Source organism: Pipistrellus hanaki (genome assembly GCF_964339955.1).
Source record: "Pipistrellus hanaki genome assembly, chromosome: 16".
In the NCBI taxonomy this organism is placed as follows: domain Eukaryota; kingdom Metazoa; phylum Chordata; class Mammalia; order Chiroptera; family Vespertilionidae; genus Pipistrellus; species Pipistrellus hanaki.
In genome coordinates, this window is record NC_140518.1 from 535,775 (window position 1) to 643,664 (window position 107,890).

Genomic DNA, 107,890 nt, shown 5'->3' on the forward strand with positions numbered 1-107,890 from the left:
AATTACGACGTGGCGTGGCCCTTTAAGAGCAGCATCTGCGCCCGCGGCCTGCCGTCCGCTTTGATGTCGCTGGCGCTGACAGGTTCCCAGGGGCAGATCTGAGGGCTCCGCTCTGCCTCCCCAGAGGCCACGTGCGGATCACAGGGCGAGCGGGCGGAGTGTGGGCCGAAGGTCACATGGCGGGCCGGCCACGCTGGCCGCCGGCCGCCGCGGCGGGCGCTGGGGACCGCCTGCCGCACAGATGGGGACCAGCCGGCCTGGGGCTCTGCGGCCGCGGGAGCCGGCAGCTGGGAGCTGAGGAGGCGGACACAGCCCCCCCCCCCGCCCCCCTGAGCCTCTGACCGTCCCCCCTGCCCCCTCCTCACCTGCGCGGAGACCAGCAAGCACGCCTGGCACCTGGGGGTGCCCAGGGACAGACACCCCGAGGCCCCCTCCCCCCACCTTGGGGATGGGGGGGTGGGCAGGGTGCTGAGAGCAGGCCGGTCCCGCCTATGGACACTGAGGTCCAGGGTCCCCAGGAGATGAGCCCGAGCCCCAAAAGCCCACCCTGGCCCTCTGTTCACTGGCGGGGGCGGGGGCGGGGCAGAGCGGCTGGAGCATCGAGGACTCGGCTTCTCTTTGTCATTACTTAACATCCCTGATGAGAGAGCCACGGACCGGCTGCCTCCTGCACGCCCCTCCTGGGATGGAGCCCACCACCAGGCACGTGCCTGACCTCCTGGTCCACAGGTGGACGCTCAACCGCTGAGCCACGCCGGCCGGGATGGACTCAGCGTCCACCCACAGCCAGGGGCTCAGTCACCCCAAGAGACGGGGCTCTGCTCCCCGGTACTCTCAGTCTGAAGGCCAGGATGTGGGGTCCCTTCGGCCAGGCGGCCCCAGGCTGCTCACGCCAGGCCTGCCAGCAGCCATCGGTCCCCAGAGAGGACACCCCGGCATCAGGCCCCAGCTCCCCGCCCTGAAGGCTCGAGGTGCGGGGCTTTGCTCCAGAGATCCCAGGCCACGCGGCCGAGGGGTTCCTGCCGCCGAGGGGGGCTCTGGGGACAAACGGGAGGGATCCCAGCTCTGCGATGGCCGCCTGGCCTGAGGCCCCTCCTGGCTCGGCGCTGGGGCTGGGCTCTCGGCTGGCGAGGGAGAGGGCCTCCCCTCGGGGTGAGCCTCCGGGGGGCGGGGCGGGGAGTGGGGTGCCCCCCACCCCCCAGCCCTCTTCGTCTCGGCAGCTGGGGCTCGGAGCCGCCCAGGTGGCTGTGCAAGGCGGGGCGGCGGAGGCAGAGGCAACAGCTGGACCCCAGACAACCCGCAGCAGCTGGAGCCCAGAGCCGCCGGCCCGGGCCCAGGAGGGAGCCAGCCCTGTGCCGGGGGCAGCCCCTGTCCGCCCGGGCCCTGGGGCTGGGGCTGGGGCTGCTGGACAGCACGGTGCTCTGAAGGCCGGGGAGGGTCCTGTCGGAGTCGGAGCCGGGTTCCCGGGGGGCCCTGTGCACTGACGCCCTCCACACCCTCCTCCCTCTCCCCCAGGTTCCCCCACCACCGCCAGTCTGGCCCCAAGTCGGCCCCAACTTGAGCCCTAGCTCTTCGGTTCCTGAAATGCTCCATCTTTGGCTCCCTTTTCCCGGGAATTGGGGACGTGTCCGGAGAACCACACTCCTGTGAGCTAACTCTGTGCTCCCCTGGGATCCTGCCCCCCCCCCCCCCCGGCTTCATCCCCTGAAGAACAGCCCTGCACACGAGTCCGACACCTAGGATGCCCCTCCTACAGAGGCAGGCCCCTCTGAGCTCTCGTTTCCCAGGCTCCCTTGCAGCTGGGCACACAGGACGTAAGCTCAGCCACAGGCACCCGGCGTCCAGCAAACGGGAACCGGGAAGCAGAGGCCAGGATGACACGGAAGCCACCCTGGAGGGGCGGTCAGGGAGGGGGGCTGGACAGAGAAGGCGGGTCCCACGTCCAGCATCCGGTGTCCGGGGTCCACTGGGCCACTGCCGCACAGCACCCTGGGACATGGTTCCTGCTCCTGTCCCTCAGGCTGAGTGCCTGCCCCCAGACCTTCCACCAGCCCTGAGTGCGCGGGGACCTGGTCCCCGAGAGATGGCCAGCATCCGCCCAAGAGGGAAAACAGTGCTAGCACCTGCTCACGGCCCCTGCCCATCCTGCCTCCCTCCACACTCCCGTGACCCCGCGAGGCAGGTACAGGGGAGGGAACAGGCTCGGGCCCAGCCTCAGGCCCGGTGGGGGCAGAGCCAGGCCCCAGGGCAGAGACTGGGCCACAGTACCCGCCACGGGCGGCCCTCAGACCTGCGTCTGATAAGCAACGAGCACAGAGTATGTCCCACCTCCCAGGAGGGTTCCGAGCTCCCCCTCCTCCCCGCCACCTGCCACCCTGCCAGCCATCACTGGTCCGACCTGTGGTGGACCGCTTTTTTTTGGTTTGTATTTAAATGTATTTTTATTGATGTCAGAGAGGAAGGGAGAGGGAGAGGGAGAGAGAAGCATCCATGATGAGAGAGAATCATGGACCGGCTGGCTCCTGCACACCCCACTCTGGGGATGGAGCCCGCAACCCGGGCCCGTGCCCTGACCGGGAATCGAACCCTGACCTCCTGGCTCCTAGCCCAACGCTCAGCCCCGGAGCCGGCCTGCCGGGCTGCTGCTCAGAGTCTTGAGTGAACTCACACAGGAGCTCGTCTGGATCCAACGTGCAGGCTGAACCGCATCGCCAGGACGCCCGGGAAGAGAAGACGCGTCCCGGCCCCAGAATGCCGCTGGCAGGCAGTCCCTGCGCCGTCCAGCCCGACTGCGCTGAGCATAGTCACGCATGGGCCCCTGAATCCCACCGGGCCTCTGACGGGGGTGTGGGGGGCACCACTTAAAGAAGTGGAAATGGGGGCAGGGAGAGGTCACGGGCCTGGTCCGGGATCCGCTGGCCAGGAGGTGGCTCAGAACCAGGCCAGTGTCCGGCACAGCCCTCCGCAGCCCGGCCATCTGGCTGGGAGCCGCCCTCCCTGCCAGGGCCTTGCCGGGTCCGAAGGGGGGGAGACCCCTCCAGAGGGCCTGGGCTGGAAGCTCAGCGGGAAGCCGGCCTGAGAAGCGGGGGAGGCGAGGGTGGGTCTCCGAGAGGATGGAGCTCGGCCTCGGCACTCAGTCAGCCTCTGGCAGCCGCGGCTCCCTCGTGGGGAAATGGAGTGTGCCTGCGGGGAGGGCCCGCCCGCCCGGCCGGCCCCCAGGGCATCACCGCAGCCTCCCCGGTTTCCGATCTCAGCACCTCACGCCCCCGCACGCTCACGGGCCTGCCCGCGGGCGTGTGCAGGGCGGTGTTGTAACTTCCTAATCTCGGCTCATCACTCGTGCTCGGGGCCAAAGGGGCCCGGCACGCAGGGCGACTACAAAGGCAGGGCCAGGCCAGCTGGTGCCACCGCCCGCTGCTGCTCCAGAGGGACTCCGAGCCGAGCCGGGACCCAGCCCGGCCGCCTGCCTACCCGCGCCCGCCTGGCATCCGGAGGGGCCCAGGAAGGCCTGCCCTGGTCCAGCTGTCATTTCCAAAGGTAAGACCTGTTCCTGCCCCTTTTTTTAATCCTCACCTGAGGACTTTTTCCCATGGATTTTCAGAGCGTGGAGGAGAGGGAAAGACAGAGAGAAACATCCATGTGAGATGGGTGGGTTGCCTCCTGCAGGAGCCCTGGTCCCTCGACCCAAATGGAACCCGGGACCCTTGGCCCATGCTCTGCTCACTGAGCCACACCGGCCAGGGCCTGCCTTTGGTGGGTACAGGGGCATCCACGGGCGCAGGCGGAGGGGCGGTGGGCTCCGTGGCTGCGGAGGGTGGGGAATGCGGCTCTCTCGCTGTCTCCCTGCCCCACAGGGGACACCTCCTCGGTCCACACCGCCTTCCCCTCCTCGGTTCCGACCGGAGGCTCCCTGTGCCACGTGCGGAGGCGGGAAGGTGGAAGGTGAGGCGCTGGACGGGGACCGCGGCCAGCGGGGGTCCGAGCGGAGACCCGGCGGACCATCCGGCCTCGCCCCCGCCCGGCGGGTCCCGGCCCGGAGCGCAGCCAGGAGCCCCCTCCGGTGCCCGCCCCCCGCGGCCTCCCGTCCCTGTCCGCTCGGAGCCGGAGCCGGGCCGGCGAGTCCTCCGCGGCGCCGAGTCCGGGCTCGGGTCCCTCCGCTCGCCGCCCGGGGCCCCGGCCACACCTGTCCGCTCCGCCCGGAGGGAGCCGGGTCCGCGCCGCTTTGATCCCGGGGCCCCGCGCCAGCTCCGGAGGCGGCGGCGGGGGTGCGGGCAGCGACCCACCGCGGAGCCGGGCGCGGCCGGTGAGCGGGGTCTCGGGGCGGAGGGTCCTGGGCCGGGGCGCGGGATGCGGGGAGCCCCCGGCTACACCCGGGCCTGGGCGCAGGGGTGCCGCGGCCCGGGGGTTCAGGTGAGGGCGCGGGTCCGGAGCCCTCGGCCCGTCGGGCAGGAGCCGCGGAGCGGAGTCCCCCTCCCGCCGCCCCCCCCCTCGCCGCCCCGGGCTCCCCCCGCCGCCCCCGCCGCCCCCGCCGCGCGCACCCGCCGCCCGGGGAGGAGGCGGCGGCGCCGGGCTGGCCCCGCCGTGGAGCCGCCGGGGCCGCGGGGCGCTGCCCCCCACGGAGCGGAGCCGGAGCGCCTCCGGCGGCCGCGGCCGGCAGTCGGGCCCCTCCGTCAGGCTGCGGTTTGGGAAGAAAAGGCGCTGCCTCCGCCAAGAGGAGAGGCGCGCGGTCCCGCCCCCTCGCCGGGCCAGGCCGGCGGCGGCGGCGGCACATCTAACGCGCGGGCACCCGGGCGCCGCGGCCCCGCGAATACGCCCCGCGCGGCCCCCGCGTCATTGGCGCGGGCGGGGCCGGCACAGACCCGCTGCCCTCCGAGCGCCGCGCCCGAGCCCAGCCGCCCGGCCACGGCGTCCGCCCGGCCCGCAGCCCCGACGCCGCCCCCGCCGCCCGGCCGGCCCGAGCGAGCCGCCCGCGAGGCAGCAGCGCGGCGGGCGCCCCGGCCCTGCACCCCCGCCCCGCGCCCCGCGCCCGGCCCCGCGTCCGGCCCGGCGCCCGCACCCCCGCCCCGCGCCCGGCCCCGCGCCCACCCCGCTCCCGCCGCTCGCCCGCAGGTGGCCATGGGCCGAGGCGCGCGCGCGCTGCTGCTGCTGCTGGGCCTGCTGCAGGGGGCCGGGGGCGGCGCGGGCAGGAAGGCCTGGCGGCGCCGCGGCCAGCAGCCCACCCCGCCGCGGGCCGAGGCGGTGCCCGTGGAGAGCTTCCCGCTGGACTTCACGGCCGTGGAGGGCAACATGGACAGCTTCATGGCGCAGGTGAAGAGCCTGGCGCAGTCGCTGTACCCCTGCTCCGCGCAGCAGCTGGGCGAGGACCTGCGCCTGCACCTCCTGCCCAACGCGACGGCGACCTGCAACGACGGCAGCCCCGCCGGGTGAGCTCCGCCGGCGCCCTGTCCGCGCCCGCCGCCCCGCGGGCCCCGGCCGCCGGGCCCAGCCTCTCCGGCGCCGGACGCCCCCGCGGGGCCCTCCCCGCCGGCCCCCTCCCCGCCGGCCCCGGGGGAGGGCGCCCATCGGCCGGGAGGCGCTGACCTCCGTCCGCCCGGCTGCGCGCGGGGGTGGGGACGGGCTGGGAGCCCTGGTCCCCGGCCAGCCCGGGCACTGACCCCTCGGCCACCGGTGCCCAGACCCTCCGCCCGCTGTGTCCTTCGGCCCCGGGGCGGGAGGTGGCCTCCCTCGGGCGGCCTGGGCTCCCACGGGAGGAGCGAGGCGGGGCGGGGAGCCCGGCTGCACCCCCACCCCCACCCTCACCCTCACCCCACCGCACCCCACCCCGGCTCACGGGCGCCCCGCTGCTGCCGGGCTGGGCGGAGGGGGGCGGCCACAGAGGACGGGGAGGGAGCAGGTGGCGCAGCAGGACCTGGGGACCCGCAGCCCCAGGCAGAGGAGGGCAGGATGGAGGCTGCGGGTCGGGAGGAGGTGGGGACCCCCTGGCTCCGCCAGCCGGCGCCCAGGAACGGGGAGCCGGGTCGGCTCAGGGGGAGGCTGCGACCCCGCCTGGGCGCCCCTCGCCCGGCATCCCGCGCTCCCCTCTGCGGGGCCCTGGCGCCCCCCAGCGCCCCCGCCCCCCCCTAGGATCCGGAGTCCGGACGGAGGCCCCCCGCCCCCCGCCCCGCCGGGGAGGCCGCGGGGATTTTCCACGGACACAGCCCCGCGCGGTGTCCCCGGCCCGCGGGCGCCCCCTCCCGGCTGGCCCGGCGCCGCCGAGCGCGGTGCAGGATCCGGCCGCGGGCGCCCCCGTGCGGCCGGCGCGCCCGGCGACAGGTGGATGGCCTCCCCCGCGGGGCCCAGGCCCTGCGCCTCCCCCGCACCCTCTTTGCGCCCCGCTGACCCCAGCACCCCCTTTGCGCCCCGCTGACCCCCGGACCCCCTTTGCGCCCCACTGACCCCCCGCACCCCCTTTGCGCCCCGCTGACCCCCGCACCCCCGCACCCCCTTTGCGCCCCGCTGACCCCCCGCACCCCCTTTGCGCCCCGCTGTCCTCCGCACCCCCTTTGCGCCCTGCTGACCCCCCGCACCCCCTTTGCAGCTACTACCTGAAGGAGTCCAAGGGCAGCCGGCGCTGGCTGCTCTTCCTGGAAGGTGCGTCCGGAGCCGGGCGGCGGGTCCCCGGGGCGGCGGGCTGGTGGGGTGGCGGGGTCCCCGGGGCGGCGGGCTGGTGGGTGGCGGGGTCCCCGGGGCGGCGGGCTGGTGGGGTGGCGGGGTCCCCGGGGCGGCGGGCTGGTGGGGCGGCGGGTCCCCGGGGCGGCGGGCTGGTGGGGTGGCGGGGTCCCTGGGGCTGGGGCCTGAGCGGTGGGTGCCGCGCCTACAGGCGGCTGGTACTGCTTCAACCGCGAGAACTGCGACTCCCGCTACAGCACCCTGCGGCGCCTCATGAGCTCCAAGGACTGGCCGCGCACGCGCACAGGTCCGAGGCGCCCCTCATGACCCCCATGACCCCCCATCACCCCCATAACCCCCCATCATCCCCATCACCCCCATGATCCAGGGCCGGGCTCCTGGTGCTCACAGCGGAGGCCCCCCAGCCCCCCATCTCCCCCACCCCCTCTCTGAGCTCCTAAGGGGGGTCACCCCTCTCCTCCAGCTGCTGCTTCCTCAGGGAACTTCCAGGGGCTCTTGGGGTGCAGGGAGAGGGGTCACGATGGGGTCAAAGCAGCCGGTGGAGGTCAGGGAGGTCGAGGGCCCCATCCAGGGGTCACACGCTGGCCCCGCATCCTGGCTAGGGGCCTGGTCTGTTCCCCACTTTCCTGCCACCTTGGCTATGCCAGGCACGGCCACCCCTCTTGTGGGGACCAAGCAGGAGCTCCCACACCCTGCCCACCGGCTGACTGCCCTCCCCCCGACTCTGCCCTCCCGCCACAGGCACCGGCATCCTGTCCTCCCAGCCCGAGGAGAACCCGCACTGGTGGAACGCCAACATAGTGTAAGGGGGCGAGGGCGCCATTCCTGGGGTTCTCCTGGGGGCCCTGCCTGGGGCCTTCCTGGGAGAGGTCTCTCCTGGGCCTGGGGGGGTAGGGAGGGGGCGGGGAGGGGCCGGGATGCCCGCGGCTCACTGTCCTCTCCTGCAGCTTCATCCCCTACTGCTCCAGTGACGTGTGGAGTGGGGCCTCGCCCAAGTCCGACAAGAGTGAGTCCCTGCCCCCCCAGTCCCCCGGCAGGCAGGGCGGGAGGAGCCCGCTCCTGGGATGCAGGCCTCGCCCCGGGGTGCCTGCTCGTCCAGAGCTGGCTGGCCCATGGGGAGGGGCCCCCAGCACTGCCCCGCATACTGACCGCCCTCCCTCCGGTGAACCTATCCCCCATCCCAACCCCCCAGCCCCACCCCTCGCCAGCACCCCCCGCACACCCCCTGCCTGGCGTAGGAGGCCCGCCCTCTGCCAGGCCCCACGTGACGCCCCCTTTTCCCGCAGACGAATACGCCTTCATGGGCGCCCTCATCATCCAGGAGGTGGTGCGGGAGCTGCTGGGCAAGGGGCTGAGCGGGGCCAAGGTGCTGCTGCTGGCGGGGAGCAGGTGAGCCTGGCGGGGCCTGGGGCGGGGCCTGGGGGACGGGGGGCCTCGTGGGGGGCTGGCGGGGAGCAGGTGAGCCTGGCGGGGCCTGGGGGACGGGGGGGGGGGGGGCGCCTCATGGGGGGCTGGCGGGGAGCAGGTGAGCCTGGCAGGCCTGGGGGCGGGGCCTGGAGCGGGGCCTGGGGGCGGGGCGGGGGGCCTGATGGGGGGCTGAGCGGGGCCAAGGTGCTGCTGCTGGCGGGGAGCAGGTGAGCCTGGCGGGGCCTGGGGGCGGGGCCTGGGGGACGGGGGGGGGCCTCATGGGGGGCTGGCGGGGAGCAGGTGAGCCTGGTGGGGGCTGGGGGGCGGGGCCTGGGGTGGGGGGCGGGGCCTGGGGTGGGGGGCGGGGCCTGGGGACGGGGGCCTGATGGGGGCCTGGGGGATGCAGATGGGTCTGGCGGGGTCTGGGGGGAACAGGAGGGCCTGGCAGGGACCTGGGAGGGCAGGGGGGCCTGGGGGACAGGAAGGAGGGCAGATGTCTACTGCAGCTGGGAGCTATCTGGAGGGAGTCTGGGCCCCGTGTGTGGGTGAGGAAGTCCGGGCCCCGCGTGTGGGTGAGGGAGTCCGGGCCCGTGTGTGGGTGAGGGAGTCCGGGCCCGTGTGTGGGTGAGGAGTCCAGGCCCGTGTGTGGGTGAGGGAGTCCGGGCCCGTGTGTGGGTGAGGGAGTCCGGGCCCGTGTGTGGGTGAGGAGTCCGGGCCCGTGTGTGGGTGAGGGAGTCCGGGCCCGTGTGTGGGTGAGGGAGTCCGGGCCCGTGTGTGGGTGAGGGAGTCCGGGCCCGTGTGTGGGTGAGGAGTCCGGGCCCGTGTGTGGGTGAGGGAGTCCGGGCCCGTGTGTGGGTGAGGAGTCCGGGCCCGTGTGTGGGTGAGGAGTCCGGGCCCGTGTGTGGGTGAGGGAGTCCGGGCCCGTGTGTGGGTGAGGGAGTCCGGGCCCCGTGGGGTGGGTGAGGGGTCCAGGACTGGGGGAGTGGTCAGCAGCTAGCTGTAGACGGTGCACCTTCTCCGAGGCCGGGCCCCAGGAGGGCAGGGAGCACGCTGCTGGTCACTGTCCCAGGAGACGTGCAGGGGCCTGGGCCATCGGGTGAGGCCGCCCAGCGCCTCCTCATTCATTCATTCACTTATTTATATTCTTATTGATGTCAGAGAGGAGGGAGAGGGCGTGAGAGAGAGACAGCCACGACGAGAGAGAATCACGCACCAGCTGCCTCCTGCGCACCCCACACTGGGGACCGAGCCCACAACCCGGGCCTGTGCCCTGACCGGGAATGGAACTGACCTCCTGGTTCACAGGTCGACGCTCAACCACTGAGCCACACTGGCCGGGCCCCTCTATTTTCAGATCAGGAAACCCAGGTGGAGAGAGAGAGGGAGGGAGGGAAGGAGGAAGTGGGCGCCTGCCCGTCAGCGCGGGGTCAGCGGGGTCAGCACAGGAGCCGGCGGCCACAGGAAGGGGTCTGGGACCTGGGGAAGAGGCCGCCCAGGGGGCGGAGCGGGGGCTGCGGTGGCAGTGGTGCCCGGGCACGGGGGCCAGGGGGGCCGGAGCGGGGGCCGGGGGGGGACGGAGCGGGGGCCGAGGGCGGCGGAGCGGGGGCTGCGCTGGCGGTGGTGCCCGGGCACGGGGCCAGGGGCCTCCCTCGGGGCCGAGCGCCTCTGCCGCCCGCCTCACGCGCCCGTCCCGCAGCGCGGGCGGCACCGGCGTGCTGCTGAACGTGGACCGCGTGGCCGAGCAGCTGCAGGAGCTGGGCCACCCCGCCATCCAGGTGCGGGGCCTGGTGGACTCGGGCTGGTTCCTGGACAACAAGCAGTACCACCGCACCGACTGCGTGGACACGGCCACCTGCGCGCCCACCGACGCCATCCGCCTGGGCATCAGGTGGCCGGGGGCGGGCCGGGCCGGGGGCCGGGAGGAGGGGTGTGCTCCGTGTCTGTGGGAGCCCCGGGGGGCGGGGGCCGGGCCGGGCCGGCTGGGAGGAGCCGTGTCCTCTGGCTGTGGGAGCCCCGGTGAGGTGGGGGCGGGGGGCGGGGGCGCGGGGCAGCCTGACGGCCGCTGTGGCCCAGGTACTGGAACGGGCTGGTCCCCGAGCGCTGCCGGCGCCAGTTCAAGGAGGGCGAGGAGTGGAACTGCTTCTTCGGCTACAAGGTCTACCCGACCCTGCGCTGTGAGTGCCGCGGGGACTCGGGGGGCGCCCAGGGGCGGGGGGCCTCCTGCACCTCGGGAATGCAGCCCGGCGTGCGGCCCCGGAGGCCAGGCCCGGATCACCGCCCGGAGCATGGCCGCCCGGGACTCTCCGGTCTGAGCAGGAGTCCGCTGCGGTGGGGAGGCCAGGATGGGGTGGGGGTCACTCTGTCAGTGCCCCGGGCTGCCCTGGGGGGCCTGGGGCTACCCCTCTCCGCCCCACGTGCGGGGAGTGGGAGTGAGCTCCCGGCAAAGGGACCTCGTCACCAAAGCTCAGTAGCGGGTGCCCCGAGGCGCCAGGCCAAGATGGTGACCATGGGGCGGGGGGCGTAACAGGGCACTTTTTGGAGGAAGGGTGGGCGCTAAGGGGCAGCCGAGCTGAGGGGGGCCGGAGTGAGGGCGAGGCCAGCGGCCGGGACGGGGGCCTGAGCCGGGGTGGGGGCCGCGTCCGGCGAGAGGCCAGCTGAGCCGGGCCCCCCAGGCCCCGTGTTCGTGGTGCAGTGGCTGTTCGACGAGGCGCAGCTGACGGTGGACAACGTGCACCTCACGGGGCAGCCGGTCCAGGAGGGCCAGTGGCTGTACATCCAGAACGTGGGCCGGGAGCTGCGGCAGACGCTCAAGGACGTGGCGTGAGTTCGGGGCCCTCACAGCGAGCGGGCTCCGGGGCTCGGGGCCGCCGTGGGCGAGGACCGGCCTGCGGGTGCACGCAGACCCCGGGTCCCTCCCGGGCGTGGAACCGTGGCCTCCTGGGTCGTGGGTTGATGCTCAACCACTGAGCCGCACCGGCCAGGCAAGTCCCCTCCGATTTCCTGTGAGTAGAAACATCTCTAAAACTCAGAACCTGCTTTTTAAAGACTAGTGCGCCCCGGCCAGGCTGCTCAGTGGTTAGCGCACCACCCCCTACGCCAGGCCGCGGGTCCGCTGCCCCGCTGGGGGGCACACACACACACGGGAGTCCACCGAGTGCATCAGCAAGTGGGACGGTAGATTCCCCGTTTCTCTCTTTCTCTCCTCCCTGCCCCTCTCTCAGGGTCAATCAATCAGTACATAATTAAGAACAATAATTTCAATAATTATCTGGGCAAAGGAAGGCCCAGATTAAAAAAATATATATATATAGGCGCAGTATTTGCCTCCAGGCCTCTGGCTCCAGGGCTTTTCCTGGAGGATCTGGAGGCGGGAAGGGACCAGGGTTCCCGGAAGGGACCAGATCGGTGGGTGGGGACGGCCCGGAGGTCACAGCTCCATTCCTGGTCAGGGCACAGGCCCCGGGGTGGAGGAGCCGCTGGCCAGTAGGCACCGCAGCAGGCGGGAGGTGGAGGCCGGGGGGACAGCTCCCGGGGGAGGGACGGCCCTTGAGCCCCGGGGGGGAAGGGGCCGGGGCGGGCGGCGCTCACAGCCGCTGTCCCGCCCGCACAGGGCCAGCTTCGCCCCCGCCTGCCTCTCCCACGAGATCATCCTCCGGAGGTCAGTGTCCCCGCACCCCTTACCTGGGCCGGCGCAGCCCCCTGCCTCCCACCCCCACCCACAACCCCCCTCCCACCCCACTGCCCCCCCCCCGCCTGCTTCCCAAGCCCCTCAGACACCGGCCGGCGGCGGCAGGAACCCAGTGGCCGCGGGCTGTCCCCTGATCGCCCCCCCCCCCGCGTGACCCCCGTTTCTCCGCAGCCACTGGACGGAGGTGCAGGTGAAGGGGACCTCGCTCCCGCGGGCGCTGCACTGCTGGGACAGGAGCCTGCACGAGGGCCTCAAGGGCAGCAAGGCCCCCCTGAAGGGCTGCCCCGTGCACCTGGTGGACAGCTGCTCCTGGCCCCACTGCAACCCCTCCTGCCCCACCATCCGCGACCAGTTCACGGGGCAGGAGATGAACGTGGCCCAGTTCCTCATGCACCTGGGCTTCGACGTGCAGACCCTGGCCCAGCAGCAGGGCCTGGAGCCCAGCAAGCTGCTGGGGATGCTGAGCAGCGGGAGTTAGGGCCCCCCCGGGCCCCCCCCCCCCGCCCCTGGGCCAGGGCTGCGCCCCCTCCCTCCCCCGGGCACCCTGGGCCAGGGCCCAGCCCCCTCCCCTGCGCTGGGTCTGGACGCCCACCCTGGCTGCCTTCGCCGCCCCCGGACCCCAGACACGGCCTCCCTGCCCCCCGGACCCCCAGCCCCGGCCCTCGGCCCAGCCTCCTGCCCTTTTGTATTATTTTATAAAGTGACTTTTTTATTACTTTAATTTTTTAAAAAGGAAAATAAGCAAGAAATATATGATGAATGATATTGTTTTGTAACATATATTTTTTAAATAATGGGATTAAAATAAGACAACAAATGAGCTTTTCTCTGCGGGTGTGTTTGTTTGAACAGGCAGTGGGCCCCCATGGCACCCTCCCTGCCCCCCACCCCCGGCCGACCACCCCAGCCCCTCCGCCGGGAACAGGAGGGGGCGGGGACGAGGCCACCCCGCCCCCCGCCCCAGGCCAGACCCCCTGGGGAGGCGCTGCTCCGTGCAGAGACCTCGGGGGACACAGCTGCCGTGTCTATTCGCCGCCATGGTGACAGCAGGCGGTGTGCGGGACTCGCAGGGACGGTCTGTCTCACCGGGTGTGCGGGTCTCGCAGGGACGGTCTCGCCAGCTCAGCATTTGCACTCCGGAAGGTGTCGCCACCGGCATCTCCAGTCAAAACATCGTCACCAGCCCAGCGGCTGCCAGCTCCACCCAGTGGGGGGCGTGCACGAGGCAGCCCATCAGTGATTCTCTCTCACCATGGATGTTCTGTCGCCCTCTCCCTTCCTCTCTGAAATTAATTTTGTAAAAAGGGAAATAACATTTTACACACACAAACACACACACACATATATATACAAAACCTAATATGCAAATAGACTGAACAGCAGAACAACCCAACAACTGAACAGCCAATCGCTATGATGTGCATGACCACCAGGGGGTGCATGTGTAACATGGCAGCACGGAGCATGGTGGGCATCGTCAGCAGTGCGAGCGAGCGGCGGCCCCATCACCCCGAGGGCTTCTCCACCTCCTGCTCCTGAGGGGCGACCAAGACAGCAGCTGCTGCGCACCCCGCTGACAGCGCCGCCGCTCACATCCGCGCTGGCACCAGCCCCATCGCTCCGCGCCATCAGGGGGTGCCAGCGGGGCAGGGCCATCAGCCATGGGAGCCTCAGCAGCGGGAGTGGGGCTGCTGGCAGCCGGGGGCCGGGGCCGTGAAGGGAGGGGCTCGGCGGGGGCGCAGAGGAAGGCTGAGACCCCCCTGTGCCTACCGCACCTCATGGCCACAGTTCCTTTTTTTTTTTTTTTTTCAATATATTTTATTTACTTTTTATAGAGAGGGAGAGGGATAGAGGGTCAGAAACATCGATGAGAGAGAAACATCAATCAGCTGCCTTCTGCACACCTCCCACTGGGGATGTGCCCGCAGCAACCAAGGTTCATGCCCTTGACTGAATCGAACCTGGAACCCTTCAGTCGTCGCTGTATCCACTGAGCCACACGGGCCACGCCCACAGTTCCTTTTACGGTGCATGAATTCGGGCCCCGGTTTGAAAAATAAAAGTGCGCAGGCACTCAGCCAGCCGTGACCCTGCTTCCCCCGACGGGCAGAGCGACCTTCGCTGCCCAGGCCTGGCGATGGACCTTTAACTCAGTGTCAACACTGACTCCAAACTTCACGTGTTAACCACGACCGGGAGGGTCTGAAGGCCGGCAGGACGCGCCGGCTGCCTGTCCCTCCCCTTCGCTCCCGGAGCCGCTTCCACCCCCGGCCACGCTCAGCCGCCCCGGCCCCGCAGACTCCGGCCAGCAGCCCCGAACCCGCCCGGCCGCCCGGAACCCGCCCGGCCGCCCCGAACCCGCCCGGCCGCCCCGAACCCGCTCGGCCGCCCCGAACCCGCTCGGCCGCCCCGGGCCCCTCTCGGCCGCCCCGAACCCGCCCGGCCGCCCCGAACCCGCCCGGCCGCCCCGAACCCGCCCGGCCGCCCCGAACCCGCCCGGCCGCCCCGAACCCGCTCGGCCGCCCCGAACCCGCCCGGCCGCCCCGAACCCGCTCGGCCGCCCCGAACCCGCAGACTCCCGCCAGCCGGCCGCCCTCCCTGAGCGCTGGCCACCGAGCCGGTGTCCAGGAGCTCCTGCTCTCCCTCAGCCTGGACGCCTGGCCCCACGCCTCCCTGGGCCCCTCATTCTCTTCTGCCCCCGTCAGTCTGGCTCAGTGGATGGAGCGTTGGCCTACAGCCATGGTTGGCAAACTGTGGCTCTCGAGCCACATGTGGCTCTTTGGCCCCTTGAGTGTGGCTCTTCCACAAAACACCACGGCCTGGGCGAGTCTATTCTGAAGAAGTGGCGTTAGAAGAAGTTTGTGGGTTTTTTTTAATTGATTTTCCACAGAGAGGAAGGGAGAGGGATAGAGAACTAGAAACATTGATGAGAGAAACATCGACCAGCACACCCCCCACCGGGGATGTGCCCACAACCAAGATACATGCCCCCTACACACTCTCACACATTCATACACACACACACACACACACTCACACACACACTCTTACACACACACACACTCTGGAATCGAACCTGGGACCCCCTCAGTCTGCAGGCTGACGCTCTAACCACTGGGCAAAACCGGTTTCGGCAGAAGAAGTTTAAGTTTTAAAAATTTGGCTCTCAAAAGAAATTTCAATTGTTGTCCTGTTGATACTTGGCTCTGTTGACTCTTTGCCGACTATTGGCCTAGGGGAAAATATGCTCATTGTGATATTTCATAATGCTTCCGTGAATATGAGCCTTTCTGAATGAAAGTGGGGGAAATAGACATATTTATGTAATTACACACACACACACACACACACACACACACTCACACATTCATACACACACACTCACACACATTCACATTCACACATTCACACATACACTCTTACTCACACACACACACTCACACATTCATACATACACACACACACACTCACACATTCATGTACACACACTCTCACACACATTTACATTCACACACACTCTTACACACACACACACTCACACACACACACACTCTCACACATTCATACATACACACACACTCATACACACACACACTCACACATTCATACACACACACACTCACACATTCATGTACACACACACTCACACACACATTCACCTTCACACATTCACACACACACTCTTACACACACACACACTCACACATTCATACACACACACACTCACACATTCATGTACACACACACACACACACTCACACACACATACACACACACACTCACACATTCATACACACACACTCACACACACATTCACATTCACACATTCACACACACACTCTTACACACACACACACACTCACACATTCATACACACACACACACACTCACACATTCATGTACACACACACTCACACACACACACACACACACACACTCACACACACGGTCCTCATAGTGGTCTAATCCAGCCTTGATGGGGTATTCCAACTCCCACACTCAGAAAGAAATGTTTTTATTTTCACAGTTTCATACATTTTACTATTTCAGCCTGAAAAGAGGGGGCTGAGTTTCTCCCAGGCGCTCACATGTCAGATAGGGACAAGTGAGCGCTCCATAATGCCCCCCATAATAACAACTCCATAATGCCCCCCAAAATAATAACTCCATAATGCCCCCCATAATAACAACTCCATAATGCCCCCCATAATAACAACTCCATAATGCCCCCCATAATAACAACTCCATAATGCCCCCCAAAATAATAGCTCCATAATGCCCCCCATAATAACAACTCCATAATGCCTCCATAATAACAACTCCATAATGCCCCCCATAATAACAACTCCATAATGCCTCCATAATAACTACAGCTCCGCCCGGGGCAGGCTGGGGCTGGGAGGAGAACCAGGGCGGCCCCCAGGAGCCCCCTCCCTTCCCCAGGCTCTCTCCCCCCACCCCCACCCCCACCCGAGCAGCAGAGCAGAGACAGGGCCGGGGACCATGCCAGCCGGTCCTGCAACCGTCTGGGTCTGGACCCAGCCACCCCCACCCGCCCCTCCCCCCTCCTGCCGCCCTCACCTTCCGGCACCCTCCCCCTCGGTCCGGCCTGGAGGCTGGAGCTGCAGGGTCAGTGACCGGCCCCTCTGGGCGCCCCTCCCCCGCCCGCCCTGCCGGACCAGGAGCCGCGGACCGAGGCCGGGGCTGCGGGGCCGGCGGGGTTAACGGTCCGGCAGGGCTGGGATGGGACCGGTCAGGTGTCCCCCTGGCAGGGGCATCGGCTGCTATTCCCAGGCTCTGATCACTCGCCTATTTATAGCCGGCTGTTCCCTGCAATGTCACGGGCGTCCCAGCCACTGCAGCGGCCGCACCCGCAGCACCGCCGAAGCCGAAGGGGGCGGAGCGGCCCGCCCGGCAGGAGCCCCCCGGCCGCTGTGAGCCAGGAGGCGGCCGTCCGTCCGTCCGTCCGTCCGATGGGCAGCGCCATGGAGCCCCCCGGGGGCGGGTACCTGCACCTGGGCGCGCTGACCTCCCCAGTGGGCACGGCCCGCCTGCTGCAGCTGGCCTTCGGCTGCACCACCCTCAGCCTGGTGGCCCACCGCGGCGGCTTCCCGGGCGCGCAGGGCGCCTTCTGCATGGCCGCCTGGGGCTTCTGCTTCGCCCTCTCGGGCCTGGTGCTCGGCTGCGAGGTCACCCGGCTGCACTGCTGCCTGCGCCTCTCCTGGGGCAACTTCACGGCCGCCTTCGCCATGCTGGCCGCGCTGCTGTCGGCCACGGCCGCCGTGCTCTACCCGCTGCACTTCGCCCGCCTGCAGTGCCCGCCCGCGCCCGCGGGCTGCGCCGCCCGGGACTTCCGGCTGGCCGCCAGCGTCTTCGCCGGGCTGCTGTTCCTGGCCTACGCGGCCGAGGTGGCCCTGACCCGCGCCCGGCCCGGCCAGGTGGCCAGCTACATGGCCACGGTGTCCGGGCTCCTCAAGATCGTCCAGGCCTTCGTGGCCTGCATCGTCTTCGGCGCGCTGGCCCAGGACGCCGCCGGCTTCCGGCGCTACGCGGCCACCCAGTGGTGCGTGGCGGTCTACGGCCTGTGCTTCCTGGCCACGGCGGCCGTGGTGGCACTGAGCGTGCTGGGCCACGCGAGCGGCCCCTTCGAGCACGCCGTGGCCCTGTACACCTTCCTGGCCGTGCTGCTCTACCTCAGCGCCGCCGTCGTCTGGCCCGTCTTCTGCTTCGACCCCAAGTACGGCGAGCCCGGGCGGCCCCCGGACTGCGCCCGCGGCCGCTGCGCCTGGGACAGCCGGCTGGTGGTGGCCATCTTCACCTACGTCAACCTGCTGCTCTACGTGGCCGACCTGGCCTACTCCCAGCGGATTCGCTTTGTGCCCGCCCCGTAGCAGGCCGCCGCCGCCTCTGCTCCCGGAGGACGGACGCTGGGCCCCGCGAGGGCGCGGCCGGGGAGGCCCCACAGCCCTCCGAGGACTCCGGGCAGCAGAGCCAGCTTGGAGGGGGATTGAGCAGGATCCCAGGTGCAGGGCCTGAGCAAGATCCCAGAGGGACTGTCACCAGGCAATCCCAGCCCAGCCCCTCTCTGTCTCCCTGTCTCTATTCTTTCCCTGTCTCTGCCTCTCCCTGTCTCTCTCTCCCTGTCTCTGTCTCTCCCTGTCTGTCTCCTTGTCTGTCTCTCTCCCTGTCTCTCCCTGTCTGTCTCCTTGTCTGTCTCTCTCCCTCTCCCTGTCTCTCTCTCCCTCTCTGTCTCTCCCTCCCTGTCTCTCCCTGTCTGTCTCCTTGTCTGTCTCTCTCCCTGTCTCTGTCCCTCCCTGGCCCTGTCTGCGGGGTGTTTCCCAGCATTTGGAAGGCTCAGGAATCTGGAGAAGGGCTGTGTGTTAATGAATGAAAGGACTAGACGTGAAATATAAATTCGGGAGGCTTTTTGGGAGCCAGAGGAGACCTAGCTTCAATAAGTTTCCTAATCTCTGGACACAAATTGCCCTAAAGCAGTGGTCGGCAAACTGCGGCTCGCGAGCCACCTGCGGCTCTTTGGCCCCTTGAGTATGGCTCTTCCACAAAATACGGCAGCCTGGGCGAGTCTGTGTTGAAGAAGTGGCGTTAGGAAAAGTTTAAAAAATGTGGCTCTCCAAAGAAACGTCAATCTGTACTGTTGATATTTGGCTCTGTGGACTCACGAGTTTGCTGACCACTACCCTGAGGCAAAGCGGACAAACACCAAAGGCGCGGTGTGGTGCGGTGCGCGGTGCGGGGCGCAGTGCGGGGCGCGGGGCGCGGGGCGGGGCGCTGGTGCGGCGCGCGGTGTGGCGGTGTGGCCGTGTGGTGGTGTGGTGCGCGGTGTAGTGTATGGTTTAGCGCGAGGTGTGGTGTATGGTTTGGTGTGCAGTGTGGCGCGCTCAGTGTGGTGCGGTGTGGTGCGGTGTGGTGCGGTGTATGGTGTGCGGTGCATGGTTTGGTATACAGTAGGCATTATCAGGTAGGGGGAGCTGCCTTCGGCTGTTGCAGGTGATCACAGGCAGGTTTTCAGGTTTGGGGAAATGCTTTCCCGGCTGATTAGGAAGCCCATGGACCTTCCCAGGACCTTTTGCATTTTATTATACCTTACAGGGATTCGCCTCCAGCTCCATCTCTCCCTGTCTCTGCCTCTCTCCCTTTCTGTCTTCTCTGTCTCTGTCTCTCCCTCTCTTTCTCTCCCTGTCTCTCTGTCCTCTCTATCTCTCTTCCTCCCTCTCTGTCTCTCCAGGGCCTGGCCTCCAGCTCTCTGATGGCCCCCGTCACTCAGGAGACGTGGGGAGGCAAGGGTTCCTGGGGGAGTCGGGGCAGCCCCGAGTGTCCACTGCCGTCAGCAGCCCGCACTCGGGCTGAACTCAGTGAAGCTGAAAGAGACAGTTCCCGGGTGTGGGAGGGGGTGAGGGGGGTGTGGAGCAGGACGGTGGCGGGGCTGTCAGGGGCAGCTCAGAGCGGGGAGCCAGGCCCGAGGGGGCCCTGCAGCTCCTGGGGAAGGAGCCAGAACCATGACCCAGCTCACCGGCCTCACCGGCCACGGAGAGGGGGACGGAGCCAGGTCGGTGGCGTGGCCGGGCCGGCGGCTGGAGGGGACACAGGCGCCTGCGGGACCCGCAGCAGCAGAAGCAGCAGCAGCAGCGCCACCTGAGCCGCCGAGAAGCTGTTCCCAGCAGGTGCCCGCCCCCGGCCCCAGGACAGGCTGTGGCCCCGGGAGGCTGGCAGGCAGCTGCCCGGACGCGGAGCCGGCCCGGTGCCTCCCTGGTGCTCGCAGCCCGCAACCTCCGTCTGCTCCAGTGCCCGTCCGCCTGGCCGCTGACCACAGGGCCCCTGGGGCCTCGCCCGCCAGCTTCCTCCATTGAGAGCCCGGCCACCGGCCCGGGGCCTGGGCAGAAATAAAGGCCGCGCTCACGCACACCCGGCTCTGGCCAGCGGTCTCTGACCTCCTGGGCCCCCTCGCCCCCATCCTCAGCGGAGACGAGCCTGACCCTGCCTGGCAGGGAGGAGGTGGCCATGGGGCCAGGGAGGGGTGAGAGCCAGCGTGGGGGGATGGAATGACACAAACCCTCCCCCCTGCACTCAACACCGCCCTGACCCACACCCAGCAGGGGTGCAGGGCCCTGGCGGGGGACAGAGGGGTACTGCCCACTGTGGGTGGCAGGACCCAAGCGCCGTGGGCACCGGGCACCCAGCGGACTGGGAGTCAATGGGCCCGCCCGAGGGGAGGGCACTTCGAGGGGCGCTTACCCAGGGGGCAGTGGGGCTGGCCGAACTGCACATCCCCAAAGAGGGCAGCAGCCGTGTCCCAGGGTGTCCTGAGGGCCCACCCACTGGGGGGGCTGGGGTTAGGGGGACAGTCCCAGGTGACAGGAGCCTGTAGGCCACACCCCTCCCAGCTCACAGGGAGGCCTGGGCCGCAGTGGTCCTTCCTCTTCCGGCCAAGCTTCTGGAACGTTCTCTGTCACTGACTTCCCAGTTCCCGCGCCGTCCGGAGGCCACGGCCCCAGTGCCCGCTCACACCAATTGTCGCAGGTCCGAGGGGAGACGGAGGGGGTGCCGGCCGGAGAGCAGCGGGTGCTCCTGCCGAGCCTGCCCCCGGGGCCGGCCGGAGGACTGGGCTCCAGGGCGTCACTGGCTGTGGGCGCGGGAAAGCAGCGCTGTCTGCCAGCCGGGTGGCCCGTGGCGGAGCGCGGACCGAGGAAGCAGGAAGCCTGGCTGGATTCCGGTCAGGGCACAGGCCCGGGTGCAGGTCCGATCCCGGGGGGGGGGGAGGAGGGGGGGGCGCATGCAGGGGGTTCTCTCGTCGAGGTTCCCATCTCTCCCTCTTCCTCTCTCTAAAAATCAGCGAGAACATTTTCTTAAAGGAAAGAAAAACGGTACTTTCTGAAGAAGAGGGTTCTGTTCTCCGGTGACGGGTGGCCAGGAGGGACTCACCGGGCAGCCCCTTCCTAGGAGGGGGTACGGGGCCCCCGACAGGCCTGGCCCCGATCGCCACCCTGGGGGGATCGCCACACGGGGCCTGGTCACTGCATCAGAGCCGCGGCTGCCTCTGCGCGGGCTCGGCAAGGTTCTGAGACCAGGTTTCAGGACAACTTGTCATTTCACCCCCAGAACTGGCCAAGCAGGGCAGTCCCCCCGCATCCTGTGGGCGCCGAGCGGTCCACAGGGTCACCTCCTACCTCCCCTGAACCCCGCTGCTACCTGGGACCCCGACGTGCCCAAACCCCACGCGACTCAGACCAGCTCCCACGAGCCCCGAGCGTGTCCTGGTGGGGCTGCGGCCATGTGCGCCCTGAGCCCCGGGGCCCAGGGAGACAGTCAGGAGAGACGGGGTCCATGGAGCTGGGGGCCCAGGATCACCTCCCTGTTTACCACCTGCCGGAGCGGCCTGTTGGGGAGGCGGACATGGCAGCAGGCCTAGGACCTGAGCTGATGCAGCTTCCCAAGGGGGCCTGGCCGCGAGGGAGCGGGGAAGGAGCAGGGCCCTGGGCCGGAGCCTCTCACAGACCCCGCTCTGCTCTGGGCCCCGGGTGATGGGCACAGATGCAGCGGTGGAGAGGGGGTGCTGGGAGGGAACGGGGTGCTGGGGCACCAGACAGGACCTAGGCTTCCCGGGCGCCTGAGCCTCCGTGCTGAGGCCTGCCCCCCCTCCCGCTTCCCAGCCTCCTCGTACAAATTAAAAATCCTGACAAACTGGAAACAAAATCACACACAGAACTTTAAGCGACAAGAAAGTTTCAAACCAGTGACACATGTTAGATGTTTCCATTTGGCAAATCACTCTCACACAGTCACCTCCACCAGGAACACAGGAGAAAGTCTGCCGGCTGGGCCCCTCCACACCCGGTGACGTGTGAGTAACGGGTGTGGGGTCCCGCCGGAGCCCCCACAGGTCCAGGTCCGAGGAGGGAGCCCCTGTCCAGCCCGCTCCCTGCAGACCCCCCTCCCGCCGCCCCTGACCGCCGCGCTCAGGCCCCCCGCGTGGTCCTGAGGCCCGGATTGGGGGGCCGGGGCCAGGTCAGGGGGTCCTCGGGGAGGCCGTGGCCGGGGGCGCGGGGCGGGGCGGGGTTTCCAGGGCGCAGGGCTCTCGTAGGCGCGGATCCGGGTGCAGGGCCCCGACAGGCGCGGTCCGGAGGGGCCGGGGGCCGGGGGCCGGGGGCCGGGGGCCGGACCCCCGGGTGGGGGGCGGCGGGAGCCCGGGCTGGGCCGGCGGGGCGGGGGTCGCGGCGAGTGGATGATGCAACCCCCCCCCGCCACCGCGCCCCCTGATTGGCCGGCGCCCGAGTGGCCGCGCTGCGGATTGGCCGGGGCGGCGGGGGCGGGGCCTCGGGGGCGGGGCCGGGGCGGGGATGCCGCGTGGCCGGCTGCTCCGCGGGCGGGGGGCCACCTGCGCCGGAGGACCGGGTACGGGCGCCGCGGGCCGGGCTCTGCGCGGGGGTGCCGCGGGGTGCCGCCGGGGTGCCGCGGGGGGTGCTGCGGGGGGTGCCGCCCGGGTCCTGCGGGGGGTGCCGCGGGGGTGTCGCCGGGATTGGCGGCCCCGGCCCCGGGCGGGGAACCCGGGGGGGACGGGAGGGTCGCCCCTGGGGGCTGCAGGCGCCCCGGCTCCCCGATCCCTTCGCGGCTGCGCTCCTCCTGCGCCCCGTGTGCGGGACGTTGGGGAGCCAAGTCGAGGCCCCGCTGTGGGGGGAGTTGGGGTCCGGGGCCCCGCTGTGGGGGGAGTCGGAGCAGTTCCCGGGGTTCGGGGCTGTGGGGCAGCCCAGGGGGAAGTCAGGCCGGTTTGGGGAGGGGGCGGCGCCGGCAGGCGGTGGGATGGCCGGGCCTGGCACTGCCCACCGGACTCCCCCCACCTGCCCGCTCCCGCAGGGCCTCCCGCAGCGCCAGCTCCGAGGCCGGGGGCGGAGCGGACACCATGAGCGTGGGCTTCATCGGGGCCGGCCAGCTGGCCTTCGCCTTGGCCAAGGGCTTCACCGCGGCAGGTAGTCCTGTGGCCGGAGGGGGGGCCCTTGCAGTCTGGGGGAGGAGGTGCCTGTGGGAAAGCAGCCCCAGGATGTTGGGGGGCGGGGTCTCTCACCCTGGGTGCTGGGAGTCTGCCCGCCCTCCTGGGACCGGCCTTGAGGGAGGAACTGTCCCTGCAGGCGTCCTGGCCGCCCACAAGATCATGGCCAGCTCCCCAGACATGGACCTGGCCACGGTGTCGGCCCTCAGGGTAAGCGCGGGGGCCGGAGCCGGTCAGTGGTCAGTGTCTCTGTCACTGGGGGGCAGGGCAGTGGCCCCAGGGGGTGTGGAGCCCGAGGAGTGGCCCTTGGCCGGAGCAGCACAGACCCCGTCTGCTCTGGGGCTGGGTGATGGGCGCCTGTGCAGCGGGTGGGGAGGGGGTGCTGGTCAGGAACGGGGTGCTGGGGGCCAGACCGGTGTGGGGCCGGGCCAGACACTCCCAGGGCTGGTAGAGTTTTGGTTCTCCGTAGCTGAGTCAGAGATCCGGACCAAAGCGTGCCGCCACCACTCACCCCACAGAGCAGAGGACAGGGGGCTGGGCTGCAGCCCAGGGTGGGGTGGGCCGAGGCTGGGACAGAGAGGAGGGAGAGGGAGAGGGAGAGAGAGAAACATCCATGATGAGAAAGAAACATTGATCGGCTGCCTCCTGTACGCCCCTCCCTGGGGATCGAGCCCACAACCTGGGCATATGCCCTGACCAGGAATCGAACCCTGACCTCCTGGTTCATAGGTCGACGCTCAGCCCCTGAGCCACGCCGGCCCGGGCGCTTCCTCTACTTTTGGGTGGGAGGGGCAGTTGGTGTGTCAGAGCCCCCCGTTCCCTGAGCCCCTGTCGGCCATGCCCTCACCCAGCAGCCTCTGGGCTGGTCCACGTGATGGCTTTCGGGTGAGAGAGATGCCAGGGGCCGGGCCCGCCCCGGGGGCGGACTGAGTCCGCCTCGGCGTCCCCACAGAAACTGGGGGTGAGCCTGACGCCCCACAACACGGAGACAGTGCGGCACAGCGACGTGCTCTTCCTGGCGGTGAAGCCACACATCATCCCCTTCATCCTGGACGAGCTGGGCCCCCACATGGGGAGCCGGCACCTCGTGGTGTCCTGCGCGGCCGGCGTCGCCATCAGCAGCATCGAGAAGGTGGGCGGGCGGGCGGGGAGAGCGGGGTGTGTGTGTGTGTGTGTGTGTGGCCGGGCCGCCGGGTCCCAGCCGGAAACGGGCGTGTGGGCCCCGTGAGGACCGGGGACACGCTCAGGGTGAGCCTGTCCGCACCCGCCCCCAGCACCCCGCTGGGCCCGGGCCGGAGGGACACCCGCTGTTCTCCCGCAGAAGCTGCGGGCCTTCCAGCCGGCCCCCAAGGTGATCCGCTGCATGACCAACACGCCGGTGGTGGTGCGGGAGGGCGCCACGGTGTACGCCACGGGCACCCACGCCCACGCGGAGGACGGCCGGCTCCTGGAGCGGCTGCTGGGCAGCGTGGGCTTCTGCGCCGAGGTGGAGGAGGACCTGATCGACGCCGTCACCGGGCTCAGCGGCAGCGGGCCCGCCTACGTGAGCGCCGCGGGGCGGGGGCTGGGCCCGGCGGGGGCGAGGGAGGACCTCCAGTCCTTCACCAGTCCTTCCCCTCCTCCTCCCGGCTCGGCCGCTTCGGGCAGAGCCGCGGGGCCAGCCTCGCCCGGAGCAGAGGTGGCCCGGGACCCTGGCTCAGCCGCCTTCTCCCCGCAGGCCTTCACGGCTCTGGACGCCCTGGCCGACGGGGGCGTGAAGATGGGGCTCCCCCGGCGCCTGGCCGTCCGCCTCGGGGCCCAGGCCCTGCTGGTCAGTGTGCTCCCCGTCCCCCGGTGGGCCCTCCGGTGGGGGTGAGGCAGTGCCGTGGGCGGGGGCAGGGAGTCGGCGCGCCTCGGTGGCGGGGCTGGGGGCCGTGTCCCACCTGCCGATGTGGGCGGGCGCCCCCCAGCCGCCGGCTCCCTCTCTCATGTCCCCGTGCAGGGTGCTGCCAAGATGCTGCTGGACTCGGAGCAGCACCCGGGGCAGCTCAAGGACAACGTCTGCTCCCCGGGCGGCGCCACCATCCACGCCCTGCACGTGCTGGAGAGCGGGGGCTTCCGCTCGCTGCTCATCCGGGCCGTGGAGGCCTCCTGCATCCGCACCCGGTGGGCACCCTCCCCCCTGCCCCCTCCTGCCCCCCTTCCCTGCTGCTCCCCTCTCCCCTCCCCCTCCCCTCCAGCCCGCACACCCGGGCCTCCCCTCCCCTCCAGCCCGCACACCCGGGCCTCCCCTCCGCTCCAGCCCGCACACCCGGGCCTCCCCTCCCCTCCAGCCCGCACACCCGGGCCTCCCCTCCGCTCCAGCCCGCACACCCGGGCCCTGCCCTCCCCTCCGCTCCAGCCCGCACACCCAGGCCTCCCCTCCGCTCCAGCCCGCACACCTGGGCCTCCCCTCCCCTCCAGCCCTCACACCCGGGCCTCCCCTCCCCTCCAGCCCGCACACCCAGGCCTCCCCTCCGCTCCAGCCCGCACACCCGGGCCTCCCCTCCCCTCCAGCCCGCACACCCGGGCCCTGCCCTCCCCTCCCCTCCAGCCCTCACACCCGGGCCTCCCCTCCGCTCCAGCCCGCACACCCGGGCCCTGCCCTCCCCTCCCCTCCAGCCCTCACACCCGGGCCTCCCCTCCCCTCCAGCCCGCACACCCGGGCCCGCCCTCCCCTCCGCTCCAGCCCGCACACCCAGGCCTCCCCTCCGCTCCAGCCCGCACACCTGGGCCTCCCCTCCCCTCCAGCCCTCACACCCGGGCCTCCCCTCCCCTCCAGCCCGCACACCCAGGCCTCCCCTCCGCTCCAGCCCGCACACCCGGGCCTCCCCTCCCCTCCAGCCCGCACACCCGGGCCCTGCCCTCCCCTCCGCTCCAGCCCGCACACCCGGGCCTCCCCTCCGCTCCAGCCCGCACACCCGGGCCCTGCCCTCCCCTCCGCTCCAGCCCGCACACCCGGGCCTCCCCTCCGCTCCAGCCCGCACACCCGGGCCCTGCCCTCCCCTCCAGCCCGCACACCTGGGCCTCCCCTCCGCTCCAGCCCGCACACCCAGGCCTCCCCTCCCCTCCAGCCCGCACACCCAGGCCTCCCCTCCGCTCCAGCCCGCACACCCGGGCCCTGCCCTCCCCTCCGCTCCGCGCCCGCGGCGGGAAGCGAGGGCTCCTGGCCGCAGGTGCAGGCACAGCCTCTGACACGGCGTCCGCTCAGCCCTCACTCCGCAGACCCGGGTGGAGCTCGCCGGCGGTGGGCGGGGCCGGGGGCCGGGTTCCGTTTGCAGGGCCCTCCCTGTGGTCCTGCTGGAGCCTCTGGGCCTGGAGATAACCCCCCTCCGGGCCTGGCCAGGGAGATTAGCAGGTTAGACCGGGACCTGGCGCAGGCCCCGGCTTGTCGGAGGCCGGTGACCGCCGAACTGAAGCCAGCGTTGGGAGTGCAGGCTCGGCGTCCCTGTCCCTCCCCCCTCGTGGACACCTGGGCTGGAGGAGGTGGATCCTGATCCTCAAACCCCCCCCCAGGGAGCTGCAGTCCATGGCCGACCAGGAGAAGGTCCCGCCCGCTGCCATTAAGAAGACCGTCCTGGACAAGGTGAAGCTGGGCTCCCCTCCGGAGGCCGCGCCGGCCCCTTCGGGCCACTCCACGCTGCTCCCCCGCAGCGTGGCCCCCGGGGGCAAGAAGGACTGAGGGCCCCCCTGCACCAGGCTGCCCTCCGCCTCCCCTCTCCTGCGCCGGGCGGCGGCTCCAGGCCCCGGCCACACAGCGAGTCCTGTCTGCGTGGCGGCCTGCCCATGGCTCTGGCCAGCGTGGCTCGAGCGGGGTCGTAGCCAGGGAGGGGTCCCTCACTCCCAGGGGGTTCACCTCCGGGGTCAGCTGTCCTGGGGCGTGCCCCCCCTAAGCACAGAGGCCCCGGTTCCCTGCCCTGCAGGCCCAGCCCAGGCGGGAGCCCCGTCCCACGCCTGCCAGTTCCACAGCCTCCATGCGCAGGGACACCCCCTCGGTGTCGGAGGGGACCAGAGGGTCCCGGCGTCCTGGCCTCAGGGGAGGGACCTGGGTGCTTGGCCAGCGGCCAGCTGCCCCTTGCTCCCGCTGGGCATCTGAGAAAAGGGCTCCTCGGGCAGGTGGACATCCAAGGTCCCTACAGCGCTCAGGCCTCTGCCTCCCACTCCTGACCTTCTAGGTTCAATAAGCAGGTTTCACCCTAGCTGGTGTGGCTCAGTGGGTAGAGCACCGGCCTGTGGATTGGAGGGTCCCAGGTTTGATTCTGGTTAAGGGCACATACTTGGGTAGGGGGCTTGACCCCTAGTAGGGGGCATGCAGGAGGCAGCTGATCGGTGATTCTCTCTCACCATTGATGTTTCTATCTCTTTCCCTCTCCATTCCTCTCTGAAATCAATAAAAATATTAAACAAACAAACAAAAAAACCTGGTTTCCATATCCAACTTCTAACTTTGTCACCACGTGTGGAGGGAGGCCCCAGCTGCCCAGAGCGTCACTGCGATCAGGTGTACTGTGAGAGGCTGCGCCGGGAGCCCACGGCTTCCAGGTGGCCGGGCTGGGGGTGGGGAGGCGCGTCTCGGGGAGCAGGGACGGGCGGGGCCCCTCAGGCCGCATCACCAGGAGTGTGATGGGATCGGTCCCGTTGGCGGGTGTGAGGGAGCGGGCCCAGCCTCTGCATCCTCCATTCCGATGTAATGGGGGCACGTGTCTCCCCGGTTTACCCAGGCCGAGGCAGGTGGGGTGGCGGCCCTTAGGGAGCCAGCGGCATTAGGGTTCTCCAGAAAAGCAGGAAAAGACGATGCTAGAACACAGAGAGGTTACAGAGAGAGAGGGTACAGAGGAAGTGGCTACCAAGGCTGCCCTGCAGGGCGGCGGCAGGCTGGACACCCAGACAGCTGACATCCTGGTTCCCAGGCCCTCGGCAGGAGAGCCCAGGCCGCTGGTGTGTCCGGAGTGTCCGAAGGCGGACAGCTCTCCGGGGTCGGACGGCTTCCTTGGGCCTCCTGTTGCTTGGAGGAGGCCCACCCACGTGACAGAGGGTGATGGGTTCCAGCCTGCGACTTAGTCTCCTGCAAAAACACCCTCACAGACACAGTGTATTGGGCCAAATACTGGGGCATCCGGGTCCCAGTCACACTCACACATAAAATTAACTCCCGGGGGAGGCCCACCGCTGCTGAGGGCCAGAGCCTTATGGGATCAGGGGTCTCACCCTTTGTTCACAGTCAGGGAACAGTTCCAGAGAGCAGAGGAGACCTGTGGCCCAGAGGTTGGCACGCCCCCCACTGAGCGCCTGTAGGTGGTGTGGGCTGTAGGTGGTGTGGGGCTGTAGGTGGTGTGGGCTGTAGGTGGTGTGGGGCAGTAGGTGGTGTGGGCTGTAGGTGGTGTGGGGCTGTAGGTGGTGTGGGGCTGTAGGTGGTGTGGGCTGTAGGTGGTGTGGGGCAGTAGGTGGTGTGGGGCTGTAGGTGGTGTAGGGCTGTAGGTGGTGTGGGGCTGTAGGTGGTATGGGCTGTAGGTGGTGTGGGGCTGTAGGTGGTGTGGGGCTGTAGGTGGTGTGGGCTGTAGGTGGTATCGGGCTGTCGGTGGTGTGGGCTGTAGGTGGTGTGGGCTGTAGGTGGTGTGGGGCTGTCGGTGGTGTGGGCTGTTGGTGGTGTGGGGCTGTCAGTGGTGTAGGGCTGTAGGTGATGTGGGGCTGTAGGTGGTGTGGGCTGTAGGTGGTATCGGGCTGTAGGTGGTGTGGGCTGTAGGTGGTGTGGGCTGTAGGTGGTATCAGGCTGTAGGTGGTGTCAGCCGGGGATGTCCCAGGGGGAGATAAGGTGAGCTGCCGCAAGCCTGTCATCAGTCTCCCCTTCCCCGGGGCCCACTTAGCACCAGGGCCCAGCGCCGCGGGTGGGCGGAGGAGGCGCTTTGGGGACAAAGGGAGCCAGAGGAGAAACCAGAAAAACGGACGGGAAGGCACAACAAAAAGCAGGGGCATGACTGCGCCCGTCCCGTCTCCGCCGGGGTGGCCTCCAGGGTTGAGCAGGGCGGCATGCGGAGGGGGTGCACCCCCGGCCCGCCCAGGGCGCGCCCCCGCACAGACCCGGGCCCGGGCCCAGCAGGTGGAGCGGCGGGGACACGTGGCCTTTGATTGATCAGCGCCCAGGCCGCTAGGCCCCGCCCCCAGAGCCGGGGAAGGGGCGTGGCCTCAGGAGAGCGCGCTCCCGGCTGGAACCGCGAGACCCCGCTCCGGCAGGGCGCGCGTTGCCAGGGCGACGGCGGCGGAGTGCGCAGGCCCAGTACGACCACGCCCCGCCTCCGCCGCCGCCCGCCGCCGCCGCCGCCGCGCCTTCCCCTTTAAGCCCCGGCCGGTCGCGACGCTGCTTCATGAATGGAGCCCACGTGACCAAACATCATGTGACGTCTGTGGAGCGGCGGCGGCGGCGGCGGCGGCGGCGGATCCCGAGCCTGGTCCGGCCCGGCCTTCCCAGCGCGCTCGGCCCGGCCCGCGCAGGCGGCCAGCCCCATCCCGGGCGCGGAGCCCCCGCGCGGCCCTCCCCACGCAGCCTCGGAGCGCCCGCCGCCCCCGCCCCGGCCCCGGCCCGCCGGGCCCGCAGTGTGGAGGGTGAGTGCGGCTGCGGCCCAGCCGGCGGGCCGGGGGCGGGGGCGGGGGCGGCCGGGGGCTCCGGGCCGGGGTGCAGCCGGCGGGACCGCGGCTCCTCCCGGCCGGCCCAGACGGCGCTGGCCGGGCGCCCCCGCCCCCGGGTCTGCCCTGCTCCCCGATGGCGCCCGTGCCTCGATTTCCCCGCCGGGCGCTGCTGGCCCTGCGCGCGGGGGGCGGGGGCCGGGGGCCGGCGAGGGCGGCGGGCAGGGCGGCGCGGCTGGGGCCGGGGGGCCCCGGAGGGAGGGCGGCGGGGTGGCGGGAGGAAAGGGTGGGTCCAGTGGGGCGCCCCGGGCCGGCGGAGCAGCGGGCCGCCTGGGTCGGGGCTGCTGATTCATCAGGTGTCTGGGCGCCTTCCCGGGCGCCGTGGCCCCTGGCGGCCGGGGCGGCGGCGCGGGGGGCGCGGGACGACCCTGGTCGCGCCGGGCCGGCTCCTCGCGCCGCCCGAGCCCGCGGGCGGCTGCTGAGTCATCAGCATGAGGTCACCGCTCCGCCGGCCCAGCCCGCGGGGGTCCGCGCGGCCGGGCCTCGGCGGCCGGGGCACGAGGCGGCGGCGCGGGGCCGTGGGAACGGGCCGGGCCGGGCCGGGCGCCGCCCTCAGCCCGGACGGAGGTTCCAGGGGAGGCGGGGGACGGGGCAGCGGACGCGAAGCCCCTGGCCTGTCCTCCCGCCCCGGGCGCCCCGCTCCGGCGCCGCCGGCCCGGCCCGGCCAGTTCCCCGAACTGGGAACTAGTTCTCCGCGGAAGGGGCGGGGCCGGCGGCGGGAGCGGCTTTCCCGCCCGCCGAGGGGTCCGGGCGCGGCTGTTTGCCCCGGGCGGGAGGCGAGGGCCGTGGGGACCTGAGAGCGGAGAGGCCGCGGGAGGGGCCGCCCGGGGGCGGGAGGAGGGAGGGTGGGGTCCGGCGGGGAGGGAGCCCGGGGCTCCGGGAAGAGCGGGCAGAGTACACCTTGTACCGAGGCCCGCTGGCCGCGGACGGGACAGTTGGCAGCAGGTGCAGCTCTACCAGGAAATTGCAAATGAGAGGAAGCAGCGGGCCGTAGACATTGGGGACCGAGGTGTTTGGTGAGCAGGTCCTGCCCCCCTTTGCAGCTGGGCCTCTGGGGGGAGGCTGCAGGTGGAGGGCGCTTTCGGGGCTCAGCAGGGGGCTGGGGGGCAAGCAGGCAGTTCCCCATCACCCCAGCGCTGTCCCCCGGAGCTCAGGGCTCCGCGTGGTGCAGGTGAGCAGGGATGTGGCCCTGGTGGGTGGGGAGGGTTGGGGAGTGACAGCTCGAGGGCTGGGTGTCCCGGGCACCTCGCCCAGGTGTGTGGGTAGTTCCTGGCCTCCCAAGGTTCAGGGGTGTTTTGTCTGGACCAGCGCAGAGGACCCTTCTGGCACAGGGGTTCATGTCTGCAGAGATTTGCCCCCCACCAGCACACACACACACAGGGTGGGGCAAAAGGAGGCTTACTGCTTTGAGTACGTGAAACCTGGAGTTTATTCTTGCACTGTTTGTTAATTGCATTGTTTTCCACACGAACAACTGTAAACCTGCTTCTGCCCCACCCTGTACACACACACACACACACACACACACACGCACGCACGCACGCACGGGCCCGGGGCTTAGAGATGCCAGGTGTTTTCAAACACTTCAGCTGATCTTTTGGCTGTAATTGTATGCCTTAGGAGGGATATTTCTTTCCTTCCTTTTGTTTGTTCATGTCTTTATTGATTTTTACTTTTAGAGAGAGAGGAAGGGAGAGGGGTCCGAGATAAACATCAATGAGAGAGATGCATCATCCATTGGCTGCCTCCTGCATGCCCCTACTGGGGATCGAGCCCCCGACCGGGCATGTGCCCTGATCAGGAATCAGACAGGAGGCTTGGCCACGGGTTTGCCAGCCTGGAGGGGGAGCGGGAGCCGGCTGTCTTGCTTCTCGCCTCGTGTCCATGGCCTGGAGTTTGGGCCGAGGGGAAGAGCTACTTGCATCTCTGCCCTTCGTGACGGACTCTGGGCTGCGGGAGGTCCCAGGTGCTGGGGCAGCTGAGGGCCACCGAGGCCTTCTCCACCGAGTGGACTCTGCCCTGGGGGCGTGAAGGAAGGAGGATGGCTGAGCCCCAGCTTGGGCCAGCCGGAGGGATGGGGCAGCCTCTGCTCGGCCTGGCCTTTGGGGTCCCCTTTGCCTAGCTTCCAGAGGTGCCCTGAGCCCTCACCTGTGCCCTGGCCAGGCTGTCTGTCCCGTCCGTGTGTGTGTCCGTGTGTCCTCAGGTGGGCGGGGGCCGGCCCGGAGGCCCAGCCCTGGCTGCAGAGGCCTGCCCCTCCCCCGCACTCCCCGCACACCTTTGATGAGGAGGCTGCTGGCGGCACTAGTGCTGAGTTCAGGCCTTCTGGGGAGGTGAAATCTGTCGAGGAGGCACTTTTCCTGTGATCTCTTCAGGAAGTCACCGCTGCGCTCAGCATTGGGGCGGCGGGGGCCCAGGGTGGGACAGGCTGGTGCCAAGGCTTTTCCTTCGGGGCGGGACCCGGGGCAGCGTCCCTGCAGCCCAACTCCTGCTGCGGGAGGGCCCGCCGGTGGGCATGGCTCCTCGCCTCTGGCCTCCTGGTGCCGGGCTGGCTGGGGTGGGCCTGCGTGGAGCCTACCTGTGCCTCCACCTCCCCAGCCTGCACTTCAGCTCCCGTGAGGGTGAGAAGTCCACTCCCGCCCCCCAGGAGGGAGACGGGTCTGTTGGTCCATCTCACCCTGCCGCCATCACCTCCCGCATCTAACCCGGAAAGCGGAGCTCAGAGGGGGGCCCGGGGGGAGGGGGGATAGCCAGTCTGGTGGCGGCCGGCCCAGCCAGGAGGTGCAGGACGAGGCGTGCAGAATTGCTCGTGGCCGGGCTTTGGGAAGCAGGAGGGGGGGTGGTCTAGCCGCCTGTGTGCCGTGCCCTGTGGGTGCTGGCACCGGGCAGGAGCCTGAGAGCGGCCCCCCGGATGGCTCACCGCGGGGGCTCTTGTGAAACACCCTGGACAGGGAGGGCCGGGCTCGCGCTGCTGCAACCCAAACCCACAGGATGGTTACTCCATCCGCCGCGCCTGCCTGCCACCTGGAGGGGGGGCGCTCCCCGAAGCTTGGACAGCCACTTAGGGCTCCAGAGCGAGCAGTCAGGATCGGGAGCCCCTCGCCCGCCCTCCCCTCTGCCCAGCCCCGTGGGGATGACCCGCTGAGCCTTCGTGGGAGCAGGGCCGCGTCCCAGGCCGACGCAGGTCAGGGCTGCAGAGGCTGGACCCGGGCACACGTGCAGGGCTCCTGGCTCCGGCCCGACGGCCCTCACCTGCTGTGGGCCGGCCGGCCTTTCTGGTCCCGGCAGCTCTGCTCTGGCGGCGGGCCCCCTGGGGCTGTGCTGGCTGGCGGCCTGGGGAGTGCCAGGCGGCGAGGGAGCAAGGGAAGTGCTGAGTCAGCATGACTCGCCAGGAACAGCCGCTCTGGGGTGACACGGGTTATTTTTAAAGCTCTGGGCTTCCTTCTAGGCCGGCCCCTCGACCCTCGGATCTCTCCCTGGCTCTTTCCTCGCCTCTGCCCCCCTCCCTGCCCTTCAGTCCCCCTCCCCCCTGGGCCCTCCTGGCCTCCTCTGGCTTCCTAGGGGCAGGCAGACGGGGAGCAGCCCTGCTCAGGGCCAAAGGTCGATCTTCGGGGCCAGGTACTGGGGACTGGGCAGGTGGGGGCAAGGATGGGGGTGCCCAGGGTCCTGACCTCTGCCCCCTGTCCCGCAGAGTGCCTGCTCGCTGCGCCCCCGGGTTATGACGACCCCCAATAAAGGAAGCAAGGCCTTGAAGGTAAGCGGGCAGGCGGGCGCGTCCGGGCTGGGGTGGCGCCGGGCCGGTGGCTGCCGGGCCCTGACCCGTGCGCTGTGCCCCAGGTGAAGCGGGAGCCTGGCGAGAATGGCACCAGCCTGACGGACGAGGAGCTGGTGACCATGTCGGTGCGGGAGCTGAACCAGCACCTGCGGGGCCTGTCCAAGGAGGAGATCGTGCAGCTGAAGCAGCGGCGGCGCACGCTCAAGAACCGCGGCTACGCCGCCAGCTGCCGCGTGAAGCGGGTGACGCAGAAGGAGGAGCTGGAGAAGCAGAAGGCGGAGCTGCAGCAGGAGGTGGAGAAGCTGGCCTCGGAGAACGCCAGCATGAAGCTGGAGCTCGACGCCCTGCGCTCCAAGTACGAGGCCCTGCAGACCTTCGCCAGGACCGTGGCCCGCGGTCCCGTGGCGCCTGCCCGGGGCCCCCTGGCCGCCAGCCTGGGGCCCCTCGTCCCCGGCAAAGTGGGCGCCACCAGCGTCATCACCATAGTCAAGTCCAAGACGGACGCCCGGTCGTAGGGACGCACGCTGGCCCCGGCGGGTCTGGGAGGGGCCGTGAGGCACGCGGCACATAAGCAGCCCTGTCCCCCTCCCCCCTCCCCGTCCTACCTCCTCCCTCCCCTGCGAAGCACAACCCACACCCCGGCGGGCGCCGGCCGGCCCCTCGGTCTCGTGTTGTCAGCGTGTGTCTGTGTTGGGATTGGTCAGTTCAGCGGTGCCGTGGGGTGGCCCCCGCCCCTTTGACCAAGGCCAAGGGGGTGACCCGGAGGCGGCCCTTTGGAGCAGAGAGGAGTGAGCTGTGGGACTCGGCGTCCCTGCGCAGGCAGGGCTCCTGGGCAGGAGGCTGCTCTGCCTCGAGTGGCCCGGGCCCTGACGGCTGTGGGCCGGCCGGGGGCTGGGCATTCCCTCAGACGGACTCTGCTCCTCGGAGCGGGGCGTCCTGAGGGCCCCGGACAGGCGGGCCCCCAACCCGGGTGCCGGGCACCGGGCGCCGTGTGGCTGTGGGCCAGGGGCCTGGGCACGCTCGCCTGACGCCTTGCACTGAACAAGACCAAATCACTGGCCGTGAGCGTGCGTGAGGTGTGTCCCGTGTCCCGCGATGGTCCGTGTCGCTGTTTACATGACCTGTCGGTGTGGTTACCCAGCCCTTTATTTAAGAGAGAGAAGTTCCTTTTACGAAGTTATTAAATTATATGTTTAAAAGCTAAAGAAAAGAAAAAAAGAGAGCTGCAGAGTATTTATAAAACTGTCTTTTTACAAAAAAAAAAAAAAAAAAAAAAGCAAGAACATTGGACCCTATAAATGGAAAAGGGAAGAAAGTATAATAGAAACTTGGCTAGTTTAAAAAAAGATTAAAAAAAAAAAAAGCCCTTTCTTGTAAACTTACAGACAAGTCTTTGTGGCTGTTGGAGTTTAGTTTTTATATACACAGAGCTATCAGATGTTATTTATAAAACTTAGTTTAAAAAAGAAAAAAGAAAAAAAAACGAAGCCGCGAGCGACACAGGCGCGTCCCCATGTCCTCCTTGCTGACTTGGCAATTGTACCGAAAGTGACTTATCCGCCGCGCCCCGTGCCTGGTGAGGTCTTGTGCAGCGTCTGTGCTGGTGCTTCTGGTGACCTTTGACCTGTGGTGTCACTTGTGTCTGTTTTCCTGTATTTGTTTTGGATTTGGTTGTATTTTGCTCTGGCTTGCTGGGCAGGGGTTGGGGTGCCAGGTGCCGGGCTGGGACCCGCTTCAGCAGTTTGGGGCGGGGGGTCTCTGCCCACCAGCCCAGCCTCTCCAGCTTCCCCGCCTGCCCCCCGGCTTCTAGGAGGTCCCAGCCCTGCTGTCCTCGGCTTCGCATGTGTGTCAGGTTTGGGCAGGTGAGATGGGAGTTATTCTGGGCCCCCGCTGCTCCCGGGCCCCCGCCTCTGGCCCTGGGTGGGGCTTTGCAGATCACGCTGCTGCCCCCCCCCCCCCCCCCCGCCATCTTCCTCCTGGTGTCCAGTCAGCCGCCTCGGCTGGGGCCACTCAGGGGCCCCCTTTTCCCAGAACCGTCTGTGCTGCAGGGCGGTGCTTCCAGGCAGAACCAGGTGGTTTTGGGGGCCCCTGTGTCAGACAAGGGCTAGTCTCCCGGGCCAGGGCCTGTCCTCCTCTCCCCGAACACGCTGGCAGCTCTCGGCCTCAGGCCTTCTTCCGCCTCCTTTGGGGTCTGTGTCTTCCAGGGATCCGACGCTCGGCCGTGGAGGTGCTTCTCGGGCTGAGCTGCCTCCCCATCCTGGCCACGCGGCCGAGGCAGCCAGTCTCCGGATTCGGCGTGGAGAGCTCGTGGGCTCCCGCGGGGGCTGTCCGTGGTGTCTGCCCCTGAGGCTCGGGCCGTCTCTGTGGGCCTTGGCCTGTTCCCGGGGGTGCTGGCTGGCTGCTCAGAGGCCATCCTGGTCATGCCGCTCAGCCTGCCATGGAGATAGCTCCGGCCACTTATGGCCTCCTCTCCAGGCTGCCTGTCTGGCAGGGCCCAGGCGACAGGTGGCGGTGGCATCGCGTCAGAGCAGTCAGTCCCTAGAGAGAGGTGCTGCCCGCCCTGGGGTGGGAGGGACAGCATCCATGTGATGGACAGCTCCCCCTGTCCTGGCCGGGAGCGGGTGTCTGTGCCCCTCTGCCGGGCTGTGACTGGAGGGGGAGGGCAGAGGTGGTGAGGAGGGTGAGAGTGGGTGGTGCTGAGCGGAAATGGCAGGTCGTGGGTTTGGTCTGCAGAAGCTTCTGGAGTTGGTGAGGCCGTGTCCCTGGCAGGGTTTTGGGTTGGAAGCAGCTGCCCCTCGGGTCTGGGGGAGCATCCAGTTCTCGTCCCGCCAGCCCTGCAGGGGCCCCTCCACTCTCCTCTCCCCTTGGCTTCTTCCCAGTAGTTCTGTGTCCACCTGTGACTGGTGTGTCTGATCCCTGTTACTTATTCTTCCCCCGTGACTGTGCTGTGTTCCCTCTCTCTCCTGACACAGTGAATCGAGGGCTTTGGCCAGAGCCAAGAATCCCAATCGTGTCCACTAAGTAAACCATGCTGTGCCCCTCCCCTCCCTGATTCCGCCCGCACCCCAACATGGACGCTCAGATTTCAGAGCAGAACCTGTGGGCTCTGGTCAGCTCCCGCCCAGGCCCAGCTGCTGCTCCAGCTGGCACTGCCCTTTGTACAGGTGGGAAGACACGGCTGCTCCTTGTGGCAGCTACGAGGTGTGCTGGTTCCTGATGGGGTCAGTGCCCAGCCCGCGGCTCAGGCTGCTGGGGCTCCAGGACGGGTCGAGCCCCTCTGGTCTCCGGCTCCGAGTTGGCTTGTTGGCCAGAGCTCCCTCCACAGCGGGGCAGCCTGAACCACAGCCTCCAGCACCATTTCCGCCCTGGGATCTTGTAAGTTACTTTTTTGGGCTGTGGTTTAGTGAAAGGAACCAACACATTAACGATTTTTTTCCCCTCAGAAGCCACGGAATAATTCTTTTTGGCGCGTTTTTGCCTTCCTGTTGGCTGTCTGGTTTGGGAACAGATGGGGAGACGGGTGTGCCCGTGGGACAGGGCCTGGCCCGTGTCCTGGGCATGTGCTGTCCCTGTCGGCCCGGGCACACGGCGGCACCGCCCTGGAGCAGCAGCCTCGGTACTGGGGTGCCCCCGGAGCTGAGCAGCCCAGCCAGCAGCCCGGCCCCCCCTCCCCACCCCCTGCTCTGCGCGCCCCGCAAGCCTTTAACCAAACGGAGCGGGTGCAGAGCTCCTCCGGACCTTAGGGCCCCAGGACAAGGGCTGCCCGGTGGGCCCCGCTCTCCCTCCGTCCACCGCGGAGGCCGCCGCCGGGAGGGGTGCAGGGGGCCCCGGGGCCCGCCCGCCCCGCGCAGTATTTATTGTAAGTTATTGTCCCGGGGGCGCGGGCCGGGCGCAGGTATTTATTGCTGTACATAGTGTATGTTTGTGACATATGAGTTTTCTTTATTTTGTATATGACCAATAAACGCCTTTTAAAGAGCGGCAGGTGCTTCCTTGGGGGCTGCGGGCGGGGGGCGGGGTCGGAAGGGCGGGTCTCGCGCATGCGCCGCGCAGGGCCTGCCGGGAGGCGGAAGCGGAAGCGCGCGTCCCGGAGCGATGGCAGCCGGGGGTCCGAGCCGCTCGGAACGCAAAGCAGCGGAGCGGGTGCGGCGGCTGCGGGAGGAGCAGCAACGGGAGCGCCTCCGCCAGGTACGCGCCCCGCGGCCCGCGCCCGCGCCCCGCGCCCTCACCGCCCGCCCGCCCCGCGCCCCGCGCCCTCACCGCCCGCCGCGCCCGCAGGTGTCGCGCATCCTGAGGAAGGAGGCGGCCGAGCGCAGCGCGGAGGAGGGCCGGCTGCTGGCTGAGAGCGAGGACCTGGTGACCGAGCTGCAGGGCCGGAGCCGGCGGCGCGAAGGCCTGAAGCGGCGGCAGGAGGAGGCGAGTCCCGCGGCGCCCCGCCCGCCGCCGCCGCCGGCCCGTCTCCTCGGGGGATGGATGGGGCGGCGGGCGGCGGGGAGGGCTGACCGCCGGCCTGGGTCCCGGCAGGTGTGCGACGACCCCGAGGAGCTGCGGAGGAAGGTGCGGGAGCTGGCCGGCGCCGTGCGCGGCGCCAAGCACCTGGTGGTCTACACGGGCGCGGGCATCAGCACGGTAGGCGCGAGGCGGACGCCGCGCACCTGGCGGGCCCCGGGCCCCGAGAAGCTTGCGCGGCCGGGACGGGCGGTCCGGGGCGCCCCCTTTTGGGCGTCTGACCCACGGACCGAGTACGGGACTCCAGTTCGCCAAAAATTCTCTTTACAAGCGGCGCTGAGGTCCTTTTGTCTTAGAGAAGCTCGCAATGGCTGCGTTTGGGACTTCGCTCGTAGGTGAACACGTTTACAGGCTTGAAGCCTGTGTTATGCCCAGTTAGAGACAAGGAAGGGACGTAAAAGCGGACGTAACAGCTTTAGCACCGGCGGGCACCTCATTTAAAGGTCAGGAGGTCAGGGCGCTGACCCCAGGGCCTGAGGGAGTGCTAAACCCACATCCGTGTCCTGGCCCCCCACCCGCCATCCTTCTGAGTGTCAGGGAGGTGAGTGCAAAGCAAGGCAGTGCGAATTGGGGTGCACCAGGTGAGGCCGGAGAGGCGCTGGGTTTTGAGAAGTTCTATGGGGAAGCTGCCCCGGGCTGGGGAATATGCGTGACTGGCTTTGACAGGGAGGGTGGCCGTGTTTGCCTAATGGAGGTGGGGGTGCGTGTGTCCTACGAGGAGGCCCAGCAGAGGGCACGCCAAGGCGTTCCGCCCGGAAGGAAATGCACACGACATCGGAAGGCGCGGAGGCGAATGCCTGTCTGTGGAGCCGGCCGGGTGAGGGCCCGGCTTGGGGCAGGAGGTGGCCGGGCCCAGCCCTGAGGACGGGTGAGGCTTTATGGGGAAGAGGCGAGCAGCCTCCCAGCAGGATGAGCGCAGGGCCCCTCCGAAGGAAGGCGTCTGCTGCATCGGCCTCGACCACTCACCCGCCGAGGCCCTGCACCCGCCCCTGTGCAGGAGGTCATTTCGAAGCGGTCACGTGACGCCCCTACTTCAGGAGCCACGAGTGGCTGCTCGAAGCCACGTGCGGCTCCTCTGTGTGCTCTGAGAGGTACTGCTGGTGAGCGTTCCACTTTCCCCCGGGAGTCAGAGCTGCCGATTGGACGTGAGCAGGAAGGAGACAGGGCTCCCCGGAAACTAGATCATTCAGCCTGAGGGACTCAGGGCCCCTGGCTCCTGGCGCCTGCTCTCCCTGGCTCTCCCTGGCTCCTTTCCCTGGCCTGGGGATTGGGAAATTCAGTAGGTGTTGATCTCACCTGGAGAGGCTGAGGTGGAGGGAGGGCAGCGAGTACTTACCAGGCTGGGACAGGGCAGGGGTCCCACTTAGCGGTTCACCTTCCTTCTGCACCGGGCACTGGCTAGCACCGGGCACAGGAGCCTGACCAGCTCCCCCTCAGGCTGGCGGACAGTGTGGCTGCAGAGCCAGGCTGGAGGACCAGGTGGGAGCGGGCCCAGCTAGGGAAGGACATGAGATCCGCCGCCCTGGGCCCCGGCGGGCAGACGAGGGTCCCCCGTGGGCTGATGCAGGCCCAGCCGGGGACGTGAGGGGAGAGACATTGCTCCCTGCTCTGGGGCCGTCGGTGCCTCAGTGGTGCCGCTCACAGGCTCGTCTTCCTCCTGAACACACAGGCCGCCTCCATCCCAGACTACCGGGGTCCGAACGGGGTGTGGACGCTGCTGCAGAAAGGGAGGCGCGTGAGGTAAGCGCCCGCACAGCCTTCCCCGGGCGGAGCGGGGCGGCGGGAGCCTGACGCCCGCCTCCCTCTCCCCGGCAGCGCCGCCGACCTGAGTGAGGCGGAGCCCACCCTCACCCACATGAGCATCGCCCGCCTGCACGAGCAGAAGCTGGTAAGCGCCCCGCGTGGCTGGCCGTGCACCTGCCGTGCCCACAGCGTGGGTCCCGGGCGCCACCTTGCCTGTTGGCCGGTGGACGCCTGGAGGAGCCCACCAACTGGCGTGGCCTCCTGGCTGAGCTCTCTCAGCCTCCCGCTTCCTCTGCAAGGGAAAGGGGTGCAGACGCTGACCTCCCGGGTGCCCCAGAGCTGTTCGGGGGGCCTCCCGCATCCTGCTGGGACCAGCTGCTGCTCAGAGGCTCCGCGCAGGTCGGAGCTGCCCCTGGTCTGGGGGCTCGGCCGCCCGGCACAGGATGGCTGCCCGCGTCTGCCGCTGCCCCGCCCTCCGAGCGCCGCCCTGTCCCCTCAGGTGCAGCACGTGGTGTCGCAGAACTGCGACGGCCTCCACCTGCGCAGCGGGCTGCCGCGCTCGGCCATCTCGGAGCTCCACGGCAACATGTACATCGAGGTGAGCGGCCCCTCGGGCGGGGCGAGGGTTTGGGGGGCAGCGTCCCCACTCACACCCCTCCCTCCTCAGGTCTGCACGGCCTGCACGCCCAACCGGGAGTACGTGCGGGTGTTCGACGTGACGGAGCGCACCGCCCTGCACCGGCACCAGACCGGCCGGGCCTGCCACAAGTGCGGGGCGCCGCTGCGCGACTCCATCGTGCACTTCGGGGAGAGGGGCACCCTGGGGCAGCCTCTGAACTGGGAGGCAGCCACCCGGGCGGCCAGCGCAGCAGACACGATCCTGTGTTTGGGCTCCAGCTTAAAGGTACACAGACGGGGCCGGGGGTGGGGGTGGGGGGGGTGCAGGGAGTGGACCTGCTGGCAGCTGGCCGGCGTGGCACAGAGCCCAGCTCCCTATAGCCCGTCCCTGGTGTGTGTGGTCTGTCTGTCGTCCATCCGTCCCCACAGGTTCTGAAGAAGTACCCACGCCTCTGGTGCATGACCAAGCCCCCCAGCCGGCGGCCCAAGCTCTACATCGTGAACCTGCAGGTACCTCGCTGCCCAGAGGCACGTCCTTCATCCGCGGGGCGTCCCCGTCCTGCACTCGTGCACCCTGGGGGGCTAGCCGAGAGGACCCAGGCTGCTGACCTCACTGCCTCCCCCTCTGTCCCCAGTGGACCCCAAAGGACGACTGGGCCGCCCTGAAGCTCCACGGGAAGTGTGACGACGTCATGAAGCTCCTCATGGACGAGCTGGGCCTGGAGATCCCCCCCTACAGCAGGTGAGGGTGCGGCGGGCCCCCCTGCCCGTGTGGATGGGTGTCTGTCCTCCGAGCCGAGCGTGGAGGAAGTCTGAGGTGCTGCCGGCTGTGTCTGAGGCGTGCCTGCGGTGTGGTGGCTCTGCAGGGCCAGCCCCGGTTCCTGGCTGTGGGGACTCCTGTGGGGAGAGGGCGTAGACCGGGTGTGTCTGGATGCTCCCCCGGACCTCAGGCCCCGAGGGGAGGCCCCGGAAGGGACATGCGCTCGGCAAGCCCCGTCACAGGCTGGGTGCCCTCAGGGCCCTCGGTGTGGGGAGCGTAAAGAAACTGTTCTAATGCAGAGCGTGTGATGATTTAGACGTGTGTGTGTGTGTGTGTGTGTGTGTGTGTGTGTGTGTGTTGAGTAAAAAGTTTACACTTTCTCTCTCTGTGAATTTCCAGGGTCTTATAGGGGAAATCAGTAACTTCTTTTAATCAAAGGGTTCAAGAATTAAGGATCCCTCACCTTCTGGGCCTGGCAATTCTTGTATGTTATGTGTGTGGTGTTCTGTAATGTGGGCCTATCGTGTTCTGTACTTTTTTTTTTTTTTTTTCACATTAACTTAGCTCATTTTCCTTATCAGTGCTTATCTGTATCTTACGTTTATAATATGTGGTTCTACATCTCAGACACATGACCTCACCCGGGAGCCCGTAGGCCACACCTCCCTAGTCAGCTGGCCTTCCCACCTGTCAGTCTGGGAAGGGGGAGAGGGTCTGGTCTCCCTGCCCCCTGGCCTCACCGTGAGAGGAAGGGCCCAGAGCTGCCAGTGACTCATCCTTGCTGGGATGCCTGCCTCCACCTGAGCTGCCGTGCCTGCCGTAGCCAAGGACGCGCTCTGCGGAGGCGGGGCTAGGCCGGGGCTGCCCTGCTAGCTCAGGAACGGTGGGGCCACCTCCACCAAAGCTGCCACAGTTAAGACGGGCGGGCGCAGGGTCCCTCAGTCAGGTTTCTGTCCCGGGGCAGGTTGTGACCGGGCGGCTTCAGGTCACACCGGACCCAGCTCTCCCTTTTCGGCAGGTGGCAGGACCCCATCTTCTCCCTGGCGACTCCCCTGCGGGCTGGCGAGGAGGGCAGCCACAGCCGGAAGTCACTGCGCCGGAGTCTGGAGGAGCCCTCGCCCGGAGACCAGGGGGCACCTCTCAGCCCGGCCCCCGTCCGGGGTGGCTGGTTTGGCAGGGGCTGCGCCAAAGGCACCAAGAGGAGGAGAGTGACATAACCTGGTGCTCCACTGGGAACAGCAACCGGCACTTTGCAGATGGCTGGACCTCGGGTCCGGGCCGCTGGCACCCAGAAGGCTGGGACTGCCCCACGGGTCCAGGGAGAGCGCTCGGGGGCGGGGGACATGGTCACGGTGACATGCTTAGCCATTTGTCCTCGTGGGGAGCCCCGTGGCCCTGCTGTGCTTGTCCTGCCTGCCCCCCGCGCCCCCCACCGGTGGGCCTGGGTGCTGACAAGTGGCCCATCCAGTCTGACCCAGAGGTGGCAGCCACGCCTTCCTGTGAGCAGAGCTCCGGGTACATCTCACCTGGCCTGCCAAGGGGAAGCACTCGCTGCCTTGCCTCCTCCTTCAGGCCAGTCTCAGGGGCCTCCACCCTATTTCTACTTCTTACTAAAAATGCTGACTTTATAGTAAACCTTTATCTGTATTGGTTTGCGGCCGAGGGCTGGTTTTGAACCTTAGCTCTCAGCAGACCTCTTTGTTGCTAATAAACTTCTCTGCACTGTCTTCCCAGCGTCCCTGCATCACTGCCCTTGCGTCGCTGTGGGGCGCCAGGCCCCGCGGGGCTCCTCGGCGGGGCGGGAGGTACTCCCGGTGGCTCTGCCCCGCGCCCTAAGCCAGGTGCGAGCCCAGGGTCGGCGCGCGTACGCCATTGGCTGCAGGCAGGGGTGGGCGTGGCCGTGTTCTGGAGGCGCAGACCATTGGCCGCGAGCGGAAGGGCAGGGCTCGGTTAATCGGAGGCCGCTCGTGCTCGCCATTGGCCGCGTGAGACAGGTGGGGCGGGGCCCAGGGGCAGGGCGGCGCTCCCCATTGGTCGCCCGTGGCGGGTGAGTCCCGTGTGACGGCGCGTGCGCAGGGCGGGGCGGCGGCGGCCGCTCGGAGTTTGGGGTCCGTCCGGGCCGCGCCGCAGCCGGTGACATGATCCGCAACGGGCACGGGTTGGCGGGCGGCGCCGAGCCGCCGGGCCCGGGGGGCCGGGCCGCCGTGCGGGTGTGGTGTGACGGCTGGTGAGCGCGGCGGCGGGCGTTGGCGGGCGGGGCGGGGGGCCGCTGCGCTGTCTCCCGAAGCGCGTCTTGAGCCGCGCTCGCCCGGGGCCTCGGGCGGCCTTGACGGCGGGGAGGGCGGCCGGCGGCGGACGCGGGCTGCGGCTCCCGGATGGAGGGCGCCCGGGACCCGGGCCGCCCCCGCACGGCAGCGGGCGAGCGGGACCGGCTCCCGGAGAAGCGCCTCCCGGAGGAAGGGGCGCCTTCCCCGCGATCGGCAGCGGCTGCGCACCGACCCGGCCGCGGCCCAGGGGGGCCGCCGTGGCGCAGGTCGCGCGCTTCCGATCTGGTGGCTTTAGTCCGTTCAGGGCCGCCTTCCCGGGGTCTGTGCCAGGCTCCCCGACGTGCCCAGCGCAGGACCAGAGGGGTCGCCCGGGTGTCTGGGCAGCGTCAGCGCGGGAATAGTGGGACCCAGGACCCCCACCCCCACCCCCCGTGCAGCCCGTGGGTCCTCTGGGAGCCGCACAGCAGAGCGGGGTGATGTTTGGGGCTCAGTTCGTAGCTTGCCACCCACGAAGCTTCCTCAAACCTGAGCTGATGGAAGCAGAAGGGGAAACACCCCTTTGGCGGCGGGCCACCTGCACCTGAGTCACCTCGGGGCCGGGGAATGTGGCTGTGTGTCTGTGGACTCCGACCTTGGCCCTGGCCGGGCCAGGTGCTCGCCCCAGCAGGTCACGGCCACAGGGCTGCAGTGACAGGGCCCGCTGGGGCCCAGGGCCTCCAGTGGGGACGGGGTCTCGGCCCCAGTGCCCCGGGTTTGGACTGCCCTCTTCCCTTACCCCAGGGCCAGAGCCCTGTGACCCCCAGGCCGGTGTGGTGAGAGGGGGGTGACAGGTGGCGCAGGTGGAGGCAGGGTCAGCCCGGAGGCTGGGACCCTCTCGAGGGCGCCGCCAGGCAGTGTGGCCTCCCCAGCATACCGAGCAGGTGGGACCGGCCCGACAGCGGCTGCCACCTGTGGCCTTCAGCCGAGGGCACTCTTAGCCAGGCGGATTGAGGCTAAAAGCTCTGGAACCAGGTGCCAGGGAGGGAGTGGCTGGCCTCCTGGTGGCTCACAGGTTTCCACAGCAGGCGGCTGCCCCGTTCACTGGTCAGACTTTGCTTCCGGTTGGCCCCAAAGACTGGCCACCTGTCAGGATGGTAGGGAGGTTAGCTCACCTCTCATTCTACAGCTGAAGGCCCACCAGGTGCTGTGCGTGTGGGAGGGGCAGAGCTGTGCGTGTGCCCTCAGTCCTCAGGACCTGCAGGTCTGCCCTTTCCCCGGGCCCGGCTGGCAGCGCTGAGCACCCTCCCCTCCCAGCTCAGCCTTCGCCGGACCCTGGGAGCAGCTCCCGGGCGGCCAGCCTGTGCCGTCACCGCCCACGGGCCGCCCGGCCTCACCGCCCGCCCTCTCCACAGCTACGACATGGTGCACTACGGCCACTCGAACCAGCTGCGCCAGGCTCGGGCCATGGGGGACTACCTCATTGTGGGCGTGCACACCGATGGTGAGGGGCTGTGCCCACCTCCCCCCCACTCGCCAGGGGCCCCAGCATCCTGGGATCCTGGTGGGGGCGGGGCCCCCTAGTGCCGATCTCGGGCCCAGGAGGACGGTGTGGCCGCTCGGGGTGGTCGGTGGCCTCCGTGTCACCTCCTGCCTCCCCTTCTCTGGCCCTAGAGGAGATCTCCAAGCACAAGGGGCCCCCGGTGTTCACGCAGGAGGAGCGGTACAAGATGGTGAAGGCCATCAAGTGGGTGGACGAGGTGGTGCCCGCGGCCCCCTACGTCACCACGCTGGAGACTATGGACAAGTACCGCTGCGACTTCTGTGTCCACGGCAGTGAGTGGCAGGCGGGGCGCAGCCTGGGCCCTGGGTCCTTCTCCGAAAGGAGCCCAGGCCTCGGGCAGCCTGGGACGGGCTGTGCCCTGAGGTGTTGGAGGCTGTGGGTTAACAGTCCTGTTCCGTGTGCCTGTCACCTTAGATGACATTACCCTAACGGTAGACGGCCGGGACACCTACGAGGAGGTGAAGCAGGCAGGGAGGTACAGGTGAGCCCGACAGGCCCCTCCCAGTGGCAGGGGTGTGCGGCCACGCTGTGTCCCCCGGTCGTGGCGGGATGGGGGCTGCACTGCAGAGCCGCCAGTTCTCTCTCACCCAGAGCCTCAGGGAAACGCTGTCTGCATGGTGCCCCCAGGAGGCGGTGGCCCAGAGCTCCGCCCACCTCTTGTCACCTCTGTCCCCAGAGAGTGCAAGCGCACCCAGGGCGTGTCCACCACAGACCTCGTGGGCCGCATGCTGCTGATGACCAAGGCCCATCACAGCGGCCAGGTGAGGCGGGTGGGGGTGGGGGTGGGACCTCCAAGGCACCTGGCTGCGTTCCTGAGCTCCAGGCGGTGGCTTCAGTGTCCTGGGTGTGGCCGCATCTGGAGGGGCCGGCCCAACCCTCCCCCTTCTTTGCAGGAGATATCCTCGGAGTACCGGGCGTACGCAGACAGCTTCGGCAAGGTGAGTGCTGCCGGAGCCACGGCCGCCACCGGCTCCCTGCCTCCGGGCGCTGACCAGGTACTGACCAGCACTGCCTGGAGGAGGAGCAAGGTCGGCCCACAGAGGCCTCTGACCTGGCGGCCTGGCCCTCTCTCCCTCTCCAGCCCCCTCACCTGACACCTGCCAGGGAGATGCTTTTCTCAGAAGGCTCCTCCAGGTGACCAGCGGTGGCCTGAGGGTGCGGGGTCGCAGGCCCCCCTCCTAGACCTAGGTGGTGGCAGCTGCAATGCCCTCTGTGGCCACGGGCGGAGCCACAGTCCCACCAACCACAGGGCCCCTGTCCAGCCCAGCCCAGATGTGTCCCAGGCACTGGCCAGCCCTACGTGCCCCTGCCTGAAACAGCACCTGAGCCCGTGAGCACTGGCGGCTGGGCTGGTTTAGTCCTGACCCGGAGCCCCTCGCCTGCAGCCTCCATCCCACACCGGTGCCTCCCAGCAGGCGGCAGGCATGGCAGCGACCCGGCTCAGCGGGGGACAGGCGAGGGACCGTCCACGGCCGCTGTGGCTGACCAGGCCTCCTCTCGCTTGCAGTGCCCGGGGGGGCGGAACCCCTGGACTGGGGTGTCCCAGTTCCTGCAAACGTCCCGGAAGATCATCCAGTTTGCCTCCGGGAAGGAGCCGCAGCCGGGGGAGACCATCATCTACGTGGCGGGCGCCTTCGACCTGTTCCGTATCCTCCGCTGCCCACCTGCCCCGGGGCCTCTGACCTCCCGCCCCGGGGGCCTCCGACCTCCCCCCCCACCCCCCCGCCTCTGACCTCCCGCCCTGGGGCAGCTCGGGGCACGGGGGGCGGGGGGGGGGCGCACGGGAGGGTAGCGGCCTGCCTTCACTTGTTCCTGAACGGGACACAGACATCGGGCACGTGGACTTCCTGGCGAAGGCGCACGGCCTGGCGGAGAGGCCCTACGTCATCGCCGGCCTGCACTTCGACCAGGTCACAGCCCGGGAGCCGTCCTGGGGCGCCTTGAGGGGGGCTCGGTAGCCCATGGGGAGCGAGGCCCCAGCTGCTGCCGGAGGCAGGGAGACGAGCTGAGCTGGGGCCTCGGGCAGGGCGGTCTGCACGCCTTCCCCACGCCAGGGGGTCCCCACCGGGGTCGCTGGCAGGGCCTGCTGACCGCCCCCTCTGGCCTTAGGAGGTCAACCACTACAAGGGCAAGAACTACCCCATCATGAACCTGCACGAGCGGACCCTGAGCGTGCTGGCGTGCCGGGTGAGCGCGGGGGGGCGGGCCTGACGGCGGGACCCCGGCAGCCGGCCTGTCCGTCTGCACTGGCCGCCTCGGCCAGCCTGGGTCCTTGCTAACAGCGGTGCCGTCCCCACAGTACGTGTCAGAGGTGGTGATCGGGGCCCCCTACGCGGTCACCGCAGAGCTCCTGGACCACTTCAAGGTGCGGCTCCCAGCGGCGGGTCCAGGAGGGCTGGGCTGGGCGGGGCAGGGGCCCTGTGGGTGGTCCCGGGAGGGCTCCCTGACCGGCCCCTCTGCAGGTGGACCTGGTGTGTCACGGGAAGACGGAAATCATGCCTGACAAGGACGGCTCCGACCCGTACCAGGTGGGCATGCGGCCGGGCGCCTGCTGCTGGGGCTGGTGGGACCACTGCCCCCCGGGCCTCACAGGAGCAAGTGTCCCCCTCACCTCCCCCGTCCCCGCCCTCCAGGAGCCCAAGAAAAGGGGCATCTTCCGTCAGATCGACAGCGGGAGCAACCTCACCACGGACCTCATTGTCCAGCGCATCATCAAGAACCGGTGAGGCCCCGCGCTGGGGAAGCGGAGCCCGAGGCCGGGCTCCCCGTACTCACGTCCCCGCCCCCGCCCCCGCCCCAGGCTGGAGTATGAGGCCCGGAACCAGAAGAAAGAGGCCAAGGAGCTGGCCTTCCTGGAGGCCATGAAGCAGCAGGAGGAGCTGCCCGAGAGAGGGAGCCACGTCGCCTTGTGATGGAGGATGTCCCAGGAGCCTGGCGGCCCCGCCCTGCTTCCTGCCTCCCGGCGGGCTCGCGTGTCCTCAGCTGCAGCCCCGACCAGCGGCCCCGAGGGCCGGTGAGGATGTTCCTGCCTGCTCCTCCCTGAATGGCGCCCCACAGCCCCTCCGTCAGGCTGCACGGAGGGAAGCCAGCGGGGTTGGACGGAGAGCACCTCCCCTCCGCCCGCTGCACTGCTGGGCCCGTCCGCCCCCGGAGGCTGCAGACAGCGTGCTTCCTGGTGCCCAGCTCGGCGAGTCCACTTCAGGGACAAGGACCCGAGGGGCCGCACCTGTGTGGGTGCAGGCCGGCTGCTTCTGCACGGCACCTCTGCCTGCGCTGCCCTGGTGTCCTGAGCGGCTCCCGGCCGCCTCCTGCTCCCCCACTCTCCTCGCCTCTGTGCCTAATGTGCAACCAAATAAACCTGGTGGGCGGTGCTCTGTGTCAGCTGTCAGCCCTGCTCCCACCACTGCCCAGAGGGCAGCAGCAGGCAGCGGGGCAGCTGAGTGACCTGGCAAACAGACCCCTCTGGCTGGAGCACCTGTCCCAATGGCGGCGAAGGCGGGAAGCTGGGGCACAGGGTCCGGGGCAGCCACGGTCTGTGACTCCAGAGCCAAGCACGCTGGCAGGGAGCCCTGAGAACAGAGGTGCCAGAGCCCAGGCCAGAGGCAGTGCCAGCAGGGAAGTGAGCCAGGCCCGAGGGGTAGCAGCTGGGGTGCCAGCTCCTGCCCAGCCGGTGACATTGGCCATTAGGCTGTCAGGAGCCCCTCCTCCCACATCCGTGTCCCAGGACAGCAGCCGTTGCCAAGGCCCCACGGGGTTCTGGGCCGGGCACTGGGCTGGGTTCAGTGGAGCCGACCATCCCAGGGCCTCCTTTCCTGTGAGCACATCGATGGGGCAGGAAGTGGTGTCAGCCTGGGGACAGGAGTCCCTCCCAGTGAACTGCCCTGTCTGCTCACCCCTGGAATGACAGGCCCACGGCAGCCACGCCCGCGAGGCAGAGGGTGTCACCCCGGGGCACTGAGGAGGAGTCAGGAGTCCCTGTCAAAGGCTCCACCCAGAAGCTGCCTCCACAGGAGCCTCCCACGGGCTGTCGCCCTGACACCTGAGGACACAGCCTGACGTGGGACACGTCCCTGGGCTGGAGGCACAGCCTCGAGGAGGTGGGGACAGGATGGAGACAGCGCCAGCACCTGCACTGCCCCCACGGTTCCTAACAGCCTCAGCACCTGCTGGGGACCCCTGGCAGAGGGACGGTGGCAGTGGCTGCAACTGCCCAGCCAGGCCTCCAAACCAGCTCAGCTTACCAGTGAGAAGCTGCCTGAGCCACAGGCCCCTGCCCCATGGCTCCTTCGCCTCCCCATGGGCAGGAACAGCCCCCAGGGCCTCTGGGGCCACCAGGCCCACTCCTGCCCCCCTCTTCCGGCTGATGCTGCGCTCCTTTGCCTCCCGGGCCCAGCGGCACCCAGGGCCCAGCGGCACCCAGAGATGTTTATTCATGAGAATTTTCACATCCACACGCACAGGAAAAGGCAGCAGAGGCCTCGGGCACCGCTCGGCGGTTTAATGAGACTCATTGGGTAAAGGTGTCCACCGGCTGAGGAAGCACCGGCAGTTCGGGGTCCACGGAGGAGGGGGGAGGGGGCCTCCAGCGGGCGGGCGCTCACTCCTTGAACTTCCACTCCTGGCGGCACATGGGGCAGTGCTGCTGCACCTGCTGCGCGTTGAGCCACTTGAGGATGCAGTGCATGTGGAAGCAGTGGGAGCACTGGCCCCACACCAGCGGGCAGTCGTCGCCCGGCACCTTGCCTGCAGGGACGAGAGAGCGGGTCACAAAGGCACGCAGCAGCAGGTGGGGCCGGCCAGGACCACAGGACGTTCGGCATCGGTGCCCAGGGCCTCTGGGAGAGACAACTGCAGGAGTCACCCCTGATTCTGAGGGACACCCCCCCCCCCCCCGTGTGAGCCCCACCCAGGGTGAGAGGCTGGGGGGCATCAGTGGCAGGAGGAGCCCTGGCCTGGCCCACAGCCCCCACCGCCGGCCTATCAGCTGGCACTGCAGCGTGGCCCCCCGACCTGCGATGAGACGCTGCAGCAGGACTGTCTCAGCGCAGCGGGAGCTAGGCCTCTTTCTTTAAAAAAAATATTAATTTTTATTTACTTCAGAGAGGAAGGGAGAGGGGGAGAGAGAGAAACATCAATGAGACAGAATCAGAGACCACCTCCCACACTGGGGATGGAGCCCAAAACCTGGGCCTGGGCCTGGGCCTTGACCAGGAATCAAACCCTGACCTCCTGGTTCATAGGTTGCTGGGTCTTTGGTCTTGTTGATAGGTTTGACACCAGCTGCTGCTTGTTTGTGAGATTTTAGCAAAGTCTGAAGCCTGAGCCAGGACATGCCATTCATTTGGAAAAGCAGCTACAAACAGCTTGGGTGAGACTGCCTATGGGATGGGTTGGGGGCTCAGGGAATCCCCAAGACAGAGCAAGTAGTGTGCTGAGGTTCAATCACTGAGCCCCGCCAGCCAGGCAACCTTTTAAAATAATTTCCTCTAACAAAAATACCACTTGCTTCCTGAAGCTTTTATGACACAACCAGAAAACTATACACTTAGAAAACACAAAATTATACACCTCACTCCCTGTCTGTGCCAGGAGCCCACAGCATGGGACACCCCCACACCCAGGGCCTTTCAGGTGCCTTACAAACAGGAGGAGAGCAGGAGCAGCCCGCCCACTGCTGGGTCCCGGGAGCCCACCGGCAGAGGCACTCCCTGCCCGGGCCAGGGCAGTCTCCCAGGGCTGCAGCGTCCGATGGCGACCTCCTCAGTAAGAACTCGGTCACGGGACTCTCACTCAGAGCTGCTGGGCCGCGGAGCGGACTCGGCCTCAGGTACTCTGGGTTTCCACACGGACTCCCATTGCGCGAGAGAAACTCAGGGCCACTTAGTCTCACAGGAAGCACCTGAGCTTGTCAGACGCCGCGCACAGCCCAGCCGGCTCCCTCAGCAACCACCAGCAGCCCACAGGTCAGACCAACGCTCCCCTGCCCGCAGCTGGCAGGGTCCACACAGACACCCAGCCCCGGGCCAGCTGGGATGGTGCCTGCTGGGCTGTGCAGGCCCTGGTGCCATCTTGAACACAGGCTCACCCATCCACCAGCCTCACCCCAGGGCAGTGCCACCAAAAAGACTTTTGAAGACTTCTTTCCAGAATGTACAAACCGTTGCTTAGAAAGTTGCAAGAGCCGAAACCGGTTTGGCTCAGTGGTAGAGCGTCGGCCTGCGGACTGAAAGGTCCCAGGTTCGATTCCGGTCAGGGGCATGTACATTGGTTGCGGGCACATCCCCGGTAGGGGGTGTGCAAGAGGCAGCTGGTCGATGTTTCTCTCATCGACGTTTCTAGCTCTCTATCCCTCTCTCCTCCTCTCTGTAAAAAATCAATAAAATACATTTAAAAAAAGAAAGTTGCAAGAGCTCCTCGGCTCCGAGACCTGTGAGCCCCTGGAAACAATTTAAATGGGTTAAAAGCTTTGCAGACGCCGGTGACCTGCCACAGCTAACCCGGCCGTGTTCTTGGACATCCCGTGGAGGGCGAGCCCTCGGGCCGTGTCTCCTTCCAGCTGTTTGCAGACCAAGTCCCAAAGGCAGCAGGAAACCCGGTGCTCTGAGCACCGGGTGGAGAGGGTTTGGTTACAAAGATTCCTGCTTTCACAGTTATTCCGGGGTTTACGTGCCATAATGGCACAGGAGGCAAGTCCATCCACGGGGAGAAGTTTGCGGACGAGAACTTCATCCTGAAACACACAGGCCCTGGCATGCTGTCCTTGACACAAACGGCTCCCAGTGTTTCATCGCACCGCCAACCTGAGCGGTGGGAGGGCAAGCACGCGGTCTTCGGCCAGGAGACGGGAGGCATGGATGTTGTGAGGGCCACGGAGCGATTTGGGTGCAGGAATGGCAAGACCAGCAAGAAGATCGCCATTGCTGACGGTGGACAACTCTAATAAACCTGACTGTTTTATCTTCACCACCAACCATTCCTTCTGTAGCTCAGGAGAGCACCCCTTCACCCCCATTTGCTTGGAATGTTCCATAATCTATGTGCTCTGGCCAGTTTATTGGGTTCCATCGTTTCCTTACCCCTTACCAGGCTAGCTGGGTTGCAGAGTTAAATTTATGATTATGAAATAAAAACTAGACAGTTATCTGTCTAAATAAATAAAATGGATTAAAAAACACTCAGTAAAGCCAATCAATGGCTACCTCCGGCTCTGGGCAGATCGGATCTGGACGGATTAGCTCCTGGTGATAAGATTTCCCCCCAAAGCAGATGAGATTAAGCCTGGAACAAAATAGCATTTGCTCATCGATGTTTCTTTTTTTCTCTTCTTTTCTTTCTTTTTCTTTTTGCTCATCAATGTTTCTAACTCTCTATCCCTCTCCCTTCCTCTATGTAAAAAATCAACAAAATATATTTAAAAATAAAATAGCGTTTGCACTAACATTCCACCGAGGTTTGCATTTCACTGTGAGAAGCTAAGTCCTGTCGCTATTCTGGGCACTCAGCCCCCCGCCTTTTCCTCGGGGCACCCAGCCCATGGCCGAGTCCTCCCCTTGGGTCTGACGAAAAACTCAACCCACCGCAGCAAACGTCTGCTTTGGACCTAAATAGACAGCAAAATATTTCTACTTGGCAGAACAGGCAGGAAACAAGGGAACCACAAAGGAGAAATCCAGTGAAACCTGATGGTCAGCAAATCACACACACACACACACACACCAGCTTCCTAAAGGGTCGGAGGTCAGAGAGAGAGAAAGAGGCTGCTCCAGACCAAGCAGCTAAAAAAAGACAAAAAGATCAAACAGGCAGCGGGCAGGGCGATCAAACGCGGGATAAACTCTCCGCCCACAGGCAACAGGCCGGGGGCGGCTGGCGAGCTCGGAGCGGGACGAGGGCCGGCAGCGGACACCGAGGACCTGGCCGGTGGCGGGCGGGGCGGCGGGCGCATCGGAACCGGGGAAGCGCGGGGGTGAGGGGCCAGTTTACCAACCACTTTGAACCATGTCCCCCATCCAGGAGGCCCAGCGGGGCTTCCTCACGGCCCCTCCGTCCGGGGGGATGTGTCTCCTTACAAAACTCCTTTTCTGGTCCATTGTTTTCAAAGAAGTTCAACCCCGCTCTTTGCCCCACGCGTGCTCCAGCCCGGACCCCTCACAAAACGATGGCGTCCTGACCCACGTTCGGACCCAAACCTCCGACCTTCCTTCTGCCAGCTTTTCTCCAGGGGAGGGACCCCAGAGGGACTCCAGAGCCCAGAGATACCCCAGAGGGACCCCAGAACCCAGAGCCCAGGGGGACCCCAGAACCCAGGGGGACCCCAGAACCCAGAGCCCAAAGGGACCCCAGAGGGACCCCAGAGCCCAGGGGGACCCCAGAGGGACCCTAGAGCCCAGAGCCCAGGGCAGACGCCGGGGCGGGGGCACTCACAGTCCGGGCAGCAGCCGTTGAAGGCCATCCTGCAGATGCCGCAGTTCTCGTCGTTGGCCACCCAGAGCCAAGTGGCCACGCCGTTCCAGCACTTAATCTTCACCTTCATGGCGGCGGGGCCTGCGGGCGAGGAGAGCGCGCTGCGGCCGAGGCTGCGGGGCGACCCCGCCGTGAGGGGCCGGGGCCGGGGTCGCCGCGGGAACCCGGGCGCCGCAGAGCTCGGACCGCACTCGGACCCGTGCGGAGGCCGCCGAGGGGCCGAGCTCCCGCCACCAGCCCGGCCTCCGGGGCCGCAGACAGTCAGGGACCCACCGCGCCCCGCACAGGGCTCACCCAGGAAGCCGCCAGGGGCTGGGGTCGGCGGAGGGGAAGGGCGGGAGCCGGCCCCACCCACGCCCCGCCCACGCCCCGCCCCCGGGAGGATTTAAACCGCGCGCAGCGCTGCCCGCCTACAGTTGCTTCGCCGGCTCCGCGCGGGAAGGTCTGAAAGGAGCGCGCTCGCAGCCCGGCAGCTCTCAGTCCCGCCCGCCCAGCCCCGACTCCTGCGCGCACGCGCCATCCCGCCCCTCGCTGCGCCCGCAACCAATCACCGACCGCGTAGGGGACGCCGCGCCGGAAGTGACGTGCCGGCGTGCTGACGCGCGGGCTCGAGCTGAGGCCGATTCCGCGCCCGCCATGGCCGACAAAATGGACATGTCTCTGGACGACATCATTAAGCTGAACCGGAGCCAGCGGGGCGGCCGCGGCGGGGGCCGGGGCCGAGGCCGGGCCGGCTCCCAGGGAGGCCGCGGAGCGCAGGCCGCCGCACGAGTGAGCCGGGGCGGCGGGCCCATTCGGAACCGGGCGGCCCTCGCCCGCGGCGCGGCGGGCGGCGGAGGCAGGAACCGGCCGGCGCCCTACAGCCGGGTAAGTGCGGCGGCCGCGGCGGGGCGCGGCGGGCGGGGCGGCGCGCGGCGGGGACGGCGGTGGGCGGGGTCGGGCCGGTGGGCGCGGGCTGCGGGCCGGGCGGGAAGGTCGCGCGCCGGCCGGGCCCGGGAGGGAGGCGGGGACCCTCCGCCTTTGTCTGGGCCGGGCAGCCGGCCTCGTGGCGGGGCTTCGGGGACGCCGGCGCGGCCGCCGGGCGGCGGGAAGTTAGTTGGAGGGGACGGAGAAGTTGCGGGACGGGCCCGGGCGCCGCGGGGGCGGGGGCGGAGGGCTGGCGGCCGCGGCTGCGAGGGAGCGAGAGCCGCGCAGAGGGACTCACGTTTCTGTTTTCGTGTTTCTTCCCTTTTCAGCCGAAACAACTTCCCGACAAGTGGCAGCACGACCTCTTCGACAGCGGCTTCGGCGGCGGCGCCGGCGTGGAGACCGGCGGGAAGCTGCTGGTGTCCAACCTCGACTTCGGAGTGTCGGACGCTGACATCCAGGTGAGGAGCCGCGCCCCGCGGCCGTCCCCCGCGCGGAGTTAGTCGCTTTGCCTGGGGATGTGGTCCCGGGCCGCCCCGGTCAGGGCCCGTGCTCCGGGGGGAGCGAGGCTGCTCGCTCCGGTGTTGGTCTCCGCGGTCTGCGGAGGCGGGGTCGTGCGTGTCCCCGGCCGCAGGCCCTGAGCCCTGTGTCTCTACCTGTTGTTTCACTTCCCACCACCCTCAGTCTCACTAGTGGCCCGCATTCCAGACCCGCCTTTGGCTGAAGCCCCTTCGTTTGTTTTTTGCTTTCAGTTATTGGTTGAGTCCCAGAAGGGTCAAACTGGTTCACTGGCTAAGCGATGGTACCGTGGGGTCAGGTGTAGAGAAGGCGGGGTCAGGGTGCCCCGCGCTCAGCTGTGGGAGGACAGAGCGAGGCCGGTGAGCACTCACAGTGTCTCAACGCTTTTTTTAAGGTGGTTTCTGGCATCCACTGGAAACCGCTTTTGGTGACTCCTCTTCCCTCGCTGTGCCTGCGGCCGGAGTAGCCCCACACTCTGGGTTCCCTCTCCAACTCCCAGCCTGCCTGAGTTCAGGGAAGTTCCCATGGCAGCGCTTGACTTGAGACTTTGCGGCAGGCTTGAGTAGGAGGAGGGGAAGGTGAGCCAGAACCTGCCCTGGGGGAGGGGCTGGGGCAGGGCTCCCTGATCAGTGGGCCCTTGGAGCTGGTACGCACGGCAGGTGGTGTCCCCGGCTCTGTGATCTCGGCCTTTGCTGGCGGTTGGCACTGTCCTCGGGTGTGTTGTCAGCTCCTTTGTCAAGGAAGACAGCGACTCCAGGGGTGCCCCTCGCAGGGGGGCTGTGTGGTGCAAAGGTCAGGCCCTGTGCTGGCAGCTGGAGGTTGCTGTCTTGCCTGCCCCGTCCTTCCCCACGTCCACTCCCACTGTCCTGCCCCACCTGGATGTCTGCCCGCCCCCCAGGGAAGTGCCCTCCAATAGCTGACCTCCGGGGGGCTGTCCCTGGGCCCAGGAGGAAGGCGTGTGCTGACAGTCTTCCTGCCCCTCAGGAGCTGTTTGCGGAGTTTGGGACACTGAAGAAGGCTGCCGTGCACTACGACCGCTCTGGCCGCAGCCTGGGAACCGCCGACGTGCACTTCGAGCGGAAGGCAGACGCCCTGAAAGCCATGAAGCAGTACAACGGCGTCCCTTTGGATGGTGAGCTGGGGGTGGGCGCCGGGGAGCTGAGGGCTGCACCATGTGCTTCCCCCTGGTTGAGGACACTTTGCCTTTACCCCTTGCCTCCCATTCTGCACCCTCTGCTGCCCCTTCCCCTGGACCCCCTCCTTGAGCCCCTTCCCGAAGCTTCACCTTCCCAGCAGCCCCCGGTGCTGCTCTGCAGGCGGGCTGAGGCTGTCAGGGTCCCCCCACCTTTTCACCTGTAAGCAGTGCCACCGGATTGAGGCGTTGGCAGGCTGCCCTTGGCACTGTCTTCTCCTCCCAGTGGGTCCAGGGGTCTCTTGGTGGGTTCCGCTGACGGGAGTGTGCCCCCTTGTGTTCTGCGCAGGCCGCCCCATGAACATCCAGCTCGTCACCTCACAGATAGACACGCAGCGCAGGCCAGTTCAGAGGTGAGTCGGGCGTCTGGGGAGCCTTCGGGGGGCTGGCCTCGGCTTATCTCCAGGCCCCAGATGTGAACACCCCCTTCTTCTCGCCAGTGTCAACAGAGGCGGGATGACTAGAAACCGAGGATCCGGAGGCTTCGGCGGCGCTCGGAGAGGCGCCCGCGGAGGCAGCCGGGGCAGAGGCAGGGGCACCGGCCGGAGTTCAAAGCAGCAGATCTCCGCGGAGGAGTTGGACGCCCAGCTGGACGCATACAACGCCAGGGTGAGTCCCGGCCGGGGCTGGGGCGGGCCGAGCGGGAGGAGGGGAGCCGCCTCTTTGGTGGAGGCCTGACCGCTGACCCCTTTCTCCTGCTGCAGATGGACACCAGTTAAAGCACCAGGAGTCCGGCACGGAGCTGGGCCAGACGTCCCGTGCCTGCTTCCAGAGGGCGGCCGGCGGGCTGTGGCCAATGATGGAGTTGTTTCTTCTGTTTTGAAATAGGATTTAAAACTCATGTAAAGATTTTTCTTTTCCTTTTTTTTTTAAATTCTGAAACAAACCTGTTTTGTACTGAGTTATTTTTGGGATAAATTTTACTGGTTGCTGTTGTGGAGGAGGTGGCGTTTTCACCTTTGCCATAATAAACAGAAACGTGTGTAGAACTGGACCTCTGATTCGATTCATCGTTGGAGCCCTCAGGCTGGGGGCGACACTTTGGTGCTGACCGGGAGGGAGGAGAGGGATAGGGGGAGGAGGGTGACCTGTGGTGTCCTGGCAGGCTGGCACTGGAGCTGGGGAGGCGGTGGCTGGGCGGTGGGGACGGGGAGGAGCCCCAGGGACCCCCCAGCCTTGCAGCTGGGACCAGAGGCACGACCAGAGGAGGGGTGCCTCTAGCAGGAAGAGGGGCTCATGCATGCTCGGCCAGGCCTCTCCTGGAGGCAGCCTGCAGCTCAGGCTGTTCCCAGTTCCCAAGGGGCTGGAGTGTGACTCAGGAGTGGCCCTGTCACTGCCCCCTCCAGTGCTGTCCCTGCAGAGCCAGTGGCTGTCACATTGCAGCCTGTGGAACTGGAGGCACTGAAGGACCTCGGAACAGCCGAGCCTGACAAGCTGCTGTGGCCCAGGGGGTGGATGTAACCCGTCGGGTTGTCTAGGCAGAGGCAGGCACATCCCTGAGGAGGTAGCCTTGGGCAGAGGCGTGGCCAGGCAGGAGACTGCGCGGGGAGTGTTGGCAGGAGTGGTGGGGTCATCTTGGGTCCCTGCTGTCCAGAAGCTAAAGTCATTACCTGAGGGAGGGGTGAGGTCTCCAGGCCGGAGGGCATAAGTGCTGGAAGTGCCAGCCTCTGGGGTGGGGAGCTGGGTGGTTCCTCAGTTCTGGGGACCTGAGGGCCGGCCAGGTGCTGGAAACAACGGAACAATAAATCTCAGCCGAAACAGGTTTGGCTCAGTGGATGGAGAGCCTGCAGACTGCAGGGTTCCGGGTTCAATTTTGGTCAAGGGCATGTACCCTGGTTTCAGGCACATCCCCAGTAGGGGGCATGCAAGAGGCAGCTGATCGATGACTCCATTGATGTTTCTAACTCTCCCTCTCCCTTCCTCTCTGTAAAAAATCAATAAAATATATATTTTAAAAAATCTCAGTGAAAGGCTGTGGAGGAAAATGGGGGAGGGGAGGACGGGGGGGACTGGACATTGGGAGGGAAGCTCTACCTTAGCGGGAAGGCCCTGAGGTGAGGGCCCTGGTGTGGCTGGTGGGAGGGGCTGGCGTGGAAGGAAGGGGCTGGGTAAGGAGGGCTGTGGGCAGCTCTCTGGCCTCCATGGGTGACATCCATGGACACTGCCTAAGGTGCATGTGGAGTGGGCTTTTGTAGTGTTTCAGTGTGCAGAACTTGAGATGCTTGTTTTAGAAAACGATTTTCAATTGAAAGAAAACTTGGGAGGGGTCGATGGGGGAGAAGGGAGACATGTAAAACTTTCAACAATAAAGATTAAAAAAAAAAAAATACAACATTCAGTGGGCACAAAAGGCTGGTAATACACACAGGGCTGCCAGGTGAGCCCTTGTCCTACAGGCGTTGTGAAATGAGAGCTCTATCAAGGTAGTGTTTTCCCCTCAGTGTACAACTCGGTGATGTTACTGTGTTCAGTCACACACCACCAACATTCCAATTCCAGAATCTTCTCATCACTGCTCAGCCCTTCCTCTCCCGGATGGGCAATGGGCCGCTCAGTCTCTGGGTTTCCCTGTTTGTTTGTTTTTTGTGTTTTTTTTAATATATATTTTATTAACTTTTCACAGAGAGGGAAAGAGAGTTAGAAACATCCAAGATAAACACTGATTAGCTGCCTCTTGCACACCCCCTTCTGAGGATGTGCCCGCAATCAAGGGACATGCCCTTGACCAGAATCGAACCTGGGACCTTTCAGTCTGGAGGCTCTATCCACTGAGCCAAAACTGGCTTCAGCTGAGTTTCCCTGTTCTGGGTGTGTCACACAGGAACGGTTTGCTCGGGGCCTTCTTATCTGGCTGCTTTAAGTTCCAGTTCGACACTAACCAGCTGACCTCCCGGCCAGGGCTCCTGAGGATTTCAAGTTCATCCACTTCATGGCACGAATCAAGGCTTCAGTCCTCTAATTGCTGAGCCACCTGTGACAGATGCCTCATCAGCCACCTGTGACGGGTTTCTCATCAGCTGCTGGGCCTTTGAGCTGCTTCCCTTTTTGGCTGTTAGACTAATGCTGCTAAGCTCATTATTCACACGTTACGTTATGGGATTATAAAGATGGCTATATTTTGCGTAAGTGTTTACATGATTTACTGTAGTGAGATGTTATTATTAACGAGTCACCCTAGGATCAACTGACTATTTGGGGGTAATAGCAATAAATAATGCATCATTCAAGATTTTCACGTACAAATGAAACCATAAGGTAATCTTGTTAATTTTAAGAACATCAACTTGTCTCATCATTTAGCCCAAGCTATGACAGAGTTAATTTTTTTGTTCTCTACACAGGTTGCAGAAACAGTTGTAAAACATTTTAGCACAATAGTAAATTAATATATAATAAAAATTAATGTGAGCATACTAGTTTGTAAATGTACAAATCCATCATAAACACACCATTCAAGTTACCATAATGTTTTAATAATCTTTTTTTGTACTTATTAAACACTCAAGATTTCATAACAACAGTTAAGAACATCCAATGTCCACCTTTGGGGGTCCCTTGGGTACTTAATTCACTCTAAATATTGACAAATAACAGAGTCATTTCATCTGGTTTTATTTTTCTCCACTATATTTTGAAGAGATTAAGTAACTGATGAGGTTTAAAAAAAAAGAATTCCAGCATAGCTGGTTTGGCTCAGTGGCTAGAGCATCCTAGAGCATCAGCCTGCAGACTAAAGGGTCCTGGGTTTAATTCTGGTCAAGAGCACATGCCCAGTTTCAGCTCCATCTCATCACTGGTGTTTCTATTTATCTCTCCCTTCCTCCCTAAAATCAGTAAAAATATATTTAAGAAAAAAGAATTCCCGCTAAGAAATGCCAGTGAATTAGAAAATGGCCATTTTTCGATGCCTAATAAAATGCCTGCTGAGAACGATCCCCATGTCCTCTGACGCCATGGGCTTGAGAGGCCCAGGGCACCTCTGAAAGTTTACTGGGGCTCCTCCAGCCGGAGCCCTGGGGGCAGGAGCACCCACAGCACAGAGGGCTGGGCAGGCAAACCCAGAGGAGCCTGGGCAATGCTCGGCTCTCCACATCCTGGTTTCCTCAGCCCGAGCCACAGCACAGGGAAGCAGCTGTGGTGTGTGTAGCCATAAAGATTGGCTCTTTGTCTGGGTTCCTGGCACGGCTCCCACAGCCCTGGGAATGTGCTGGTAGGAGTGTCCTTTTATCCAGAACAGACGCCGCTCACAGTCGGGTGCGGTGATGTGATGGTTCTGGTGGCCCTGGACAGTGTCCCGACGGCTGCTGCCCCCGCCCTCTGGGGAGGAGCCGAGGCTGGAGATGAGTCAGTCACCACAAACTGGTGGTTTAACCAACCTTGCCTTCTCATGAAGATTCCATAAAAGCCCCTAAACCATGGGTCTGAGGAGGTTCCAGGTCAGTGAACACACGAGGTGGTGCTGGGAGTGTGGTGGGCCCGGACAGAACATGAAACCCCAGTACACCCTCCCTTCCCTGCCCCGTGCATTTCTTGCAAGTTGTGTCCTTTATAATAAACCGATGATCCTAAGAGCTTGACTGAGTTGTGTGACTTATTTCATGGAATTTTCTAACCGAGGGTGGGGAGGTCGTGGTAATCCTCAAATGTGCTGTCTGCTGGCAAAAATGTGGGTCGGTGTGGCTCAGTGGATAGAGCGTCAGCTTGTGGACTGAAGGGTCCCGGGGTTCAATTCCAGTAAGAGGCACATGCCCAGGTTTTGGGCTCAATCCCCAGTGAGGGGCGTGCAGGGGGGGACCAATCAATGATTCTCATCATTGATATTTCTCTCTCCCTCTCTGAAATCAGTAAAAATATATTTTAAAAACAAATTTTGAACTTTCCAGTTGCACATCAATGAGATGGAGGTCCATCCTATAGACAACCCTCTAGAGTCTAAGCCCTTCGGAAAGAATGCTCATTCACGCCGAAACCGGTTTGGCTCAGTGGACAGCGCGTCGGCCTGCGGACTGAAAGGTCCTGGGTTCGATTCCAGTCAAGGGCATGTACCTTGGCTGCGGGCACATCCCCAGTAGGAGGTGTGTAGAAGGCAGCTGATCGATTTGGTTTCTAACTCTCCCTTCCTCTCTGAATTTAGTACAAATACATTTTAAAGAGAAGTTTTGAGCTTTCCAGTTGCACATCAGTGAGATGGAGGGCCATCCTATGGAGTCTATAGAAGCCCTTAGGGAAGGAAGTTCATTCCAAGTCAGACCGCCTGTCCGAGGCCAGCATCCCCGCGGGGCAGGAGGACCGCCTCACCGAGGCCGAGGCCGAGGCCGAGGCTGCGCCTGCGGGGCTGTTCTCCCCAAGAAAGGCTCCACTCGGAGGATCCTGAGCTTCCTTCTTCTTTGGGGCGCTGTCCGGGCCCCGCCTGCTCGCGTTTCCGGTCGGTTGGCACCCTCCGCCCCCGCAGAGGCCCGGCTCGGAGGCCGCGGGGGGCGTGAGCGGTCAGTGTGCCCTCCGGGGGCGCCAATGGCGGGAGGCGGGAGGCGGGAGGCCGGCCGTCGCCGACCCGCGCTGGGCTCCGCGGACCCGGCGGAACACGTGGCCGCACGGTCAGCTCGTCCCACCCGTTCCGGGCGCCTGACGGCACATCGCGGGCGGGAACGCCACGACATCCCGGTGGGGGACACGCAGGAGCCGAGACACGGCTCCGTCCCCTGAACTCGCGGGCTGGGCCGTGGGGGCGCCGGCGACCCGAAACGTCCGCAGCGAAGGGCTCAGAACCCGCAACCGCACATCTTCCCGGTGTGGGGCTGGGGCTCCGCAAGATGGCGGCCGCGCGCTCCCGGCAGTCCCCGCGCCCCCGCGCGTGCGCCCTCTGCCGACCCGCCCGGCGCGAGCGGAAGTCGCGTGACCCCGGAAGTGGCCAGCCGGGCGCGCGCGGGCGGGGCGCGGACGTTCGTCATTTCGTGCGGGAGGGAGTGCGAGCGCGGCGCGGTCGAGCCTCCGGTGAGCGCGGGGGCGGCGGCGCGGCGGCGGGGCGGGGGCGGCGGCGGCGGGGCGGGGGCCGCGCCCTGGTCCGTCCCGCCCGCCGCGGGGTCTGCGCGGGGCGGGGCGGGGGCGGCGGTGACAGCGGGCGGCGGCCCGGGCGCAGGGCGGGTCCCGGGCGCAGGGGCCCCACGTGCGGGCCGGGGGCGCGGGCCCGCGGCCCGGCGGGTGCCGGCGCCTTTTGTGGCCGCCGCTCGTGCCCCGCGGCGCCCCCGCCCCGCCGGTGCGCGCGGGCGGGGACCAGGCCCGTCGCCCCTCCCCTGGGGAAGGCGCGCCGGCCCCCGGCGGTCCCCGCGCTTCCCACCCCACCCAGCGCCGCCCAGATTGCGGCCCGGCCTGCGGAAGTGCCGGGCGGCGGCTTCGCCTCCGTAGGATCCCGTCGCCTGCGGCCGCGCTCGGTGGCGTTAGTGCGTGAGCCTTGGGGACGGATCCGGAGGAAGCGGCGGGGGACCGGGAAGAGCGGGCGGGCCCCTCACGCCTGCCCGCAGGCACGCTCGCCCGGAGAGCCAGGCAGCCCTTTGTGGGATCTGGTGACGCGGGCAGGTGCGGGCTGCCTCCCCCGGGCACCCCGGCTAGGCCCCCACCACCGTGCACGGCTCGCCGGGCCGAGGGGCTTTCCGACGCCCCAGGATTGCGGGGAGGGCGGGAGGGATCCCAGGCTCACGCCCTGCTCCCGCTGCAGCGCGTTCCCAGCTCCAGGTCTCAAGCCCTCCCGCGGGCGGACACCTTGCGTTCCTCCGCCCTTCGAGACCCACCTGTGGGGCTCCCCTGGCCGTGCATCGAGGCCTGGCTCTGGGCTGGGACGGGGCCCAAGGGGCATTCCCGGCCGGGGAAGCTCCCAAACCAGCAGGCGGGGGCCCTGCCGGCGAGGGCCTGGGCAGCTTAGAAGAGCAGCTGGACTCGAGGGGACTCTCCGGGGCCTGGCCAGTGGGACCGGGGTCACTGCCGCTGCTCCCTGGAGTGCGGGTAGCAGGCTGCGGGTCCCCGTTAGTCCTGGGAGGCATTCTTAGGGTGGAGCCCCCTCCGAGTGTCCCCGCGGGTCCCCTGAGGTTAGTGTGGCCCCTCTGGGCCCTTGGCTAAGCTCTGGCTCCTGCTCCAGGAGGCGCCTCTTCCCCTCGGGCACAGGGGGGCCTGGCCTGCAGAGGCCTCTTCACACAGCCCACCCTTGCAGCCAAGGGGCAGGAGGGGACCGCGGTGCGTCCCCGCAGGCTGCCACAGTGCCCCCGCCCACAGGTGCCCAGATCCAGCGAGAGGGGAGATGGCCGAGCAGGAGCCCACCGCCGAGCAGCTGGCACAGATTGCGGCTGAGAACGAGGAAGACGAGCACTCGGTCAACTACAAGCCCCCGGCCCAGAAGAGCATCCAGGAGATCCAGGAGCTGGACAAGGACGACGAGAGCCTGCGCAAGTACAAGGAGGCCCTGCTGGGCCGCGTGGCCGTGTCCGCCGACCCCAACGTCCCCAACGTGGTGGTGACCCGCCTGACGCTCGTGTGCAGCACGGCCCCCGGCCCCCTGGAGCTGGACCTGACAGGTGGGCGGCACCTCCGCTCCCGGATAGCGGCCTCCTGTGTTTTCTGGGGACCTGGCGCCCTCTGGTGGGGGACACAGGAAGTGCAGCCGAGGGCTTGGCTTTGAAGGCTTTGGCTTTGAGGGGCCTGGGTCCCTCTGGGGCAGCGGGAGGGGCAGTCCCGGGTGGGAGGTGCTGAGGGCAGTGGCTGCCCCGCCTCAGCCTCCTAGAGCGCCGTCCTCCACACAGGTGACCTGGAGAGCTTCAAGAAGCAGTCCTTTGTGCTGAAGGAGGGTGTGGAATATCGGATAAAGATCTCTTTCCGGGTAAGGCGGAGGCTCCGGAGGGGCCAGGCCAGGCTGGGGCTGGAGAGCCCGGCTGAGCCCACTTGGTCCCTCCCTGCAGGTGAACCGCGAGATCGTGTCTGGCATGAAGTACATCCAGCACACATACCGGAAAGGCGTCAAGAGTGAGTGAGGGTGGGCGCCAGGCCGAGGGAGGCGGCCGGCGGCTGGGCTGGGAGGGGGTCGGAGCACGGGGCCCAGGGGTCCTGGCTCCCGAGGGGTGAGGAGAGGCAGCGTGGGGAGGGGTGAGGAGAGGCAGTGTGGGGAGGGGTGAGGAGAGGCAGTGTGGGGAGGGGTGAGGAGGTGCAGCTTGGGGAGGGGTGAGGAGAGGCAGCGTGGGGAGGGGTGAGGAGAGGCCGCGTGTGCCCTGACCGCGCTCCCCCTGCCCTGCAGTCGACAAGACTGACTACATGGTGGGCAGCTACGGGCCCCGGGCCGAGGAGTACGAGTTCCTGACGCCCATGGAGGAGGCGCCCAAGGGCATGCTGGCCCGCGGCAGCTACAACATCAAGTCCCGCTTCACCGACGACGACAAGACTGACCACCTGTCCTGGGAGTGGAACCTCACCATCAAGAAGGAGTGGAAGGACTGAGCCTGGCCCGGGAGACGGGCAGGGCGGGCGGACGGAGGGATGCGCGCGCCCCCACCCCACCCCACCCCACCCCCATACCAAAGTGCTGACAGGGCCCTGCCCAGGCTGCCACATCCCGACCGCCTCCTGCCCACCTCAGCCCTGCCTCCTGGATAGTCTAGTGTCCCGCTGCTTCTGCCTGTGCTGTGGGTGGGGCCGCAGCTCAGGCCCCTCCCCTCGGGCCCCTCCCCGGTCCCCACCTGCCTCACCCGGAGGCCCTGGCGTTCCCAAGGCAGTGGGAGCTCCGTCCCTGGGCCGTGTGGGTTGTCTGTTCCCCTCGGGGCGGGGCGGGGCGGGGCGGGGCGGGGCGGGGCGGGGTGCACGATGCAGGGCCTTGGGCCGGCCGTCCTTCCAGCTTCGCTCCTCCCTGGTCAGTTCACCCACTGCTGTCTGTAACCGTCTAACCATGATGCCTTAACATGTGGAACGTGTGCTGTGGGGCCGTCACTAACCTCTAACCCTGTGTCTGCATGAGCATGTGGTCTCCCAGTCCTGCCGCCCCATCTCAGTCCCTGTGGCTGGAAGGTGTGGACACGCTGCTGCTCCCCCAGCCAGGGCCTGGCCAGCGCCCTCCAACCCTTTCCCCTCCCTTCCCCCTCCCGCCAGGGCTGAGGGCCAGCTCCCGGGCCTGGGAAAAGCCAAATTGCCAAAACTGAAGTCACCTCCGGCACCATCTGAGAGGCCAGTGTCCTTACGCCTCTCCCTCTGTCCCAGTGGCAGCACCACCCAGCCCACGGCCCACAGAGCTCTCGGACAAAGCCAGCGCCCAGCCTCACTCGCCCTTGGGCCCCGGCCTGGAGGGCGTGGCTGGCCTGTCAGTATTTATTGCCTCCATATGTGCCGTCCTCTGGGCCCGCTGGCCTGCCACTCTGCCCCCAGGCTCCATGCCACCACCCCCGGCCCCCCCCGGACTCAGCCAGGACAACTGTGGGACCAAGCGTGCACAGTCGGAGCTGTCCCCTGTGCCCCTCCGAGGTCAGGCCCGGCTGGAGCGCACAGGAGCCTGTCCCTGCTTCTCTGACAGGAAATAAACTCCCCTGAGGAACCTGTGTGTGCTGCCTGGATCTCGGGAGGGAGGGCGGGCCCATTCCTCTGCGGTCCGAGAGCCAGGTGTGGCTGCCACTGCCCTGCCCCGACTGAAGGGCTGAAAGCCTGCCTCGCCCTTGGCAGAGGTGCCCGTGGGCGGGTCAGACCTGGAAACTCCCAAAGGACCCGGGATGGGGGGGCAGGCAGGCAGGCTGTGGTTCAGTGACCTGCCCTTGAGCCCCTGACACCCACTCCTGGCCTCGGAGGAAGTGCCCCACCCCCAGAGAGGAAGGAGCTGTCCGTGGGGCAGTGCATGGAACCAAGGGTGACTGGGCCCAGGGAGTGTGGGGGGGCCTGAGGCTGCGGTGCCAGGGTAGAGAGGAGGGCAGTGCCTGGGGCAGGGCCAGGGCTCCAAAGGTGGATTGGGAGGGTGGAGCTGTCCCAGGGAGCCTTCAAGGGCCACCGGTAACACGCACACCTGGCCCTGGATGGGATAGGGCGGTGGGTAACCCAAGCCCCAGACGGGGTCAGTTCCACGCACCCCTTCCGCCCTTTGATTCCCTTAAAATGGTTGTGGCCCGGCTGACTCGGCTCTGAGGCTGAGCACGGACCTATGAACCAGGAGGTCGCAGAACATGCTCAGGTTGCAGGCTCGATCCCCAGTAGGGGGCGTGCAGGAGGCAGTGCAGCAGTGATTCTCATTGATGTTTCCATCTTCCCCTCTGAAGTCAATAAAAACTTTTTTTTCTAAGTGGCTGTGTCCCAGGCTGGGGCAGGAGCTGCTGCTTGCTGGCCATGCCCTCCCCGCCTGCCACTCTTCCCAGAGCTTATCAGCAGGAGCCCTGCCAGCTGGGTGGCCAGGAAATGCCCTCCTGCCCCACAGGTCAGCGACCACAGGTCCTGGCCAGGACGGCTCCCGAGGGCTGGCCACCTCCCCTCCCTACAGGACCCTGTGGTTCCCGGGGGGCTGTGCCCTGTGCTGGGGGACAAAGGGTGCTCCCCGCTATGCCGGCTCAGACAGCACCAGAGCAGCCCAGGAAGCAGCCTGGCCCCAGGCTCTGCATTCCATGGGCAAAGGCCCTCCCTGTCCTCGCGCAGCACCGGCCGCCCCAGCCCAGGGGACAGGCTTGGGTGGGGGAGGCAGGGGGCTGGCAGAGCCAGGCCTTTCCCTCTAACGTCAGACGCAGGCACCTGGGAGCCAGGAGGCCGCCCCTGGGGAGGCCGGTGGGGGCGGCGGCAACACCAGGGCAGCCGGTGGGGCGGCGGCTGGGGCCTGGCGCGGGCCGCGAGGCGTCCTCAGCCCAGAGGCCCGTTTTCGAGCTCGCGTTTTCCCAGCTGCACCCGTGACCTCAGACCCCGAGTGCCAAGTTGTACAGGCGCACCGCCAGCAGCCAGGACTTTGTCCTGGCTCCGCCCCGGCGAAAGGTCACGCAAGGTGGCACCGACGGAACCTGCATGACGTGTCTCTCGGTCCCAAGTCTAATCTGATCTTTCGGGGTGCACCCTGAACCCGTCCACCCGGTGCTCCTGGGCCTGGCCGCCTCCCCAGCCAGCCTGTGGTCCCCCTCCCCCAGCCATCCTCCAAGCTCCTGCCTCCTCACCCACCCCAGTGGACCCTCCTTCCCCGGAGGGGGTGCCCTCCTGCCCCACAGGTCAGTGACCACAGTCACCAGAGCCGGACCCTGGGTGAGACCAATCCCGTCCCTGTGACAAGGATCTCCAGTCCCCAGCACTGGCCACCCTGCCGTCGCGCCGTGTCAGTCCACCAGGCCACGCTGACTACAGCTCCACCAGGCCACGCTGACCACAGCACCCGCTTTCCGGCTCCGCTCCCACCTGTGCCCTCACCGTGGCACAGCCCTGCGTCCCCACTGCTGCTCACCCTGGTGTCCACCAGCCTGCTGTTCACCCCTCACCCCTCGCACCCCAACCCGGCTGCGGTGGGAAGGGATGTGTAATCTGAGGACTGTTTAGAAGAGGAGCATTTATCACAACATTGAGCCGCTCAAGAGTTCAATCCATATTTATTTATTATTTTTTAATATATTTTAGTGATTTTTTACAGAGAGGAAGGGAGAGGGATAGAGAGCTAGTAGAAACATCGATAAGAGAGAACATCGACCAGCTGCCTCCTGCACAGGGTGAAATTGTTTCTATTTCTCCCTCTCTGAAATAAAATAAAAATAGCCCAAGCCAGTTTGGCTCAGTGGATAGAGCGTCGGTCTGCGGACTGAAAGGTCCCGGGTTCAATTCCGGTCAAGGGCATATACCTTGGTTGCGGGCACATCCCCGGTAGGAGGTGCGCAAGAGGCAGCACACCTCCTACTGGGGATGATTCTCTCTCATCGATGTTTCTGAATCTCTATCCCTTTTTCTTCCTCTCTGGAAAAATCAATAAAATATTTTTAAAAAAAATAAAATAAAAATAAAAATGCATTAAGCAAACAAGAAACCACCCCATGACCCAGAGCCCCAGTCAGGCTCTTTTCCCAGGCCTGGGACGGGCTGCGGCCACCTGGGCTACGGAACAGAGGCCGTCACACCTGCCTCACGGTGAGCTCCTCAGCTGCAGCCACAGAGGCTGACTCAGCTGGAGTGGGTTCGACGTAGCCAGCGGCCTGACCCTCACCTGGCCGCTCCCCCTGGGTCCCAATGTCTCCTCTGCAAACACTTCACTGGGTGCTCTGGGGCTCCCTCCCACCGTCACCAACGAACACACATGGGTCGCCAGTGCCTTCACTCTGCCCCCCTCAGCTGAAGAGACTCGAGCCCCCGCACTGAAGCATCTGCGGTCTGAGGTGCCGCCATTTAGATGCTTCAGGTCTGGGGCTTCAGTCTAGATGGGATGCAAATGTCCCTCGTCTCAGGTCCCCAAATGCGGTCAGTAAAACGGGGTCACAGCAATGACAGGAAACCTGGGACTGAGGGCGCAGCCACGGGGCAGTCCCACCGGGCCCCAGAGCAGAGGGCAGTGAACTGGGGTGGAGGCACATGCTCTATGCCGGAAGTTCCCGCTCCGGTACAGTCACCCCGAGGAGCAGGCAGTACCCCAGCGGGTACAGCCACCTCGGCCTGACCCTTGCTCCAGTGGAAGTGGGGGAGGTGCGGGGAGGCCCTGGCCCTGACCTCGGGGAGCAGCCATTCTTCGAGATGAGAAAACAGGCCTGGGGAGCAGCCTGCCTTGGGGAGCAACATTAACAAACGCAAGCTCCCGAGAAGCACGAGGCCCCTTCGGCTTCCCCATTTCTGAAATCAGGATGTTGGTCGACGTGCACATTGGATGTGGGAGTGTTTCCCCTTTTCCTGCCAAGTTATTAAATGGTGATGAGTCTTACAATCCAGCGGTGGCGGCGGCTCTCAAACAAGGAAGCGACTACAAATAAAGGGGAGCGCTTCCGGGAGGAGGGGGTGAGGGGGAGTGGGGCGGCGGGTCCTGCTACACCCAGCGAGGAGCCACGTTAAACACCAATGAATGTCAACGTACGTACATGTGTGTTTGGCCCCAAACACCCCAACCCGTCAGACGGAGGGTGAAGGAACACCCTCTCCCCCATGTCCCGGGTCTGGTGTTCCACTCCGGCCGCCGCGGGCGGGCAGCCTCGGGGGCAGCGGCGAAGGGAGCTGCGTGGGCTTCGCGGCGTCCCGGGTGCATGTGACGGCGGGGCAGCTGCGGGGGATCTGCGCCGGGGGAGGGGGCTCCTCCAGGCCCGCGGCCGGCCCCAGCCCCGGCGCACCCTCTGGGGGGCCCTGGCCAGGTTCCTCGTTTCTGCACTTTCAGGTGCAAACGCCCGGCCTCCCCTTCCTCCGCCCACTCCGCGCTGGTGCCTGAGGCGCTCGGCTCCCGGGACCGGATCCCGCAGCAGCCGAAGCCGAGCCCCTCGCCGCCGAGCCCAGACGCCCCTCATAGGCGCCGCACGGGCTGCACGCGCACCGGAAGTTGCGTCACCCAGCTTCCGGCCCGACGAGCTGGGGGGCGGGATCAGTGACGGACACGCGATCCAGTAAGAAAGCAACACGAGGGGTTTCGGAGGCCCCGGCGCAGCTCCGCCCCTCGGCGGGCGGGGGACTCCACCCACTGCCACGTTCGACGGCGGAACGCGAGGGGTGCGCGCACCTCCCGGCCAATCAGGAGCCGCAGATCCCGGGGCTCCGCAGGTGTCAGCCATTCCAGAACCCGAGAAAGTGGTAGGGAAAGCCACCAGTCATGAGTCGAGGCGGAGAAAGTTCTCCGCCAGGAGCCAATCAGGGGCCGGGGCAGAGTGCGAGCGCGAGCTCCTCGGCCAATCCTGGGCGGCGGCGATGGAGCCCTCTGGGGCTCTTCCGAATCTGGGGCCGGAGAGGGTGTTGGCGTCCAATCCGAGCGCGGCAGGGGCGGGCCCCGGAGCCGACCGGCCAATAGAGGGTGGGCGCGGGCGGGCACGCGCGCGCGGCGACCAGGTTTATAAGGACGAGGCGGGCGGCGCGCGCTCTCGTGGCCTCGCTGTCCGGCGGCGCCAACCGAAGCGCTGTCCCTGCTGCCGACATGCTGCGCCGCGCTCTGCTCCGCCTGGCCCTGGCCCTGGCCGTGCTGGCCCGCGCGGGCGCTGCGCCCGAGGAGGAGGACCATGTCCTGGTGCTCAACAAGGGCAACTTCGAGGAGGCGCTGGCGGCCCACAAGTACCTGCTGGTGGAGTTCTGTGAGTGCCTCCCGGCCTGCCGCGGGGCGGGGAGGGGACGGAGCTGGTGGCTCCCAGGGCGGCTGGGGGGGCGGATAGAGGGCCGGGCACCCGTCCCCGACCTCCCTGCACCTCGCAGCGGGGTGGGTCCTCGGAGCGTTGTGGACACAGACCCCAGCCCCTCGGGAGGCTCCGCCTGGGCTGAAGCAGCCCCGGACCTGCGGCCCAGGTCCCTCCCCGCGCGCCAGTGCCCCCGGGACTCCCTCCTGCCCCGGCCGGACGCGGGCTGAGAGCCAGGACCGCTTGCGTACCTGACGTCTACCTCCATGGCAGGATCCCGCTCTTGTTTTTAAGAACAGGCTGGGCCGTGGGAGGTGCCTCACATACAAAGCACTCAGGTCCAGCCTCCCCCACGTACCTGCTCCCTGGGATTTTAGAAAATGCAAAGGGATCCCAGCCCCGGTCCTGCCCGCACTCCCGCCAGCCGATGACAGCTCTCACCGGGACCCAAACCTGGTGCTTTGGGTGTTCACGCCCCGACTGTCTGGGCTGGAGACCTCAGGCCCCACACAGCTGCTAGCCTTGACTCGGAGAGAACCCGCTGTATAAAGACCCAGTTGCAAATCTGAGGCTCGGGCAGGTGTGCCCAGATGTGCATCACATCATGTTCGAGTGATGAGGTCTCCATGCGGCGGCACTGGCTTCTTAGCTTCTCTGCCTTCCTGGGGGAAATCCCAGGGCAGGCCTGCCCACTGCCCTGCGGGCAATAGGAAGTCGCTGGCCGTTGGAACCGTTGGTCTTCCCGTGCCCCGCGGGGACAGAGCAGAGGGGGGTGGCGGTGGTTTCTCATTCGTGGCCTCTGCCCCCATATTGCCCAAGAGGACCACGCTATCAGCCCAGCCTAGTAGCTCAGGGTTATCTCCCTGAGCTGATAAGATACCCAGGAGGGAGTGCCCTGGAGAGGGAGCCCGGGAGCGGTCCAGTGCTCTTCAGCCTCTTGCTCTCCTTCCAGACGCCCCCTGGTGTGGTCACTGCAAGGCCCTGGCCCCCGAGTATGCCAAAGCGGCCGGGAAGCTGAAGGCCGAAGGCTCCGAGATCAGACTGGCAAAGGTGGACGCCACGGAGGAGTCGGATCTGGCCCAGCAGTATGGCGTCCGCGGCTACCCCACCATCAAGTTCTTCAAGAACGGAGACACGGCTGCCCCCAAAGAGTACACAGGTGGGCCGGCCGCCCGGCTCGCTGCCCAGCGGGTCCGCCTGCCGTCCTGGGAAATGGGGGGGGGGGGGTGTTCAGGAACTGGAGGGAGCCTGGCCTTGGGCCTGCTCTCCGCCTGGTTCTAGTTCAGGAACTCCCGTCCGGGAAGGGCCTCCCAGGTGGAAGGGGCGTCCTCGCGGTTGGACGGCAGGGAAGAGGGAGCTGGAGCGGCCGGTGCTGGGGGTCTTCCTGGGAGGCTGAGTCACAGCTGTCGGGCAGAACTCGAATTCGAGCCTGTCGCCTCAGCCGCTGCTCCTGGCTCAGCTGCTCGGTGGGCTGGGCCGAGTCCGGGCAGCACCTGTGATGAAAGAGGCTGTCGCCCAGAGAACCGGTTCCGTGGCTCCGCCGAGCCCTGCAGCGGCTGCCTGTGAATTCTGACACCAGCTCCGGTCCTGCCTGCTGGTCCCGTGCTCACTTTGGAGCAGGAAGTGCCTTGTCCAGCCCCCTGCCCTCCGGACCCTGGGCTTGTGGGCGGGCCGCCCGTCCCACCTGTGACCGCAAAGCTGATCCTTGTTGGGAGTTTAACAGGTGTCCCCTGTTCTCCTGGTTGGCCTCCACCGATCCCGGGTCCTTTATTTAAAAAAAAAAAAAAAAAAAAAAAAAGTATTTTATTGACTTTGTACATAGAGGAAGGGAGAGAGATAGAGTTAGAAACATCGATGAGAGAGAGTCATCGATCAGCCGCCTCTTGCACACCCCCCACTGGGGTTATGCCCTTGACCTAATCGAACCCGGGACCTTTCAGTCCCCAAGCCGACGCTCTATCCATTGAACCAAACCGGTTTCGGCTGGCCCCGGGTCCTTTAAACGTGAGGTTCCTGCTGGGCCAGAGGGTCCTGAGCTCAGGGTCCAGACCAGGCTCTTCCTTTTCACTCTGCTCCGGCCCCCGGGGACAGCCAGCCTGCTGGTCCAGGCTGTGAGGCGTCAGGGAGCCAGGGTGGGCTCAGCCCGTTCTTACAGGGAAACTGGCATCGAGGTGACTTTAAGAAAAACCCTAGTGCATCTCTAATTTTTTAAAAAATATTTTCATTGGATTTTTACAGAGAGGAAGGGAGAGATAAAAGAGTTAGAAACATCGGTCAGCTGCCTCCTGCACACCCCGCCCACAACCAAGGTCCATGCCCTTGACTGGAATGGAACCTGGGACCCTTCAGTCTGCAGGCTGACGCTCTATCCATGGAGCAACACTGGTCAGGGCTGCATCTCTAAGACAAAGCCTGACGTGAGGCTGCTGAGGGGAAAGTGTGTTTAAGGGAAATTTAGGAAGTGCAAAGGGAGGTACACTGCCGGGAAGCACAGTGCGGCTCCCACAGGCAGAGCCGCCCGGGCCCGGGGCTCCACAGGGGCGGACACGGTGCCTTTCTGTGGGGAGGGGCTGTGCCGGCGGCCCCTGCATGTGTGTGTGTGCCCTGCAGCCGGCAGAGAAGCCGACGACATTGTGAACTGGCTGAAGAAGCGCACGGGCCCGGCGGCCACCACGCTGCCGGACGGAGCCGCCGCGGAGGCCCTGGTGGAGTCCAGCGAGGTGGCCGTCATCGGCTTCTTCAAGGTGCGGATGGGGGTCGTCGGCGCCTGTCCCTGGCGGCTGGAGGGGCCTGGGCGCTGCGGCCTGGGCTGCTGACGGGCGGGTCCGTGTGGGCCGGGGCCACCGCTGGTTCTCGTGTCCAGGACGCTGAGTCGGACGGGGCCAAGCAGTTCCTGCTGGCGGCGGAGGCCGTGGACGACATGCCCTTCGGGATCACGTCCAGCGGTGACGTCTTCTCCAAGTACAAGCTGGACAGCGACGGCGTCGTGCTCTTCAAGAAGGTGAGCGCCGAGGCTCTGCCCGCGGGGGGCCTCGGCTGCTGCTCCCGAGAACCTTCCCGGAGCCGCTGGCCTGTGCCCGCTCGGTGACAGCCCGGCGGTCCACTGTCGGAGGCGGAGTTGCCGCCGGTCAGCGTTGTGGCTGCGGGAGACACAGTAGCCAGCGGGCGGTGCCCACCTGAGCCGCTGAGCCCATTGCACCATCCCGGGTGCAACACTGTTTGCACTCCTAGAACGTCTTCCACCCGGAAGGACTCCGGGTTAGCTGTTGGGGAGCGTGTTCCCCACCTGTGGGCATAGCCGGCTCCCACGGCCTCGTCCTGCTGGCGACAGGCCGCTGGTGTCGGAGCCACTGCTGGGACACAGCGGGTCCGTGTCTGCGAGTGCGACGTGGCAAGCAGTCTTGGTCTTTGCCTTTCAGCCAGGACGGTGGGACGGGGCCAGCCCAGCACCCCGTGCCCTGGAGCAGGACTGGGCCTGGACCGGGGCGGGGGGGGGGGGCTATGACGAGCCACAGGGGGTGTGACTTCAGGGCAGAGAGGACGCGGGGTGAGGCTTTGGGGGCTCTGGCCCCTTCCTGGCAGACTCGGCCCTTAGCCCCGTCTCCCTGGCGGAGCCGCCGTGTCTCCTGAGGGAGCCGATCGGTCCGTTGTCATCGCAAACCTGCCCGGATGTTGTGATGAGCACGTGGTCAGGAAAGACTCTGTGGCGGGGAGCTGAGTGGGTGGTGAGCCCGCGCGTTTAGGTGGAGAGTTGCTGTGAGGCTGGGAGACCAGCCCCAATCGTTCTTTTGCGTCGTTTTATTTTCTAAATCCTCACCCTCGGATATTTTTCCATTGATTATTAGAGCAGAAGAGGGAGGGAAAGACAGAGAGAAACATGGATGTGAAAGAAGCACATCGATTGGTTGCCTCTTGCACTAGCCCTGACCAGGGCCCAGGCTAGGGAGGAGCCTACCACTGAGATACATGCTCTTGACCAGAATCGAACCCAGGACCCTGTGGTCCACAGGCTGACGCTCTACCCACTGAGCCACACCAGCGAGGGCTCTTTCCCATCCCTCTTGACCTCAGGGCATCACTCTCACACCGGTTCCAGGGTTTAGGCGATTCTGTATCGAGGTTAGAGTTGCCGTTTTTCTGCAAAACTCAGTGCACAGCTGCACCGGGGGGTCTGCTCTCGGCACAGTGTGTCGGCAGCCAGTGGGGAGCCCCGGGGGTTGGGAGGGTCTCACCCGCAGTCAGGAGAGGCCCAGAGCCCCCGGCCCCCCTGCCCGGCCCATCGTCCCTGCTTTCTGGCCTCCGTTTACCCCAGGTCCTCACGTGGGCCGGTCTTCCGGTCCCGGGACCCCCTGCTGAGCCAGCGGCTCCCCAGCGGGACGGGATGGGCCACGGGGACGCAGAGGCCCCAGTGACCTCGCGTGAGTGCGCCGGTCACTGTCACGTGGACCGTGGTCTGGGCTGCGCGTCCTGTGCCTTTGTTCTCCCTGCCGTTTGCTCCGTCCCTGTGTGTGGAAGCTGGCGCTGGGGATGGGCAGGCCGCCCCTCCACCCTCTGTGGGTCTGGCCTTTGGGGTGCTGGCCTGCAGCTGCCCCACCAGCTGAGGCTGTTCCTGAAGTAGATGTGAACAGAGTGATGTGGCCATGTCACCGAAAAGACTGTCCGGTGGCCCCTGACATTGGCCCGCCCAGCAGGCCGTTGGGCAGACAATGCCCGCTGCCCAGAGCGGCCAGGAGGGCGCCTGTTTGCCTCCAACTGGGCCTCGGCTCTGCCCAGGGCGAGGACTGGCCTGCTGTGTGCCTGATGGGCCCGCGCTGCGAGCTGCTCCTGTTTGCACAGCGGGTCCGGCCTCGGCTTCCTGCCTGTTTACTTCCCCCCTTTGTCCTCCTCGGGTGCAGTTTTGGGGAAGGGAGAGCCGGCTTCAGCCTCAAGCCTCGGCACTGGGCGTGGGAGCAGGGCTGGGCCTGGCCTGTGCCCCTGCGCCTGCCACCCCCTGTGGTCAGCCTTGGGGGTGGGAGCGCCGCCTGCCTTTCTGGAGGCACTTGGAGGAAGTGCGAGGACAGGAGCAGCACGAGAGGCCTGGGGTCCTCCCGAGGCTGAGAGCTCAGGGTGGCGCTGCACACCACCGCCCCCTCCCCCCACCCCCACCCCCACCCCAGCCGGACGCTCAGGCACAGGCAGGCGGGGCGCCCGGACCGTGGAGTGTTAGTTCTCACAGTGTTCAGTACGGAGGCCGTGTCTTAGGTTCCCCTTGACACCTCCTGGACGGGGCTGGTCTGCCTTCGGGCTGCGGTGCCTCAGGTCCTGCCCCTTCCCCCCAAGGAGGAGACCCCTGAGCCCTGCTGACCCCTGGCTGAGCGGCGGCGGTCGCGGGATGCCCGGGCTCCGGGCCCTGGTGCGGCTTCCCCTGCCCCTCCTCGGGTTGCGCGTGGAGCTGTGCTGGCTGGGAGCGGGTGTGGTGGAGCCTCGGCTCAGGCCTCCTCTGTCCACAGTTCGACGAAGGCCGGAACAACTTCGAGGGGGAGGTCACCAAGGAGAAGCTACTGGACTTCATCAAGCACAACCAGCTGCCGCTGGTCATCGAGTTCACCGAGCAGGTGCGGCTCCCGCCCGGCCCCACGGAGCGTCCCCCGCTGCCCGTGTCGGCCGCTGGGCAGTCCTGTGCCCGCGCCGAGCTGGGGCTGAGGCCCGCTAACTGTGTTTGTGACAGACGGCCCCCAAGATCTTCGGGGGTGAGATCAAGACGCACATCCTGCTGTTCCTGCCCAAGAGCGTGAGCGACTACGAGGGCAAGCTGAGCAACTTCAAGAAAGCCGCCCAGGGCTTCAAGGGCAAGGTGCGCCCCGAGAGGCCGGCCGTGGGGGGGGCCGCACCCACATCCCTGCCCCGCTCACGGTGCCTTTTCCCCCAGATCCTGTTCATCTTCATCGACAGCGACCACGCCGACAACCAGCGCATCCTCGAGTTCTTCGGCCTCAAGAAGGAGGAGTGCCCGGCCGTGCGCCTCATCACGCTGGAGGAGGAGATGACCAAGTACAAGCCCGAGTCAGACGAGCTCACGGCGGAGAAGATCACTGACTTCTGCCACCGCTTCCTGGAGGGCAAGATCAAGGTGGGCGCGGGTCCTGAGGGCGGCCGTTCCTGTCCCCCTGCGTGGGAGGGGCCCTCGTGGGCGCAGAGACCTGACCCCCCGCCCCCTCCAGCCTCACCTGATGAGCCAGGAGCTGCCCGAGGACTGGGACAAGCAGCCGGTGAAGGTGCTGGTGGGGAGGAACTTCGAGGAGGTGGCGTTCGACGAGAAGAAGAACGTGTTCGTGGAGTTCTGTGAGTGCACCTCCAGGCGGGGGGCTCCCTGGGGCGGGGGGAGTTCTGTGAGTGCAGCCTCCGGGCAGGGGGCTCCCTGAGGGGGTGGGGATGGGGAGTTCTGTGAGTGCACCTCCAGGCGGGGGGCTCCCTGTGGGGGGGGGGAGTTCTGTGAGTTCAGCCTCCGGGCGGGGGGCTCCCTGAGGGGGGAGCTGGGGAGTTCTGTGAGTGCACCTCCGGGCGGGGGGCTCCCTGAGGGGGGGCTGGGGAGTTCTGTGAGTGCACCTCTGGGCGGGGGGCTCCCGGGGGGGGGGATGGGGAGTTCTGTGAGTGCAGCCTCCGGGCGGGGGGCTCCCTGAGAGGGGAGCTGGGAGGCGTGGCCTCCGGGCCCAGCAGGACTCAGGGCTGTGGCTTCCAGATGCCCCGTGGTGTGGTCACTGCAAGCAGCTGGCGCCCATCTGGGACAAGCTGGGGGAGACGTACAAGGACCATGAGAACATCGTCATCGCCAAGATGGACTCGACGGCCAACGAGGTGGAGGCAGTCAAAGTGCACAGCTTCCCGACGCTCAAGTTCTTCCCGGCCAGCGCAGACCGGACGGTGCGCCTCGGGCGGCGGGGCCTCGGGCAGGCGGGCGGTGGGGGCCCGGGAAAAGCTCGGCCTACAGGGAGGGGACCCCGCTCCCGGGGTCTGCTTCTCACCCGCATCGCGTTGCAGGTCATTGACTACAACGGGGAGCGGACGCTGGAGGGCTTTAAGAAGTTCCTGGAGAGCGGCGGCCAGGACGGGGCTGGGGACGACGACGTGAGTGTCCCCTGCGGGGCTCGGGCCACGGCCTGTGTCCACGGGCCACATGCTTCCTGGCCCACTGACCACGGCCTGCGGTCTACTGGCCACGTGCTTTCACAGCCTGCGGTCCACTGGCCACGGGCTTCCTGGTCCACTGGCCACGGGCTTCCTGGTCCACTGGCCCCGTGCTTCCACGGCCTGCGATCCACTGGCCACGGGCTTCCTGTCCCACTGGCCAAAGGCTTCCACGGCCTGCGATCCACTGGCCACGGGCTTCCTGGTCCACTGGCCACGGGCTTCCTGGCTGGTGCTGGTGGTGTGCGGGGGCCAGGCCGGCTTCCCTCGCAGCCGGCACCAGCACGGGCCGGGGCCGCTCGGAATGCCGGCTTGCTTATGAAGTCTGCCCGCTTGTCCGGCACGGTCCCTGCTGGCGGGCACTCCAGAGGGTTTCCCCGGCCCGTTGGCCGAGGCGCCCTGTGCCAGCCGTGCTCCGCCGTGCAGTGGGGGCACCAGAGCTGGTCCCGGGCCGGAGGCTGCTGACGGGCAGGGAGAGGGTGCGTGGTCAGGCCGGGGAAGTGGGCAGGGGAGCCGGCAGCACAAGCTGAGCTGGGCGGGACCCGGCTCCACAGAGGGCAGGTGCCGCCGGCCTGAGCCTTCACCTCCCGGGCGCCCCCCCTCCTCGCCAGGACCTGGAGGACCTGGAGGAGGCGGAGGAGCCGGACCTGGAGGAGGACGACGACCAGAAAGCTGTGAAGGACGAGCTGTGAGGGGAGCAGCCGGGCCGCCGCCTCGCTGCTGCAGAGCCGGCCGCCGGCTGCACCCCGGGACTGAGCACCTCGGAAATGCAGGGAACCTCCGAAGCCACACTCACGCTGACACTCGTGTACATTCAGCCCGTCTTCTGCTTCATCTCGGGAAGGGCTTGTCTCCAGGCCAGCCTCGGGGGCCTTTTTAATTTGTGATGTACTTTTTTGTACACGGTTTTGACCTGAGCGCTCGCTAAAATGCTTTGGAATCTCACGCTGGCGATGTCAGCTGCCTGTTAGGTTCTATGCCATCACTAGCACGGTTCGTCTGTGGGATTTTTAGGCATTTTGGGACGGCGGGTTCGGTCCCACCCTGGCCGGGCCGCCCTGGAGACAGGTGTCCCCTGTGGGGGGGCAGGCTGGTGGCCTCACCTGGCAGTGGTGCAGGGACTGAGATTCCCACGCTGCCTGGTCCACAGAGACGTCAGGTCTCTCACAGGGGCACCCCAAGACAGAGGGCGATGGGCACCCTGGGCCAGCACAGACCCACACCCACACCCACCCACCCAGACCAGCACCCAGCTGGTCTGGCCTGGCCCGCGCTGCCCAGACCGGCCTCCGTTCCCGCGGGCACAGCGCGGAAGCACCCGTTCCAGGCGTTCTACCACATTGGAGCTGAACACATTGGCCAAATAAAGTTGAAATTTTACCGCCTGCCTCTGTGCACGACCTCCAGACCACGGGACGGGGGTGGATCCTGACGGGAGAGGAGGAGGGCTTGGGGGCCACGGGCCCCTCTCAGGGCTCATGCAGTCATAGCACAGTCCCCGTCCTCACTTCAGTCTCAGGTACAAAGCCTCAGCCACGCAGGTCCCGGGCGGAGGGTGGGGTGTGGCCGGCGCTCCCAGGGCATCCGTGGTCTGTGGGTCCGGACAGGACGGGTCTGCAGGTGGTGAGGAGGCGTGTGGGCCTCAAGGGGCCAGATGACAGCCTGCCCCGCTGCTAGGAAGCCATGACTCCAGGAGCTCCGCTTGTAGTTGCAGATGAGGGGGTCGTCTGCTGCCTTGGGCCGAGGGCCCTTCTGCGCCGGGTCAGGGGGACCTCAGGCCTGCAGTGCCTGCCTGGGTTCAGCTGGGCATCCTTGACCCCTGACCCAGAGCCCAGCAAAGGGCCCCCCACCCCGTGGAGGGGGAGTGCAGGTCCAGGGCAGTAACGAGCCCACGGGGTCCACCCAAGGCTCCGCCTCCACTTGCTCTGAGTGGGAAGCGTGCGTGTTCCGACCCCCAGTCCCTGCTCCAGGCCCGGGCAGTGCCGGCGTCATTGCCGTAAACGTGGTTCTCCCGGTCACGGCGCGTGGGAAGTCCGGGTCGATTCCATCACACACTCTCTCCTGCGCGGCAGGAGACCCTGTGCCTGCCCTGGGTGTGGATGCGGCTGCTGGCACCACAGGGCTGCTCCTGCCACCGACCAGAGCGAGTGCAGGGCAGAGTGGCCAGGGGTGCTCTGGCGGCTCTGGGCAGCCAGTCTGTCCCAGCACCGGGTCTGGGCCACTCCTCCATCCAGCTCATGGGCCGGTGTCCTGGCTCGTGGCCTGTGCCAGGGCTGCTGTCCAGCCAGTCTGCCCAGTGTTCCACGTGGTGCCCGTCCTGCCAACAGCCAGGCCTCCCTGGCGGGGGGGGGGGGGTCACACCCTGGGGAGGTGGCCCTAAAGGCAGCTCTGCCCCCCAGAACCCAAGCGGTTCCGGGGCTCCGGGCTCAGCCACAGTGGGCTGTGCTCAGTGCTGCGCTCCTGCCTGCTGACCGTGCCGTGCCCCTGGGACCAGCCCAGAGGCAGCAGCCCTGTCATCACCATCATGTGCTCAGGCGGTCACCAACCCTACCCATCCCCTCCGCGGACAGCTGGGCTGCACTGCTGGAGGAGGCGAGGGGAGCCCAAGGCCTACAGGGCCCACAGGCTAGCAGGCGACTCCCCAGGACAGTTAGGCTTAACAGCCTGGACGCCCCAGTCTCTCCCCCCTTCCTCCCTCCATCTCCTCTCCTCTCTCCAGGTGATAAGAAGCCACTGCCAGGTGTGGCTCAGTGGTTGAGTGTTGACTTAGGGACCGGGAGGTCATGGTTTGATTCCCGGTCAGGGTTCAAGCCCGGATTGTGAGCTCCATCCCCAGTGGGGGGCATGCTGCTGACCCATGATTCTTTCTCACCTTGATGTTTCCATTTGTCCCTCTCCCTCTCTCAAATCAATAAAAATAGATTTTTAAAAAAGAAAAATAAAACTGTTATTTATTTTAAAGAAGAAGGAAGTAGCCACTGGCCTGGAACCCAGACCCGCAGCTGCTGGGGGTTGCAGGCCTCTGGCCTCGGCGGCCGCTGGAGGGAGATGCCTGACGCGTTTCCAGGCGTGCTCTCTGCATGACGTGTTTTCCTCCACCCGTCCTCCGGTGGCCGGAACCGGAAGGCACGCCAAGCAGGTCGCTGCCCCGGTGCCAGGGCGTGGAAAGGCCGGGCAGAGCCGCCTAAACACAGGCTGGGTCCTGGCGTGGCTGCGGGACACGCAGGCTGAGCCGCGGGGCAGGGAGGCTGCTGGCAGCAGCTCCTGACGGCTAGTCTCCAAGGTGGCGGCTCAGGCCGAGTCCTTGACGATCCTTTGGGGGGGCTGTTGTGATTGGAAAGGCTTTGGCCCAAATCCCTTCTCTGGTCCTAAAAGGAGACACACACACACACACACACACACACACACACACTCAGCTTGTCAGCAGCAGACAGACCAACAGGAGGAACAGGGGCCTCGAGGAGTCCCCGACAGGGACCAGCCTGCCCTGGCCCCGGGCCTGGTCCCTCGGAGAGGGCGTGCCTTGGTGGCAGCTTCGCCCCGATCTTCACCTGATCCTCTGAGTGGGAACAGTGGACAGAACTTTCCACGACATCAGAAACGGTATCTCCACGTGAAAGGAAAGTTCTCATCTCCCGGCTTCGTGTGAAGAACCCAGAGAAACTGTACCTGCCTCCTCCCCAGCGGCCCTCGGAGCCTACGGCGCAGGCACAGGGACCCGGGGCCTCACCCTCGGTCGGGCCCTGCAGGGAGGGCAGGGTGGGGTGGGGGACCGCCAGGGAGGCAGTCCAGCGCCGCTTCTCTGCAACATTTGTTTGGCACAAGGCTTTGCACCCAGAGGGGGTCAAGTACAAGGGCGGCAGCAGCAGGTTCAGCTGCCAGCCGTCATTACCTATCAGGTGAAGCTAAGTAAGGGTACAAGCTAAGAAGACAGATCAACCCCAGCTGGTGTGGCTCAGTGGCTAGTGGCTAGAGCATCAGCATGCAAGCTGAAGGGTCCTGGGAGTGGGGGGTGTGGGGGTGATTCCCGGCCAGGGCACAGGCCTGGGTTGTGGGCTTGATCCCCAGTGTGGGGCGTGCAGGAGGCCAACCCATGGTTCTCACCATTGATGTTTTCTCTCTCTCCCTTCCTCTCTGAAATAGTTTTTAAAGAAAAGAATCACCATGCCAGCATCAGGTGTGCAGGCTGCCCCCGCTCCCACAGGCCTCCCTGCCCCCCACGTGCTGCTGTGTGTCCTCCACATCTGCGACTGGCTCCTCTCGGGCCTGAGCCCCCGTCCCCCTCAGCCCGAGGCTGCTGCGGTGAAGGCAGGTGCCTGGCCTGGCCAACACGTCGGTTTTTTAATATGTATGTTATTGGGAATTGAGCCCGAAACCTGGGCATGCGCCCTAACTGGGAATGGAACCGTGTCCTCCTGACTCATAGGTCGACGCTTAGCCACTGAGCCAAATGGGTTTCGGCTGGGTCATCTTTTTAAAAATATATATTTTTTTACTGGGGATAGAGCCAGCAACCTGGGCATGGGCCCTGACAGGAATGGAACCGTGTCTCCTGATTCATAGGTCAAAGCTCAGCCACTGAGAACCCGGCCGGGCGGGCATTTAACCCAGGAGGTTCCCAGGCAAGAGGGCAGTGCCATGGAGGCCCACGTTTTGTTAAAAGAGCCAAGAGTGACAGCCACCACGGGAGAGGAGGTGAGGGCGAGGGTCGGGTGGGTCCTTCCCGGGCTGCCCCAGCTTTGTGGGCGGTGGAGCCAGCCTCGCCCTCACCTCCCCGCGTCCAGGCCGGGCCCCTGGCGCCTGGTGCCGGCCCACAGGCCTTGTCCTTGCGGTGTCCTCTGGAAGGCACCTTTCGGCCCGTGGTGGAGCTGGGTGCGAGGGCCAGGAAGGATCTGACCCCTTTGGCCGGGCGCGGCGACAGGTGGGCTGAAAGACGAGCCGAGAACTCGATCTGTGCCGATCTGAGCGCGGGGTGGCCAGCGGCTCGGTTTCAGCTCTCACGGGGGAGCGTGACCGGCAGCTTTATATAGCTCCGCGGCCGGGCCGGCGGGAGGCGTCCTCGCGGAGGGAGCATCGGAGCATCCCTCGCCGTCCGGCAGGAAGCCCCGCTCGGCTCGGAGACCCTGCCCGCTGCGCTGGGCGCAGGCCTCCCCTGAGCAGTAGGCCCCCACAGGGGCTGCCCCCAAGATGCCCAGCAGGACGGTCCGCTATGTGGCCTACAGCCCCCGGCAGCGGCGCCGCCGGATGCTGGCCCAGCGCAGCGTGCGCTTCCCCAACGACGTGCTGTTCCTGGACCACATCCGCCAGGGCGACCTGGAGCAGGTGGGGCGCTTCATCCGGGCCCGCAAGGTGGCCCTGGACACGCTCTACCCCTCAGGTGAGCCCTGCAGGGCCAGCCGGGTCTGAGGGCGGCAGGGGGTGGCCTCGGCCCTGACCCCTGTCCGGTGCTGTCCGCCCAGGCCTGGCAGCCCTGCACGAGGCAGTCCTGTCTGGGAACCTGGAGTGTGTGAAGCTGCTGGTCAGATACGGGGCAGACATCCACCAGCGCGACGAGACGGGCTGGACGCCCCTGCACATCGCCTGCAGCGACGGGTACCCCGATATCGCCAGGTGAGCGGGCCGAGCTCCCCCCCCCCCCCGCCCACTCCAGCAGCCTCCAGGAGGTGTCCCCCAAAGCCGGCCCTGGCGGGGTAGCTCAGGGCCCTCGGGGCCGTGGCGGCTCCTCTGCCCGGTGTCCTCCGGGCGCGGACGGGGAGCAGGAGCAGTTCCTTCCCCAAGGGGCCGGTTCTCGCCCCCCAGCCCCCCTCGAATAGGAAGGCAGGCGGGTCCCGGCTCCAGCGGGGTCCCGGGTGGGGGCAGGTCCCGGCCTCCCCCGCTGCAGCCGGGCCGCTCTGTGCGCAGGTTCCTCCTCTCCCGGGGAGCCGACCGGAAGGCGGCCAACGACGACGGCGACCTGCCCGCCGACCTCATCGACCCCGACTTCCAGGACTTGGTGGAGCTGTTCCAGGGCGCCGGGGTGGGGTAGCCGCCCGCCCCGGCCCCGCCCCGGCCCCCGCCCCGCCCCGGCCTGGCCTTTCCTCCAGGCGCGTTTTGTACGGTGACACTTTGTACTTTTTCAATAAACGTGACGCCCGAGCCCGCGGTGCCGTCTTCCTTCCCGGAGCCTCGGCGCGCGACGGCCCCGCGCCGGGGTCACGTGGCCCGGCCCTGCGCGGCGCGTGCGCGGCGCGTCACTTCCGGCCGGGCCCAGCTGGCGGCGGCGGCGGCGGCGGCGAGGTGAGGCGGCGGCGGGGGCGGAGCGGGCGCGGCCGGGACCCGCCCTGGCGCGGCGGCCGGGAGGGCTGGGCAGGGCCCGGGCGGGTCGCGGAGGCCCGGGCGCCCCACCCACCCCGCCCCGCGCGGCCCTGCTGGGCTCCCCGGCCCGGGCGCCCGAGGAGGGGGCGTGGGGACGTGGCGTCCGGGCCGCCTGGCGGCCTCGAAGCTGCCGCCGCCGCCGCCGAGCGGGATCGAGGGCCCGTCCCCCGTGGAAAGGGCCCCTCCCGGGGGGCGGCCCCTCCGCAGCCTCCCTGCCCCTGTGTCCGCCGGCCCCACCCCTCCCTGCGGGGCCGGGCCGTGCGGGCGCCCGGGGGTGCGACCTACCCCCCCTCCTCGGGGGCTCGCGGGGCGGCGGGAGCGGATGCGCTCGGGGTGGGAGCCGGGGCATCGTCCTTCCTGGGACCGAAGCGCAGCCCCGGTTGTGGCTGCAAAACCTCCAGGTGCACAGGCTGCGTCCCCCGCCCCCGCCCGGCCTGTCCCAAAGGAGGCGCCGCGCAATCAGGTGGCCCTCACCTGCACCCCGGGATGAGGACGGGATGGGGCGGAGGGCACAGCCGAGCTAAGGCCCGCGGGGGAGGCCGATGGCGGCCCGAGGGTGCAGAGGGCTGAGCAGGAGCGGACGGGGAGGAGGGCAGGCCGAGGTCTTTATTTGGGTTGTGGGGTGGGCAGGGCGGGGCGGGGGGGGGGGGATGGAAGGGACGGCGGATTTCCAGGGAAGGTGGGAGGGGATGCACACGCCCAGGTCTGTTTCCGGGGAGGGAAGCTGCGGTGGTCACTCAGGAAGGGGGCGGGTGGTGCCTGTGCTGGAGGCCTTGTCGGGGTGATGGACAGGCAGCCCCTTGGGGGTCTAGCTCAGCAGTGACCTGAGGCGCTGCTGGGGGGTGGACCCCTTTCTCATTGGCTGGCACTGGGCCGGCCGGAGAGCCCCAAACACCCAGAATGGCAGGAAAGTGGAACCTGAGGAAACCTGCCGGGGAATTCCAAAGGAACACGGAAGGAGCTGCGTTGCGTCATCGGTTCTGCCCCGGAATCCCCACTGTCCCTGTTCCGGACCGTGGTCTCCACCGGCGGGTGGCTGTGTGTGGGGACAGGGCTTGAGGCTGGGGGCCCTCCCTCTCCCAGCGGCCTGGAGCCCTGGGTCCCAGGGAAGAGGAAGGTAGGGCTGTGCAGCCCCCTCCACAAGCCCGCGCAGGGCACCTCAGTGTCGGGGCGCCCAGGAGCCTTTGGGGAGGCAGGCGAGGGCAAGGCAGGCACAGGGGTGTTGAGCCCAACTGAACCATCCGGGTGGCCCTGGAGGCCCAGAGGTTGGGGTGCAGACCCTCCTCTGCTGGGGAGCAGGCTGCTTTATCCACCAACCCTCTAAAAAGGGGTTGTCAGGACCTCTCTTTCCGGCCCAGTGCAGCTGCGCCCCACAACTAGCCCTGGCAAGGTGTCCGCGTGGCCAGGTGTCCGCGTGGCCAGGTGTCCGCGTGGCCAGGTGTCTGATGTGGCCAGGTGTCTGCGTGGCCAGGTGTGAGCTGGGTAGCACATACCACTGAACCCCCTCCCAGCCTCAGGAGGGGCTTGGCCCACGCTCTGGGCATCCTGAGGGCCCTGGGTCCAGGGTGAGTGGGGAGGCTCCGGTGCTCAGAGCCCCCTCGCGGGCTCCCCACCCAGCACCTGGGCTGTCCTGTCTGGGCGAGGGCTGGCCTGGGACCAGCCTGTGCAGCTAGCGCCCTCGCCCTGCAGTGTGTCCAGCTGGCAAGGCGGGCGGAGAGGGAGCCTAAGAATAGCCTCGCGCCCAGGGCTCCGAAATCCCCCGGGCAGAGCGCGGGCAGAAACAGGCCCAGCTCCAGGGTCTGGGTCACTGGGTCAGGCCCCAGGCCGCAGCTTCCTCTGGCTCACACCCCTCCCTGCCTCGCCCCGCTCGCTCCCCCAGCCTCCGGGACCAGAAGCTCCTCACCCTGGAGGCACGGCCCCGCTCACAGGTGGGAAACTGAGGCTCTCGGGAGCAGCTGCGAGACCTCGCTGGTGCGGGCAGTTGGGGTTCACGAGAGGCGCTCTGTGGTTCTGGAAATGGGTGTCAGCCGCTCGCACCACCGGCCCACCAGCCTCTGGGGAAGGGCTCCCGGGCAGCTTTTCCAGGTGCTGGGTCTCGGGTGCTCGAGGCCATGCATGGCGCTCCCCCCACCAGCCCTGGGGCTCCCACCAGCTGGGCCTGCTGCATCTCTAGCCCAGATGGTGGTAGACCCCATCGGGGGTCCCCCCAGTAGTGAGGCCACAGCAGTTTGTCAGCGGGAGGAAGGCTCTGAGGCCTGGAGCGGTGACTGCTGTGTCCGGTTTCCCTGCAGAGGCCGAGGGACGCGGCAGCCGAGCGTGCGGACCAGACCCCAGCGATGACCAGGTGGGTTCTGGGCCTCAGAGCAGCCTCTGTCCGTCCTGGGGCAAGGGGAGTGGGATCCCCAGTCCTCACGAGCCGGGTTCCCCCAGTTCCCCCGTCTCCAGAGTCGTCTACAACGGCAAGAGGAACAGCAGCCCCCGCTCCCCCCCCAGCAGCAGTGAGATCTTCACCCCGGCCCACGAGGAGAATGTGCGCTTCATTTACGAAGGTACAGGGGCCTTCGGGTGAGGGGAGAACGGTTCCTGTGATGGGGGCCTGTCAGCACTTGGGGTTCCCAGTGGGCCCTGCCCCCAGAAGAGGCAGTGCTTGCAGCTGGTGGGGGTGGGGGTGGGGGTGGAGTGGGGGGAGGGCTGTGGAAGACGGATGTGCACTCTGGGGGAACCCAGTGGTGTCCCAGAAGTGGGGGCTGTGTCCCTGGAGGGGTGAGAGCTGTACCCCAGTGGATCACAGTAGCCTCCGGGACCGCAGCCCTGGTCAGACATAACAGGATGAGGGGACCGGCCTGCTCGAGGAGCCGGCAGGAGGCCGAGGGGTGGTCCAGGCGGGTCTCTGAGGGAGTGGGGTGCACTGGGAATGACTTCAGGCCCGTCTGGGAGCCACATGCTGAGTGGGGAGATGTGGGCCCTGGAGGGGCTGTGAGGACGCCCTAAGGGGGAGGGTGCTCTCCTGGAGGACACGGTGGGGATGCCGCCCAGTGGGCTGGGGCGCTGACTGCCTCGCCATCCTTAGCCTGGCAGGGCGTGGAGCGGGACCTGCGGAGCCAGATCTCCGGCAACGAGCGGGGCCTGGTGGAGGAGTACGTGGAGAAGGTCCCTAACCCCAGCCTGAAGAGTGAGTGGGCGGGGCCAGCGGGGGCGGGCCTGCGGAGAAGGTCCCTAACCAGCCTGAAGGGCGGGGCGGGGCAGGAAAGCCCACCTGCTTCCTGTTTCCGGACTGGAGAAGCTGACGGTTGGGTGGGTCCCAGGGCCTCCTGAGGTCGGAGCGGGGTCAGGCGGGAGCCGCCTCCTGCACCCGCACTGACCGGGCTGCCCCCGCACAGCCTTCAAGCCCATCGACCTGAGCGACTTGAAGCGCCGCACGCAGGATGCCAAGAAGTCCTAAGGCCGGGCCTGGCCTCCAGGGGTCCGCGCCCGTGTGCTCCGCTCTCCCCTGGGCCCGGCTCCGGGAGGGGGAGGGGAGCCGGGTGTGCTCCCTGTGGGTGGCAAACCCAGGACCCAGGCGGCGATTGAAGGCCAGCCGGCCCCTCCCCAGCCCTTCCTCTCCCCGGGCGGCTCAGCTGCCGGCCTGGGAAGCTGCCCTGCCAGCCCTGCACCCCCGGCCTCGCTGCCTGGGTGTCTGGAGCTCCCTGGCCTGCCTGCCCCCAGGGTCCTGACCCTGACTCCTGTCTCCCACTGCCCCCGCCCTGGCCACCTCCAGGAATAGGACAGACTGAGGGCCCTCTGGTCTCCTGGGCCTGGGGGACTCGTCCAGGTTTGACTGAGGTGGCCAGAGGCAAGGCAAGGGCGGCCCCACCCACACCCAGTCTGGGTCCCACGTTGCTGCTTCTCTGGCCTGGACACATGGGAGCAAATAACCCGACCCCTGCACCCCCTCACTGCCCAGCCTGGTCCCTCCTCCAGGCCTGGGTCCCCGGTGCCTCATGGGGCTCTGGCCCTGGGGTGTGTGCCCTGTGGCCATAGCAGCCCCTCGGCAGGGGCCAGGGCCCTGGGGTCCTGTCTGTTCCCTGCGGGAGGGTCGCCAGGGCCCTTACCCTGTGCTGAGCCCGGGACCCGTGAATAAAGGTGGCGATGCTGGTGCCTCTTGGCAGTCTGTCCCTGCAGCCCACACTCCTGAGCCCCAAAATGTCGTCTGATCTGATCTCGGTCTCTACTGGGGACTCAGGCCTCTTGTGGCCTGGAGGACAGGGGGGAAGTGCTGTGGTGTTGGGCCCGCCCCTTGGGGGCAGTGGTACCCTCTGCAGCCTGGACCCACCGAGACCCAAGTGCCCACAACCTTCCAGCCGGAGAGCTGCCGGCCCAGCGGACAGCCACACCACATCTGTTTGGGAACATCTCTTCCCAGATGAGCGTTGGGGACTTGAGTGCCCGCAGGTGGCTCTGGGGGTGTCCTCTGGGGGTGGTTCCGCAGCGCCAGACGCAGGAAGGACGTCCGTGCAATAAGCAGCCACCCAGGCTGCCAGTGGGCGCTGAGCCGAGTTCCTGTGATCCTGCGGCCTCTGCTCCGGGGCCTGGGAGGGTGTGGAGCCCGGGCTGGGCTGGGTCAGGCCGGGTCGCCGAGCTGTCCCACTGCCCAGCCGGAAGGGAGTGTGCGCCAGGGCGGGCGGGGTTCCCTGGGCTTCCACCAGAGGCTGAGTGAGTGCCGGCACGCATCACACCGTGCCCCCCAGGACCCAGACCCGGGGCAGCGGAACCAGCCTGCCATGCTGCCCGGGGAAGGGGTCCGGGGGGAGGGGGCGGGTGGCTGGGGCCCAGCAGCCTGTGCTGCAGGTGTGGTCTCAGCCTCAGTTTCCTCAGGTGGAAACCGGCACCCACCTCCCAGGTGCTGCCACGGTAGAGCAGGTATCCAACCTCCAGGTGCGAACGCCGCTGCCACCGACGGTCACTCCGGATGGCGGCATGGCCTGGAGGCGAGGGCCCTGGGCAGCAGCTGGCGGTGGGGAAGCTGTGTCCCCATGCAAATTGGGGGTGGGCTGTGGGGAGAGGCTGGGGCTCTGGCCCTGGAGGCAGAAGCTGGGCTCTGGGGCGGGCGGGAGGAGCATGGTTGAGGATGGGCCTAGAGCTCCCCTTACAGCAGACCCGTCCTCCAGGGCCTCCTTCCCCAAGTGGGGCCCAGACATCCCCTCTGGGGGTTCCCCTAACGGGCTGCCCTGCCACTTCCTGGTCCCAGGCACTGGGGGCTCAGCCTCCCCAGTGGCTGCCCTGGCCGCCTGGTGCCCCAGCAGATTCCTATCCCATCTCCCTATGAGGGAACGGCGGCCTTTGAGCCTGGCTTATTGGGACGTGGCTTTATCTCCATCAGCTGTTCACGGAGCAGACACCGCTCGGAGCTGAGAGCACCCACCGGTCTGTCCCCGTGTTCACCCCGTGTTGTCCTTCAGGGACTAAAGCCCCACTGCCCCTCGCCCCCCTCCCCCCACGTTCTGGATTCGGCTGGTCCCCACGTGGTGGTAACGGGCCACTCTCCTGTGTTTCTGTAAACAGGTGAGACAGGCTCCTGGGGTGGGGTGGGTTCGTAGGAGACTTGGATGTCGGGTATCTGCTCTGCCTGCGCTGAGCGGGCTGGGGGTCGGGGAGACAGGAACCAGCTCAGGGGTGTCCAGCAATCGTGGGGGAGGTGCTGGTGGGGAGTGGGCCCAGTGTGGGTTCCGGGGTCCGGGCTGCAGGTGGAGTCCTCTGGCTGTTGGTTTTTATTTTGAAAATTGACTTTTAAAGATTGACAAGAAGGGAAGAGAGTTGGGCCTGACTGCTGGGGTGCTGCACCCCAGGAGAGCAGGAGGAGGAAGCAGGAAGAGGGGTTGTGCCTTGGAGAGCAGGTGGGGAGGGCCGGGCTGAGGGCTGCCAGGTGCCCGAGGCCAAGGAGCTCCGAGTGGACCTGGCGCTCCAGCTCGACCCCCACCGAAGGCAGCTGCTCCCGCCAGCCAGTCCTTGTATTTCCACCCAAAGGGCAGGCAGAGCCCTGTCTGGGTCTTCCCATCCGTGCTCCCTCCCCCACCCATAGCCCTCCCCCGCCCGCCCGCCCGCCAGCGGTGCTCCCTTCTCCCATACGCCCACGACGCAAGCATTTACACCCGATGTCTGCGTGTGCTCGGCACTGAGCCACATGGCAAACGGATCATTTTCCTTCCCTGCCCTTTTGTTTTCCTTAGTTATTAATTGTCTTCTTTTCCACGTGCTGTTTCCTCTGCACCTGTCTCCCCGGTCATCCCAGTCTCCTCCCGCTGTGGCCGGTCACTGTGGCCCATTGCCGGTGCCTCCCCGGAGCCCCTGCCCTGCTGGGGCCCAGGTACTCCCTTCCCCCCACCCCCTGCCGGGCACCCCTCTTGGGGATGCGCCCTGACGCTCCTGGTGTGATTCTGTTTATCAAAGGCCATGTTTTCCTCTTCCTTGGTCTTCACACTCTTTTTAGTAGCACACGTATGTGCACACACACACACACACACACACACGTACATGTGTGCACAGGCTGGGCGCCAAGGGAAGGCCTGGGTGGAGGTGGTGAGGGAGGGGAGCCGGCCGGGCATTTGTCTCCCGGTGGAGGATCCTGTGGTGCGGGGCCCTCCCCTGGCCCCCCCACCCCTGCAGGTCCCCCACTCAGAACCGGGGTTTACTGACTGGGCAGGCCCAGCCCTCCACTCCGCCCAACTCCGCTGGCCACTCCGGTCCCCTGGGCACGGGACAGGGTAGAGGAGGACAAGGGCAGAGGAATGGGGATGGGGGGCAGCAGGCGGCCCTGGTGAGGACGCACCCCCAGGCGGTCACTGACCCTGAGCTCAGCCGCCGTGAAGGAGAGCCGCCTCCCTGTGCCAGCGGGGCCGCACAGGCTCCGGGCGCCCTGGGCAGGGCTCCTGGGCAGGGCTCCGAGGAGACGGGCCTGGGACCGGGGCCGGAGGTGGCCGCGGCTGGACCGGGCCCTGGCTGCCCACCAGGACTCTCCCCCACCCGCCTCTCCGGGCCTGGGCGTGGGCGGCTGGGGTGAGCCCCTCAGGAGGCCCCAGCGCCTGCCGGAGTAATTCTATTTACCTTTCCTGAGCGCCGCCTGTCCTCTCATTTGTCCCATTAGCCCGGCTGTGCCTGAGTGGCTCCGGCCACGTGGCCGCCGCGGTGGGCACCCCTCCCCCGCCAGCGCCCGCCGCCCAGGGCCCGGAGCAGGGCCACCTGGCTGGCGGCCTGGCCACGCGCTCTGCCCGGCCGCCCCCTCCTGAGGCGCCCCCGCCCCCCGCATCCCACGGGCTCTCAGCGGGCTGCCAGGAGTGACCTCGGCCCGCTGGTCCCCTCCCGCCCTCGCTCCAGCCCCCTCATACCCTGTGCCTGGGAGCACGGGGACCTCAGGCTGCGCCCCTGCCCACACCCCGGTGCCCGGCCGCCCGCTCGCCCGCACTCAGCCCCGTCCCGGGGTCAGTCCCCCGACGGGGAGGACGGTGCCTGGTGAGGCCGGGACACTGCAGTCACCTCACTCGGGCCGTGCAGTCGGGGTCCCCTCTCCCCACTTCACCGGCCGCGGGGCCTGCTTGCTACTCAGGCGGCCAGAGTCAGGGTGGAGCAGAGGCGAGCGGAGGACGCGGGGCAGGCTGTCCCGAATGGTCCCCGCTGACCCCCAGTGCAGCCCCTGTCCATGGGGAGAAGGGTGATGTCAGTATCCCGGGCCATCGCCCCCCATCATGTCCCCCCACTGGCAAATGGTGACCCCTGGGGGCCGGGCCACAGCCGATGCGAGGGGGGGAGACGGGGGGGGGGGGGGGGGGGGGCCCTGTCCCCTCGGCCTGCGATGGCTGAGGCCGCTGGGCCTGACGAGAGGCCGCAGCTGTAACCTGAGGCAGCCAGGTGCTGCCGCCTGCACCCACTCAGTCCTATCGGGGTTCAGCTCTAGTCCCTCTGAAAAGTGGGGGTCTTGGAGGGCAGGGCCATGGCGGGGGGAGGTAGAGAGGACCTGGGCCCAGCCCGCCCCGCCCCCTCAGAGCACCCCGCCCCTGGTCCCCTCAGAGCGCCCCGCCCACGGTCCCCTCAGAGCGCCCCGCCCACGGTCCCCTCAGAGCGCCCCGCCCACCGTCCCCTCAGAGCGCCCCGCCCACGGTCCCCTCAGAGCGCCCCGCCCACGGTCCCCTCAGAGCGCCCCGCCCACGGTCCCCTCAGAGCGCCCCGCCCACGGTCCCCTCAGAGCGCCCCGCCCACGGTCCCCTCAGAGCGCCCCGCCCACGGTCCCCTCAGAGCGCCCCGCCCACGGTCCCCTCAGAGCGCCCCGCCCACGGTCCCCTCAGAGCGCCCCGCCCACGGTCCCCTCAGAGCGCCCCGCCCACGGTCCCCTCAGAGCGCCCCGCCCACGGTCCCCTCAGAGCGCCCCGCCCACGGTCCCCCTCAGAGCGCCCCGCCCACGGTCCCCTCAGAGCGCCCCGCCCACGGTCCCCTCAGAGCGCCCCGCCCACGGTCCCCTCAGAGCGCCCCGCCCCCTCAGAGCGCCCCGCCCACGGTCCCCTCAGAGCGCCCCGGTCCCCCTCAGAGCGCCCCGCCCCCTCAGAGCGCCCCGCCCACGGTCCCCTCAGAGCGCCCCGCCCACGGTCCCCCTCAGAGCGCCCCGCGCCCCCCAGCCCCTCAGAGCGCCCCGCCCCCTCAGAGCGCCCCGCCCACGGTCCCCTCAGAGCGCCCCGCCCCCTCAGAGCGCCCCGCCCACGGTCCCCTCAGAGCGCCCCGCCCCCTCAGAGCGCCCCGCCCACGGTCCCCTCAGAGCGCCCCGCCCCCTCAGAGCGCCCCGCTCACGGTCCCCTCAGAGCGCCCCGCCCACGGTCCCCTCAGAGCGCCCCGCCCCCTCAGAGCGCCCCGCCCACGGTCCCCTCAGAGCGCCCCGCCCACGGTCCCCCTCAGAGCGCCCCGCGCCCCCCAGCCCCTCAGAGCGTCCCACCCCCTCAGAGCGTCCCGGCCCCCCTCAGAGCTCCCCCTGTCCCCTCAGAGCGTTGCGGTACCCCCCAGAGTGCCCCGCCCCCTCAGAGTGCCCCGCCCACGGTCCCCTCAGAGCGCCCCGCCCCCTCAGAGCGCCCCGCCCCCGGTCCCCTCAGAGCGCCCCCATCCCCTCAGAGCACCCCGGCCCCCCTAAGAGCGTCCCGGCCCTCCTCAGAGCGCCCCCGTCCCCGCAGAGCATCCCGGTCCCCCTCAGAGCGCCCCGGCTCCCTCAGAGCGCCCCCATCCCCTCAGAGCACCCCCGTCCCCCTCAGAGCACCCCGGCCCCCCTAAGAGCGTCCCGGCCCTCCTCAGAGCGCCCCCGTCCCCGCAGAGCATCCCCGTCCCCCTCAGAGCACCCCGGCCCCCCTAAGAGCGTCCCGGCCCTCCTCAGAGCGCCCCCGTCCCCCTCAGAGCGTCCCGCCCCCTCAGAGCGTCCCGACCCCCCTCAGGGCGCGGCAGCCACAGCACAAGCTCTTTATTGCTGGAGGACACACACTCCTCCACAGACACAGACACACACGGACACACAGACACACACTGACGAGAGGCTCCCCCCATTCCCCCTGCCCGCGCCCCGGGCCCCGCTGGGCACAGAGCAGGTGTGAGAGGGGAGGGGAGGGGAGCGGAGGGGAGGCGAGGGGAGGCCCGCCCCTCCGGCCCTGCAGGGGGACCGGGGGGCAGTGGGGTGTCCCAGAGCCTGTCTGGACCCGGTCTGGATTGTTCGTCGCGGCCTCTCCCTCCGGCTCACAGGGCGCTCTGGGCCCACCCCGGGAGGCGGGCAGCCTCGGGGGGCTCCCCGGCGGGGTCGTGGGGGGCCCCGTTGCTGTCAGGGCCCCGGGTCAGCAGCAGCTTCTCGGTGGGGGCCCCGCTGGAGGGCCGGGCGGGGGCCGGGCGGCTGCTGCCCGGGCGCTCCTCCCGCAGCGCCTCGCCCGCACGCCAGCGGCGCCAGCTCCGCAGCAGCTCCGCCTGCACCTGGGGCGGCCGACAGGTGAGGCTGGGCCGGTGCCCCCAGTCCCCCGCCCCCGGGCTCCCCCGAAGGCCTGGCACCCCGCCGGGAGCAGGAGGGGCTCTGCCGCCAGGACGCCGGGGTTTGGGGGGGCCGGCACCTGGGCATGAAGGCTGGGCGCCCGGGCTCACTCTCCCACCCCCCGCCATCCAGGCCCCACTCACCTCCTTGTTGAGGAAACAGTAGAGGACAGCCACCAGCAGGCCCTGCAGAGAGGGGTCACCTGGGCGTCAGCCAGCCCCGAGGGAGTGTGGGCACCTGGGGGGCACCTGGGGGCGGGCACTGAGGGGCACCGGGGTGGGCACCTGGAAGGAGCTGAGGAAGAGGTCGAAGAAGAGCTTGGCGAAGCGCAGGGTGCCCTGGGCGTGCTCGTCCGTCACGAAGGCGAACACCACCTCGTGGACGCCCAGCAGGGGGATAAGGGTCAGTGTGGACTTGGCCAGCCTGTGGGGGCGGAGCCTGAGCACGGCACTGCCCCCGCCCCTGCCCGGCCCACCTGCCCGCACCCCCCTGTCCGCACCCACCGGAACTTGTAGTCCGTCTGGCGCATCTGATGGGCCCGCAGCTTGGCCACAAGGATGTGGAGGATTCGGACGAAGATGAAGAAGTTGATCTGCACGTGGAGGGCCTGGCTCAGGGCGCCCTGCCTCCCGGCTCCCGGCTCCCCAGGCCCTGGGGCTAGAGGGCACGGGGCCAAGACGGCAGCCCAGCCCCAGGCCAGGGCGCCGGCAGTGTCCTGGCGGCATGCCGGCCTCCCTCCCGTCCGCCCAGGCAGGATGCTGTCTGCCTCTTGGCCGCCGGCACCGCAGGCCCACGAGGAGGGGGGCTGAGCCCACCCCAGGCCCCGCCCGGAGCCGCCATTTCCTCACCACAAGGGTCAGGAAGACAGGGAAGCGCAGGATCCACCAGAAGCCCATGTTGTCGTTGCTGGTCCAGCACCTGCGGGCGGCGCTCACGGCTGTCAGCCCCGCCTGCTCCGACCGCCCCCAGTGCCCGCAGATCTAATCGTGACGGGAATGACCCCATCCTGGGCACCAGGTCTGCTTACCCCCACGGCCTCAGGCCAGCGACCCCCTCCCCCGGCCCAGAACCGGCGGCCCGCCCGCCGCCGCGAGTACTCACTGGATGTTCTCGAACAGACACTTCACCACCGCCCAGGGGATGACGAACAGCATGGGGGCGCCTGCAGGGGCGGCAGCTGTGGTCCTAGCTCCCCACCTCCCCCGGGCGTGCCCCCCCACCCCGCAGCGGCCCCTCACCCCAGCCGATGCCCAGGTACAGGGCAAAGTAGCTCCTCTCGGGGCCGGTGGACAGGCCCAGCAGGCTGAGCAGGTACACGCCCTCCACCAGCAGCCAGCAGGCGTTGGCCACCACGCCGTACTGCATGAACACGGTGGCCACCCGGCAGCCCGCCACCGCCTGCGGGCAGGGCAGCGCGTGAGCGGGCCGCCCGGCCCGGTTGGGGGAACACGGGGGTGGGTTTGGGGGGACGGGTGCTCACCCCGTCGCTCAGCCAGCCCCGCACGCTGAGGTCATCCCCGATCTGCTGGCCGTAGCGGGTCTGGAGCAGCGTGTCGATGGCCAGCACGGAGCCGGCCTTGAGCACGAAGGAGGCGAACAGGTTCGCGTGGACGTAGTTGCGGGTGCAGCGCAGCCTCCTGTGGGGACGGGAGTCGGCGCCCGCCCGCCCGCACCCTGCCCGCCTCCCCTCCCCCGGCACGGGCCTACCTGAGGCCCAGCAGGACGGCCAGCGCCAGCAGCAGCGCCCCCAGCGAGAGGCAGTACCCCACCGTGTACATCACCTGGAAGCCGCGGTACAGCCTGGCCATGCCATTCTGTGGGCCACAGGGCAGTCAGGCGGGTGGGGGACGCCCCCCGGCCCCCCGGCCCCCCGGCCGCCTCACTGACCTGCACCTTCATCTCCTCCTCGTCCATCTGGCACTGGGACGCGTTTCTCCACGGCTGCCCCCGCGGCCCCCGCACCCACTGCCCGTCCGGCCCGCACCTCTTGTAGACGAACCGGTGCTGGACTGCGGGGGGGGGGGGGAGGGGGTGTGATGGTCTGAAGCCGGCCCCACACCCCTGCACCCGCCCTGCACCCGCCCCCCCCCCATTCCCCGTGCCTCTGCAGGTACCTTTGTGGTACCAGGGCAGGTACCAGGGGCAGGAGATGTTGGCCGTGGTGTTGGGCGGCGTGTCGGGCCAGCAGGAGTACTTGTCAAAGGTCCGGTTGCAGACCAGCTCTGTGGGGCGGCGGGCACTCAGCAGGCCTCGGCCTCTCGTCCCACCTGGGGGTCCTCTGAGAACCGTCCTCTGCTCCCGCCTCCCCTGGGCCACCCCGCATTTCCCCCAGCTTGCCCCACACCCTCTCCCCAGTTCCCTTTTTAAAGTGCCTCCTGCTCTGGGGACTGAACCCTAATTTCGTTGGCTCTCTTCCTGGGCCCAGCACCCACCCTGTGGGCAGTCCCTCCCCCTGCCCTGGGCGGGTCCCTTCCCTGCCGGGCAATGCCTGCTCCCACCTCTCTGCACCCGGGGGCCTCCGGGACTGTCCAGACACGGACCCCACCCTGGCCTGGCCCTCTGGCCCCCGGGCCTCCTGAGGTCGGCCCACCTGTGTCTGCAGCCCCCTGTGGCCTCTAAGCCCCCGTGGGGCGCCAGCAGCAGGGGCAAGGGGACACGGAGCACCCCAGTGCGGAGGCCAGTCTACCGCCTCTCTTCCCTCCTGCTCCTGTGGCCTCGGGCACGTCACCGCCTCTCGTGACTCAGTTTCCTCTCCTGAGCTGAGCCTTCCCACAAGCTGAGCCAGGAGATGCCCAGGAGGGAGGCGGCTCCCCGAGGCTCACCCGTGGGGGGCGGCAGCAGGCTCAGGTTGTGCAAACACTGGTCCCCGTAGAGCTTCCACCTCTCGAACAGAGAGTCCATCACCTGCGCGCACGGGGCCTGTGGCTGAGGCGGGGAAGGGGTGGGAGCGGCCGGTCAGCGAGGGCCAGGAGGGTGAGGGCGGGCGGGGGGGGGCGGGGGAGGGGACGGGGGGGGGGCGAGGGCCAGAGCGGGAGGGGCGCTCACCTGGCTGGTCAGCAGAAGCAGCAGCAGCAGGAAGGGGGGTGGGCATGGCCTGGTGGGGGGCATGCCTCCGGGCTGCTGCCCCCCACATCTGCCTGGGGCTGCAGAGCGGGGGCAGAGGAGGGCAGAGGGTGCTTTTAGGGGAGCGCTCGGAGCAGCGGGGGGCAGGCAGCTGGGCCTGTGGCAAGGCCCAGTGGGAAGGCTCGGCTGGGTCCTTCTTGGCCATGGGGTGTCCTGCTCCCCTTAAGCCCCCTGGAGTCTTGGGGTCCCCTCGATGAGGGGGAGCTGGGGAGGTAGCGCCCCTGGCCAATGGGTCCTGCCCAGATCCTGGGGGCAGGGGTTCCGTGGCCGCAGCTGTCTTCCCGGCTCCAGTGCCCGCCCTCTCCTCCCGGATGGCAGCCATCAGCCTCTGGCCCGAAGCCCAGGCAGCCCTCCCCCTTGGCCCCCACGCCTCCCCCCATCAGCCCTAGGGAAGGCAGGGGGGCGGACAGGAGCAGCGGCATGTTCTCAGGGTGGCCCCGTCCCACCACTGCCAGCTGCTGGGCCCAGACGCGGGGGGGGGGGGGGGGGGGGCATGAGGCCTGCTCCCAGGCTGCAGCTGCCCCATAAATCCTCCCTCGGGCTCCCAGCAACTCCCATGGGGCAGCTGGAGGCGCCTCTCTCGGGGCCGGGTGCAGGGCTGGGGCCCCCCTTCTCTGGGCACTGGCTGGGCCTAGCAGGTGACGGAGGGACAGAGAGACAGGGGGACAGGGGGACAGGGGGACGGAGGGACGGAGGGACTGAGGGACTGAGGGACTGAGGGGCAGTGGCTGTCTGGAAGGCACTGCCAGGGAGAAGCCAGGAAAGGGAGAGCAGGTGCAAGCTGTGGCTGAAGGTGGGGGTTGTTCAGACACCCCAGGTTCCAGCCCCGCCCATTAGTCCAGCTGGTCCTCATGGGGCCATTTCAATCAGGGCCTCCCTGAGACGTGCCCCCCGCCCCCTCCCACTCCCCTCCCCTCAATGGGGTCCTGGATGCCCCCGTGAGGAGAGCTGAGCGACGGGGTGCACCTGGCTCCAGCCTGCGTGGGGCTCCTGACCCGCCCGGGGGCCAGGTGCACAGGTGAGGCCCCGAGCTCAGGGCTGTGGGGGTGGGGGTGGGGGGGGGAGCCACAGTCTGAGGGTGCTCTTGGCAGAGAAGGGGGCAGTGTCTTCTGCCCCAAGGTCACAAACGGTTCTTTCTCTCCTGATTCTGACCAGACAGCCCTCACCGCCCCGCCCCTCCTGCCCCAGCCCCAGCCGGGGGGGGGGGGGGGGGGGCGGGGGGGGGGCGCGGTGAGGAGCCGCCTCTCCGGTCCCTCCGCTGCAGTGAGGGGCTGGGGGGGGGGGGGCAGGGGTCCTGAGCAACTGAGGCTCTGGGCCCAGGGAGGGGAGGGACGGGTGGCTGGGCCAGTGCACAGCGGGATGCTGGGCCCGAGGAAGGACACTGCCCGATAAGCTGTTCCCGGTCCGGGCCCTGAGGGGGAGGGGGGGGTGCTGCGGGCCCAGGAGCTCCACCAGGAAGCACAGCCCCCCATAGTCATTTGGGGGGGAAGGGGGAACCCCTCCCCTGCACAGAGTGGAGGACTGGGCGCCCAGTGCGGTCCCGGGACTGAGGACAAAGGAGTTAACTGCTCAGAGCCTCAGGTTCCCCATCTGGGACGGGGTGCCGCCTCCTCAGGAGTCAGGGAGCTCTGCCACCTGAGGGCTAACGGGGTGTCCCGGCCAGGCCCCGCCCCCACGGGACAGGGAACCCCAGGGTGGCCAGAGCACAGGTCTGGGCTGCAGGGGGATGAGGTGTGAGCCCCGGAGGTGGGGCTGCAGGTGGAGGTGCCGGGCCCTGCGTTACTCACTGACCCCCCCAGCTGAGCGGGGTGGAGGCCACTGGCCGGGGACCAGGACTGTGCCCGCAGGTGCCAGCTCAGGTCGGGCAGCTGGAGCGGAAGGGGCTGGGGGGGGCTCTCCCCTCCTCCTCAGCCCCACCCTCCCCGCTCCCCGCACCTGCCCGCTGGCACGCGCCCTGCCCCCGCCAGCAGAAGGCACACTCACACCCGCAGTCACCCACTGCTTAGCCAGCGTCCCCACCAGGGGGGGGGGGGAGGGCCGAGGGACTCCCAGGCCTGGGGGAGGGACCCGGCCGTGGATGGCCATTAGCAGAAGGGCAGGCCCCCAGGATGGAGGTGCAGGAGGGGCAGAAGGTGCAGGGGGGCAGGAGGTGCAGGGGGGCAGGAGGTGCGTGGGGGGAGGGGGTGTTTGTAAAACCAGATCCAGTGGTGGGAGGTGGTGGCCCGAGGGCCAGGCCTGTTGACAAAGCCTGATCCCTGCCCTTCACCCCGGCCCAGGGGCGGCGGCACAGCTCCCCCTGCAGCCTCCCCTCCCCTCCCCCTCCCCCTCCTCTCCCCAGCAGGGCGGCCCTAAGCCCGCGGCGCTGCATGCGGGTGCCCAGCCTCCGGTCAGTGGGTTCAGCTGGGGGGGGGGGGGCGCGAGGGGAGGCGGGAACCCTGCGCCCAGAAACGGAGGGGGAGCGGGTGCCAGCGACAGGTGGGCTTCCGGGGTGCCGGCCTCTCGCCCCCCATCCCGGAGACATCCCCTCCCGGGCCCCAGGGGGAGGCCAGGCCGCCGAGGACCCCGCCGGGGAGTAGCGGGGAGCCCGTGGGGGCGGGGCGGGGTGCTGGGGGAGAGGGGACCCCGGGCTTCCCGAGAGGGCGCAGCGCCGACCGGCCCCCCCCCCCCCCGCCACGGCCCGGAGGGCGCACCGGGGCTGGATGGAGGGTGAGGACGCAGCCCGGTCCCCGCCGACCGGTTCCGAGCCCCGATTCTGCGCCCCCGGGACGTCCCCGCGCCGCTGCTCACCGCGCTCCGCTCCGCTCCGCTCCGGCTCCGGGTCCCCGCGCCCCGCGCCCCGCCGCCCGCTCCGTGCCCGCCGGCTCCGCGCGCAAACTTTCCGGCGGCGACGCTGGGCGGCAGTGGCGACGGAGGCGGCGGGGGCGGCGGGGGCGGGAGCGGGGACGGGAGGGGGAACGGGGGAGCAACCGAGGGTCCGCGCCCCGCTCCTCCCAGCGACGCCGCGCGTCCCCCGGGCCCCGGGCGGAGGGCGGTCGCCGACCTGCGCTGCGGGGCGGTGGCGGGGGCGGACAGGGGGTGGCGGTTGGGGCGCCCTTCCTCTTGCTCCCTCTGGTCCCAGCTTCTCCCTGGTGCGGGGTGCGTGGTGCGGGGTGCGGGGCGCTGGCTGGTTTCCCGGAAGGACCGGCTCCCCACCTACCCCCGCGGCTCCCGGGCGCAGTGCAGGCAGATGGGGGACCCTTAACCCGGTCTCAGGGCCCAGGTCACCTCCATTAACCCCCTCCAGTGCCCCTGGGCCCCCCCACTGTTTGGGGGCGCTCCACAGCTGCACCCCCAGCCTTCTGCCTGCAGCCTTCTGCCTGCCCGACCTCCCCCAGGTCTGCAGCCGGCGCCCCGCTCTGCTTGGGGTCCATCCACCCCCTCACCTGCCAGGCCCCCTCACACACACTGGGGGCCCCATCTTTCCTGGGCTTTCAGCATTCAGGACAGGACGTAGCCGTTCCTTCTAGAAAGTTCTCCCTCCACTGTGGCTTCCAGGGGCCTCTCCCCCCACTGCCCCTCACTGTGCCCGCTCTCCAGCCCCACGGGCTGCCCGGGGCCCTGGATGCGCCCCCGCCCCCATGGAACCCCCGCCTCTCCTCTGTCTCCGGGCCCCTCTATGCTCTGTTTGGGGGGCACTGGCAGCCATGGTACCCCCGGGCCCCTCCAGCTCCCAGAGCAGAGCACCGCCGGCCCCCAAAGGTGCTGGCCGGGCCTGGGCCCACCAGTGCCGCCTGGAGCCCTGTGAGGGGGTGAGGGGGTGGGAGGCCCTCGAGGGGAGCTCCCCAGACCCCCCTTCTTACCGGTCACCTGGAGCCCTGCCCCCAGGGCGGCCTTTCTCTTTCAGTTCAGGTGCCCGCCAGGAAGCAAAGGTCAGAGGCAAAGGTCAGAGGCAAAGGTCAGAAAGCAACTCTGCCTGCAGAAGGGCCGCTGTGCAAACGCAGGTGCGGGCGGGGGAGGGCCTCCAGCCTGTGCCCAGACTGGCCCCCTCCCCCCCACAGTCCCCCCCCCACAGCTCCCTCCTCCCCTACAGCCCCCTCCTCCTCCCACAGCCCCCTCCCCCCACAGCCCCTCTCCCCTCCCCTTCCCCACCTCTCTCCCCCTCCCTCAAGTGCACCTGGTGGGGGCACAGATCGGGTCAGAGTGCCCTGTGTGTGGGGTGACTGGACCACCCCCAGGCGGCTGTGATGTCAGAGATGGGTGACCCTCCCGTGTGATCCTCGGCGATGCCCTGCCTCCCTGGCCCTTAGTCCCGCGAGGCTCTGGATGGGCATGGGCCCAGCTGTCCGGGACAGGCGCTGGGTGGCCAGGAGGGGACAGATGGGGTGGGGTTCCCTCCCCGGACTGGGGCCACTTCTATTTTTTTAAAAATATATTTTATTGCCGAAACCGGTTTGGCTCAGTGGTAGAGCGTCGGTCTGCGGACTGAAGGGTCCCGGGTTCGATTCCGGTCGGGGGCATGTGCCTTGGTTGTGGGCACATCTCCAGTGGGGGGTGTGCGGGAGGCAGCTGGTCGATGTTTCTCTCTCATCGACGTTTCTGGTTCTCTATCTCTCTCCTTTCCTCTCTGTAAAAAATCAATAAAAATATATATTAAAAATATATATATATATTTTTATTGATTTTTTACAGAGAACAAGGGAGAGAAATAGAGAGTTAGAAACATTGATGAAAGGGAAACATTGATCAGCTGCCTCCTGCATATTCCCAATGGAGATGTGCCTGCAACCACGGTACATGCCCTTGACCGGAATCGAACCTGTGACCCTTCAGTCCGCCGGCTGACGCTCTATCCACTGAGCACACGGGTCACGCTGGGCCACCTCTATTTACATAACTGAATTCACAGACGTAAACAGAGCGGGGATGGGAACCGAGGGGCTGGGCCTTCCCACACAGCCGTCGCGGCCTGGGGTCGAGGAAGGTGCCTGCCCACTGGGTTCGGGGTCCTGTGGGGCGGCCTCTGAGGGCAGCCCCCGTGCCGGAGCCAGTGGGGCAGGGCGGGCAGCTGCTTCTGCCCGGTGCGTGCGGGCCGGTCTGCACGGAGCTCAGTGGGGACAGGCGACCAGGCCCTGGAGCTGGTACCGCCGCCCTCCCAGGAGGACCACCCCGCCCTCCTGTTCTTGGGGGTCAGAGGACAGCGAGGAGTAGAGAAAGGGGGCCAGAAAAAAAAAAAAAAGAAAGAGAAAGGGGGCCAGAGGGGTGGCGTGGGCAGAGCCGGGGCAGAGGGACCGGGAGGGGAGGGCCCGTCGGGGCAGCGGACCGGAGGCACCGGGCTGGTGCCACACCAAGTGCTGGTGGCACCCGGCTGGTCCCTCTGTCTCCTCACTGAGCCCTCATTCCTTCCCATTCCTCGTCTCCAGCTTTTCTTGGCACACTTAGAGCACAGCATTTCCTTCTGCTAATTAGAGCGCCTCACCAGTTGGGCTTGGCTCGGGGTTGAGTATTGACCTAGGAACCAGAAGGTCACGGTGCTATTCCCAGTCAGGGCAGTGGCCCGGGTTGCGGGCTCGATCCCCCATGGAGGGGGCGTGCAGGAGGCAGCCGGTCCATGATCCTCTCTCATCATGGATGTTTCTCTCTCCCTCCCTTCCTCTCTGGAACCAATAAAAACAAATGTACGAGCCAAAACCGGTTTGGCTCACTGGATAGAGCGTCAGCCTGCAGACTGAAAGGTCCCGGGTTCGATTCCTGTCAAGGGCATGTACCGAGGTTGCAGGCACATCCCCAGTAGGGGGTGTGCAAGAGGCAGCTGATCGATGATTCTCTCTCATCGATGTTTCTAACTCTCTATCCCTCTCTCCTCCTCTCTGTAAAATATCAATAAAATATATTTAAAAAAACAAACAAATATGTACGAGAAATGTGTAAAAAGAACTGAAATGCTGATGCTTGCCCAGCCTCCCCATCGCTCCCACTGAGCGGGGTGGCGCTCGGCGATGGTCACAGGGGGATGTGGAAAAGGTGCATTGTATCGGCCGGACCGTCTCGAAGGCGGGTGAGGGCCTCGGGCGGCGTGAGGCTGTGGGCGGCCGTCCTGTGGGTCCCTGGACGCTGGTTGCTGGTTGGCTGGCTCACCGCCTGCTCTGAGTTCCGGAGGGCGTGGGGCTTGGCTTACCTCCCGCCCCCTTTCCTTCCTTGTTTTGGCCAAGACGCAGCCCCTCCCCGGACAGGTCCCCTCACACCCTGGGTGAACCTCGTGTCCTCGGGCAGGCAGGCAGGCAGCAATCTGTTCTTCCAAACCATGTGTCCATTCAGTCCCGCCAGCAGGGAGCACTGCTCCCGGACACACTCCCAGCCCGCAGGTTACTTGGTTTTATTTTTTACAATATATTTTTTAGCCGAAACCGGTTTGGCTCAGTGGATAGAGGTCAGCTTGAGGACTAAAGGGTCCCAGTGGCTTCTGGGTCCTCCCACAGGCCCCGGCCCCAGGCCCTCCCACCTTTCCCAGCATCCTCTCCCCCTACCTCAGGCCTGACTGCGTGGATGGGCCTGTGGCTCACCTGTTCCCTCCGGGTTCGGGGCCTCCCGCCCTGCTCCCTCCTCTGGCCCCCGTCCACCTGTCCCTGGGCAGTGCTGTCCCCCAGTCCCCACGCTGTCACTGACCCCAGCCTGCTGCCCCCCACAGCCTTGGCCTGGCCCCTCCACAGCCGCGGCCCGGCCCCTCCTGCCGCCGTCCCTCTAAGTGGCCTGATTCAATCGGCAGCCGTCTGGATGCAGCTCCCGGGAGCCTAACGACCCTGCTGGTGGCTCGGGGCGAGAGGCGCCAGGGCGACCGGGAGCCGAGGGTGGAGCCACTCGGGAGAGAAGAGACATGGAGGCTCCTGTTCCAGGCTGGACTGTGTCCCCCACATTCACGGTGAAGCCTGACCCCCGGCCGCTCGGGAGGGTCTGTATTGGGAGGAAGGGCTCTACCGGGCGGGGTAATGAGGTCATTAGGGTGGCTCGGGGGCTGAGCATCCACCTAGGAACAGGGAGGCCAGGGTTCGATTCCCAGTCAGGGCACAGGCCCGGGTTGTGAGCTCCATCCCCAGTGGGGGGCGTGCAGGAGGCAGCCGACCCATGATTCTCTCTCATAGATGTTCCTGTATCTCTCACCCCCTTCCTCTCTGAAATCAATTAAAATAATAATAACAACAATAATAATAAAATGTTGCCCTAACCGGTTTGGCTCAGTGGATAGAGCATCGCTCTGTGGACTGAAGGGTCCCAGGTTTGATTCCGGTCAAGGGCACATCCCCAGTGGGGGGTGTGCAGTAGGCAGCTGATCGATGTTTCTAACTCCCTCTCCCTTCCTCTCTGTGAAAAATCAATAAAATATATTAAAAATAAATAACAGAATAATAATAATAATAATAATAATAATAATAATGATGTGTGGATGGAGGAGGAGACAGGCCTGGGGCAGGGCTGGCGGGCTGGCCGTCTCCTGGGAGATCAGAACTGCTGACCAGCTCCCTGAGGCCCGGGGCGGGAGGGGCGTGGTGGGTCCTGGGAGGATGGGCTCCCTCAGGGCAGGGTCGAGGTGGGGGCCTGCAGAGCCCAGGGCCCTGTGTGTCGGTAGGGTGATGCAAAGGTGGGGTGCTCAGGGGCAGGCGCCGATGGCCTCGGAGCCCTAACGGTAGGAGCTGGACACCGTGTCCTCGCCGAGGGACCAGCCGCCCACCGCTGGAGAGCAAATTACCTAAATGTGCCCGCTCCCAACAGCCAGCTCTTATCCCCACGGGGCTCCTGCGGTTCCTGCGTCAGGTGTCAGCTGGCTGAGCAGCCAGAGCCGAGGTTCTCCCCCTTCCTAACGCCATGGCCCTTTAACACGGCTCCTCATGCTGTGGTGACCCCAGCCATGACATTATTCTCGTTGTTATTTCATCACTGTCATTTTGTTACTGTTATGAATCATAATGTAAATATCTGAGTTTTCCGATGGCCTCAGGCGACCCTGTTAGCGGTTCTCAACCTGTGGGTCGCGACCACTGGGATAGGGGCTTAATCACAAGGAACAACAGCCTGTAATTATTGGAATCGAGAGTCCAGGTCAGTGGTCGGCAAACTCATTAGTCAATAGAGTGGCAAACTGTGGCTTGAGAGCCCAATGTAGCTTGCGAGCCGCAGTTTGCCAACAATGCTCTATCCACTGAACTAAACGAGCTAGGGCTCAGCCCTCACGACTTAAAACAGAAAGAGGAGGCGGCTTCTGGAGATGGTGGTGACGGCTGCATAGCCGTGTGCACGGGCTCAGGCCACTGAGCCGAGGAGCCTGGGCTGCCCAGCGCAGCCCCAGTCCTGGATGCGATACACCTGCCGCAGGCCCCACCCGCACCTGCAGCCCACCCGCCCACACCTGCGGTCACTACTGCCATCAGCAGGCTCACCTTCCTGAGGGGAGGGTCGGCCTCCATGGGCACGCGGCGTCTGAGTGCAATGGAGTGAGGTGTGTCTGTACTCAGATTCATTATATGTTAACATCATTATATTATTTATTACATTTCACCATAGTAAAACAATTTATATATATATATATTTTTTTATTGATTTCAGAGATAAATGGAGAGGGAGGGAGGGAGAGAGAGAGAGAAACATCAGTGATGAGGGAGAATCATGGATTGGCTGCTTCTTGCACGCCCCCTACTGGGGATCGAGCCCGCAACCGGGGCTTGTGCCCTTGACTAGAATTGAACCCGGGACCCTTCAGTCCCCAGGCTAATGCTCTAGCCATTGAGGCACACCAGCTAGGACGATTAAACAATTAAAAGCGTTATGATTTCAGAGAGAGGAAGGGAGAGATATAGAAACATCAGTGGTGAGAGAGCCATGGCCTGGCCAGTGCATCAGGTCTGGAATGAGGCTCATCGGTCCTCGGCATCACAGCTCCCAGGGGCTGCAGGATAGGACGGGGTCGGGTGCAGGCTCAGCGGAGGGTGCGTCTCCCAGGGGCGGCCTCAGAGTCCACAGGGCCAGGCCTCAGGGACGCGGGGGCCTGTGGTGGGAGGTGGGTGCCCCCAGCACTAGCCGCTGGCTCTTCGCTGCTGCCTGCGCGGCCCCTGCAGTAGCTCTGCGTGGTGGTGGCTGGTCCTCCAATCCCCACCTGGGGACTCAGAGTTGGGGTGCTGGGTAGAGGCCACCCCTGGGGGGCCCAGGGTTCCCCATAACCCCCGCAGGGTGGGAGCTGTCGCCTGCACCGGCGGCCTTGGAGGGTAAGTGAGGACTCAGTCACACGCAGAGGCTCGGGGGGCAGAATAGGAAGTGGGGGGTGCAGGCCCTGGGGGGACACACGATGAATCCTGTGTGCAGCGCCCCCAGGCCGGTTTCCTCTCAGAGCCTCTCCCTCCAGACCCCCCCAGTCCCTCCTGCCCACCCAGCCATGCACCAGAGGCAGCAGCGGCTCTCCACACGCCGCGCGGTCTGCGGGGTCCCCAGGCCGCCCTGCGTCCGCGGGACAGACATCCCGGCTGGACGGACCCACGGCCGGACTCGCCCTTCCTCCGTCCCCTGAGCTCAGGCCTCGAACCCGCGCGCCTCCCGGGTCCCCTCTGCGCCCCGCCGCCCTTCTCCGGCCGGTCCCAGAGCGCAGGGCGGGTGGATACCGGCGGGCCGGCCGCCTCCAGTTCGGGGCGCCCTCAGGGCGGGGGCCCCGCCGGCCGAAGCCCCGCCCCGGCCCTGCTGCCTCCGCCGGGCGGGCGGCTCGGACCGGATCTGGGCCTGAGTTTTCCAGTTGGAATTGTCTGGCCAAACCCCAAACCCCGGAACCCTCCCTCCCCGGCGCCCCTGCCACCCCGAGCCCCGGCCAGGCCGCACCCCTGCCGCGCCGGCCCCACCCACCCACCACGCCCCGCCCCTCCAGCAGCGGCCCCGCCCCCCGCCCGTCCACCAACCACACCCCGCCCCTTCCACACGACGCCCCGCCCCTCCAACAGCGGCCACGCCCACCTGCCGCCACAGGCTCCGCCCACCCGCCCGGTCACACCCGCCGCCACGCCCGCCCACCCCGCGGTCAGCGTCGCCCGGCTGCCCTCCAGCGGCCCGCGCGGGGAGTGACAGGCTCTGCTGTGTCTGCGGGCCGAGGTCACCCCCACCCAGGCTTGTCCATCCTCACCTGGGTCTCATTGGGGGGGTCAGTTCAGGGTTTGGGAGACGGAGGAGGAGCCAGGAAGGCACACGCCCCTATAAGAGGGCGGTAGGCATGGCCCTGACCCAGAGTGTGGGGTGGAGGCCGTGCTGTGTCTGGGTCACCCTTGGGGTCAGTGATAGGGCCCGGGGTCAGGGTTCATGCTGGGAGAGTCAGGGTTAGGGGCCATAGATGGTGACCAGTGGCACTCATAATTGTTAGGATTTCGCCTGATTTAAAAAATATATTTTTATTGATTTCAGAGAGGGAGAGGGATAGAAACATCAATGAGAAGATCATTGATTTGCTGTATGCCCCCTTCTGGGGATGGAGCCTGCAATCCGAGCATGTGCCCCCACTGGCAACCTCTTGGTGCGCAGGATGGCGCTCAACTAAGTGAGCCACCGACCAGGGCAGGAGTGACTTTCTTTGTATGTCTAGCCCTGGGTAGTGTGGCTCAGTGGATAGAGCATCAGCCTGTGGACTGAATGGTCCTAGGTTCAATTCTGGCCAAGGGCATATACCTTGGTTGTGGGCACCTCCCTAGTAGGGAGTGTGCAGGAGTCTGCTGACCGATGTTTCTAACTCTCTATCCCTCTCCCTTCTTCTCTGTAAAGAATAAAAATATATTAAAAAAATATATATGTCTAGCCGAAACCGGTTTGGCTCAATGGATAGAGCGTCGCTTGGGGACTGAAAGGTCCCGGGTTCGATTCCAGTCAAGGGCATGTACCTTGGTTGCGGGCATATCCCCAGTAGGGGGTGTGCGAGCATATCCCCAGTAGGGGGTGTGCAAGAGGCAGCTGATCGATGACTCTCTCATCGATGTTTCTAACTCTCTATCTCTTTCCCTTCCTCTCTGTACAAAATCAATAAAATATATTAAAAAAGAAAAAAAAAGTATCAAATGGTATAATATATATATATTAAAAAACATATATATATATATATATATATATATATATATATATATATATATGTCTAGCCCTGGCTGGTTTGTCACAGGTGATAGAGCCTCCAGACTTTAGGGTCCCAGGTCTGATTCCAGTCAAGGGCACAGGTCTGGGTTGTAGGCTCCATC

The 107,890-nt window shown here is 67.0% G+C and overlaps 13 protein-coding genes across 37 annotated transcripts; 11 read left to right on the forward strand and 2 right to left on the reverse strand.

Annotated features, from left to right (window-relative positions):
- Positions 1-2,452: 2,452 nt before the first annotated feature.
- Positions 2,453-12,578, forward strand: NOTUM (notum, palmitoleoyl-protein carboxylesterase). Of its 5 annotated transcripts, XM_084861970.1 has the most exons (14): positions 3,496-3,537; positions 3,667-3,753; positions 3,855-3,942; positions 5,110-5,423; positions 6,578-6,630; positions 6,860-6,955; positions 7,411-7,471; positions 7,617-7,675; positions 7,956-8,058; positions 9,773-9,964; positions 10,150-10,250; positions 10,749-10,896; positions 11,687-11,734; positions 11,936-12,578. In XM_084861970.1, exons 4-14 carry the CDS (start codon positions 5,116-5,118, stop codon positions 12,240-12,242), a joined length of 1,476 nt encoding a protein of 491 aa, XP_084718096.1. In that variant the 5' UTR covers positions 3,496-3,537; positions 3,667-3,753; positions 3,855-3,942; positions 5,110-5,115; the 3' UTR covers positions 12,243-12,578. The 5 variants fall into 5 exon arrangements, with proteins under 5 accessions (XP_084718093.1, XP_084718095.1, XP_084718097.1 ...); XM_084861967.1 differs by lacking the exon at positions 3,667-3,753 and having other exon boundaries at positions 2,453-3,537; XM_084861969.1 differs by having other exon boundaries at positions 3,403-3,753.
- A 3,776-nt stretch (positions 12,579-16,354) lies between these two features.
- On the forward strand, positions 16,355-19,687 carry MYADML2 (myeloid associated differentiation marker like 2). Its single transcript, XM_084862050.1, has one exon. The coding sequence runs from the start codon at positions 16,600-16,602 to the stop codon at positions 17,653-17,655; it is 1,056 nt and encodes a 351-aa protein (XP_084718176.1). The 5' UTR covers positions 16,355-16,599; the 3' UTR covers positions 17,656-19,687.
- A 2,422-nt stretch (positions 19,688-22,109) lies between these two features.
- On the forward strand, positions 22,110-27,195 carry PYCR1 (pyrroline-5-carboxylate reductase 1). Its single transcript, XM_084862068.1, has 8 exons — positions 22,110-22,174; positions 22,634-22,746; positions 22,906-22,976; positions 23,719-23,898; positions 24,088-24,309; positions 24,484-24,576; positions 24,748-24,911; positions 26,301-27,195. The coding sequence occupies exons 2-8, from the start codon at positions 22,680-22,682 to the stop codon at positions 26,464-26,466; spliced, it is 963 nt and encodes a 320-aa protein (XP_084718194.1). The 5' UTR covers positions 22,110-22,174; positions 22,634-22,679; the 3' UTR covers positions 26,467-27,195.
- Positions 27,196-29,126: 1,931 nt separating this feature from the next.
- MAFG (MAF bZIP transcription factor G) lies at positions 29,127-34,520 on the forward strand. 4 transcript variants are annotated; one of them, XM_084862101.1, is made up of 3 exons: positions 29,127-29,384; positions 33,154-33,216; positions 33,300-34,520. In XM_084862101.1, the coding sequence occupies exons 2-3, from the start codon at positions 33,181-33,183 to the stop codon at positions 33,750-33,752; spliced, it is 489 nt and encodes a 162-aa protein (XP_084718227.1). In that variant the 5' UTR covers positions 29,127-29,384; positions 33,154-33,180; the 3' UTR covers positions 33,753-34,520. The 4 variants fall into 4 exon arrangements, with proteins under 4 accessions (XP_084718227.1, XP_084718229.1, XP_084718230.1 ...); XM_084862103.1 differs by lacking the exon at positions 29,127-29,384 and adding an exon at positions 30,306-30,481; XM_084862104.1 differs by lacking the exon at positions 29,127-29,384 and adding an exon at positions 30,612-30,636.
- A 2,780-nt stretch (positions 34,521-37,300) lies between these two features.
- On the forward strand, positions 37,301-42,594 carry SIRT7 (sirtuin 7). Of its 5 annotated transcripts, none has more exons than XR_014792974.1 (11): positions 37,301-37,425; positions 37,516-37,653; positions 37,762-37,866; positions 39,416-39,486; positions 39,562-39,634; positions 39,989-40,087; positions 40,157-40,393; positions 40,537-40,617; positions 40,743-40,849; positions 41,267-41,351; positions 41,886-42,594. XR_014792974.1 is itself a non-coding variant. In XM_084862017.1 (10 exons), exons 1-10 carry the CDS (start codon positions 37,333-37,335, stop codon positions 42,082-42,084), a joined length of 1,221 nt encoding a protein of 406 aa, XP_084718143.1. In that variant the 5' UTR covers positions 37,301-37,332; the 3' UTR covers positions 42,085-42,594. The 5 variants fall into 5 exon arrangements, 3 of the variants coding, with proteins under 3 accessions (XP_084718143.1, XP_084718144.1, XP_084718142.1); XR_014792975.1 differs by having other exon boundaries at positions 40,537-40,635; positions 41,886-42,026; XM_084862017.1 differs by lacking the exon at positions 41,267-41,351 and having other exon boundaries at positions 40,537-40,635.
- A 310-nt stretch (positions 42,595-42,904) lies between these two features.
- PCYT2 (phosphate cytidylyltransferase 2, ethanolamine) lies at positions 42,905-48,045 on the forward strand. The gene is made up of 13 exons (XM_084862038.1): positions 42,905-43,094; positions 44,526-44,614; positions 44,785-44,946; positions 45,089-45,155; positions 45,351-45,435; positions 45,568-45,612; positions 46,182-46,320; positions 46,502-46,584; positions 46,784-46,861; positions 46,974-47,039; positions 47,137-47,202; positions 47,308-47,396; positions 47,475-48,045. Exons 1-13 carry the CDS (start codon positions 43,006-43,008, stop codon positions 47,584-47,586), a joined length of 1,170 nt encoding a protein of 389 aa, XP_084718164.1. The 5' UTR covers positions 42,905-43,005; the 3' UTR covers positions 47,587-48,045.
- Positions 48,046-49,135: 1,090 nt separating this feature from the next.
- Positions 49,136-53,657, reverse strand: ANAPC11 (anaphase promoting complex subunit 11; the record flags this gene model as incomplete). Of its 3 annotated transcripts, none has more annotated exons than XM_084862114.1 (3): positions 49,136-49,417; positions 53,099-53,218; positions 53,552-53,657. In XM_084862114.1, the coding sequence occupies 3 exons, from the start codon at positions 53,655-53,657 to the stop codon at positions 49,272-49,274; spliced, it is 372 nt and encodes a 123-aa protein (XP_084718240.1). In that variant the 3' UTR covers positions 49,136-49,271. The 3 variants fall into 3 exon arrangements, with proteins under 3 accessions (XP_084718240.1, XP_084718242.1, XP_084718241.1); XM_084862116.1 differs by having other exon boundaries at positions 53,529-53,598; XM_084862115.1 differs by having other exon boundaries at positions 53,432-53,568.
- Positions 53,658-53,773: 116 nt separating this feature from the next.
- Positions 53,774-56,748, forward strand: ALYREF (Aly/REF export factor; the record flags this gene model as incomplete). Its single annotated transcript, XM_084862113.1, has 6 exons — positions 53,774-54,004; positions 54,373-54,504; positions 55,547-55,694; positions 56,044-56,107; positions 56,195-56,363; positions 56,459-56,748. 6 exons carry the CDS (start codon positions 53,774-53,776, stop codon positions 56,471-56,473), a joined length of 759 nt encoding a protein of 252 aa, XP_084718239.1. The 3' UTR covers positions 56,474-56,748.
- Positions 56,749-61,598: 4,850 nt separating this feature from the next.
- On the forward strand, positions 61,599-64,304 carry ARHGDIA (Rho GDP dissociation inhibitor alpha). Of its 2 annotated transcripts, none has more exons than XM_084862085.1 (5): positions 61,599-61,745; positions 63,018-63,316; positions 63,542-63,618; positions 63,698-63,761; positions 64,030-64,304. In XM_084862085.1, exons 2-5 carry the CDS (start codon positions 63,043-63,045, stop codon positions 64,227-64,229), a joined length of 615 nt encoding a protein of 204 aa, XP_084718211.1. In that variant the 5' UTR covers positions 61,599-61,745; positions 63,018-63,042; the 3' UTR covers positions 64,230-64,304. The 2 variants fall into 2 exon arrangements, with proteins under 2 accessions (XP_084718211.1, XP_084718212.1); XM_084862086.1 differs by lacking the exon at positions 61,599-61,745 and adding an exon at positions 61,960-62,327.
- A 5,421-nt stretch (positions 64,305-69,725) lies between these two features.
- P4HB (prolyl 4-hydroxylase subunit beta) lies at positions 69,726-78,558 on the forward strand. The gene is made up of 11 exons (XM_084862005.1): positions 69,726-69,970; positions 70,962-71,168; positions 72,620-72,753; positions 72,873-73,010; positions 75,499-75,603; positions 75,717-75,842; positions 75,918-76,118; positions 76,210-76,330; positions 76,728-76,909; positions 77,027-77,113; positions 77,785-78,558. Exons 1-11 carry the CDS (start codon positions 69,817-69,819, stop codon positions 77,863-77,865), a joined length of 1,536 nt encoding a protein of 511 aa, XP_084718131.1. The 5' UTR covers positions 69,726-69,816; the 3' UTR covers positions 77,866-78,558.
- Positions 78,559-80,093: 1,535 nt separating this feature from the next.
- PPP1R27 (protein phosphatase 1 regulatory subunit 27) lies at positions 80,094-83,308 on the forward strand. The gene is made up of 3 exons (XM_084862108.1): positions 80,094-82,550; positions 82,633-82,783; positions 83,075-83,308. The coding sequence occupies exons 1-3, from the start codon at positions 82,361-82,363 to the stop codon at positions 83,196-83,198; spliced, it is 465 nt and encodes a 154-aa protein (XP_084718234.1). The 5' UTR covers positions 80,094-82,360; the 3' UTR covers positions 83,199-83,308.
- An 89-nt stretch (positions 83,309-83,397) lies between these two features.
- On the forward strand, positions 83,398-87,664 carry MCRIP1 (MAPK regulated corepressor interacting protein 1). Of its 4 annotated transcripts, none has more exons than XM_084862100.1 (6): positions 83,412-83,449; positions 85,407-85,498; positions 85,819-85,871; positions 85,958-86,076; positions 86,598-86,699; positions 86,908-87,664. In XM_084862100.1, exons 3-6 carry the CDS (start codon positions 85,864-85,866, stop codon positions 86,967-86,969), a joined length of 291 nt encoding a protein of 96 aa, XP_084718226.1. In that variant the 5' UTR covers positions 83,412-83,449; positions 85,407-85,498; positions 85,819-85,863; the 3' UTR covers positions 86,970-87,664. The 4 variants fall into 4 exon arrangements, with proteins under 4 accessions (XP_084718224.1, XP_084718226.1, XP_084718225.1 ...); XM_084862099.1 differs by having other exon boundaries at positions 83,417-83,449; positions 85,407-85,455; XM_084862098.1 differs by lacking the exon at positions 85,407-85,498 and having other exon boundaries at positions 83,398-83,449.
- A 5,314-nt stretch (positions 87,665-92,978) lies between these two features.
- On the reverse strand, positions 92,979-100,718 carry GCGR (glucagon receptor). Of its 8 annotated transcripts, none has more exons than XM_084861999.1 (14): positions 100,508-100,718; positions 96,591-96,688; positions 96,368-96,470; positions 95,660-95,767; positions 95,433-95,554; positions 95,253-95,359; positions 95,026-95,182; positions 94,784-94,943; positions 94,647-94,707; positions 94,394-94,463; positions 94,049-94,137; positions 93,808-93,968; positions 93,689-93,747; positions 92,979-93,490 (listed from the first exon to the last, which is right to left on the reverse strand). In XM_084861999.1, the coding sequence occupies exons 2-14, from the start codon at positions 96,651-96,653 to the stop codon at positions 93,263-93,265; spliced, it is 1,488 nt and encodes a 495-aa protein (XP_084718125.1). In that variant the 5' UTR covers positions 96,654-96,688; positions 100,508-100,718; the 3' UTR covers positions 92,979-93,262. The 8 variants fall into 8 exon arrangements, with proteins under 8 accessions (XP_084718125.1, XP_084718128.1, XP_084718127.1 ...); XM_084862002.1 differs by having other exon boundaries at positions 93,689-93,730; positions 93,830-93,968; positions 100,508-100,600; XM_084862001.1 differs by lacking the exon at positions 100,508-100,718 and adding an exon at positions 100,430-100,448.
- Positions 100,719-107,890: the final 7,172 nt, after the last annotated feature.

Coding starts and splice junctions, on each gene's coding strand:
- P4HB (XM_084862005.1), top strand. CDS start 69,817: ATGCTGCGCCGCGCTCTGCTCCGCCTGGCCCTGGCCCTGGCCGTGCTG. Junction 73,011..75,498: donor GCGTCGTGCTCTTCAAGAAG/GTGAGCGCCGAG, acceptor CTCTGTCCACAG/TTCGACGAAGGCCGGAACAA. Junction 75,843..75,917: donor CCCAGGGCTTCAAGGGCAAG/GTGCGCCCCGAG, acceptor CTTTTCCCCCAG/ATCCTGTTCATCTTCATCGA.
- PCYT2 (XM_084862038.1), top strand. CDS start 43,006: ATGATCCGCAACGGGCACGGGTTGGCGGGCGGCGCCGAGCCGCCGGGC. Junction 45,613..46,181: donor ACGCAGACAGCTTCGGCAAG/GTGAGTGCTGCC, acceptor TCTCGCTTGCAG/TGCCCGGGGGGGCGGAACCC. Junction 46,585..46,783: donor CCGGCCTGCACTTCGACCAG/GTCACAGCCCGG, acceptor CTCTGGCCTTAG/GAGGTCAACCACTACAAGGG.
- NOTUM (XM_084861967.1), top strand. CDS start 3,173: ATGGAGTGTGCCTGCGGGGAGGGCCCGCCCGCCCGGCCGGCCCCCAGG. Junction 6,956..7,410: donor CTGGCCGCGCACGCGCACAG/GTCCGAGGCGCC, acceptor CTCCCGCCACAG/GCACCGGCATCCTGTCCTCC. Junction 8,059..9,772: donor CTGCTGCTGGCGGGGAGCAG/GTGAGCCTGGCG, acceptor CCCGTCCCGCAG/CGCGGGCGGCACCGGCGTGC.
- MYADML2 (XM_084862050.1), top strand. CDS start 16,600: ATGTCACGGGCGTCCCAGCCACTGCAGCGGCCGCACCCGCAGCACCGC.
- GCGR (XM_084861999.1), bottom strand. CDS start 96,653: ATGCCCCCCACCAGGCCATGCCCACCCCCCTTCCTGCTGCTGCTGCTT. Junction 94,138..94,393: donor CTGTCTTCCTGACCCTTGTG/GTGAGGAAATGG, acceptor CTCCACGTGCAG/ATCAACTTCTTCATCTTCGT. Junction 93,969..94,048: donor CAGACGGACTACAAGTTCCG/GTGGGTGCGGAC, acceptor CCGCCCCCACAG/GCTGGCCAAGTCCACACTGA.
- PYCR1 (XM_084862068.1), top strand. CDS start 22,680: ATGAGCGTGGGCTTCATCGGGGCCGGCCAGCTGGCCTTCGCCTTGGCC. Junction 22,977..23,718: donor CCACGGTGTCGGCCCTCAGG/GTAAGCGCGGGG, acceptor GCGTCCCCACAG/AAACTGGGGGTGAGCCTGAC. Junction 23,899..24,087: donor CCATCAGCAGCATCGAGAAG/GTGGGCGGGCGG, acceptor GTTCTCCCGCAG/AAGCTGCGGGCCTTCCAGCC.
- MCRIP1 (XM_084862097.1), top strand. CDS start 83,850: ATGCGCTCGGGGTGGGAGCCGGGGCATCGTCCTTCCTGGGACCGAAGC. Junction 83,991..85,818: donor AGGAGGCGCCGCGCAATCAG/GTGGCCCTCACC, acceptor GTTTCCCTGCAG/AGGCCGAGGGACGCGGCAGC. Junction 86,700..86,907: donor CCCTAACCCCAGCCTGAAGA/GTGAGTGGGCGG, acceptor GCCCCCGCACAG/CCTTCAAGCCCATCGACCTG.
- MAFG (XM_084862101.1), top strand. CDS start 33,181: ATGACGACCCCCAATAAAGGAAGCAAGGCCTTGAAG. Junction 33,217..33,299: donor AAGGAAGCAAGGCCTTGAAG/GTAAGCGGGCAG, acceptor GCTGTGCCCCAG/GTGAAGCGGGAGCCTGGCGA.
- ARHGDIA (XM_084862085.1), top strand. CDS start 63,043: ATGGCCGAGCAGGAGCCCACCGCCGAGCAGCTGGCACAGATTGCGGCT. Junction 63,317..63,541: donor CCTGGAGCTGGACCTGACAG/GTGGGCGGCACC, acceptor TCCTCCACACAG/GTGACCTGGAGAGCTTCAAG. Junction 63,619..63,697: donor GGATAAAGATCTCTTTCCGG/GTAAGGCGGAGG, acceptor CCCTCCCTGCAG/GTGAACCGCGAGATCGTGTC.
- SIRT7 (XM_084862016.1), top strand. CDS start 37,333: ATGGCAGCCGGGGGTCCGAGCCGCTCGGAACGCAAAGCAGCGGAGCGG. Junction 37,654..37,761: donor TGAAGCGGCGGCAGGAGGAG/GCGAGTCCCGCG, acceptor GGGTCCCGGCAG/GTGTGCGACGACCCCGAGGA. Junction 40,394..40,536: donor GTTTGGGCTCCAGCTTAAAG/GTACACAGACGG, acceptor CCGTCCCCACAG/GTTCTGAAGAAGTACCCACG.
- PPP1R27 (XM_084862108.1), top strand. CDS start 82,361: ATGCCCAGCAGGACGGTCCGCTATGTGGCCTACAGCCCCCGGCAGCGG. Junction 82,551..82,632: donor GGACACGCTCTACCCCTCAG/GTGAGCCCTGCA, acceptor CTGTCCGCCCAG/GCCTGGCAGCCCTGCACGAG. Junction 82,784..83,074: donor GGGTACCCCGATATCGCCAG/GTGAGCGGGCCG, acceptor CTCTGTGCGCAG/GTTCCTCCTCTCCCGGGGAG.